The 127124-nt window shown below is 35.4% G+C and overlaps 12 protein-coding genes across 14 annotated transcripts; 5 read left to right on the top strand and 7 right to left on the bottom strand.

Annotated features, from left to right (window-relative positions):
- The first annotated feature begins 9631 nt into the window (after positions 1-9631).
- Positions 9632-13978, top strand: LOC108205363 (dammarenediol II synthase-like). Its single transcript, XM_017375300.2, has 16 exons — positions 9632-9835; positions 10004-10192; positions 10328-10417; positions 10498-10692; positions 10790-10874; positions 11301-11656; positions 11746-11979; positions 12072-12194; positions 12272-12370; positions 12481-12540; positions 12626-12672; positions 12746-12889; positions 12957-13134; positions 13340-13420; positions 13543-13626; positions 13708-13978. The coding sequence occupies exons 1-16, from the start codon at positions 9632-9634 to the stop codon at positions 13819-13821; spliced, it is 2283 nt and encodes a 760-aa protein (XP_017230789.2). The 3' UTR covers positions 13822-13978.
- A 692-nt stretch (positions 13979-14670) lies between these two features.
- LOC108205364 (cytochrome P450 714C2) lies at positions 14671-17165 on the bottom strand. The gene is made up of 6 exons (XM_064086910.1): positions 16965-17165; positions 16870-16889; positions 16513-16732; positions 16083-16330; positions 15554-15702; positions 14671-14972 (listed from the first exon to the last, which is right to left on the bottom strand). Exons 1-6 carry the CDS (start codon positions 17163-17165, stop codon positions 14671-14673), a joined length of 1140 nt encoding a protein of 379 aa, XP_063942980.1.
- A 9249-nt stretch (positions 17166-26414) lies between these two features.
- Positions 26415-28380, bottom strand: LOC108223763 (cytochrome P450 714B2). The gene is made up of 5 exons (XM_017398176.1): positions 28111-28380; positions 27794-27912; positions 27651-27710; positions 27277-27571; positions 26415-26495 (listed from the first exon to the last, which is right to left on the bottom strand). The coding sequence occupies exons 1-5, from the start codon at positions 28378-28380 to the stop codon at positions 26415-26417; spliced, it is 825 nt and encodes a 274-aa protein (XP_017253665.1).
- Positions 28381-51873: 23493 nt separating this feature from the next.
- Positions 51874-57004, top strand: LOC108208723 (dammarenediol II synthase-like). Its single transcript, XM_064085810.1, has 16 exons — positions 51874-52573; positions 52703-52891; positions 53048-53137; positions 53215-53409; positions 53514-53598; positions 54307-54662; positions 54753-54986; positions 55079-55201; positions 55279-55377; positions 55490-55549; positions 55656-55702; positions 55772-55915; positions 55996-56173; positions 56388-56469; positions 56606-56688; positions 56770-57004. Exons 1-16 carry the CDS (start codon positions 52373-52375, stop codon positions 56881-56883), a joined length of 2280 nt encoding a protein of 759 aa, XP_063941880.1. The 5' UTR covers positions 51874-52372; the 3' UTR covers positions 56884-57004.
- A 634-nt stretch (positions 57005-57638) lies between these two features.
- LOC108208853 (cytochrome P450 714C2) lies at positions 57639-60441 on the bottom strand. Its single transcript, XM_017379460.2, has 5 exons — positions 60060-60441; positions 59690-59916; positions 59266-59513; positions 58718-59066; positions 57639-58232 (listed from the first exon to the last, which is right to left on the bottom strand). The coding sequence occupies exons 1-5, from the start codon at positions 60355-60357 to the stop codon at positions 57804-57806; spliced, it is 1551 nt and encodes a 516-aa protein (XP_017234949.1). The 5' UTR covers positions 60358-60441; the 3' UTR covers positions 57639-57803.
- Positions 60442-66450: 6009 nt separating this feature from the next.
- LOC108223747 (cytochrome P450 714C2) lies at positions 66451-67908 on the bottom strand. Its single transcript, XM_017398151.2, has 4 exons — positions 67607-67908; positions 67288-67514; positions 66959-67206; positions 66451-66880 (listed from the first exon to the last, which is right to left on the bottom strand). The coding sequence occupies exons 1-4, from the start codon at positions 67902-67904 to the stop codon at positions 66451-66453; spliced, it is 1203 nt and encodes a 400-aa protein (XP_017253640.2). The 5' UTR covers positions 67905-67908.
- A 6199-nt stretch (positions 67909-74107) lies between these two features.
- On the bottom strand, positions 74108-76145 carry LOC108193304 (uncharacterized). 2 transcript variants are annotated; one of them, XM_017359910.2, is made up of 4 exons: positions 75994-76140; positions 75704-75891; positions 75451-75613; positions 74108-74560 (listed from the first exon to the last, which is right to left on the bottom strand). In XM_017359910.2, the coding sequence occupies exons 1-4, from the start codon at positions 76072-76074 to the stop codon at positions 74318-74320; spliced, it is 675 nt and encodes a 224-aa protein (XP_017215399.1). In that variant the 5' UTR covers positions 76075-76140; the 3' UTR covers positions 74108-74317. The 2 variants fall into 2 exon arrangements, with proteins under 2 accessions (XP_017215399.1, XP_017215420.1); XM_017359931.2 differs by having other exon boundaries at positions 74420-74948; positions 75994-76145.
- Positions 76146-83110: 6965 nt separating this feature from the next.
- Positions 83111-85352, bottom strand: LOC108214478 (glucan endo-1,3-beta-glucosidase 14). Its single transcript, XM_017386492.2, has 3 exons — positions 84943-85352; positions 83728-84857; positions 83111-83596 (listed from the first exon to the last, which is right to left on the bottom strand). Exons 1-3 carry the CDS (start codon positions 85010-85012, stop codon positions 83516-83518), a joined length of 1281 nt encoding a protein of 426 aa, XP_017241981.1. The 5' UTR covers positions 85013-85352; the 3' UTR covers positions 83111-83515.
- Positions 85353-92535: 7183 nt separating this feature from the next.
- Positions 92536-97895, top strand: LOC108206860 (protein farnesyltransferase/geranylgeranyltransferase type-1 subunit alpha). Its single transcript, XM_017377286.2, has 5 exons — positions 92536-92839; positions 94010-94119; positions 96254-96374; positions 96704-96799; positions 97276-97895. The coding sequence occupies exons 1-5, from the start codon at positions 92615-92617 to the stop codon at positions 97705-97707; spliced, it is 984 nt and encodes a 327-aa protein (XP_017232775.1). The 5' UTR covers positions 92536-92614; the 3' UTR covers positions 97708-97895.
- A 2150-nt stretch (positions 97896-100045) lies between these two features.
- Positions 100046-102544, top strand: LOC108196216 (9-cis-epoxycarotenoid dioxygenase NCED2, chloroplastic). Its single transcript, XM_017363408.2, has one exon. It carries the CDS (start codon positions 100617-100619, stop codon positions 102345-102347), a length of 1731 nt encoding a protein of 576 aa, XP_017218897.1. The 5' UTR covers positions 100046-100616; the 3' UTR covers positions 102348-102544.
- A 4069-nt stretch (positions 102545-106613) lies between these two features.
- LOC108205109 (pyruvate dehydrogenase E1 component subunit beta-3, chloroplastic) lies at positions 106614-110341 on the bottom strand. Of its 2 annotated transcripts, none has more exons than XM_017375022.2 (4): positions 109976-110341; positions 109766-109860; positions 109616-109659; positions 106614-107798 (listed from the first exon to the last, which is right to left on the bottom strand). In XM_017375022.2, the coding sequence occupies exons 1-4, from the start codon at positions 110076-110078 to the stop codon at positions 106826-106828; spliced, it is 1215 nt and encodes a 404-aa protein (XP_017230511.1). In that variant the 5' UTR covers positions 110079-110341; the 3' UTR covers positions 106614-106825. The 2 variants fall into 2 exon arrangements, with proteins under 2 accessions (XP_017230511.1, XP_017230433.1); XM_017374944.2 differs by having other exon boundaries at positions 109766-109863; positions 109976-110300.
- Positions 110342-122232: 11891 nt separating this feature from the next.
- On the top strand, positions 122233-123592 carry LOC108195459 (protein TIFY 5A). The gene is made up of 3 exons (XM_017362424.2): positions 122233-122463; positions 122683-122788; positions 123181-123592. Exons 1-3 carry the CDS (start codon positions 122372-122374, stop codon positions 123388-123390), a joined length of 408 nt encoding a protein of 135 aa, XP_017217913.1. The 5' UTR covers positions 122233-122371; the 3' UTR covers positions 123391-123592.
- The last annotated feature ends 3532 nt before the right edge of the window (positions 123593-127124 follow it).

Here is a 127124-nt window from a genome sequence, read left to right as displayed (position 1 = left end):
TTATCCTGATCGACGCATAAAGTATCTTTTGCGTCTGTTAAAGTGTTCAATGACGCAAAAAGTACTGCACAGATGATATTTTAGCGTCAATTATGTTTTTAACTGATGCTAAAACGACGACGCACAAAAACATTTTTATACTAATGATGGTCAAAAGAATATTAATTTCCAACACTTAGATTTATAACCGGTCAACTTTAAAATTTTAAAAGTTATTAAAAATTCAACGGTTGGTAAGATAATATATAATTTTCACCCAATCTAATTCTGTTATTTAAAAATATATACACGTACAATTTACTTTACAAGAATGTATTGAATTAGTTATCTTGTTGAGAAGAAATTTAAAATAATAATAATAAACAACTTATAAGATAATAATATATTATAATATATTTAGCTTAAAAAATCTCAACAAAATTAGCATAGTATGTATGCAAAAGTTAGCTAAATGAGAAATTTGGATATGTTTTTTAGACTATGTAAAATTATAAGAACAAAGAAAAGTCAAACTTGAATTATATATATACCTAGATCATTTTCAACGAAATTGATTATAAGTCTGTGATCGTCGGTGAAATTGGACCTATAATCTTTGTTGAACCTCTAGGACAATATGCTTCGATAATATTGCCTGTGATTTAAAAATAGCGTGTTATTAATATTTTCAAATTGTTATAATTAATAGAATATATCATTTTAATATGGTGATAAATGATGTGCAGATTTCTTAAGACATTTAGGGGCTGGTATTGTATCATGATTTTTAATGACTTTTATTGACTTTTAAAATCTTGGTGTATTCAATTAACACTTTTAAATACTCTTTAAAAGTAAAGAGGTATTGTATCAGGATTTTTAAAAAGTTTTTCAAAGTTTGAGGTATTGAATTACAACTTTTAAAGAGTTATTAAAAGTCAGTTGTTATTCAATATATCAATGACTTCGGTGGAAAAATATAATTGATAGACTTTTAATGACTTTCGATGGAAAATTGCATATATTTTTTCAGAAAATTGTCAGGTCATTCTTGAAAAGATTTGACATGACTTTATCATCCTCAATTAACTAATTGCTCCAACCTAGGGTTCAACCTCTTCCTTGACCACATAGATTTGTGAAAATAATTCCAAATAAATACTCCCTCCGTCTCTAAATACTTTTCCTGTTTGTACTTTTCACGTTTGCCAACACACACTTTTGATCGTTCATATCTTTCATTTCGTAGTAGCATTAAATATAAAAATTTCACCGTATTAAAGTACTCGTGAATACGAATCTAACAAGATCACTCATGACTATATTTAATTTTATAGATTAGATGTAAATTAGTAATTTGTCTCATGTTATGAACAGTACCGACATCACAAACAAGAAAAGAAAAAAGAAACGGAGTGAGTAACATGCTACGAAAACTCCTAATGCCTTGACACAGAAACTTTGTTTGTGAAATGCTGATTGCTTATCGACAGAAGCTTCAACTTCATATAGATACAAGTACGAGATACCACGTATTTTTTGGTGTAATGTGGTTGGGGAATGACATGGCATTGCACGCAAAGTTTACCATTTTTTTATCAGAATTTTTATCAGTTACAGAATGAATGAGGACTGATATCAGCTACTTAGCTAAATTATCACTACATGTAACAATCACTTCTGGCTTAAATATAATCATCACAAACTAGTTCTATTTCAGTTTATTTTTCTAGTCTTCGCAATCTTAGAATTTTTCATAGACAAGTGCACAATAATTTTACACGAATAGCTAATAATATATACTTCTTGCTGTTGCTAATAATTAAATTGATATCTCCACACATTCACTTGAGTTCAAAATTGCCTAGTTTAACTCCACTAAAGCTTCTGTGATCACAAAAACAGGAACTCGACCAAAAATGCAGGAACTAATAATAAAAATACCAGTGACCACTACACGCGTCCAAGTCCAGAACACAAAAATTTATGTTCACAATTAATGGTATCAAAAGTGAATACAAAAATCTGATATAAGGTCACAATTAACATTATGTTTATAAATATGATTCAGTAAACAGTATTATAGTATATATAATACAGCAATAATACCTTATACTCGATTTTGTAGTCACCAGATTTGTGAACATACACTCAACTTGGATATAGCAGAAGATCGAGAGGGTATAACAAAAGGTCTAGACGGTTTCAGATAGGCTATTAATGATTTTAATAAAAGTCTATTAAAGTATTTCAAAGTCATGAATTTGTAAAAAAAAAGTCTGTTAAAGTTTTTAAAAGTCATTGTCTCGAAAGTCATGAATTGTTTTTGAAATCTTAAGAAGTCAACGAGAGTTATTAAAAGTCTATAAAATCCATTAAAGTCATCCTCCCAAAATTTGTCATTAAAAGTCATGATACAATACCAGCCCCTTAGAAATTCGACAAATATAATCATCCACGGGAGTTTGACTATAATAATAGACAAAGAGAGAGAGCATAATAAGAGTGTGATATTCTTTAAGAAATTACATATATTTTTTATTTTTAGTATGCCAACTCACTGTTAAGATTTTTGATCGATTAAAGTTTGGAAGATGTGGTCCACTCAATTTAACCAGAAACTTGGTTAACAATCACATCTTATAATTAGGACAGGTAATTTCCAATATAAAACTGCGTACTTAATTTAACCAATCAGAAATTTAGTTGACAATCACATCTGATTTGAATAGATAATTTCCCATGTGACTGCAATTTAAAGCCTCTTTCGTTGATAGCTGATGACTGAGAAAGGACAATTTAATTAGTGAAACGCCTAATATAGAAAGGGATAGCTGTTTAAGTGTATTTTTCTGAAGGCTCTGATATTTCTTGTTCCAACTCCATCTCTAACTTACAAAGGCATGTGTCCGTATACTTATATACAACAAGTTGGATTAATTAGGCTGTGTGAAATTGTAATGTGTTCTCTCTGTTTTTTTTTCTTTTTCTTGATAAACCCTCGTGCCCCGATCATGATAGCCCACTTACTCCCGACACGTCCAGAAAATCGAACTCATGACCTCGAGGTAGTAAGTATTAAGTGTCACTGTTCAACCATCTGGGACTATTAAGTACTACTGGGTGCTTGAATGAATAGGTAGATGTCACGGTGTTATGGTTGGTTGGTACTATCTTGTCTATGACTCTATGTCGTGTAACTACTTGATAGCTACTCTATTGGACTATTAGCTTATATGCAGAGCCTTGCATATCTCTTTTTCAAGCACAAACCTGATTCAATTCATATTGTAATCTCTGGAGAATGGTGAGTTTTTAACTGTAATCCATGGTAATCTATGCAAAATGGTCAGACATTATATTAGCGTGGAGTAGACCCGGCCATTCGGGCGGGCCGGGGCGGTTCGGGCCGGTTCAGGCGGTTTTCGAACCGCCACCGGTGGAACCGTAACCGGCACGCCAATACTAGCGGTCCGGTTCGGGCTGGGCCGGGCTGGGAAATTAGAAACCGTGACCGTGAAATACGGTTCACACGGTTTCTTCGGTTTAAACGGTTTAACGGTTCGCCGGCTTGGCGGTTCGGCGGCTGCGGTTTAATCACATCAGCAGTTGGTCCAGTTGGCAGGCAATGGCTGACACAGACTACAAGTACAACTCTACGTACGGACTAAAGTCTACAAGTCGTAGACATGTTTTTCTTTTTATTTTTTTAGTTTATTTTTATTTATAGTAACATGTTTAAATTTTAATAATTCTTAAATTTTATAAATTCGATAATAAAGTTTTATATGACTAATTTTTAATAAATTGTAAAGTAATAAAAAACAAATTGTAAAAACTTAACTGCACCCACTACTTTCTTCCACTACACCCACTTTATACTTTAAATATTAGTAGGACCCACTACTTTCCCCACACTACACTTATTTTACACATTAAATATTAATCGGTCCCACCACTTCACCCACTTTTCTTACTTTTCATCATTAAATTACACTTTTTCTTAACTTCCGTGCCACTCCCCATATGTATACAACTCACCGGGACGGAGGGAGTATATTATACAAAATAGATAATAAAAATATTTTCTCTTATTCTTTAGAGTATACTTGCTAATACTACCTCCATCCCAAATTAGATGTCCCCGTTGACTTTGGGCACGTAACTTTAGGTGCATTGACCGTCTACTTCCGAAATTTATTTTTTTATTTTTTCTTTTATAAATGAAAATTTCATATTTTAATTTTTATTTGCAAAAATAAAATTTTAAAAATAAGTCACGTATTTATGCGGTCAATGAACCTTAAATTGTGTGCCCAAAATCAACGGGGCCATCTAATTTGGGATGGAGAGAGTATAAGATAATAAATGCTCCCTCCATCCCATTTTAAGTGTCCACTTTGCCAAAAAAAAAATTCCCAAAATATGTGTCATATTCTTTGACTCATGCAATTTTTTCCTAGTTCCAATATAGTATTAAATACAACCAACTAGCCCCTCCTAAATTCATTAATGCATTAATGTAGGAAATATGAATGTATAGTATAATTTGAAGTGGAGAAAGGTCAAATGCACAATAATTTAAGTAGGAGTGATGCTATACATAATTAATATTTATAAAAACCAAGGTGAATTGGTGTGTGAAGATAATGATAAAAATATTACATTAATTGTTTCTTAAGATGTGTGAAATTTGCAAAGTGGACACTTAAAATGGGATGGAGGGAGTACATGTGAAATATATGAAATAAATATATACTTTATTATCAAATATATACAGAATTCAGTTTGATTTGATTCTCGTATTTTTATAAATTTGTATTAAAGTTGATTTTACGAAATTATAATTATTATATTTTGATGTCAGATTGAAGATGTACCAATTATATTTATCATTGTCATAGTTGATTGAGTCAAGATTCAAGAAAATAAAAGAATTTGTAAATTTAAGGGGCTATATTAATATTATATTTGAATATGCATGCATCTCAGTGCATGTTTGGCTGGATTTCTAAGTTAATTACATGGGTTATGCGGGTTATGCGGGCTGAGGAACCGCGGGCTGTGCGGTTCGCGGTTCAACGCGTGCGCGGTTCGCGGTTCAACGCGGGTTTGCTCGGTTTGGCGTGTCGGTTTGCGAATCGAAGATCTGGGAACCGTAACCGGCTCGTCAGCAACCACGGGTAGTGCCGGTTCGTGCCGGTTCGAACCCGGCACGTTAAAATACGGGTTAAATGGCGGTTCGGTCCGGTTCGTGCCGAGCCAAACCGCCCGAATGGCCACCTCTAGCGTGGAGCCACGGACCTAACCATCCATGATCCATGCATCGGCCAGGTAATTCGAGTCGCGATTATCCTCATCATCTTGCTCAGTCCGTATTTTCTTAAAACGGAAATGATAAATCATGTACGAAACTGTATAGATTAGTTTAGAAAGCGAATTTGAAAAGAAAAATCATTGTGCGAAATAGTGGTACGTACAAATGACTCCCGAGGACATGTCCAATGAGATTAGTTATAATGAACCAATAAGACAGTACCTCAAATTTGGTGAACCTGTAACTCATTTTGTTTGGATGGTACTGAGTAGACTGGTTATATTTTAAATATAATATGTTATTATTAGACCGGCTATATTTTAAATATAGAATGTTATTACTGTTTCAAATTATCATAACAGAATGCATTATTTTAATAGGGTAACTAATGACGTGGCATTTGCTATATATCTACACTAGTTCGAGAAATATAATCATCCACGACGACTAAAATCACAAATAAAGAGAGAGTATGGTTCAAGTGTCATATTTTTATGAGATTATTTTCTTCCTATTTTGAAATATACGTCATTTTACTTTTCGGCACACACTTCAAAGTCTTTTGATCGTATAGTTAAAGTCATTATTTTTAGATTTTTTTTTTGAATAATAATATATGATTAAAGTAACAATTGTAGTATGATTAAAAATGACGATATTAGCTATGCGGTCAAAGAACTTAGAAGTATGTGTCAAAAAATCAAACGACCTATATTTCAAAATGGAGGGAATATAATTTTTATTTTTGGTATGCTAACAATTTTTTTTCATGATCGGAGTACTCTTACATCGTTAAAAATCAGCTTGGGATGGCTTTTCGACATATCGGAGAAGAAGGATAGCTTAGAAAAAGTCCAACGGTGTCCTAGTTCAGTTCTTAAATATAATATAAGAAGTTATGTCATAATAATTTAGAACATATTTAACTAATTTCAATTTCAACAATGTGTCTTATCATTACTATATATTTATTGTTTTATTATTAAATATGTTCTTTCATTGTTAATGGACAATATAATGTATAGATAGGGAAAAAATGTGAATAATTTATTATTAAATATATGACAAGAAAAGAGATACTTTTAAAATAAGGCTCGAATAGATTGTCTAAATGATACTCCCTCCGTCCCCGTGGTTGTTTACTTTCACTGTTTGCACGCATTTTGAGGCTCTAATAAAGTATAGTTCCATAACTTTTTTTTAAAATTTTCCTTTTTTGAATAAAAGTTTAAACATCAAACTTTTATTCAGAGATTTTTTTTTTAAAAATACATTATGAAACTATATTTAAAATGAGTGTTGAAAAGCGTGCCAAAAATTAACATAAAGAGGAGGACAGAGAGAGTATATATAAGACATCGTAATATTATGAATTAATCTTTTTCATGAAATAGTCTAAATTATAATTTAGACCACCTCCTGGACATACGCTTACTTTGATTTCGATTAGAGCAAGTCCAATGGTGAACTAAAAATAGGTGTAGCTATTGTTATAATATAGCACTAAAAAATGATTTTTGGTGCTAAAATAATATCACATCTCTAATAGTTGGTGCTATATCTTGTGCCAAATTTAACCAACTCTCAACTACCCATTTATATTAAACATAAATTCAAACACCTATATTCAATATATTTACTAGTATAAACATTGCATCGTTTTAAATATAGCACCATCCACTAGTATATTTTCTGGTAATTAAAGATGCATCATTTTAAATTTTTGTAATAAAGATTGCATGTTTTTAATTTTGTGTAAAAAATCATTAATGTACTGTAAAGAAAACTGGATGATGAATGAATATATGTGCATTCATGTACTTGAATAGGTTGAGATATAAATTTATTTTTTATTTATTTCCCTCCACTTTTTTATTTTTGATAAGGTGGCAATTATAGCTATTGCTATAGTTTGTGCTAAATATAACACCAATTATAGCAATACGCTATTTTAATATTCAATTTAGTACATCACTAGAGTTGAAATTTTTTTATTTTGAATTATAATATAGATATAACATAAGATATAGCTCATCAATCAACTTGCTCTTAGACACTGCAGAGTGCATGTCAAAATCTTGAGAAATGACTGGAGAACATGGTGTGACGTTCATCTCTACTCCCTCCGTCCCAGTCAATTCTATACAGTTTCTTTTTTGGGACGTCCCATCATTTCTATACATTCCAAAAATAGTAACTTTTAATAATATAACGGTTTGTCTAGTGTGTGCCCATGGGCACATGCTAAGCACAGAAATTTATAGTTTTAGAGGGTTTTGATTGGTGTGGTTGTTGTAAATGCAGGGGGGGCATCATTATTGAAGAGTGTAAGCCAATCAAAACCCTCCAAATCCATAGATTTTGGTGCTTAGCATGTGCCCATGGGCACACCATAGAAAAACCGATAATATAAAACACTATACCTACTACTTTCTTCAACTATCTTCATTCTTTAATAATATAAACACTATTACACCCACTACTTTCCTCCACTATCTCAAATCTAACTTTACTCACTTTTTACACTTTTTCTTGGTCTCCGTGTCCAAACCATTTGTATATAAATGATTGGGACGGAGGGAGTATTCATGAATGACCTGTGCTAGGTAATTACTCCCCCCGTCCCCCTGAGTTGTATACATTGGGGGACGGGGACGCGACACGGACTTTAATGCTCCTGTAAAGTGTAGTTGTGTAATTTATTTTTAAAATTTTCTTTTTCTGAATTAAAGTTTGGATGTTATATTTTTATTCAGAAAAAGAAAATCTCAAAAATAAGTTACGGAACTATATTTTATAAGAGTATTGAAATGCGTGTCGAGCAGTTGAAAAGAAACGTATACAATTAAATGGGACAGAGGGAGTAATTACGTGCACTCATGAATTAAGTACTCTATGTATCTCTTATTTTTTTATAGGGATTTTCTATGGTGTGCCCAAGGGCACACAATAGTCCCTAACTCCAATAAAAATAACTCATTTTGATTGGTGGATGAACAATAAATGATAATGGCCATCCTGCATTCACATCAACTCCACCAATCAAAACAAGCCATTTTTATAAAATTTAGTGTTTAATGTGTGCCCTTGGGCACACATTAGAAAGACCGTTTTTTATATTAAAATATGTGTAAACAGTACACTAATTAAACTATCACGGGGACTGAGGGAGTAAACATTAAGCAACATATTCATATAATGACACACTCTCCGCTAGATATACTAGAGGTTATAAAAAATATATACGTTATTTCTTGTCAAAATATATAAATGCTGATTTTAATTTTTCACACATGATTTAAGAGATAAAAAACAAACATATTTCTATATACTATTTTTAGAATTTTCTTTTTCAAAATAAAATTTTAACATCTATATTTTTTCATAAAAAATTGAAAAATAATGTGTAGAAAGTTAAAATAACACTCATTTTGAAACAAATTAACAAAGTATTTTATATTAATCGTTCTTATTTTCCAAACAAAATATTAATGATATTATATATATATATATTAATATTAGTGACACACACATGCAGGGAAGGTACCAGTCACAAACTTACAAAGTTTTTTTTTCTTATTTTTCATATGTGTTAATTACTAATTATATAAAATATCCAGGTTGAAAATACTTGAAAATACATCACCATTTCATTAGAAAACATATAAATAAGCGATGCATTCAACACATATATAATTTGAGTTCAATATCTTTTAACATATTGGTTGAACATGTTTAAAATTGTGTTGGAGATGTACACAAGCTAATTTTCAATGTAAAAACTAAGTCGGTCAAAAAATAATATATAAAAAAATTCAAAAAAAATTGTAGGCTTATAGCTTAAAAAAAATTATTTGATTATATATATATATATATATATATAATCAACAGTGAAGATAATAAATAATTCACCAACCATCTAGGCCTCTCAACGTATTTTGTCGTAAGTTCCTGTACATTATTTTCCATCCTTATGTATCAACAATGGTTCGAATGGCCAACCTCAAAAATAGAAAATAGATAAAGAAAATATATAATATAATATATGTAACATGAAAAGTATATAAAAAAATATAAGATAATATCATATTATAGAAGATGTAAAATTATGTGGGAAAAAAATAATTTTTTTTAAATATTCATTTGTTTCAAAATTATATACATAATTTATTTTACAAAAGTGTATTAAATTATTTAGTTTGTTAACAATAAACATAAACCAATAATAATTTTTTGAATTTTTTTTTATATATTATTTTTTGGTAAATAATACAATGGAGTTTCCCAAAAAGAATAGTATATATTGCACTCCAGTTACCTACGCAGACGCAGAAGATGTGGAAGCTGCAGATTGCAGAGGGTGGAAAACCATATTTGTATAGCACCAACAACTTTGTTGGAAGACAGATATGGGAGTTCGACCCTAATGCAGGAACACCAGAAGAGCGAGAAGAGGTCGAAAAGGCCCGAGAAATCTTCAAAATTAACTGCAGTACCAAAGGAGTTCACCCCTGTGGTGATCTGCTTATGAGGATGCAGGTAATGTACTCAAAATATATCTAGTTAAACTTTGCTGTCCCAGTAAAGAATATATGTCAGTAAGTATATGAGTATGCATGCATGGTGGAACAGTTGTAATTTGTAATTAAATGATAATTTAACATAAAGAGCTGAATTTGGATGATTTCATTTCTCGATCATGCCTAGCTTATCAAGGAGAATGGAATTGATCTTCTGAGCCAACCACCAGTCAGACTCGGAGAAAACGAAGAAGTGAAGTATGAAGCAGTTACTATTGCGGTGAAGAAAGCTATTCGCCTTAATCGGGCTATTCAAGCACACGACGGACACTGGCCAGCTGAAAATGCAGGTTCTCTGTTTTTTACACCACCCCTCGTAAGTGTCCTTTTTTGTCTAATAATTCATAAAGTTACTATATATTATATCACTGCAAGATATAAACTCTTGAATTATTTCACTAGTTAGTACTATAAAATAAGCAAAAGCAGTTATTAGATCACAAATTTGCAGATTATTGCCTTGTACATCAGTGGAGCTATTAATACCGTTCTAACTCACCAACACAGGAAGGAGATGATTCGCTATATCTATAATCACCAAGTAAGAGTAATTATACGCTAATTGGATACTGAGGAACTATGAATTTTTCTTAAAAGTTAAACAAGTGATGTCCTCAACAGAACAATGATGGTGGATGGGGTTTCTACATTGAGGGTCATAGCACTATGATTGGCACCGCGCTTAACTATGTGGCTGTAAGGTTGCTCGGAGAGGGACCAAATGACGGTAGTGGTGCTGTTGATAGAGCACGAAAGTGGATCCTAGATCATGGCGGTGCATCCTCTATACCCTCTTGGGGAAAAACCTATCTTTCGGTAAAAGCTGATCAGAAATAATTTTTAAATTAAAGATTGTAATACAAAACCGTAAACTAAGATAGTAAGATTAAATCCTCATCACCTTTGTTTTAAGGTTCTTGGTGTATACGAGTGGGAAGGGTGCAACCCCTTGCCCCCAGAGTTCTGGCTGTTTCCCACAGCTTTTCCTTTTCATCCAGGTATATTTATGCCAGTATTAATTCCCCAAATGTTGTACATATTAAATGAGATTCATTTGTGGTTGCAGCCAACATGTGCTGCTCATTAAGGTTACTTTTTATATTTATTCACGCGGTTCCTCAGAACCTGAAGATTTATTCACAGACTACACCGACTCATAAAATTTTTGGACGGCCTTTTGATGGTGCCAGGAATACTGTCGAATCATCATTATTGCCACTGCCATCTTCCCCACTGGCGTCCGGACATTGTTTTCTAGCGCTCCTGTAACATAAAAAGATTGACAATAGTAATGAAAATAACAATGTCAAGATAACTGAAAAAATATAACACTTACACCTAGAAGTTGTTGTTTGCTACTGTATTATGATAAAAATATTGATTGTCAATTTGTCACTCTTGAACTGGATGCTATTGTATTGCAGCCAAAATGTGGTGCTACTGCCGTACAACTTACATGCCTATGTCCTACTTGTATGGGAAGAAATACCATGGACCAATCACTGACCTTGTGTTAGAATTAAGACAAGAAATCCACCCTATTCCTTATGAGGACATAGATTGGAACAAGCAGAGGCATAACTGTTGCAAGCAGGATCTGTACTACCCTCATAGCTTTGTACAAGATCTGCTATGGGATGGACTTCACTACCTTGGTGAACCAATCATCAACCGTTGGCCTTTTAACAAAATACGAAAGAGAGGTCTAAATAGAGCCGTTGAACTAATGCGCTATGGGGCAGAGGAGAGCAGATATATAACCCTTGGCTGCATAGAAAAGGTTATAGCTCAAGTGAACATGAAAGTCTTGAATATAAAATTTAGCACCAGGAAGGGGAACTGTGTGATATATATATTTTTTTGATGCAGAGTTTACAAATGATGTGCTGGTGGGCTGAGAGCCCTAATGGTGATGAGTTCAAACATCACCTTGCTAGAGTTCCTGACTACTTATGGCTAGCTGAGGATGGTATGAAAGTGCAGAGCTTTGGGAGTCAACTGTGGGACTGTGTTCTTGCAACTCAAGCAATTATGGCAACTGGCATGGTTGAAGAATATGGAGATTCTCTTAAAAAGGCTCATTTCTATTTAAAAGAATCACAGGTTTTCTCCATTCATCAAATTTTATGTCCTGCATATATTCTCCACAATAAGTATGTAATTGTTGAATTTGTGCTGTCCAACTAAACTATTAGATTAAAGAAAATCCATCTGGAGATTTTGAAAGTATGTGTCGCAAATTCACTAAAGGATCATGGACTTTCTCAGATCAAGATCAGGGCTGGGTGGTCTCTGACTGCACTGCTGAAGCACTGAAGGTATACCACTTGTAAGATCATAACAATGCTTATTTTAAAATTCTGGCAAAAAAATATATGATCCTTCTATCATGCAGTGCCTACTATCACTTTCCCAAATGCCAGAGGAAATTGCAGGACAGAGGACAGATGTAGAGATATTACATGATGCCATAGATGTCCTTCTGTTTTTACAAGTATGAATGCAATTATCAGTTCCTGTAAACTTTAATGATTTAAGAAAATATACTTGAGTGTATTGCCTTAAAACTAATCAGTGAATCTTTTATCAAACTCCATTTTGCAGAGTCCTGACAGTGGTGGTTTTGCTGTTTGGGAGCCACCAGTCCCACAACCATACTTGCAGGTAGTCTTCTGTCGTAACTTTGGAGTACTAAACATGAGCTCTTACTCTTAAGATTAATACACTAAACATGTCATTCAACTGTCAGATGCTGAATCCTTCAGAGATTTTTGCGGACATTGTGGTAGAAAAAGAGTAAGATCATTATCCTAGTTTCTCATTTTCTTCCATATAAACTATTGATAAATGTGAGCATATGGTGGTTTAGGCATGTTGAATGCACGGCTTCTGTAATCCAAGCTCTGGTAGCATTTAAATATTTGCACAAAGGTTACAAAGAGAAAGAAATAGATGTTTCTGTGGCCAAAGCAGTACAGTATCTTGAAGCAAAGCAATATCCTGATGGTTCATGGTGAGTACTGTTCTTGGATTAACTATATACCTAAACAACAAGCTCAATGCAACACAAACTTTCACAGGTATGGCTACTGGGGCATTTGTTTTTTGTATGGCACGTTCTTCGCATTATCAGCCTTAGCCTCAGTTGGGAAGACATATAATAACAGTGAAGCAGTACGGATAGCAGTTAAGTTTTTCCTTTCAAAGCAGAATGAAGAGGGTGGTTGGGGAGAGAGTCTTGAGTCATGCCCTAGCGAGGTAATTTCTCATATCAGGTTATTACAAAATAACCTTGTATCCATATTTAAATCTTGCCATGTGTTTTGAAAATTCCAGCCATGGTAAGCAATATCAGCAAAAACTCACACCAACATATATAGAATATTAAGATTTATTGCACAGAAAGAAAATCTTGACGAGCTCTTACTAGTTCTCCTTGCTGATCTTGGTGCTCTTTTAACAGAAATTTACACCATTGGTGGATAATCGAACAAATTTGGTACAAACATCTTGGGCTATGCTTGGCCTCATACGTGGTGGACAGGTAAGTATTATTTATAAGGGATGTGTGAAGTGAACTGTATCTGTGTATTAGGTTTTATAGCTAATTATCATATTTCAGGAATTCAGACATAATATCTTTATCTCCTTTTATTAAACAACCAGGCCAAGAGAGATCCTACCCCATTGCATAAAGCAGCAAAGTTGTTGATTAATGCACAAATGGAAAATGGAGATTTTCCTCAACAGGTAAGATCAAGTTCTCTGTCATCTTCCGTTATGTTCTGGTTTCTGGTAGTTTCAGTCCCACCATCGGAAGTGTATACGCAGGAAATCACTGGAGTCTACATGAAGAATTGTATGCTACACTATGCAGAGTATAGAAACATATTTCCACTATGGGCCTTAGCAGAATACCGTAAACATGTCTGGTTGTCAAAATGAATGTATTGAGCTTAAGTTCTGTGTGATAGTTCCACAAAATGAATAATCCCCGTTTAGAAACTGTTGATGTAAACTTTCCTTTTTCTACTTGGAATTATATCAATTTCAGCTCTTTTCACCATTGATCCACAAGTTCAGCATCTCCATTCTCCAACATTTCACTGCCCAACTTTTCTCAGTAGCTGATCCAAAAGCTTCTTGCTGGTGCCTTAACATGAAGAACGGCACAGCTTAAATTCAGTAATGACTATACACTAAATAATTAATATACTTGGCGGTTGACTTGGTACCGAAAGGCACAGCTTAATTTTTCTTAACTAGTCAGAAAATTCCATAAAGTCATCAAGTAAGCTGCTTCCAACTATTTTAAACTAACAAAAACATGTAATTTTGGTTGAGGTCCTTGTTTGTCTTCCTGAAACTCCGGAATCCTGAAAGGCCACAGTAGTAATTTAAACTAAAGGAATCAAGTTCTTAAAATATAGAAAAAGGATATCAGTCTGTAATTCCTTTGTGTCATCAGTACACTATGAAGTTGCTAAGTATAAAGAAAAATGTACTTTGAAGTTGCTTTTGGAATTGTGCTCGAATTTGATAACTAAATTATTTTAAGCTGCTGCTAACTCAGAATCATCAGAACTTTAGAACACCTGATGTTGCCTTGAAGTTTCACAGAACATTAATTGAGCGGAAATTTGCATCACATAAGTATGGGGATATATCACTAAAATAAAGGGGAGCTATACATAATACAGTGGCGGCAGGATTGGACACTTGAACGATCTCTTTCTAGAATATCACACTCTGCGTACAAGGAGTTTAACACCATACTTGGGCTCTAGAAGTACATCAAACCGTGGAACATGTTGATACTTTGGGGAATATGACTTTGAGCTCCATCATGCCAAGGTTCATTCCAGGACATGTCCGTGGGCCAAGGCCAAAGGGTGTATATGCCTGAGGGATTTTACAGGCTCCAGAGATCCCATTAGCGAATCTATCCGGGTTGAACTTGAGAGCATCTGAACCCCAGAGCTGAGGGTCACGGTGCAGAGCTGCTTGCCATATCCAAATGTTGACTCCTTTTGGAACACACACCTTATTCCCAATTTGTACATCTGCTAGTGCCTCCCGGGCTGTAAATCCTACCCCTGAATAAAGCCTCAATATTTTTTGAATTATCATTTTTCAGCTGCAGAAATTGAATCAGTAGGAAACTTTTATATTCAAGGAAGTAGACTCAAAATCTTAGACTTAAACAATTGACATTCAGAATCATTCCTAGTATATTGTAGCCTAGTAGATACTCTCTTCTCTTCGTAACATGATATTCTGTAAAGATATGTGTCTGTAAAGACGTGTGTGTGTGTGTGTGTGTGAATAGATTTATGTAAGTTATAAAAAAAGCATTCAAAACCTCTTATGTTTGTCATATTTGTCAATTGGCATACCACCAGGGTTCATATTGTGCAATATTTATGATATTTGCATGGTTCTGAGGCCTATAATATTTTGCACAAAAATGGTAACCTTAAAATGTACATGTTTACATGTCAGAGGACTATGCATTTGAGCCAATGTATACCTCAATATCTCAAAAAATGTTGTGGAGTATTTTACTTGAGCTTAGGGTTATTGTTGCCAGAGAATCATATAAATAAATGTAGAGATAATGTGGTGAGATACATACTACTTTCATCTTGCCAAGCTTTTCGGCATCTAAAAATCAAACCCCAAATTGCAGTGATGCCGGGAACTTCCATTCCTACAATGCACAGCTCCTTGCAGTTATCAACTATAAATTGGTGAGGTGTAGATGACCCAAGCTCTCCATGCTTAGCGCCGTCCACAAGCGTTTGTATTATGCTTTCACCCTCACTCCTAAATTTCTTTTTTAAATCTTAAATAATCCAGTATATCTCCTTCTCTAATTTCCATTGCTGTCTATGTATCTTGGTGGGATAGAATCTGCAAATTAGAAAGTACGGATGATTGAAAGTCAAACACATTTAGAAAGTGCTTATTCTACATGATTATAAAAATTTCATGCATGATTCAAATACAAAATGTGTATAGATTAGACCCTAGAGGTCCTCACTAGTGTCAGCCGCAGGATTGAATCAAGTGGGAGGCTGACTCAAAATTACTTAAAGAACAAATGAAAGTCTGACTTGTATTTTGCTTGAATGAACGATACATGATTAAGAATTATGGAGAGTTGGGGGGAGCAAGGCCATCCATGGTCCGCCCCTGGTTCTCACCTATTAAAAGGATAGCCATCTAATACTGTAGGTGATCCAGAAACTTCCATGAGATCTCTACACCTGGAAAACAAGAGTTTTTCTGCAGCTTCATATTTTCCAAACATGACATTAGATATTATACTTGATGTAAAAGTCTTCACATAATCGTCAACTCTCATATCTGCAATCCCATCCTCAGTGTCAACCAAATGCTCCCATGATTTGACAAGGGTGTTCCCAGATTCGAGCACTATGCTAAACATGTTCTAAAACAATCAAGACATAAATACAGTGTTAACGATAGAAATTTCAGACCCGTGTCAGGGCTGCTTTCTGTGAGCTAGTAATTAAGTTGTCTTTTAGTAAAAATTACAGCTTGCAAGCTTGATTGAAACCCTTGGAAAGTGTAATTTATTTAAGCACAGGAAATAAAGATATCCACCCTAACTTTGTCCACATATAATGTAGGAGCGATGGTTTTCCTTTGGTGCACCCAGACTTCCTTACTTGTCGTGAGAAGACCCCTGCCCAATAGAGGCCCTCGTTCCTTATGCATGTAAGATGGCTTCCCCAAGTTTAAGGATTTGCAAAGACTCATCTCTCGCACCAATTCACCATCTCCTATATACACAATTGTGTCTTTCCCAGTGCAAAAGAGAAAGTTTTCCCTGCCATCAGCATTATCATTAATCATCTACAAAAGCCAAGGCGAGGAAACTCTACAATCCCAGCCGTAAACTTCTGTTTAGTAAATAAATGTTTATTCTAAAGATAAAAACTTGTAGGTAGAAGGATATAAACATACCACACTGCTTCGTCCATTGACTGATATGTGGAAGCAGTTTAACAACAGTCAAGTGACAGGGACTTGTTCAAGTCGTAAGTTACAGCATCTAATACCAGTTCCTTAGACTTGATTTGTCGTATATCAGGCATGTTTCCCATGATGAGAGTAGGCTTTGGGCCATCAATTCCTTGCTCTATAAGCTTTGCTCTGAGGAATTTAGGTTTCAGGCACAAATCATAAACAACATATATTATCACACAAACCATTGATATAACAAATACAGGAAATGCTAAGAAAAGTTTAGCTTCTTCCATTGTTTTTTTTCTCTCAGTCCTGTCTGTGCTTGATTAATAGTCCAGTAAAAATAATTTACTTCAATATATAAGCAAAATCTTTAACTGAAATTTCATAATAAATAGTTCACATGACAACAGTTTAACATAACATAGTAAACAATCACAACAGCAAAGACATCTGTATATATCTTTATATTATTAAACAGTGCCAACTTTTTCCATTTAACAAACCTGTTATCATAGAGTACACACATTTGTTTATTTGCATATTGCTTTTATAAACATTTTATGTTCTCAGAAATTCAAGAATTGAACTTATTGTTGTCAACTGGATTTTCTGCTATAATTATGAATGGGCAAGATCACAACAGAGTGAACATGACATCTTTATTTAAATAATAAAAATGTAATAACAAGAAGAAGCATTGGTTCTTCCTCTCCACTCCTAGACCATGTGCTCATCTCTTTTACCTCCATCCCTAGAAGGCAATGATTTGCCAGTATTAATTGGAAGCATTAGAATTAGCTGGGTTAGGTTGGATGTCAACATAAGATCATTTCTTCTTCAAGAGATCATTAATTCACTCCACAGATCATGAGAACAGAAAATTGATCAAGTTGTAAATGTGTTTGATAGCCTCCTCACAATCAGTAAACACTGCCATATTTCTTTTCATTCCCTCACGCCATTTTCAGGCCATCAACAAATTCATATGCTCATTAGCCTAGAAGAATCAAGATGGTTGCATATTCCTAATACTTGTCATCACAAAATTTTCGGAACTAGTCCAAAATCAATTATAGGCCTTGGAAGTTTTAGTAATAACACAACAAATGCAATAGCTCGCCCTGCTATACGTATATCTTCGTTATTTGGATTTTCCTACTTTAAATTTGGAGTTTTTAGCATCTTCTCATCCTTGTAATTTTTGTTCCTAATCATTATTAGGACACCCAACTATTCCACCACATAACTTTAACCTTAATTTACCACCAAATGATTATAACCATGTTATTTCACACCGTGCGCACAAGGAGTTTAACTCCATTCTTGGGCTCTATAATAAGAACATCAAACTTGGGGACGTGTTGATAATTAGGCGAGAGAGAGAAAGAGAATTTCTCCAGGAGCAGGGCAAACATAACTTTGAGCTCCATCATGCCCAGGTTCATTCCAGGACATGTTCGTGGGCTGGAATCATTATTTGAAGAAATCAGAGAATTCTGCAACAAAAATTCGATAAGCATTCCAAGAATGGAAGATACATATGTAGCCAGAGGGAGATCAAGGCGCAGGGATGAAGAGATTACAAATAAGGTATATTATCGAACCAGTTTATTCTACACTGATTGATGCTCAAATTGTAGAATTAAATGTTCGAAATTAACGAGATAAACACAGAACTGCTGCTGTGTATGAATGGTCTGAATCCATCTGAATCTTTCTCAGCCTTCGATAAAAGAAAAATTCTTAGATTTGCTGAGTTTTATCCTGCTGAGTTTTCTTCAACAGATCTCGTTTTACTTGAAAATCAGCTTCAAAACTACATTGTTGATGTGAAAAATCATACTGATTTTTTGGAGTTAAAAGGAATCAGCGATCTTGCTAGAATATTAGTGGAAACAAAGAAAAGTGCAGTGTATCAGTTGGTGTATTGTTTGGTGAAGTTAGCACTTATATTGCCCGTTGCTACTGCCACTGTCGAAAGAGTATTTTCAGCCATGAAAATTGTGAAAAGATCCTTGCGCAATAGAATGGGGGATAGCTGGATGAATGATATGTTGCTTACATATATTGAGAAAAAATTATTTGAAAGTGTCTCCACTCAAGACATACTGGAACAATTTCAACAAATGAAAACAAGAAGAGTTTCATTGTAAGGTACATTTCTTACTGATAACGCCAAATCCCGTTCCGGTGCTTCCTCCGCTGTGTACTGGTGTCTTGCGGTGTAGCTGCTGGACGGGTGTCTGCAAAACAACACCGGAGGGGGGTTTGAGCCCCGCGGCGCCTCCGGCGTGAGAATGAGTACAGGCATCGGAAAATAGATAGACGGGAAATGAGCTATCTATGTGTGGTGGGTGAAGGTGTATGGCTGCTGTGTATGGTGGCTTAGAGTGTGTGAGAAATATGAGAGTGTGGAGAAGAAGATCCTTAAGCCTCTCATCCTTGGTCTATTTATAGGCCAAGGATTAGGGTTTAAGGATGTGTACCTTGGATCCTGCTGTCCATCTGTAGGGCTTGGATGCTTAACACCTGTCCAGGTGTCAGCTAAGGAATAGTATTTTGGAGTGTTATGAGGTTTGTCTTCATAGTGTCAGTACTGGCATTGGGTATTGTCCTTGTCATGTCAGACTGCAACTTGTTCAGGTGTCGGCTTGGACTCTTGTGTCCCGGTCCGGGGGAAGGATGGATAGGTTGCGTCTGGGTCCGGGATCATCTCCGGGGTCCGAGATCATCTCCAAGGTCCGGGATCGTCTCCTGGTTTTGAGATCATCTCCTGGGTCCGGGACCATATCCGGGTCATATCGTGCTCGGGTCCGGATTAAGCCAATCCAGAGTCCGGGTTAAGCCAATCCTTTTCATGTTAGAATGTGGCTTGTTCAGGTGTCGGCTTGGACTCTTGTGTCCCGGTCCGGGAGAAGAGTGGATAGGTTGTGTTTGGGTCCGGGACCATCTCCTGGGTCCGGGATCGTCTCCTGGGTCCGGGATCATCTTCGGGTCATATCGTGCTCGGGTCCAGATTAAGCCAATCCAGGGTCCAGATTAAGCCAATCCGCGTTATACCCTATCATTTGCCCCCCACTCCCTTATACAGATTTTCTGTGTGAGGGAGTTGAGTGTATTGTCCAGTCCGAGCTGATTGCGGAGAAGGTGGAGTTTTTCATTTGCCCCCCTGTCCGGGCTAACCTGGACAAGGTGGAATTTTTGCTTTTGCGCCTCTATCCCGGTTAATCCGGTATTAGGCGAAGAATCCTGCTTTTACTCCTCTGCCCGGGTTGACCCGGACTAGGTGTGAAATCTTGCTCACCTATCCAGGTGGATCCAGACATGGTGTGAAATTTTGCTTTTGCCCCCCTGTCCGGACCGATCTGGACGAAGTGGTGGGATTCTGCTTTTTGCCCCCCGTCTGGGTTGATCAGGGTAGGATGTGAGATTTTGCTTTTTATCCCTCGGTCTGGGTTGATCCGGACAAGAGGTGAGTCTGGACGAGATTGCTCGGCATGAGTCCGGACGGGATTGCTCGACATGTGTCCGGACGGGATTGCTTGACATGAGTCCGGGTGATTGCTTTTTTTTGTTTGCCTTAGAAAAATTTTTCCAAGTAAGATAGCTCATGATTGAACCGGGGTACTCAAAATTGAACCGGGGTAGCTTTTGCTTTTTTACCTTAGAAAATTTTTCTAAGTAAGAGATAGGTCATAACTGGACCGGGGTAGTTTTTTGTTTGTTTGCCTTAGAAAATTTTTGCCAAGTAAGATAGCTCATGATTGAACCGGGGTACTCGGGTTCTCAAAATTGAACCGGGGTAGCTTTTGCTTTTTGCCTTGGAAAATTTTTCCAAGTAAGAGATAGATCATGATTGAACCCGGGTAGCTTTTTGTTTGTTTGCCTTGGAAAATAATTTTTCCAAGTAAGAGATATGTCATAACTGGACCAGGGTAGCTTTTTGTTTGTTTGCCTTAGAAAAATTTTTCCAAGTAAGATAGCTCATGATTGAACCGGGGTACTCAAAATTGAACCGGGGTAGCTTTTTGTTTGTTTGCCTTAGAATAAATTTTTCCAAGTAAGATATCTCATGATTGAACCGGGGTACTCGGGTTCTCAAAATTGAACCGGGGTAGCTTTTGCTTTTTGCCTTGGAAAATTTTTCCAAGTAAGAGATAGATCATGATTGAACCCGGGTAGCTTTTTGTTTGTTTGCCTTGGAAAATAATTTTTCCAAGTAAGAGATATGTCATAACTGGACCGGGGTAGCTTTTTGTTTGTTTGCCTTAGAAAAATTTTTCCAAGTAAGATAGCTCATGATTGAACCGGGGTAGCTTTTTGTTTGTTTGCCTTAGAAAATTTTTTCCAAGTAAGATATCTCATGATTGAACCGGGGTACTCGGGTTCTCAAAATTGAACCGGGGTAGCTTTTGCTTTTTGCCTTGGAAAATTTTTCCAAGTAAGAGATAGATCATGATTGAACCCGGGTAGCTTTTTGTTTGTTTGCCTTGAAAAATAATTTTTCCAAGTAAGAGATATGTCATAACTGGACCAGGGTAGCTTTTTGTTTGTTTGCCTTAGAAAAATTTTTCCAAGTAAGATAGCTCATTATTGAACCGGGGTACTCAAAATTGAACCGGGGTAGCTTTTGCTTTTTTACCTTAGAAAATTTTTCTAAGTAAGAGATATGTCATAACTGGACTGGGGTAGCTTTTGCGTTTTTGCCTTCAAAAATTTTTCGAAAAATTTTTCTAAGTAAGAGATAGGTCATAACTGGACCGGGGTAGCTTTTGCTTTTTTGCCTTCAAAAATTTTTCGAAAAATTTTTCTAAGTAAAAGATAGGTCATAACTGGACCGGGGTAGCTTTTTGTTTGTTTGCCTTAGAAAAATTTTTTCCAAGTAAGATATCTCATGATTGAACCGGGGTACTCGGGTTCTCAAAATTGAACCGGGGTTAGCTTTTGCTTTTTGCCTTGGAAAATTTTTCCAAGTAAGAGATAGATCATGATTGAACCCGGGTAGCTTTTTGTTTGTTTGCCTTGGAAAATAATTTTTCCAAGTAAGAGATATGTCATAACTGGACCGGGGTAGCTTTTTGTTTGTTTGCCTTAGAATAATTTTTCCAAGTAAGATAGCTCATGATTGAACCGGGGTAGCTTTTTGTTTGTTTGCCTTAGAAAATTTTTTCCAAGTAAGATAGCTCATGATTGAACCGGGGTACTCGGGTTCTCAAAATTGAACCGGGGTAGCTTTTGCTTTTTGCCTTGGAAAACTTTACTAAGTAAGAGATAGGTCATGATTGAACCGGGGTAGCTTTTTGTTTGTTTGCCTTAGAAAATTTTTTCCAAGTAAGATATCTCATGATTGAACCGGGGTACTCGGGTTCTCAAAATTGAACCGGGGTAGCTTTTGCTTTTTTTTTGCCTTGGAAAATTTTTTCCAAGTAAGAGATAACTGAAAAGTGAACCCGGGTAGCTTTTGGTTGTTTGTCTTAGAAAATTTTTTCCAAGTATGATTGCTTGGTCCGGACTCATTATTGAATCAGGGCTAGTATGATTGCGTAGTCCGGACTCATCTTAGTCAGGACTAGTATGGTTGCTTAGAAAAACTTCTTGCTGATTGCTTCTTGAAGACATCTCATATAAGCCGAGAGTGCCTCATTATCATACTCCCGTACCCGGAGTCCCTTCTAACTTTCTTCTACAGCTCATGGATCATGTCCCATAGATTGGTCTGATACTCGTTATTCTCATGGTCTTAGATCAGCTCTTGGGTTGGCTCATTCCTAGATCGTTTGGAGCGGGACTTGCTCATGAGCCTTTCTTCTTATAACTGGATCCTTCTTTGAATTTTTTGCTCTAGCTTTTCTTCTTCTTCTCTCCGGATGTGTTCTTTTTTTTTGGCCAGGATCTTTCGCCTTGTGGCATCACTTTCTCTCTGCTTCTTTTTCCTTACTTTGTCACCAATCCGGTCAAAGACGGAACCCCGGGATTGGCGGGAATTTTCAAAGTCTTCAGAATCAGGAATCAACCTGGGTCCTTTGAGGTTCTCGGCTCGTTGTTCCTGGTATAACCGGATTGCTTCGGCCAACTCTATGTTGGTTAGATATGTAACATGGTCTGCGGTCACCGGGACATCGATGCACTTAACTGGTTCATTTCAATTGTGACCCGGGCATCGTCTAGGTTGATCCGGGTCTCTTCTGGATTGATCCCGATCAAGAGTGGTTTAGAGATGAGATCCTGATGTGGATTGTCCTGGTCCACCGGGTTGAACTGCTAGGATCGGGTTGATTGGGTTTGGGTTTTTCCACCTCTTGTCATGATTATAGTGAACGATTCAAACAAGAACTACCCAGGGAGTATGCTTGCTTTTTGGTGAAAGTGTATGTGTGCAGTATAGACAATAGTGGAATGATAGAAATAGTGTAGGCAGATAGTCAACTTACTACTTCAAGAAATGCTAGAAATAGTTAAATGACAAAGGTGTAAGGGACTACAGGACAAGGTGTCTTGATGTACTACAGACAAAGTTAGGGTGCTTCTAGACAGGGTTTGCTAACATGCACACAACAAAGAGAATCATGGCTGAGAGGGTTTTGAGAGATTTGAGTGCATTTTGAAGCTTACAGGGTTGAATCGGGACTCCCTTTTCGGGAGTTTGCTGATGAAGATGAGTCCAGTGGCACCGTGACCACAGGACGGAGAATACAACCTCGCCCTCCTTCTAGCGCCAAATGATAACGCCAAATCCCGTTCCGGTGCTTCCTCCGCCGTGGATGACGGTTCTGCGGTGTAGCTGCTGGAAGGGCTCCTACAAAACAACACCGGAGGGGGGTTTTGGCCCCGCGGCGCCTCCGGCGTGAGAGTAAGAGCAGGCTTTGGAAGGATAAAGACTAGAAAGTGTGTTATCTATATGTGGTGGGTGAAGGTGTATGTGTGGTGGTTGCTGGTGGCTGGTGGCTGAGAGTATTTAAGTATATGCTGAGTGTAAGTGTGTGTGAGGATGAGTGTAGAGAGTGAAGTTACCCCTTAAACTCTTGATCTTCGGTCTATTTATAGGCCAAGGATTAGGGTTTAGGGGTGCGTACCTGGATCCTGGTCCTACACGTGTAGGGGTTTGATCCCCTACACGTGTCCAGGTGTCAGCGTAGAAGTAGTATTTTGGAATGTTCCCTGGCTTGTCTCTATCGCCAGTAGTTGACCGTTATGTTTGTCTTTATCGTGTCAGTCTGTGCCTTGTGCAGCAAGTGTCGGCTGGTACATATGCACCCGGGCAAGTAGTAGGTTTTGCTGTACCCGGGTGGGGGATCTTGTCCGGGTTGTGCAACTTGACAAGACTAGGGGGCGTCCTGTGGTGATGGTGGCTGCCCGGGGTGGGGGCTCCTCTAAAGGACCCGGGTGCTCCTTCTGAAGGACCCGGGTGTTTCTTAACCGGGTTATACCCTATCATTTGGGTGATAACGCCAAATCCCGTTCCGGTGCTTCCTCCGCCGTGGATGACGGTTCTGCGGTGTAGCTGCTGGAAGGGCTCCTACAAAACAACACCGGAGGGGGGTTTTGGCCCCGCGGCGCCTCCGGCGTGAGAGTAAGAGCAGGCTTTGGAAGGATAAAGACTAGAAAGTGTGTTATCTATATGTGGTGGGTGAAGGTGTATGGCTGCTGTGTATGGTGGCTTAGAGTGTGTGAGAAATATGAGAGTGTGGAGAAGAAGATCCTTAAGCCTCTCATCCTTGGTCTATTTATAGGCCAAGGATTAGGGTTTAAGGATGTGTACCTTGGATCCTGCTGTCCATCTGTAGGGCTTGGATGCTTAACACCTGTCCAGGTGTCAGCTAAGGAATAGTATTTTGGAGTGTTATGAGGTTTGTCTTCATAGTGTCAGTACTGGCATTGGGTATTGTCCTTGTCATGTCAGACTGCAACTTGTTCAGGTGTCGGCTTGGACTCTTGTGTCCCGGTCCGGGGGAAGGATGGATAGGTTGCGTCTGGGTCCGGGATCATCTCCGGGGTCCGAGATCATCTCCAAGGTCCGGGATCGTCTCCTGGTTTTGAGATCATCTCCTGGGTCCGGGACCATATCCGGGTCATATCGTGCTCGGGTCCGGATTAAGCCAATCCAGAGTCCGGGTTAAGCCAATCCTTTTCATGTTAGAATGTGGCTTGTTCAGGTGTCGGCTTGGACTCTTGTGTCCCGGTCCGGGAGAAGAGTGGATAGGTTGTGTTTGGGTCCGGGACCATCTCCTGGGTCCGGGATCGTCTCCTGGGTCCGGGATCATCTTCGGGTCATATCGTGCTCGGGTCCAGATTAAGCCAATCCAGGGTCCAGATTAAGCCAATCCGCGTTATACCCTATCACTTACATTTCTGGAAACATTTTTATGTTTGAGAACATGTTAAAAAATTTATTATGCCCCCACGAACAAAATATTATGCATCCGCCACTGTATATGCCTGCAGGATTTTACAGGCTCCTGAGGTGCCATTAGCAAATCTGTCTGGGTTGAACTTGAGAGCATCTGGACCCCGAGCTGATGGTCACGGTGCAGAGCTGCTGGCCACACCCAAATGTTGACTCCTTTTGGGACACATTTCGTGAATGATCATTTTCAGCTGCAGCATATGAATTAGTATGGAACATTTATATTAGAAAATGTATTTGAAAGTTATAATTGACATTCAAAACCATTGTTAGAACTTAGTACAATCTAAATCTTAGAAGTTATAACATCTGTACTGTCTACTGCTAAATTATAACAACCGCATAACATGTGGTGTGGCATGATACATTGATACTTCATTTTCTCTTGCAATCACATCCATTAGCAGGGCCGAGTTAAAAATTTCTTATTTATAACATGTTTTAAAAATTCTTTTTATTTGTTTTCAGAAAGAGAGAGTCTTTTATTTTAAACTAAATAAAACATATTTAAAATATTTTTATCAAAACGTATTTCTTGAACCTATTTCTTTATAAATATTTTTGACGAATTTAACTATTAATCCTCTGTCCCAATCAATTCTATACGTTTTCTTTTTCCATGTTCAACACGTTTTTTAATGTTTATATAAAATATAATTTTTTGAACTCTGTCCTTTGAACAGTAAACGTTTGAGGGAGAGGACTCGACCCGTATTTTAAGAATCTTATAAAATATATTATAGTTTCATAAAAATAATTTGAAAAAATTTCTTCTAAAAAAAATTATAATGTTTAAACTTTTATTGAGAAGCAAAATTTTTAAAAGTAAGTTATAAAATAATTTTAGAGTAAATGACAAAATGGTGACGTTTCCCAAATTTTACAAAATGTTGGCCGGAGTTCAAAACTACAAATTGATGGTCGGATCCGTCTTTTAATAAGTTGGTTGCCGTGTTAAATTTTAGCGTGAAGTCTAAAAAAAATAATAAAAACAGGTTAAAAACAAATTAACTATCCGTCCATCTCCTTTTGGCTCCCTATTGTCTCATCACTCTGTTTTTCAATCCTCTCCTTATTTCTCCGGTGAAAATGGCCCGCCCAAACTCCCAAATCAACAACTTTAGTCACGAACTCATCACACCCATTTAAGTCCGACGGCGGCGACCCATTTAAGTAATTTCCGTCCAGAAATAATCTCCTGGGTCTTCGTTTCTTGCTGTATTCCAGTGGATAGAGAAACTCAGATAATGAGTTGGCTTTGATGGCAATTTGGTAGAGGTTTGGGGGTAGTTTTTATTGACCCGATGAGTTTGTTGTAACTCAAGTCCAGACGAGTCAGACTCGTCGCCGAGTTCAACGTGTTTGGCAGTGGTGCTGAGAGAATTATGAGACAAGTCTACTGATTCTAGTTTCTCAAGCGCGAAAAGTGAGGGTGGGACTCAGTCGGAGAACGAGTTGATACCGCACACCTTTGTAATCCTTTCATTTGATTTGATTCAAAACGAGCTGTTGAAGACGATGTAGATATATACGAGTTGGATAGAATTAATGATGGGCATTAGATTAGCAAGCTCACTTGTTGATTTTTTATAATTGATTTCAGTGTAATCTTGTCTATGTTAGATGGGCAGCTTTTTTTCTCCTATATTTGTGCAAAAACCTATTTTTAACTTTTTTATTAATTTTTTTTTTGGACTTAACGGTCAAATTTAACGGACCTTGACGGCAACCATCTTATTAAGAGGCGGAGGTAAAGTTCAACTACCAATCTGTAGTTTTTGAACTCAGCCAATATTTTGTAAAATTTGAGAAACTACCGCCACCATTTTGTCATTTACTCAATTATATTTCATATATCTTAGAATACTTGACAAATAATACAAAAAATTTGTATAGAAATGAGCGCGGAGTACTAAAGAGTGTAGGGAGAGACATACTACTTTCATCTTGCCAAGTTTTTCAGCATCGAAAGTCTGGCCTCCACAAATTTTCAGTACCTCAGCACGAGCACGTTCTTGCCATTCTGGATGCAATGCCAGTAACATCAGACCCCAAATTGCACTGATGCCGGGAACTTCCATTGCTACAATGCAAAGCTCCTTGCAGTTATCAACTATAAATTGTTGAGGTGTAGATGACTCAAGCTCTCCATGCTTGGCACTGTCCACAAGAGTGTGTATTATGCCTTCACCCTCACCCTCACTCTTACATTTCATTTCTAAATTTTGAATAATCCGGTATATCTCCTTTTCTAGTCTCCATTGTTGTCTATGCATCTTGGTTGGAAAATATCTGAATTAGGAGGTAAAATTTCTTGGATCATTGAAATGCAAAATTTTTATAGAGCCTGGAGGTCCTCGGAATAACTCACCTATAGAATGGACGACCATCTACAAGTACTGTCGGTGATCCAGAAACTTCCATGAGATCCCTGCACTTAGAAAACAGGAGTTTAATTTTCTGCGGTATCGTATCTACCAAACATGACATGACTCATGAGAGAATATACTTGACGTGAAAGTCTTTACATAGTCGTCGACTCTCACATCTGCAATCCCGCCCTCACTTTCAACCAAGCTCTCCAATGATTTCACAAGTGTGTTCCCAGATTCAAGCACTACTCTAGGCATGTTCTGAAATAATCAAGATAAATATATTGTTCACCTTATGCATGTAAGATGGCTTCCCTAAGTCTAATGATTTGCAAAGGTTCATCTCTCGCACCGCCTCCTATATATATACAAAAATTGTGTCTTTCCCATTGCAATAGAGAAAGTTTTCCCTTACAAAAGCTGCAAACTTGTATCTAAATTAAAAGGATATAAACGTACCAAATTGCTTGGTCCATTGGCTGATATGTGGAAGGCTGGAAGCACTACAGAGCGACAGTCAAGTGACAATGTCTCGTTCGAATTGTGAATTATAGCATCTGATGCCAGTTCCTTAATGAGTGTAGGCTTGGGGCCAGCAATTCCTTGTTTTAAAAGCTTTGCTCGGAGAAATTTAGGTTTCAGGCACAAATCATGAACAGCATATATTATGATGCTAACCAATGAGAAAACAAATGCGGGAAATGCAATACACAGCAAAGTTTGTTCCATTCTTTTCTGCACTCTTTTTTTCCAGTTACTGTGTGCTAATTAATGAATATTCCTGTGATCGTGAATATATCTTTAAATGTAAAACGTGACTCTTTGTAGCATTCACAGCCACCAGAGTACTTCCTCTGTCTCAATTTATAAGTCCATTTTCGAATAAACACACATATTAAGAAAAAAGTTGGTTAGATAGAATCTTATCTCATGTATCATTAATTAGTGCATTGATAAGTGAGAATATAGTTGAGTTTAAAAAAATCACAATAAATATAGAGAATTAGTGCATTGAGAAATGAGAATAATGTTGAGTTTCAAAAAAATCACAATTAATATATAGATAAATTTCTATTGAAAGAAGAGAGGAACAAGTATTTTGGGACAATTTTTTTTTTGCAAAATGGACCTATAAATTGAGACGGAGGGAGTAATAAAAAACGTTCAAATTCATAGATTTTAATGTCTAGCATGGTCCAATGTATAAATGGTAACGTAAAACGTGACTTTTGTAGTATCGCCATCTTATTAACTGCATGGATATATATAGAGATGGATCAACATAGTATTACACCCTGCTCCCGAGTTTTAAATAGGGAGGAAAGCAAGTGAAGAGGAAATAAAGTTTTCTAACTTTCAGCCCTATTCGTGCTCCCGAGTTTTTTAAAGGGACGAAAGCGAGTGAAAGTGAATGCAAATATAGCATAGTTTCACTCCAAAACTTTCACTCCAAAAGTGGGATGAAAGTGAAAGCACACTTTCTTTCACTTACATTCACTTGCTTTCTCTCCTAAAAAAACTCGGGAGCAATGCCTTAAGAACAACATACCCCACAATTAAGGTACTCTCTCATCTCTTATATCGGACTTTTGACTTTTTACACGTATATTTAAAATTGATATTTTCAAAAAAAAAAAAAATCTAAATAAATATATTCATGCCATATTTTATCCAGAAAGTTATGAAATTATTAATATATATTATATGTAAAAAGTCAAATAACTTATATAATGGACTAGAATAAGTAGGGTTGATTGCGGGGCTTTTTAACGAACCGAGCTGTTCGCGAACAAGCTCGAGCTCGGCTTGTTAAGAGCTCGTTCGGCTCCGCTCGTTAAGTTAACGAGCTCGAGCTCGAACACAAAAAATAGTTCGTTAAGAAAACAAGCTCGAGCCGAGCTTTTAGTATGTTCGGCTCGAACTCGGCTCGTTAAAACTCGAAAAAATGTTATATTTTCTGGATTTTCTTATAATATATATATATATATATATATATATATATATATATGTGTGTGTGTGTGTGTGTGTGTGTGTGTGTGTGTGTTATCGAACTTAGAATTCAACATATAATATATCTATAGATTTTAGTGATGTAACCAAAGTTTCGGGAAATAATAATTTTATTTGGTTTGCGTTTGCGTTTGCTATTTTAACAGTTAAGTAGAAGTTTGATTACTACCGCTAATTAGTGTTTAATCCTAATTTAGTGTTTCAATATTTTAAAAAATATTTTTTACCGATCCAACCGTATGGCTGTTAACATATATATACATTTTAGTGAAATAACAAAAGTTTCAAAAATAAATAAATTATATAGTTAGCTATTTTAAGAGTCAACTAGCGGTTTGTCCTTAATTTTTTTCAGGCTCAGCTCGGTTCGGCTTGTATTTATTCACGAACAAACTCTGTGTTCGGCTCGTTAGTTAACGAGCTCGAGTTTGAACACAATTTTTGTCCAATAAAAAAGCTCGGCTCGGCTCGGCTCCTCAGAAAAAAAATTAAAGCTCAGCTCAACTCGGTCAAAAACTCAGCTTAACTCGGTTTGCGAATAGCCCTAGTTGATCGTCGTCTCCCATGCATTATCATTCATCACAGTTGGAATTCTACTACGTACCTCATTTTCTCCATCTATGCTATAGTAGTACAATATATTTTGTAGTGATTTAATACTCCCTCAGTGTCATTTTATTCTAACTGTTTTTGATTTTTTTACACATATTTTAAAGTGTTAAAAAAATTACATCTAAACTTAATTATTCTTCACGCTCCCTCTATTTTTTAATATATGATATTTGACTTTTTGACAGACACTTTTAAGTGTTTTGATCAGGTAGTTAAAAATATTATTTTTGAAATTTTTTTTCTAAATAAATATATATAATCAAAATTTAAATTCACAAAAAAATCAATTCAAAATAATAATTGGGAAATGCACACACCATTTTATTCCTACTTCAACAAAATTGGGAAATGCATAGGACTTGAAACGAAGAATCCCAAGCAAATCCTTTTTATATTTTTACCCAAGTGCTACTTTTAAGCATCTACCACATGTTAGATTCTGATTGATAACTCCAAACTCCGATCCCGGTCCTTCCTCCGCCGTGACTGGTGGTTCCGTGGTGCAGCTGCTGGATGGGAGCCTACAAAACAACGCCGGCGGGGGGGTTTTGCCCCAAAGCGCCTCCGGCGTGAGAGTAAGCGTAGGTTTCGGAAGGATAAAGGTCAGAGAAAGTGTTATCTATGTGTGGTGGGTGAAGGTGGTGTATGGTGGTTGCATGGTGGCTGGAGGCTTTTGTGTTTATGTGTATGCTGAGTGCTTAAGTGTGTGCAGAGAATGAATATAGTGAGAGTGAAGTTAAGATAACCCCCAGACTCTTGATCCTTGGTCTATTTATAGGCCAAGGATTAGGGTTCGGGGGTGCGTACCTGGATCCTGGTCCTACACGTGTAGGGGTTTGATCCCCTACACGTGTCCAGGTGTCAGCGTAGAAGTAGTATTTTGGAATGTTCTCTGGGTTGTCTCTATCGCCAGTAGTTGACCGTTATATTTGTCTTCATCGTGTCAGTCTGTGGCTCGTGCAGTAGCTGTCGGCTGGTACATGTTTGGACCCCGGTCGAGGGGTGTGGTTAGGAGTTACCCGGGTCTTGTATCCTACCCCGGCGGTGTGTCCTCGTAGGGCTGGTAGATCGTGCTCTGTTGCTGGTGGTTTCCCGGGGACCGGGGTTCTCAACGTATGTCCGGGTTCTTCAATCCGGGTTACACCATATCATTTGCCCCCCACTCCCTTATATAGATTCTCTATGTGAGGGAGTAAGTGGAGTTTTTGCTTTTGCTCCTTCGGCTGAGTGGATCCGGGTAGATGTGGAGGTTTGTGTTTGCCCCCCTGCCCGGATAGATCCAGGTTGAGATGGAGGTGGGAGCTTTGCCGAAGCCGCTCTGACTGGGTGAACCCGGATATAGGTTGTGCTTTGCCCTGGACTCGGGTATCGGCGGTGCTCTATTCCCTTGTCCTGGTTGGCAAGTGGGTCCGGGTACGGTGATGATACCCGGGTCTAGAGTAAGCGAATCGGCAGCTCTCCCCGAGGAATTTCAAAAGGTTTCTGTCTGAACCGTTTCTTTATCTTGAAACTTGAAAAGGCACGTCTTTTGAGGGGTTTGTAATAATTACAGCCGTAATTACTTATTTTGTCGAATGGGAGATTGCCACGTGTCACAAGATGTGACTATAAGTACGGGCTTCCTTCATGCTTTTTATTTTTTACTTTTGCTTCTTCGTTTTTCTCTGTTTTCTTTTCGAAACCGCTCGTTCGTGCTTCGTGCTTCATTTCTCGCCGGAATTTTCGTCGGTTGGTGCTTGCAGTTTTTTGTTTCTCTCCTCCGCTTTCGTACCTAGTAAGTGACCCGCTCTTGCTTCTTCTTTCCATATTGTGTTGCTTTGATGTGTGCTTGATATTGCACTCGTAGTTTTCGAATTCCGTTAGTGCTTCGCTCGTATGCCATGTTTTGTGTTTGTTGTGGTTATGTAATGTTTCGTAGCTTTTGTGTTTTTAATCCGAAATGGTTTCGATGTTTGCGCTTGGTTTGGGGTTGTGTTTTCTCGGGAATCTGGGTTTTAGTTTGAATCTTTGTTTGAAAGTTCTTGGTCGTGTATATGTATCTGTATGTGTATAACTGTAAGGGCTTGGGTTTTGATCTTGGTTTTTGTTTTGAAATGTTTATGAAACTGTTTGTGGCTTTTGGTTTTTGAACTGGGCCCGGGCGGGATAATCATGCCCGGGTAGGGTAAGTTTGGGGCATGGTTGCTTTGGGGTTATTTGAACTGAACCCGGGTTCGATCCTCCTGCCCGGGTTGGGTAGATTTAGGGTGTTTTGTTTTGTACTTGGGAAAGCTTTTTTGTGCTGTAGTATGTATATAGGACCCGGGTGTGCTTTTTAATATGTAGTATTCATCTCCCACATAAATCTGAAAAAGGAGAGGACCCGGGTTGGTTTATAGGATGTGCTTGAGTGCTTCTTTCTGGTTGGTATTCTTCACGTAGATTTAGGATGGGATCCGGACCTTAATAAAACGTGGAACAATCTTTGAACTCTTAAAATTGACCCGGGTTGTTTCTTTGTTTAGGTCCATGGTCCGGATCCCCGAGCGACCAAGACAAGAGGTTGCTTCTCGTTCCCTATCTTCTGGGGAGTCTTCTAGTGATAGTGAGTCCGACGGGCCTCGCGTCCTTGCTTATCGTGCCCGGGTCCGTGCTGCTAAAAGGCCGAGGCAAGAAATTGTTGCATATTCGGCAGTACCCGGGGAATTTTCGGGTGATTCTGAGTCCGACGAAGTCCGCTCACTTGCTCATCGTGCCCGGGTAAGGATGGCCGATCGTGAGGTTGAGGAGTCCGGGGTGGTTTCTGCACGCCAGAAGGTGGTGGTGTCGGTCGGGCGACAAGTTATTATGACCCCGGAGGGTATTTGGGGTGATAGCAAATCGTTCTTCATCACTAAGGGCCCTCTTGTCGAAGAGAAGGGTTTTTATGTTAATATGTCGGGGTTTTATAGATCCAAACACCCGAACGGGAAATTGGCCCCTTATAATAAAGAGAAATTCGATGAGATGTTCCGAGAGTTTCCTGGGATCCGGGCTCCGTTCCCGGTGAGGAGTTATATCAAAGAGATGGCTCCGGATATGGCTGACCGGATGATCCGGGCAGCTTTTCAGCTTCCTCCCGAAGTCGAGTGGAGGTGGCCTGAGCCCGGGGAGATGATATATCATCGGCCCGAAGATGGTTTTGTTCCGGTATGGATGGAGCACCTTCGATCCGGCTGGAACCCCCGGTGGCACATTTTTTTCAAGCATTTGTGCAAGTACGAGTGGAAGATTTCTCCGATGCAGCTGACGCCGAACGCGGTCAAATGGATGACCTGGTTCTTGTGGGCGTGCAATAAGATGAACTATTATCCGACGTTGAAGCTGTTCCATGTTCTGTTTCAATTCAAAAAGTCCGGGGTGAAACCTTTGTACGAGCTTCGTTTCCGTTCAAAGGAGTGTGGCCTGGGGTCCGGGCTCGTGAGTCCGGTAATCCACCAAAGTTCGCTGAAGCTGTGGAATGGTGAAGTGCTTATGCTTAAGGGTTTGGATCTGTCCTTCATGCCTTATATAGAAACTGACGATAAGAAGGTGAGGACCGACTTCGGTGCCCCGGGTGCTGATGGGGAGTTCCGGGCGCAGTTGGTCGAATTCTGTACTTGCATCGGGTTCCAATTAACCCGGGACACATTTATGCAGCATGATAAGCTGCACGAGGGTGGTTGTGAGTTGTCTTCTCTTATCGCTTTCTTACTTTGCTTTTGTAGTGTCTTGTCCGGGTCCTTCTGTTTGTAACTTGCCTGTTCCTCTAGTCATGTTTCCTTAGTATGATATTGTTGCCTTTATATCCCTGTTTGCTTATTTTTGACCCGGGTGCTCTTCTTTTTGTCAGGTCTTCCATACTTTGATCCGGATCTTTGGGCTATTATGTCTGCGAAAGATTCTTTTGCTTCTGCTCTTCGGAATTTGGGAGGCGTGCATGTGGCCCCGAAGCCTCAACCGAAGAAGAAATCAGGGAAGAAAGGGGACTCGAAGAAAGGGGAGTCCGGGTCGAAGAGAGGGGAGTCCGGGTCTTCCCGTCAAGGGACGGAGGGTACTGGGCATTCCAGTGCTAACCTGGGTGCAACTCCGGATCCGGAGTTGATCGCTGATGCTGAAGAGGTGGAGAGCCCGGATCAGGGGCCAAAAAGAAAGAGGAAGAAGACTGATGCTGATTCTTCCGAAAGGGAAGTCATTGATATGACGGTGGAGGATCCGGGTAAGGCAGCTATGGAGGTTGTGGATTTTGGGGTCGAGGTTGGGGGCGGTTCCCGGCCGGCTCCTAAGTTTGGCAAGTACCCGGTTAAGAAAGTGCTCGGGTTGATGTCCGAACTTCCTTCTGACCAAGACTGGGAGATGATGGAGGATGAGGGTCTCGCCACCAATTTCAAAGAAATCGGGAACTTGTGGGGTCAGGTATCTTACAATCCGACTCCTCTCTCTTTCTTTTTTCTTGTCCTTTGCCTTCCTTCTTCATTTTCTTAATTTTCTGGTTTTATTGACCCCGGTATTCTACTTTTTTTTTTAGCTTGGTGGTCGTCTGGCCGGGTTCAATACCCATGCCTTAAACAGTTTGAAGCAGGAGAGGGATCTTTCCGTGAAAAGCCTTGCTCGGGTCACAAAGCTGGAGAAGGATCTTGATGTGGAGAAATCAGCCCGGGAGGCCTTGGAGGCCGGGATGGCCTCTAAGATCAAGGAGGCTGAGATCCGGAAAGAAGCTGAACTGGGTCAGAAGATTAAAGATGCTGGTACCCGGGCTGATAGTGCTGAGAAGAAAGTCACCGGGTTGGAGAAGGAAGTGGCCGATCTGAAGAGGCTCTTGGAAGGGAGAGAGGAACCGGAGAAGGTTATTGCAGAATTCCAGAAGTCCTCTGCTTATGCGGATGCCTTGGCCGCCGCTGGAGCTCTTGAAGTTGTCCGGTGTTGGCATGTTGCCGAGCGGCACATCAAGACTGACCCGGAGGCTTCCTTGCAGAGTTTTATAGAGCTCTATCTTGCTGCTAAGGATGAGATCAAGGCTGGGAAAGGAGAACCGGAGCCTTACGAAGGCCCCTCTCCTAGCTTTCTCCCTCCTGCCAATCCGGGTGCTGATGCTGATCCGGGCTCTTCCTCCGATTCTGAACCGGTTGATGGGACTCCTGCTGACGAGACCCGGGGTGACGAGACTCCTGCTGCCTGATTTCCTTCTCTTTCTAGTTTGTTCATATTTTGATTCAAGAACAATGTTTTTGTAAGACTAAATTCGTTGGATCTGGATTTGGGTGTATGTCTGGGGTTTATGTAGACCCGGATTTATGGATGGTTGTTCTTGCTGATTCTTATCAAATATTTTCTTGTCATATTTGTTTGTGAATGCTTTCGTTTGCTTTGTACATTGTTTTATCCAGGTGGGGATAATACAGGTGTACTCGGGTAATGCTTACCCGGGTTGATTGCTTAGAATAGATTTATACTTAGAAAAATCTTAGAAATTTTTCTAAGTAATATGATCAGGTGGACCCGGGTTGACTGCTTTATACATGTTTGCACTTAGAGAATTTTTCTGAGTAAATAAAATGGATGGACCCGGGCAATTCTTCCCCGGGTTGTTTGCTTCATATGTGTTTGTACTTAAAAAATTTTTCTAAGTAAATAAAAATGGATGGACCCGGGCAATTCTTGCCCGGGTTGACTGCTTTATACATGTTTGCACTTAGAGAATTTTTCTAAGTAAATAAAATGGATGGTCCCGGGCAATTCTTACCCGGGTTGTTTGCTTCATACGTGTTTGCACTTAGAAAATTTTTCTAAGTAAATAAAATGGATGGACCCGGGCAATATGGTCCCGGGCAATTCTTACCCGGGTTGTTTGCTTCATACGTGTTTGCTCTTAGAAAATTTTTCTAAGTAAATAAAATGGATGGACCCGGGCAATTCTTCCCCGGGTTGTTTGCTTTATATGTTTTTGGTTGCCTTAGAAATTTTCTAAGTAAGATAACAGGTGAAAATCATTAGTAGCAAAATACTTCATTGATTCCATTGATATTCAGAAGATTATACAGCTTTGATAGTGATCAAAAGTACATGATTGCTCTTTAGGGATATATTGCTGTCTTCTAGGATCCTTCCTTCTTGTTGATTTTACTGATAGAACTTCCTCAACCTAAGACCATGCCAGGTGTTGGATACTTCTGACCCGTCCATATGCTCCAATTTGTAGGTGCCCGGCCTTAGGACTTCTTTGACTTTGTAGGGGCCTTCCCACTTAGGCATCAACTTGCCAGTGTTGGTTGGATCAGAGGCTTCGGTGTCTCGTAGGACCAGGTCTCCTGTTTGGAAATTCTTAACCCGGGATTTTTTGCTGAAGTGATCCCGGGTCTTCTCTTTGTACTTTTCCATCCTTGCGACTGCTTGATCTCGGACCTCGTCTACCAAGTCTAGGTTGACCCGGAGTCCTTCTTCATTCGCAATTTCATCAAAGTTGATCGCTCTGTGGGAAGGTGACCCGACTTCGATTGGGAGCATTGCCTCAGTTCCATAGGCCAATTTGAAAGGAGTTTCTCCGGTGCTTGTCCGGGGACTGGTTCGGTATGACCACAGAACATGTGGTAATTCTTCTGGCCATTTGCTCTTGCTTTCTTCTAGCCTCTTTTCAATTCCTCTCAGGAGGATCCGGTTGGTGACCTCTACCTGGCCATTTCCTTGAGGATAGGCGACTGAAGACTTCTTGTGCTTGATGCCTCTTTCAGCCAGGTAGCTTTCAAAATCCGACCCTATGAACTGGGGTCCATTATCTGAGACCAGGACTCTTGGTAACCCGAATCTCATCAGGATGTTGTCCATGAACCGGATGACGTCTTGTTGATTGATTGTTCTCATTGCCTTGGCCTCGACCCACTTAGTCATATAATCGATGGAGACGAGCAAGTATCTGAGGTCTCCTTTAGCCCGGGGAAAGGGTCCCATGATGTCTATTCCCCATACAGCAAATGGGATCGGGGATAGAACTGAGGAGGGTAGGACAGGGCTTACCCGGGGCACGTTGCTGAATAGCTGACAGTTCTTGCATTTTTTCACAAACTCCATGGCATCCTGGTGGATAGTTGGCCAATAGTAGCCTTGCCGGATGATTTTATATGCCAGGCCTTTTGCCGACATGTGATCTCCACAGATCCCTTCGTGAACTTCTCTTAGACAATATTCGGCCTCCTCCGGACCTATGCATTTCAGGATTGGGGATGAGTAGGTCCGGCGGAAGAGTGTTCCTCCTTCGACAAAAAATTTGGCCGCCTTAGCCTTCAGCCGTTGTGCTTTCCCCTTGTCTTCGGATAACTCTCCCTTCTCTATGTAGTTGATCAGGGGAGTCATCCATGTAGGGTCGTTGTTGATTTCGAAGATTTCTTCGTGCTCTATTGTTGGCTTGTGCAACTCTTCGAAATAGACTGAGCTGTCCAGATCCGCCGAATTTTGGACCAACCTGGAGAGGTTGTCCGCTTCAGCATTTTCTTCTCTGTTAACTTGCAAAACTTTGCACCCGGGGATCAGGGTAAGGTAGCTTTTTACCAAGGCTTGATACTTGGTCAGGATCGGGTCTTTGGCAAGGTATTCCCCATTGGTCTGTCTGACCACGATCTGGGAATCGCTGTAGATGGTGAGGTTCCGGATTGACAAGGTCCGGACCAACTTCAACCCCGCTAATAGGGCTTCATACTCTGCTTGATTGTTGGTTGCCGCGAAGTTGAAAGATATTGCTGTTTTGATGGTGAACCCATCCGGGCTCTTCAGGATTATCCCGGCTCCTGACCTTTCGGTTGTTGAGGAACCGTCGACATGGAGTATCCAAGACCCCGGGTTAGACTCTACCGGGGCTTCAGGTTCGGTTTCCATGGGAGTTGTTTGATTTTCTGGGAAGTTGCACTCCACTACGAAGTCCGCCAAGACCTGGGCTTTGACTGCTGTCCGGGGTAGGAAAGTTAGGCTGAACTGGCTAAGTTCGATTGCCCAATTCACTAGTCTTCCGGAGATGTCAGGTTTGTGAATGATTTTCCTTAGAGGTTGGTCTGTGACAATCCTGATCTCTCTGCCTTGGAAATAATGTCTGAGTTTTCTGGATGCGGTGATCAGTGCGAAAGCAAATTTCTCCAAGTTGGGGTATCTGGTCTCCGCATCTTTGAGGACCTGGCTGACATAGTAGACGGGCTTCTGCTGCCCGGCTTCTTCCCTGATTAAGGCTGCCCCGACGGCAAAGGGACCGGCTGACAGGTATAGGTAGAGAGGTTCTCCGGGTAAAGCTTTTGTCAGGATTGGGGGCTTGGACAGGTATGCTTTGATCTCATCAAGGGCCTTTTGGCAATCCGGGCTCCATTCTACCAATTTCTGGTTTTTTGCCCCTTTTAACAACTCAAAGAAGGGTAGACATCGTTCAGCGAGTTTGGAGACAAACCTTCGAAGTGCCGCTAAGGAGCCTGCTAGCTTTTGGACTTCCCTCTGAGTCCGAGGTGGTTGCATCTCTTGTACAGCTTTGATCTTCTCCGGGTTGGCTTCGATACCCCGGTTGCTTACCATAAAACCCAAAAATTTTCCAGCTTCTACCCCAAAGGTGCATTTGTCCGGGTTGAGCTTTAGCTTGGTCCTTCTCATGTTCTCAAAACATTCTCTGAGATCTGAAATGTGACCCGGGACTGAAGTGGATTTGGAGATTATATCGTCGACATAGCATTCTAAGTTCCTTCCAAGTTGGTCTTTGAAAATTTCATTCATGGCTTTCTGGTATGTGGACCCTGCATTCCTTAACCCGAACGGCATTAGTTTGTAGGCATACACTGCCCGATGGGTTATGAAGGCTGTTTTGGCTATGTCTGCTGGGTTCATCTTAACCTGGTTGTACCCGGAGAAGGCATCCATGAAACTTAACATCAGGTGTCCTGATGTGGCATCAATAAGCTGATCAATACTTGGAAGAGGATAAGGGTCCTTCGGGCATGCTGCATTCAAATCTGTGTAGTCGACGCACATTCTCCACTTTCCATTCGCTTTCTTGACCATGACCACATTGGCTAGCCAATCCGGGTATTTGATTTCACAAATGATGTCTGCTTTCATTAACTTCCCAACTTCCTCGTCTATTGCCTTCTGCCTTTCCGGGGCGAAATTTCTTCGTTTTTGTTTAACAGGCTTCTTTTTGGGATCGACATCAAGGCTGTGCATTGCCAGTGATTCATCCAACCCGGGCATGTCGTCCGGGGTCCAGGCAAAGACATCAGCGTAGTCCCGGAGTAGTTGGATAAGTTCTTCTTTGAAAACGGTGTCCAGGCCTTTTCCAATCTTGACTTTTCTTGCCGGGTTGTTTTTCTCGATTAGGACCAACTCGGTCTCTACTGCGGCTTCGACCTTGGTCAATTCTTGTGCCGAGATCATTTGTTGGATCCGGGCGTCAGTGTTCTTTTCAACAAAATTTTGAGCTGAGCTCATGGTTGCTTTCTGGTTGTTTTGTCTAGGATCAGGGTTGGTCGCTCCCGGGTTGATGTTACCCGGGTCAAGTTCGATCACTTGTATTTCACCTTTGGTTTTTGGGTAAGGTCGGTGCTTCTTGTTGCTTTTCTGTTTTTGAAAGACGGTTGCCTTTCTCTTGTTGTCCAGGTGTGTTTCCGCCATGACCAAGGCTTGGCTATAACATACCCCGGCTGTTGCCGAGTCTCCTTTGACTTCTCCTACCCCGAACGGGGTTGGGAATTTGAACTTCAGGTGTGGAATGGATGTGATAGCTTCAATCTTGTTCAGGCCTGGGCGGCCAATGATCACATTGTAAGGCGAGGGTGTATCTGTGACATAGAATTTGATAGTATGGGTGACTTGGTTCGGGGGAGTCCCAAATCGGACAGGGAGGTAAAGCGTGCCGAGGACCGGGACGATGCTGTTCCCGAACCCATATAGAGGATCCTCCCTGTAGTCGTTCATCCGGATACTCCCGAGCTCCATTCGGTCCATGGTGTGTTTGAACAAGATGTTGGCCGAGGAGCCGTTGTCCACCAGGATCCTCCTTACTTCATTTTCGGCCATGTCAAGGGTCACTACCAGGGCTTGATTGTGACCCCGGGTGACTCCTTCAAAGTCCTTGTTGCTGAAGGAAATTACTTGTTCGGGGAAGGTTTGGATGGACATCACTTCTTGACAGGAGCCCGGGCTAGGGGGAGGTGAACAGGATCCTCCCAGCACTACGTTGACGATGTTTTTCTGTTTCCCGGATCCCCCTGTTTTGTCGGCTGTATTCCGGGATATATATTGCCCCATGTTTCCTTTACTGATTTGCTCTTCAATGAAGTACTTGAGGGATATGCAATTCTCAGTTTTATGACCATGGGTACCATGGTAGTCACAGTGTCTGTTGGTAGGTCTGCTTTCAGGAGGAGTTTGCATGGGTTTTGGTGGGTAGTAGAAGGGTTTGTCCCGGACCTCTTTGAGTATGTCCTCCCGGGGTCTGTTTAGAGGAGTCCACTCGGGCTCTGGTTTTGGTTCCCTGGCTGCTTTGTTCGGACCGGGGTCACTTCTGGACCCGGATCCTTGTTGGCTGGTCCTCTTGGAACCTGATTGCTGGATGAAGTTTGTCTGTCTGTCTGGTTTGAATTTCTTGTCCTGGTGATATTCTTTCCGGGGTCTATCCTCTACTTGCTTTCCTTTCGAGCTACCCTGTCGGGTCATTCTCATGGCTTGGAGTACATCAGTTTCCTTGATGAATTTGGCAGCCATGGCGTAGGCAGCTGCCAGGCTCTGGGGTTCCTTGTTGATCAGCTCGACCACATATCTCTCGTTTTGTTCCGGGTCTAGGTTCCTTCGGAATATGCTCAAAGCCTCACGCTCGTCCAGGTTGGAGATTTTGTTGATTGCTTCCTGGAAACGTTTCATGTAATCTGAGAGTGCCTCATTGTCATACTGACGAACCGTTTCCAGGTGACACATATGAAGCTCATGTGTCTTGTTTGCTCGAAACCTTCTGAGGAAGGCTTCCCTGAAATCTTTCCAGGACCCGATGCTCCGGGAGGGGATCCGGCTGAACCATCTCTGGGCCCCCCCCTTGAATGTGGATGCGAAGAAGCGGCACTTGGTCAGATCATTGTAGTAGTAGATCAGGGCTATCTGTTCAAAGTAGTGCAGGTGTTCCTCCGGGTCTCCCAGTCCATTGAAAGATTCAAAGTTGTAGTGTTTCATACCCTTCTGTCGGGGTATGGATTCCAAGGAGTGGCTGAAGGGAGTCAGGGTTCCCCCAATTTCAAGCCCGGCATCATTTCCGATTTTCCGGTTGAGTTCATTGATCATGTCTCTCAAGTTGGTTTGCCCTGGTCTCTCATCCTCTTCATCAGAGATGAGTTCGGGTGTTGTCTCCTTCCGGTATCGCTTGGACCGGGATCCTTTTGTCAACTTTTCCTCTTCGAGTTGAATCCGGAGGGCGATTTTTTGCTCAAGTTTTTCTTCTTCCTCTTTCCGGATTTGTTCTTTCCTTTCAGCTAAGATCTTCAGCCGGGTTTCCTCACTTTCCTTTTGTTTCTTTTTCTTTGCTTTGTCTCCGATCCGGTCAAAGACGGAACCCCGGGATTGACGGCTGTTCCCGGAGTCCTCAGACTCACCGATGTCCTCAAGTCTGCGGTTGCTTTCCCGGCGATCATGGTACTGCCGGATGGCCTCGGCCAACTCTACATTGGTGAGCTGGGACAGGTGGAGGGTGGTGATCGGGACGTCGGTGTACTTGTACTGGTTCGCTTCGATCGTGACCCGGGCGTCATTGGGGTTGATTGCTTGGTTCTCGTCCGGGTTCACATGGGTGAAAAGGGGTCCTGAGGCATGATCCTGGTTCGGGTTGTCCTGGTCTGTCTGAGGGTTGTCCGGGTTCTGGGGAAGACCCAGGTGGGAGCGTGTCCTTTTCGCCATGGTTTCAAGAACTCACACAGGGTATATGGTTGCTGTTTAGGTGGTAGTGCCCACAAATAGTATAGATAGTGACAGGGTGACAGAAATAGTGTGTACAGGTAGTCAACTTACTATTTTCAGAAATACTATAAGTAGTTAAGTGACAAAATGTGACCAGGTGTGAGACAAAAAGATTTTATGTGCTACAGACAAGATTAGGGTTTTGCTCAGGCAGGGTTTGCTATCATGCACACATCAAGAAAAATCATGATTGAAGGTTTCAAGGAGCTGGGTGTTTTATGAAAGCTTACTGGTGTGTTTGGACCCCCGTTTCGGGGGTTTGTTGAAGGAGATGAGTCCAGTGGCACCGTGACCACAGGACAGAGGACACCTTCCCCTCCTTCTAGCGCCAAATGATAACTCCAAACTCCGATCCCGGTCCTTCCTCCGCCGTGACTGGTGGTTCCGTGGTGCAGCTGCTGGATGGGAGCCTACAAAACAACGCCGGCGGGGGGGTTTTGCCCCAAAGCGCCTCCGGCGTGAGAGTAAGCGTAGGTTTCGGAAGGATAAAGGTCAGAGAAAGTGTTATCTATGTGTGGTGGGTGAAGGTGGTGTATGGTGGTTGCATGGTGGCTGGAGGCTTTTGTGTTTATGTGTATGCTGAGTGCTTAAGTGTGTGCAGAGAATGAATATAGTGAGAGTGAAGTTAAGATAACCCCCAGACTCTTGATCCTTGGTCTATTTATAGGCCAAGGATTAGGGTTCGGGGGTGCGTACCTGGATCCTGGTCCTACACGTGTAGGGGTTTGATCCCCTACACGTGTCCAGGTGTCAGCGTAGAAGTAGTATTTTGGAATGTTCTCTGGGTTGTCTCTATCGCCAGTAGTTGACCGTTATATTTGTCTTCATCGTGTCAGTCTGTGGCTCGTGCAGTAGCTGTCGGCTGGTACATGTTTGGACCCCGGTCGAGGGGTGTGGTTAGGAGTTACCCGGGTCTTGTATCCTACCCCGGCGGTGTGTCCTCGTAGGGCTGGTAGATCGTGCTCTGTTGCTGGTGGTTTCCCGGGGACCGGGGTTCTCAACGTATGTCCGGGTTCTTCAATCCGGGTTACACCATATCACTGATAGCTAGCTTTATCATATCATGTTGTATTTAACAATACTCTATACTCGAACTCATATCTGTGTTGAGGGTGGATCACTCACACCCCAAATCTAATTATCCGGCAAACATGCATGCATGAGTTATCATGTTAAATAAATAATTCTCCTGAATTCAATCTCAAAATATCAGGCTAAAATTTACAAGAATCATATAGTATATTAATACAACCCTCCAAAACCCTCGATTGAAATTGAAGAAATATCACATATAAAAATGGCAAAAAACATGTAAAAAAAATCTTTATTCCACCATGCGTTATGATAAGTGCATATTTTTGTATATTTTAAATGCCTAATTATTGCTTGTTCTCACTTATTTATTTGTTTATTTGTCTTTTTTTTAGGAAAATTGCAAAAGCTTGAAGAAATAAAAGAATAAAGCAAAAAGAAGAAAAAGATGGAAGAAAAGGATCAAAGGGGAATATTCTCTTGGGAAGCATCTAGATGGGACACCTACACCCCCCTCAACCCTAATTTCCCCCTATAAATACACATCTTCTCATCATGTTTCAAAAACCCTAGGATTTCATATTTTTAGTAGCCTCTTTTTTATGTAGTAGATCTAGTAGTAGCACTCTAAATTTGTAAACACTTTTATTATATCAATACAAGTATTCATTTTTGTTCTTAAATCTTGCTCTTTACTTTTACTTCAAGGCTATGAAATCTTCCTCTAACTACAAAAGGTTCAAATTTGTTTGTAGATTGGAAGGAGCCTAATTATATGTTTTAAGCTTGCATTTTTTAGTATTTAAATTGAGCCCCTTTTAATTCTCAATATTATTAGTGGGTTCAATGGTTTAGTATTCTAGATTTTGATTTTAGCTTGTAGTTTGATGGGGTTTTGTTAGAGACTTGGTAGATAAGCTAGTTTTGAAGTTTTGAAGTTTTGGGTGATTTGGAGTTAATTTGGTATGCTTTGGTGTTTCTCTTTGTTCTTGATTTTGAGGCTTTTTGGTGTAAATTTTAGTTTATGATTTTGACTTGAGGTTAGTGGGTTTTGGTTAGTTATATTTTATATAGGCTAGATTTGAAGTTTGGTATGATTTGGAGTTGTTTTGGTTTGGTTTGAATCTTGTTTTGATCAAGAAATGGGTAGTTTAGGGGCTATTTAGTGTAGAATTTAGTGTTAAATTTGGTTTAGAGGTTAGTGGGGTTTTATTTGTCAAAGTTGGAATAGCTAGATTTTCCGGTAAAACTAATTTTCCGGCAAGATTTAAGCTATTCCGGTCAACTCCATAAATTCCGGCGGGGGTACTAATTAGTGTTCACGGTTGTGAGTATTCGCGTGTTTACTGCTTTAACGCGCGTGTTATCTGGTTATTTCCTTTTCTTTTTATATTATTTTACTTTTCTTTTTCTTTATTTTATTTCTTTTACACGACTGTTATTTCTTTAATTTCGCGGCCGAGTTAATTGTTTTTTTCAGTTTACTACTTAATCTGCTGAGTCGCCTCCGCCCTGCCGTCACATGCTTTCTTTTTGTTTTCATTGTTTTTTTTTATTTTGTTTTTCCCCTTTTTTTTTTATTTTTCAGTTTTGTTCTGCTACCGCTAGAGTTTCCGATTGACTTTCTCGGTAATTAGTTAGTTTTTAATTAATTAGTGTTTTGTTAATTTTAGGTTAAAGACTAATAATTAGATATTATTTTCTCTTTTTAATTATCAATTTAGATTAATCAAACACTCTCCAAAAATTTTGGTCTAATTTGATTAAGTTAAAAATTAAGTTTTCGCGAAAATAAATTTAGTCCTTGGAACGAATCTTATATTACTAAAACGGGATCGTGCACTTGCGATTAAAATCATATTTTGAGCACATCACGTTACTATTATAACATGTAAAAAAAATTAATCCACCAATGCATTAATCTTATATAAAAATTAACCAACCCATGATGTTGGTGACAAAAACCATACAGCAATACCATGCGACTTAACTTTGTTATACAATGTATATTCTTCTACTCTAATTCGTGTACAGCTGCGCGCGGACCCATTGTCATTTCTCTTCACACTAAAACCATGAACAACTCTACCATGGTCCGGCCGAGAACATAAAAACGTGGAATGCAATTCATGTTCTTTTCGGAAAATGAAATTGTTAATTTATACTTCCTCCATCTCATATATATCAGAGTGATCGACACTTTTCACCCCTTATATTTAGATTTTTCTTGTAATGTGTGACTTATTAGAGCATCTCCAACCACCTTAGCAATAACCATTAGCTAAAATATAATAAAATAATAATTAGCTAAATTATACATAATCAAAAAGGTGATTTGCTCCAACCATATTAGCTATAATAGTTATCTATATTCAAAAAACAATATTTTATCTCAAAGTAAACATAGTCTGCCATTCATTTGATTAGCTGGAGATGGGAGGAGATGAGGTGGAGTGACTTACAGATCTGTACATGTTTGACAAATATAGATAAGCAGAGGGTGTTATGTAAAAAAATTATTAGCTACAGACTTGCGTTGGAGCTGCTGCTTTGCTATCTCAATTGCTAAATGAGTCTGCCATGTAGGATATTGCTAACAGATGTGGGCTGATTGGAGATGCTCTTATGTGCCCTGAGGGCAGGTTAGCCATTTTTGGTATTACAAATGCAAGCTGTTAGCAACAGTACACTACAATCTACAAACACACTATCTACCCGAAAGTTATTAGGGGACCTGATATGTCTGTACTAGTATTAATAAATATATATGTACGAGAGTTGCTGGAAGCTTTAATATAGGAAGTTGGACACTAGAGATCATGAACATGCCAAACTCAGAGGAGTCTATTCTCTAACTGACTACGTAATAAATTTGAACTCAATTAATTGTGGTTACCACGTTTTTTCTTTTCACTAATCAAAGATATCGTAGGTGTCATGATAGCTCCTCTCAAGAGATAAGGGCTTATTAGTTTTGAAAAATATTTTTTTTTTATAATTGTTTTGGATATAAATGTTTAAGAGTTTGTTTATAATTGTTATTTGACAAATAAAATATGAACTTATTTAAAAAAAATAAAAGTTTTATGTACTTTTCTTGAAAAATAAACTCTTATTTCTGAAAATAAGTTTAGCCAAACAAAACCATTATATATTCTCAAAATTTATCAAGTATTTTCCTATTTTTTATATAATTAATTATATATATATTTTATACATTTTGACCTGATGACTCTTGAAATTGTTATTTAATTTTTTTTCTGAATAAACTATTATTTATTTATTTTTCGGAAAAAATTAAAAATAATATATTTTAAGGATCTAGTTAAAATAAATTGAAATATATGAAAAAGGTCAATCGAGAAAAATAGAGAGAGTATAGTTTAATTATACGATAATATGTCTACCATGTATCCTAGGTCATGAAATAGCAATAATTTTTATCAGTGTTTTTTTTTTTGATCGAAATTTTTTATCAATGTTGTTTAATAAGATCGACCAATAGAAAAGAAGGTAAGTTTGTATTGGAAAGAAAAACCGTTACTTCATATACCAATATGTATATTCATCGAGTTTAGCTAAATAAACATGCATGCATAGTCTAAATATATGAATCAATATAACCTGTTTTATTAATATTGACTCCGACAACTATTAAATATTAATTATGTCATCTTGAATAATTTCTCCGTACCAAATAATTCTTTACACTTTCGCAATCCAATTGTTCACATGTCAAAACTTTTCAAATAAAAATTAACTATTCCCACCGTACTTAAAAAAATGTTTGGGTAAATTTAAAATAGTGACTTCTTGTTTAAAGCAAAGATGTGAATTAGAAGTGAAAAGTAAATAAGTTAATAAATTTTTAAAAAAAAATAAAAGCTCAGAAATAAGTTAGCATTCTCAACTTCGTAAAACGGGTTAAGAAAAATAGAAGGCGCTTACTTTATACATTAAATATCTACAGATTCTTTTCTTACTTTTACACAGTATTTTATTTATTTTAATATCCTTCGTGCCCGACCCAAATGTAAATATTTGAATGACCGGGATTATATATGCACTTAAATTATAAAAATAATTGAAAAAATCAATTAAGATGAGTGTATTGGATTGGGATTTCAAAGCATTTTTTTTCAAATCTGAGGGTATTCGATTGAGATTGTTTGAAATCCATTAAAATTTTGAGGTATTTAATTGGAATTTTAAATTATGCTACAAACTCTAGTGGTATTCAATTGAGATTTTAAATTATGCTTTAAAATCTGATGGTATTCAATTGGGATTGTTTAAAATCCATTAAAATATGATGGTATTCAAATGCTGATGGATTTTTTTGGATTTGATAAAATGATGGATTTTGTGGTATTCATCCGTGTATTTTAAGTTTTTTAAAATCCCATCAAAATCAATGGGATATTGAAACATTGTGATTAAATGCTATCAACTCTGCGACATTTTATCAAAATCCACACAAAACCAAAATTACATACGATCCATTAAAATACATCACCAAAAATAATTCATTAAAATTCCAATCGAATGCCCGTAAATCTCAAATCATACACTCCATCTTAATATTACACGAGCTGTCATAAAAACTCTACAATAAAGATACCTACTTTTTTTTTTCTTTTTTGAAACCAATAAAGCTACCTACTTAATTTAACCAACCAGAAGTCCAGAATCTGGTTAATAATCACATCTTCAAACATCTTATTTGAAGAGGTGATTTCCACTATAAAGCTGCATGTCTACTAAATTTAACCAAGCAAGAACTTGGTTAACAATCACATCTTATTTGAAGTACTTTTTCATGTGGTTGCAAAACATCTTTGTTCATAGGTCCAAGTTGATAATTGTGGAAGGGCAATCATTTATAGCAGAAACGTCTAAAGTAGAAAGGGATAGCACTGAGCTGTTTAAGTATTGTCGTAGGACCTGGAGGCTCTGATATTTCTTCTTCGAACTCCATATCTCTGACTTACAAGCTAGGGCATGCGTCCTTATACTTATATACAACAAGTTGGATTAATTAGGCGGTGTGAAATTGTTTCTGGTTTTATTTGCAACTACTCCCTCCGTCTCTAAATACTTTTCCTGTTTGTACTTTTCACGTTTGCCAATACACATTTTTAATCGTTAATATCTTTCATTTCGTAGTCGCATTAAATATAAAAACTTCACTGTATTAAAGTACTCGTGAATACGAATTTAACAAGATCACTCATGACTATATTTAGTTTTATAGATTAAATAAAAAAAAAATAAAGAAACGGAGGGAGTATTAAGTATTAGTGGTGCTTGAATGAGTACGTGGATCAATTAGGTGGTGTGATATTTTTTTCTGGTTTTATTTGCATGTATGCGGATTCATGGTGTTCTAGGTGGTAGGAGGGCTAAATTATCTACCCTGCCCTCATGACATTATATCTTGTCTATGTCGTGTAACTACTTGATAGCTACTCTGTTGGGAGTATTAGATCTGCAAAGCCTAGCAGCTAGCATATCGGTTTCACAAGTACAACCCTGATTCAGGATTCAATTCGTATTGTAATCAACGGAGAACGGTACTCCCTCAGTATCTTTTTTCTTTTCCTATTTGTAATGTCGGTACTGTTCATAACATGAGACAAATTACTAATTTACATCTAATCTATAAAACTAAATATAGTCATGAGTGATCTTGTTAGATTCGTATTCACAAGTACTTTAATACGGTGAAGTTTTTATATTTAATGCTACTACGAAATGAAAGATATTAACGATCAAAAGTGTGTGTTGGCAAACGTGAAAAGTACAAACAAGAAAAGTATTTAGGGAACTGTAATCCATCGTAATCTACGCAGATTGGTCAGACATTAGCCTGGAGCCGCGGACCTAACCATCCGTCGGCCAGGTAATTCGACTCGCGATTATCCTCATCATGTTGCCAAATCCGTAATTTCTTAAAACCCAGACGATAGATCATGTACATGTTAGTGTTTGTTTGGGGTGAATGGAATGGAATGAGTAATAAATAAAAAGTAGTGCTACGTGCACAAAATTGTGCACAGAAAATTTGTACATAATGATGTGGCAATTGATGTGAAGGGATTTAACTGGAGTTGTTGATGTAAATACAGAGGTTCATTCCAATTAAAACCCACCACATGTCATTATGTACTAAATTTTGTACACAATTATGTGCACTAAGCATTTTCAATAAATAAAAGAAAATAATAGAGTGTAGGATGGATGACTTTGAAAAAAAAAGAATGAGAGCAAATTTTATATGATAAAATTTGGATAGAAAATAGGTATGATAAAGAATGGATCATTCCTTCGCAAAATTGAGGGTTTTAGTTCTAATGAAGGGTGATAGGAATGAAATGGTAGAAAGAATAAAATTATTATACACTCAAGTAAATTATCCCCGGCCAAACCCAACATATATAAATTAGTGTAGGAAACGAATTCGAAAGGAAAAATCATTGTGCCAAATAGTGGTATGTACAAATATGCATGTTCACTGCATAAAGTGCCCCATGAATTCAATTCAGTATGCTGGGCACTCAATGCATGCCTCCTGACATCGTTGGGAGTTGGGAGATGGCTTTTCGAAAAATCTTAATGAAAATAAGTGATTTAGGTTTTACTAGTTTGTCTTAAAATGAGCGTGGTCTTAATTTTGGTAAGAAATTCGCGTCGAAAAAAGACAAATTTTATAAAATATTTTTCAATTTTTATTTTTAAAGAAAAATGATGATTTGAAAAATAATGTGTAGAAATATTTTTTCAAATTAAGAGAATATTTTATGTTATATACACACACACATATAATATATTATAATTAATTTTATAACCAAAACAATATATAAAACTCCAACCAGTTTTTAGATGATAAATAACTTTCTTCTACCATATAATTTTATTACTTTAATAACATATGTTGTCGTAGGTTTTTGTACGTTTCTTTATTTTTCAATTTGGCTTGTCAACAATGATTTTGAATGGACAATCTCAAGAAAAGAGAAGATAAAGAAAACAATACAATGTATTATATGTAATATAAAAAATAATATAAGATAATATCCTCATATAAGCAATGTGAAATTATATAAAAAATAATAATTCTATATCATAAATAATTATACGTTTGAGAAATACATACACAATTTATTTTACAAAAGTGTATTGGATTATTTAGCTTGTTGACAAGAAGCACAAATTAATAATAAAAAAAATACTTAATTATAAGATAATATCATAATATAATATATGTAATATATAAAATATTGATAAAATGAGTATAATCTTGATCTGAAACTTATATAAATGAAATGCACGGCCGGTTATAATACTTGTTATTTTATTGTATATATTTTAATCCAAACTAATATTATTGTGAGAATAAAATTATAATAGAATAATATAGTTAAAGAAATTTTTTATTTAACAGCTAGTAAATTCTTAATAGTTAAGTCCATCAAATGGCTAATTATAAATTAGGTCGAACATATATATTTTACTGAAAATGTTAAAATATGTTTTTTTTTTCTAGTTATAATTTAAGGAGATCTACAAAATCAGATATAAATCAACCAGTTAATCTTTTAATATTTCGTTATTGGTATTTAATAATATAATTAATTTTAATGATCGGTGTTAAAAATTGTAGTATGATGGGTCAGTATCAGAGTATTTAAAAATAATGTTAATGTATTTTGGTTGAAAAATATCACATGTTATTTATAATAATTATAAATAATAATATTGTATTTTTATATATATGTAGCCCGTGTTAATTTTTGAAGATCCGTTTTTTTAGTTAGAAAATCAAAAAAGATAATGTGTTTTAGTTAAAAAGGTAATTATTATGTTGATAGATGTTTTATTAAATGATGTAGTTTTTTTAGTTAGAAAATATAAAAAAGATAATATATTTTAGTTAAAAAAATAATAGGTTATATAGATAGGGCCGTATTTTGGCCCAATGACCAAATTTTCAATGTTTCGGTCTTTTTTATATGAATGTTGCAAGCATTATTTTTGGAAAATCAGTTTTTTAGTTAGGATTCTGAAAAAGATAATGTGTTTTGATTAAAAAGATAATTACTATGTTGCTAGATATTATTTTAAATGATGTAGTTTTTTTAGTTAGAAAATATAAAAATGACAATATATTTTAGTTAAAAAGAATAATAGGTTATATAGATAGGCCCGTATTTTGACCCAAGTGACGACTAAACAAATTTTCAATATTTCGGCTTTAATAGTATAATATATATCTAGATATATATTATCTTTTTTTTATAAATGTTGCATGCATTATTTTTGGAAAATCAGTTTTTTAGTTATGATTCTGAAAAAATAATGTGTTTTAGTTAAAAAAGGTAATTGCTATTGTCTAATATTATTTTTAGAAAATTGAGATTTTTAGTTAGAAAATATAAAAAAGATGATTTAATTAAAAAGATAATTAAATATATAAGTAAGCTCATAGTTTTGCCCAGGTAGCGACCAAATTTTTAATGTTTCGCCTTTAATAGTATAGTATAGATAAGATATTCGTACGTACTATTTTTAAAACTATATAAAAAATGCCTGCAAGGGTTGGTTCAACTAGTTAACAGAGGGACTTGTATTCTCTTGGGCACATGTTCGTTGCGGTTTATTTGGTTCACATATGCGCATCCGAAGGATAGCTGGCCGCGGGTTCCTACGTAAAAAAAGAAACTATATAAAAAATAATAATTTAATATCATAAGATACACGTTCAAAACATATGTACAAAATTCAGACTCTACCATGGCTCCAATCTCTCGCTGTGTGTAAATACAATTGAATTTACCAAAAAGAACCCAGGTTACGACGCTACAAACAAGAAGGATGTGGAAGCTCAAGATTGCAGAGGGTGCGAAACCACATTTGTGTGCGGCTGCGGTTAAAAAAATTATATAAAAAATAATAATTTAATATCATAAGATACACGTTCAAAAAATATGTACAAAATTCAAACTCTACCATGGCTCCAATCTCTTGCTGTGTGTAAATACAATGGAATTTACCAAAAAGAACCCTATATAAGACACTCCAGGTTACGACGCCACAAACAAGAAGGAAGATGTGGAAGCTCAAGATTGCAGAGGGTGCGAAACCACATTTGTACAGCACCAACAACTTTGTTGGAAGACAGATATGGGAATTCCAACCTGACGCAGGAACACCAGAAGAGCATGAAGAGGTCGAAAAGGCCCGAGAAATCTTCAAAATTAACTGCACCAAAGGAGTTCACGCCTGTGGTGATCTGCTTATGAGGATGCAGGTAATGTACTATAACAATATCTAGTTAAACAATGGTGTCCCAGTAAAGAATATATGTCAGTATATCATAAGTTTATATGTGAGTATATTACACGAGCTGAAGATGATTTCATTCCTTGATCATACCTAGCTTATCAAGGAGAATGGCATTGATCTTCTGAGCCAACCACCAGTAAGACTCGGAGAAAACGAAGAAGTGAAGTATGAAGCAGTCACCATTGCGGTAAAGAAAGCTATTCACCTTAATCGGGCTATCCAAGCACAAGACGGACACTGGCCAGCTGAACATGCAGGTCCTATGTTTTTTACACCACCCCTAGTAAGTGTCTTTAATAAGTGATGGAGCATGCCATACTGAACACTTTATGAAGCTACTATATATTATATCACTGCAAGATATGAAACTGTTAAATTATTTTACTATTTAGTACGCTAGAACATAGGCAAAAGCAGTTATTAGATGACACATTTGCAGATTATTGCCTTGTACATCAGTGGAGCTATTAATGCAGTTCTAACTCACCAACACAGGAAGGAGATGATTCGTTATATCTATAATCACCAAGTAAGAGTTAAAAGATATCACCATATTGGATACCGAGGAATTCTATTATGATTTTCATATATATATGTCCTTGACAGAACAACGATGGTGGATGGGGTTTCTATATTGAGGGTCATAGCACTATGATTGGCACCGCGCTTAGCTATGTGGCTATAAGGTTGCTGGGAGAGGGACCAAATGACGGTAGTGATGCTGTTGATAGAGCTCGAAAGTGGATCCTAGATCATGGGGGTGCATCCTCTATACCCTCTTGGGGGAAAACCTATCTTTCGGTAAAACAGATCAAATATCATCTAATTAAAACAAAGATTGTATTATGAGCAATATTTCTGTTATCCAAAATTGTAAACTAAGATAGTACATTTTGTTTTTGAAGGTTCTTGGTGTATACGAGTGGGAAGGTTGCAATCCCTTGCCCCCAGAGTTCTGGCTGTTTCCCACCGTTTTTCCTTTTCATCCAGGTAACTTTATGAACAATATTAAGAAAAATGCTTAGATGCACAAAATCTTTGACAAAATGACATGTGTTAGGTTTGATTGGAATGGTCTCGTATTCATACAAATAGCACTAAGTAAAACATGACATTTTAATCATTTCGTCAAAAAAAAAACATAACACTTTAATTAATTATCATGTCATCTTGTGAAAAATTCTGTATATAAGTTTGTACATATAACACTACTGTTGTAATAATTCGTGAAACATGGTACCCTTGTAATAATTCCTGAAACGTGGTGCCCTTTTAAATGAGATTATTCTGCAGTTGGAATGCAGCCAACATGTGGTGCTTATGCTATGTCCTATGTGAAAGAATGTGAAAGAATTATAGAATTTGAGCTGTTTATGACAAATTTTTAATACTTCAACAAACATATGCCAAAATTTAATCACAAAATCATCGATCTTAAATTCTTTTATTTAAATGATGATAGGAACTAAGATAAATTTTAATATTTATTATTTCATTAACACAGTTCCTTAGAATATCAAGTATCATCACAATTGCCACCGCCGTCTGCATATTATTTTCTAGCTCTCCTGTATCGTGAAAAGATTGATAATAATAAAAATTAACAACCAGAAGTTGTTGTTTGCTACTGTATTATGATAAAAAAAAAAAATTGATTGTCAGTTTGTCACTCTTGAACTGGATGCTATTGTATTGCAGCCAAAATGTGGTGCTACTGCCGTACAACTTACATGCCTATGTCCTACTTGTATGGGAGAAAATACCATGGACCAATCACGGACCTTGTGTTAGAATTAAGACAAGAAATCCACCCTATTCCTTATGAGGACATAGATTGGAACAAGCAGAGGCATAACTGTTGCAAGCAGGATCTGTACTACCCTCATAGCTTTGTACAAGATCTGCTATGGGATGGACTTCACTACCTTGGTGAACCAATCATCAACCGTTGGCCTTTTAACAAAATACGAAAGAGAGGTCTAGATAGAGCTGTTGAACTAATGCGCTATGGGGCAGAGGAGAGCAGATATATAACCAGTGGCTGCGTAGAAAAGGTTAGCTCATAGTGAACATGAGAGTCTTGAAAATTAAATTTAGTGCTGGGAAGTAGGAACTGTGTGATATGTTTATTTGTTTTGATGCAGAGTTTACAAATGATGTGCTGGTGGGCTGAGAATCCTAATGGCGATGAGTTTAAATATCACCTTGCTAGAGTTCCTGACTACTTATGGCTGGCTGAGGATGGTATGAAAATGCAGAGCTATGGGAGTCAACTGTGGGACTGCGTTCTTGCAACTCAAGCAATTCTGGCAACTGGCATGGTTGGAGAATATGGTGATTCTCTTAAAAAGGCGCATTTCTTTATAAAAGAATCACAGGTTCTCCCCATACATCAAATTTTATGTCCTGCATGCATTCTTCTCAATAAGTATGTAATTGTTGAATTTTTATCGTGTAACTTAACTCTTAGATTAAAGAAAATCCATCTGGAGATTTTGAAAGTATGTGTCGCAAATCCACTAAAGGATTATGGACTTTCACAGATCAAGATCAGGGCTGGGCGGTCTCTGACTGCACTGCTGAAGCATTGAAGGTATACCACTTGTCAGCTTATAATGAAGCTTATATCAAAATTCTGGCAAAAAAACGTATGATCCTTTTATCCTGCAGTGTCTACTATTACTTTCCCAACTGCCAGAGGAAATTGCAGGACAGAAGGCAGATGTAGAAAGATTACATGATGCCATAGATGTCCTTCTGTACTTACAAGTATGATTGGAATCGTCAATTCCTGTAAACTAAGATGATTTAAGAATATAAAATCGAGTTTATTGCCTTTTAAACTGATCATTAAATGATTTATCTTACTCCTTTTTTGCAGAGTCCTGACAGTGGCGGTTTTGCTGTCTGGGAGCCACCAGTCCCACAACCATACTTGCAGGTAATCTTCTGTAGTAACTTTGGAGTGAACTCCATTTACGGCTTAAGTAAATACTTGACCTCTTACTTTTAAGAGAAATACACTAAACATGTCATTTAACTGCCAGATGCTGAATCCTTCAGAGATTTTTGCCGACATTGTGGTAGAAAAAGAGTATGATCATTATCCTAGTTCCCTCATTTTCTTCCCTATAAACTACTGACAAATGTGAGAATGGTTTAGGCATGTTGAATGCACGGCTTCTATAATCCAAGCTCTGGTAGCATTTAAATATTTGCACAAAGGCTACAAAGAGAAAGAAATAGATGTTTCTGTTTCAAAAGCAGTACAGTATCTTGAAGCAAAGCAATATCCTGATGGTTCATGGTGAGTACTGTTTTCGGATTAACTATATACTTAAATGTATGAAGTGCACAACAAGCTCAATGCAACACAAACTTTCATAGGTATGGCTTCTGGGGCATTTGTTTTTTGTATGGCACATACTTCGCATTATCAGCCTTAGCCTCAGTTGGGAAGACATATAATAACAGTGAAGCAGTACGGATAGCAGTTGAGTTTTTCCTTTCGACCCAGAATGAAGAGGGTGGTTGGGGAGAGAGTCTTGAATCATGCCCCAGTGAGGTAATTTTTCATATTAGGTTATTACAAAAAAAATAAAATAAATTAAAAACTTGTTTCCAGATTTAAATATCGCCATGTGTTTTGAAAATCCCAGGCTTTGTAAACAATATCATCACTCACATCAACATACAAGGAATATAGATTTATTGCACAGAAAGAAAACCATAGGAGCTCTTTCTAATCCTCCTTGCGCATCTTGATGCTCTTTTAACAGAAATTTACTCCACTGATGGATAATCGAACAAATTTAGTACAAACATCTTGGGCTATGCTTGGCCTCATACGCGGTGGACAGGAAAGTATTATTTCTAAGGGTGGTGTGAAGTGAAATCTATTTATGAATTAGGTTTTATAGCAAATTATCATATTTCAGGAATACAGACTTAACTGATGATCAGTTATATCTTTATCTCCTTTTATTAAACAACCAGGCCAAGAGAGATCCAACCCCATTGCATAAAGCAGCAAAGTTGTTGATTAATGCACAAATGGAAAATGGAGATTTTCCTCAGCAGGTAAGATCAAGTTCTCTGTCCTCTTTCCTTCTGTTCTGGTTTCTGGTAGTTTCACTCCCACCATCGGAAGTGTATTTGCAGGAAATCACTGGAGTCTACATGAAGAATTGTATGCTACACTATGCAGAGTATAGAAACATATTTCCATTATGGGCATTGGCAGAATACCGTAAACATGTCTGGTTGTCGAAATGAATGTGTTGAGCTTAAGTTCTGTGTGATAGTTCCACAAAATGAATAATCCCCGTTTAAAAACTATTGATGTAAACTTTTCTTTTTCTACTTGGAATAATATCAATTTCAGCTCTTTTCACCATTGATCCACAAGTTCAGCATCTCCATTCTCCAACATTTCACTGCCTAATTTTCTCAGTAGCTGATCAAAAAGCTTCTTGCTGGTGCCTTAGCATGAATGCATGATGATACACTAAATAATTAAAATACTTGGCGGTTGACTTGGTACCGAAAGGCACAGCTTTTCTAACTAATCACAAAATTTCAATAAAGTCATCAAGTAAGCTGGTTCCAACTATTTTGAACCAACAAAAACATGTAATTTTGGTTGAGGTCCTTGTTTGTCTTGCTGAAACACCGGAATCCAGAAAGACCACAGTGGTAATTTAAACTAAAGTAATCATGTAACATATGTTTATTATAGAAATTAATAAATGATGCATCTTTAAACGTATGGCTTGCCGTACTTCAAAGGACAGACAGGCTTGCAAAATGTTTATTTCACCCAATAAGTCGAATGATTTCTGAAGATAAGAAGCCACAAAGAGCCCTCTTGCATGAATAGTTGACTATGCCAAGTAAATATGACACAGAACCAAGTTCTTAAACTATGAAAAAAGAAATCAGTCTGTAATTCCTTTGTGTCATCAGTATACTCTGAAGTTGCAAAGTATAAAGATAAACATATTCAGTCATTGTTTTTCAGTGGCTGTGGACATTATTACACCATGAAAGTTTTAATACAATCTTTTGTTTCTGGATATTACAAATAACTTTTATTTGGAATGATGATGAATCCGACACTTGACTCTAAAAAGGGTTAGTATATACAATACACTGGCGGCAGGAATTGGACCCTTGGACGATCTCTTTCTAGAATATCACACTCTGCATACAAGGAGTTTAACACCATACTTGGGCTCTAGAAGTACATCAAACCTGGGAACATGTTGATACTTTGGGGAAAGGGAGAAGGAGAATTTTGCCAAGAGCAGCGCAAACATAACTTTGAGCTCCATCATGCCCAGGTTCATTCCAGGACATGTCCGTGGGCCAAGGCCAAAGGGTGTATATGCCTGAGGGATTTTACAGGCTCCAGAGATACCATTAGTGAATCTATCCGGGTTGAACTTGAGAGCATCTGAACCCCAGAGCTGAGGGTCACGGTGCAGAGCTGCTTGCCATATCCAAATGTTGACTCCTTTTGGAACACACACAGTATTCCCAATTTGTACATCTGCTAGTGCCTCCCGGGCTGTAAATCCTACCCCTGAATAAAGCCTCAATATTTCTTGAATTATCATTTTCAGCTGCAGAAAATGAATCAGTATGAAACTTCTATACCGGAGGAAGTACACTCAAAATCATAAAATTGACATTCAGAACCATTCCTAGTATATTTTGGCCTAGTAGATACCTCTCTTCTCTCTGTAACAAGATACTCTATAAAGATATCAATATGTATCTGTAAAGACATGTGTGTGTGTGTGCGCGTGTGAATAAATTTATGTCAGTTATGCTCAAAAAAAAAAAAAAACCTCTTATGTTTGTTATATATGTCAGTTGTCATATCACCAGGGTTCAAATTGTGCAATATTTGTCATATTTGCATGGTTCTGAGGCCTCTGATAGTTTTGCACAAAAATGGCAACCTTAATATGTACATGTTTACATGTCAGAGGACTATGCATTTGAGCGGATGTGTACCTTGTTGAGTATTTTTCTTAAGATTAGGGTTATTGTTGCCAGAGAATCATTATAAATAAATATAGATATAATGAGGTGAGATACATACTACTTTCATTTTGCCAAGCTTTTCAGCATCTAAAATCTGGCCTCCACAAACTTCCAACACCTCAGCACGAGCACGTGCTTGCCATTCTGGATGCAATGCCAGTAACATCAAACCCCATATTGCAGTGATGCCGGGGACTTCCATTCCTACAATGCAAAGCTCCTTGCAGTTATCAACTATAAATTGCTGAGGTGTAGATGACCCAAGCTCTCCATGCTTAGCACCGTCCACAAGCGTTTGTATTATGCTTTCACTCTCACTCCTACATTTCATTTTTGTATCTTGAATAATCCAGTATATCTCCTTCTCTAATTTCCATTGCTGTCTATGTATCTTGGTGGGATAAAATCTGCAAATCAGAAAGTACGGATGTATTGAGAGTCAAAAACAATTCAGAATTATGAATTCAAGTGGGAGGCTCACTCAAAATTTCATAAAGAACAAGTGAAAGTCTGATTTGTATTTTGCTTGAACGAACAATAGAATTATGGAGAGTTGGGAGAGCAAGGCCATCCATGGTCTATACCTGGTCCGCCCCTGGTCCTCACCTATTAAAAGGATAGCCATCTAATACTGTCGGTGATCCAGAAACTTCCATGAGGTCTCTACACTTGGAAAACAAGAGTTTCTCTGCAGCTTCATATTTTCCAAACATTACATTAGAGATTATACTTGATGTAAAAGTCTTGACATAATCGTCAACTCTTATATCTGCAATCCCGCCCTCAGTGTCAACCAATTGCTCCCATGATCTGATAAGGGTGTTCCCAGATTCGAGCACTATGCTAAACATGTTCTAAAACAAACAAGATATAAATACAGTGTTAACCATACAAATTTCAGACCCGTGTCAGGGCTGCTTTCTGTGAGCTAGTAATTAAGTTGTCTTTCGCTAAAAATTACAGCTTGCAAGCTAGATTGAAACCCTTGGAAAGTGTAATTTATTTAAGCACAGGAAATAAAGATATCCACCTTAACTTTGTCCACATATAATGTAGGAGCGATGGTTTTCCTTTGGTGCAGCCAGACTTCCTTACTTGACGTGAGAAGGCCCTTGCCCAATAGAGGCCCCCGTTCCTTATGCATGTAAGATGGCTTCCCCAAGTTTAAGGATTTGCAAAGACTCATCTCTCGCACCAATTCACCATCTCCTATATACAAAAATTGTGTCTTTCCCAGTGCAAAAGAGAAAGTTTTTCCTGCCATTGACATAACATAAATCATCTACCAAAGCAGAGGAAAGGAAACTCAAGAATCCCAGCTGCAAACTTTTATCAAGTAAAAACTGTTTATTTTAAATATGAAAACCTATAGGTAGAATACTAGAATGATATAAACATACCAAACTGCTTCGTCCATTGACTGATATGTGGGAGCAGTACAGAACAACAGTCAAGTGACAGGGACTTGGTTAAGTCGTAAGGTACAGCATCTGATGCCAGTTCCTTACACTTGATTTGCCGTATATCAGGCATGTTTCCCATTATGAGAGTAGGCTTTGGGCCATCAATTCCTTGCTTTACAAGCTTTGCTCTGAGGAATTTAGGTTTCAGGCACAAATCATAAACAACATATATTATCACGCAAAACATTGATATAACAGATACAGGAAATGCTAAGAAGAGTACAGCATCTTCCATTGTTTTCGTTCTCTCTCAGTCTTGTCTGTGCTTGATGAATACTCCAGTACAAATATGTACTTCAATTTATAAGCAAAGTCTTTAACTGATATATCATAATAAATAACTCACATTACAACAGTTTAACATAACAGAGTAAACAATCACAACTACAAACACATCTGTATATATCTTGTGATCTTGAATATATCTTAAAATGTAAAACGTGGATCTTTTCAGTATCCCTATCTTATTAATTGGCATCAACAAAATAAGAACAGTATACCCCACAATCAATGGAGCATTGATGTCTTCCATATAGTATCCCAGTTAAAATGATTAAATCCTTAATAACAACAGTAAACACATCGACGCTAGAGTAGTAGGACCTCAGTGCATTCTTGAATTTAACGGACCTGTTTTCATAGAGTACACACATATGATTATTTGCATATTGCTTTTATAAACATTTTATGATCTCAGAAATTCAAGAGTTAAACTAATTGTTGTTAATTGAATTTTCTACTATAATCTAAACACAAAATATAATATTTTACAATAGTATGAATGGGCAAGATCACAACAGAGTGAACATGACATCTTCACTTAAATAATTAAGATGTAATAATAAGAAGAAGCATCGGTTCTCCCTGTCCACTCCTAGACCATGTGGCCATCTCTTCTACCTCCATCCCTAGAAGGCAATAATTTGCTGGTATTAATTTGAAGCATTAGAATTAGCTGGGTTTTTTTAGCAAAAAAAAAGCTGGGTTAGGTTGGATGTCAACATAAGATCATTTCTTTGTCAAGATATCATTAATTCACTCCACAGATCATGAGAATAGAAAGTTGATGAAGTTGTGAATGTGTTGGATAGCCTCCTCACAAGCAGTAAACACTGCCATATTTCTTTTCATTCTCTCACGCCATTTTCAGGCCATCAACAAATCCATAATTATTATTTGTATTATCTATAGCCTATAGGTGTGAAGTAAAATGTATCTGTGTATTAAGTACTCTAGGTTTTATAGCTAATTATCATATTTCAGGAATACAGACATAATATCTTTATCTCCTTTTATTAAAAAACCAGGCCAAGAGAGGTCCAACCCCATTTCATAAAGCAGCAAAGTTATTGATTATTGCACAAATGGAAAATGGAGATTTTCCTCAACAGGTAAGATCTAGTTCTCTGTCATCTTCCGTTATGTTCTCGTTTATGGTAGTTTCAGTCCCACCATCGGAAGTGTATTCGCAGGAAATCACTGGTTTATGGTAGTTTCAGTCCCACCATCGGAAGTGTATTCGCAGGAAATCACTGGAGTGTACATGAAGAATTGTATGCTACACTATGCAGAGTATAGAAACATATTTCCACTATGGGCCTTAGCAGAATACCGTAAACATGTCTGGTTGTCAAAATGAGTGTATTGAGCTTAAGTTCTGTGTGATAGTTCCAAAAAGTGAATTATCCCCCGCTTAGAAACTATTGATGTAAAATTTAAAGTTTTACATGTGTACGTGTTTGTCAACTAATAACAGGAACAATGCTAATTAGCTGCTTCCTGCCGGATAATGCTAAAAGTTTCTAAAGAAATCCTTGCACTTCTAGTTTTTTCTTTATCAAAGGTTTTGCTTGTTTTAATATTCTCTCCAAAAACAATAGTAATTTAGCTCTTCAATTTAATATGGTAATATTTTTAAACTAAATTTAACAATTTAAAATGTGAAGGTTTTCTTTGTGTACAAATTAGTTGATAACTCAAGTCAACGACCACATTCTAGATTATCACACCCTGCGCACAAGGAGTTTAAGTCCATACTTGGGCTCCAGAAGAACATCAAACTTGGGGACATGCTGATAATTAGGCGAGAGAGAGAAAGAGAATTTCGCCAGGAGCAGCGCAAACATAACTTTGAGCTCCATCATGCCCAGGTTCATTCCAGGACATGTTCGTGGACCAAGGCCAAATGGTGTATATGCCTGGGGGATTTTACAGGCTCCCGAGATGCCATTAGCAAATCTGTCCGGGTTGAACTTGAGAGCATCTGAACCCCAGAGCTGAGGATCACGGTGCAGAGCTGCTGGCCACACCCAAATATTGACTCCTTTTGGAACACACACCTTCCCAATTTGTACATCTGCCAGTGCCTCCCGGGCTGTAAATCGTACTCCTGAATAAAGCCTCAGCACTTCTTGAATTATCATTTTCAGCTGCAGCATATGAATTAGTAGAAAGCATTAATATTAGAAATTTATAATATATTGTGTGGATGCTTAAATTTATGCAAGTCTACAATATGCACAAGATTGGTAACTTCAACATGAGTTATGAGTTAAGTTTACATGTCAGAGGCCTTTGTGCAGTTGTATATATCAAGGTCCCAAAGTTTGTTGTTTATAGTTGCAACTTGCGGGAGTTTGTGGGGTGGCATGATAGTTGATACCTCATTTTCTATTACCTCTTGCAATCACATCCACCAGGTCATATATATATATATAGGCAAGTGCTCAAATGAGAACCCCAACTATTATGAGATCTGAGATCTAATCTCAACCACACATTTTTATCCCTAAATTAAATCACAACCACATATTTTAAATGTTTATTTTATACTTCATTTCTTTCATCCACCTCTCTACCATCCATCCACCAACATACCACTCACTACAGCTACGCACCGGCCACTACTTCACCTTCAACAGCCACCACGCCGGAACACTGCCAGTCTCCCCCTACTTCTCCCCCCTGATTACAGTCCGCCTCCAACCATCAACCTTCTCTGCCAACGTTGTTCTATTCTACGTCGTCGTCGTTACCACTACCTGAGTTTCTACCATCCCCTCTCCTCACTTCTTCATCACTCTTCATCGATGTTGCGACCTTCGACCTGCTAGCCTCGGCTTCTCCAATTTACAACCCAACCACCATAACCCTCCTTCCATCCCTTCAAAATCCAACAAATACGACAACCTCAGTTGTGTCTCTATTCCGCGGCAACTCCGCCGCACCGATCACCGGTGGAAGATTTGTAACCTGCTGTAATATGTGCTCAGATCTACAAAAGTCGTCGGTGGTGATTTTTTATTGCACAGCAGGTGATTTTATGTTGTCTTTTGTTGATTTGTATTGATTTTGGGTCACTTTGAAATCCGCCTGGTGATTATGTGGCGGCGGTAGTGTGCGTATGGCAGTGGTGGTGGGCCTGGTGGCGGAGGAGGCAAGTGTGATGATTAATGGTGGTTTTGCCGGATTTTTTTGATTGTGGTGATTTTTACTAAGATCTGGTGATTTCTGCTTGGATATGGTGATTTTCTGGCAGTGGTTGTCGGTGGTGGGCAGTGTGGTGACCGGAGAAGGTGGTGGTGCGGTGGTTTGCTTTCTGGTGATTTTATAAAATTCGATGATTTTCTGCTGACAGTGGTGATTTTTGACTTCCGACGGCCGGAGACGGTGGCCGGAGATGGCGGTTGCCGGTGATCGGAGGTGACGATCGGAATAGGAAGAAGATGAAGGCAGGTGATGAGGATGTGGGTAAAATTACTGAGTGGTGATGGATGTAGATGGAACTTTTGAATGAGTGGCTAGGATTAGATCTCACATCTCACCTTAGTATTGGTTCTCACTAGACTCACTAGAGTATGACTCTATATATATATATATATATATATATATATATATATATATATATATATATATATATATATATAGGGTATGGTTCAATGAGGAACTCTTCTATTTTAGTAACCTGGTAACTTTCGATCTTAGCCACACAATTCCCTTCTGCATCTACCCCACCATTCTGTAACTGCTAGCTAACTACATGTGTCCAGTAACTTTGAGTAACTGCAAGTCATATAACTGTAATCCTTACATGTTGATTAATTATTCTGTTTTTATTTCATATTAATATTTTTAATACTATGACAAATAAAATACGGAACACATAACAAACAATGAAATATGACAAATAAAATACAGAACATGCGAGAAATTTTAAATAAAAAATTACACAAATAAAAAAAATCATATTATATATAACAAACAAAATACAGAACCTGTGAGAAAACTACAAAATATAAATAAATACAGGACATTGTATTTTTTGTTCTTCAATTTTTAATGTTATGTATTTTATGTACTGTATTATTTATAAATATACAGTCAGGTTTCAAGACAAGTTTTATGTCCTGTAATTTGGTCAGGTATGTCCTGTATCTTTTAACAGTTAGTTTTTAGAAGAGTTACTAGGTTACCATATTTGTTAGTTCCTCAAGGAGAAGGCCCCTATATATATATATATATATATATATATATATATATATATATAGGGAAGTGCTCAAATACAAACTAAGTTAGTGTACAAACTACAAACTCAATATAAGCTCTTGGATGAATCTAATCCAATGGCCCCGCAGGGGCAACCACACACCAGTTAATATACACCCTGTCACACATGATCCGCAGATTTCCCTCCGTTTTTAATTTGAATTTTCCCGTTAATCGGTGAACTTTTTTTGAAATCCGACTTCACTGTATTTTTGTTCATCTCGCAACGATCAATTTCCATACCATATGTGCTATATTTCGATTTGATTTAGAGACTTTTTAATTTTAGTTTGTAGTTTGTACGCTAAGATGGTTTGTACCAGAGTAGTACCCTATATATATATATATATATATATATATATATATATATATATATATATATATATATACTCCCTCCGTCCCATTTTATGTGACCCTTATTCCTTTTTGGACATACCAAAAAGGATGAACATATGCTTTTTAAACACTACTTTTCACTATTACACTCACTATCTCTCTATTTTATACTCTCTTTCTACTAAATAAACACCATTACACCCACTACTTTCCTCCACTATCTCAAATCTATTACTCCCTTCGTCCCATAATTCTTGACTTGTTTGACTTTTTATTGTCAAATTGACCGAACTTTACTACAGATTACATGAAATTCTCTTGTAATTTTAAAAATATAAAATATGCATAATAAAGTACGTAAAGTATATTTTTTTAATGATATAATTTTTATGATTGTTATTAATCATATTATATATGTAATTTGTGGTCAAAGTTTGGTTAACTTGACCATCAAAAGTCAAACAAGCCAAAAATTATGGGACAGAGGGAGTATTAAATATTGATAAATCCCACCACTTTACCCATTTTTCAACTAAACTTACTACCTTTTTCTTAATCTCCGTGAAAGTCAAACCAGCTCAATTAATATGGGACGGAGGGAGTATGTATATATATATATATATATATATATATATATATATATATATATATATATGGGCTTACTCCACTGGAAACTAAATTAGCCTAGAAACTAGAAACTAGTCCCTAGCCAGTTTTTCATCACTGTTCTTAACTACAAAAATCACTCATTCGTATATCAGAAATCACTAATTTATATATGCAAAATCTGACAAATATAGATATATAAATACACATATATACAACGTATATCAACCTCTTTCACTACTGCGGCCTTCACTTACATGAGTTGCCTATCACCGTTTGTCATCATAACTTTCCACTACTAATGACTATCTACTATCACCACACACCTCATCCCGTCATTTTCTACCATCATAGACCTTCTACAATTATAATTGATCATCAATAATCGACCACCAATGTCAATCCTAAGTAAATTTTCTTCAATTATCAAAAATAAAAAACTGATGAATATACTGTATAAATTAATGATTAATAGCAGAGAAACTAGTGATTTATGTAGTTATAAATAGTGATTCAAGGAGTGGTTTCTAGTTTCCAGAATAACATTGGTTTCTGTTCGATCACTGGCCTATATATGTGTGTATTAATCTTGACACAATTTATTAAATATTTAAAAATTTATTTTAATTAATTTTTATTCTAAAGTGATTATAATGTTAATCAAATTTAAATAATAAAATATACAGTATACAATAAAAAAAATCGTTATAAACCAAACTACATGCCAGTGTTATAAAAAACTGGCATTTCGGTGAAGTTACGGCAAAGATTAATCGAAAATTAGTTGAGTTGATTAAAAATTAATCTGATGATTAACTGAATAATCGGATATCTAATGAGTTCAGTGAGTCACTGACAAGAATCCCAGACTTTTAGAACCTGTAAGACACAAAGATGTGAGATAATGAAGTGAGAGACATACTACTTTCATCTTGCCCAGCTTTTCAGCATCCAACGTCTGGCCTCCACAAATTTCCAGTACCTCAGCACGAGCACGTTCTTGCCATTCGGGATGCAATGCCAGTAACATTAGACCCCAAATCGCCGTGATGCCGGGAACCTCCATTCCTACAATGCAAAGCTCCTTGCAGTTATCAACTACAAATTGTTGAGGTGTAGATGACCCAAGCTCTCCATGCTTAGCACTGTCCACAAGAGTGTGTATTATGCCTTCACCCTCACCCTCACATTTCATTTCTAAATCTCGAATAATCCGGTATATCTCCTTTTCTAGTCTCCATTGCCGTCTATGCATCTTGGTCGGAAAATATCTGAAATTGAAAAGTAAAATTTCAGGAAATAATTGAAATGCAAAATTTTTATTGAGCTTAGAGGTCCTCAGTCCTCACCTATAGAATGGACGACCATCTACAACTGTCGGTGATCCAGAAACTTCCATGAGATCCCTGCACTTAGAAAACAAGAGCTTTTCTGCAGCATCGTATCTGCCAAACATGACATGAGAGAATATACTTGACGTGAAGGTCTTCACATAGTCGTCAACTCTTACATCTGCAATCCCGCCCTCAGTTTCAACCAAGCTCTCCCATGATTTAACAAGTGTGTTCCCAGATTCAAGCACTACTCTAAACATGTTCTGAAACAATATTCAAGATAAATATACTGTTAACGATACAATATTGGTGCATGTTCCGAAACAATCAAGATAAAAGTGTACCTTAACTTTGTCAACATAGATAGTAGGAGCAATAGTTTTTCTCTGGTGCACCCAAACTTCCTTACTCGTCGTGAGGATACCCTTGCCCAACAGAGGCCCCCTCTCCTTATACATGTAAGATGGCTTCCCCAAGTCTAATGATTTGCAAAGATTCATCTCTCGCACCAGTTCACCGTCTCCTATATACAAAAATTGTGTCTTTCCCAGTGCAAAAGAGAATGTTTTTCCTGCCACCGACATTTTCATTAATCATCTACAGAAGCCAAGTTGTATTCTAAAAATAAGAACCTCATAGTTAGAATTAAGGATATAAACGTACCAAATTGCTTGGTCCATTGGCTGATATGTGGAAGCAGTACAGAGGGACAATCAAGTGACAATGTCTCGTTCGAATCATAAGTTATAGCATCTGATGCCAGTTCCTTAGACTGGATTTTTTGTATATCAGGCATGTTTCCAAGAATGAGTGTAGGCTTCGGGCCATCGATTCCTTTCTTTAAAAGCTTTGCTCGGAGAAATTTAGGTTTCAGGCACAAATCATGAACAACATATATTATGATGCCAACCAATGAAAAAACAAATGCGGAAAAGGCAAAAGAAAGCAAAGTTTGTTCCATTGTTTTCTGCACTATTTTTTCCAGTTAAAGTCTGCTAATAAGTACTCCTGTGATTGTGAATATATCTTAAAATGTTAAACGCGACTCTTTGTAGTATCACCATCTTATTAAGAACAAAATACCCCACAATAAGGTAGCGTTGCCGTCTCAAATGTAGTATCACAGTGGGAACAGTACTTAAAACACCAGTACAGAATGCATCCACGTCTAGTGTAGCAAAACAGAATTCTATTACCTCATTTTCTCCATCTATGCTATAGTACTATAAAGTATAAACTGCAAATATTTTGTAGTAGTAATATAGTACTCCCTCCGTCCGAATGGGATGTATATGATTACTGTTTGTACGTATTTAAAGGTTCAAATAAAATATAGTTATACAATGTTTTTCTAAAAAAAATTTTTTAATAAAAATTTGATATCTAAATTTTTGTTAAATTTTTTTAAAAAAAGTCTTAAAAGACATATAAAAAAATAATATATACAATTCATCGAAACGAAAGGAGTATACTCGTCTTTTAATAGTTTTAAAGCTAGCCACTTGTATTCAATAGTTGGAATCACGGGCCTCCGAAGCCCAAGTCTCCGGCCAACATGTGTTGCTATCATGCTAAATGAATATGTGTGGCTCAAGTTTTACAGGAATAATATTGTATTTTAATACAACCTCCGAAACTCTCTATCTGAATAAATATCAATAAAAACGACAGAGAATATGTAAAAAATCTTCCGTCCATCCATGCATTTTTCTTATCTGAAAATTTAACCAACTATAATGTTTGTTATATTAGTTGGATCCTTAGTGACTTGCAACATCATCTATATATTATCACAACAATAATATAGTATTAAATAAATATAACTAATCATTATAATGATAACAAATTTGAAAAATATTTTTATCATTTTAACGAACATCTTAGTTCATCGAAAAGTAGTACTCCCTCCATCCCAAATTAGATGATCCCGTTGACTTTGGGCACACAATTTAAGGTTCATTGACCGCATAGATACGTGACTTATTTTTAAAATTTTATTTTTGCAAATAAAAATTAAAATATGAAATTTTCATTTATAATAGAAAAAATAAAAAAATAAATTTCGGAAGTAGACGGTCAATGCACCTAAAGTTACGTGCCCAAAGTCAACGGAGACATCTAATTTGGGACGGAGGTAGTACCTATTTATGCATAAAGAAGCAAAAATATAGGAGTGGTTGTTTTACCGTTTACCTCCGTGTGATTAAGAAATGTGCTAAGGATTTAGGGTCTGTTCTGTTTGGGAGTGCTGTTAAAAATTGCTGTGCTGTCAGAAAAAGTGCTGGTAAAATAAGTGCTGTTGTAGAAATCAGATAACTGTTTGGTAATTTTTTAATATTACTTATTTTGAGTTATAATATTAAAAAAAATAATGTTTTTGGTGAGGTTTTATAATGAAATCTATAACAGCATTCTGCAAAAGCTGAAAAGCAGCTTTTTCCAAAAGCATGGGAGGACCTGCTTTTTCTAACAGCAGCTTTTCGGCTAAAAGCTGCTGTTCAGAAAAGCTGCTTTTCGATTTACCAAACAGTTTTTCACCTGCTTTTCAGCAAAAAACTGCTGTTGCTGTCTGCAACAGCAACCCCAAACAGTACCAATCAAAGATATGCAGCATGCAACACATGTCAGCGCACAAAACAAAATTTTAGCTTTGCCCACAAAAACCATTTTTATTTCTTTTCACACTAGAACTATGAATTACAACTGTACTATATAGGGTCAGAACACAAAAACGTGGAATTTTGTATTTATGCATCGTGTATTCATGTTATTTACAGGAAGAGAGCCGGTGGATTTATGTGGTAGAAATTGCTCAATGAAAAGAGTTTCAAGGATAATGTAGAGCAGTGTACTTATCAATTGTCTATTTATATTCTTTTCACAAAAAAAATTGCGAATTTATGTGATAAAATTGCTAAATGGACGGTTTTTAGGATAGTTACGCCTCGTTTGTTAACCCATGGACGAAACCTAAAGAACTGGACGAGGCATATTCCTATCATTCAGATTGTTTGTTATGAGTCTGTTACATCTGAACGACACTTAAATTGTCTGAATGAGCCACTTCAAAAAATGTAGCCTCTCTCGTCAGGAACTCTCTCGCCACGCCTTCGCATGTGTTGTACAGAATAAACCGTGTTATGCATAATTTTGAATACTGTAATTTCAATATTCTTTAAATTTTTGATTTATTATATTTCTTACTCTACTTTATATTTTAATTTTTATTAAATAACATAAGGTAGTTCTTTTTTTTTTTGAGAAAACATAAGGTAGTTCTTAATTTGAACTATAAATTATGTATTAAAATTTTTATAAATTCTTTTCAACTGCAAAAATATTTTTTTTGTCTTATAAAAAAGTATATTATATTTTATCATTAAAAATTAATTTTTTTTAGCAAACATCATCATTCATTCAAGTATCATATTTATAATTTATCCATTTTTTCAATTATTCAGAAAATATTGTTCAGATGTAACAAACAACATCATCCCTTCATCATTCAGATTTATTATTGGTGCAGAATTTCACTCATCCAGCAAATACAGTTAAGATTTAACCAATGACCTTAGGCAGGGTGGAGTGTTGTTCACTGGAGTTGTCGATCCAAAGTATAATCTCTCAATCATAAATTATTAAATATAAGTAGATTGTAAACGTGATAGCTAGTATGATCTTTTTTTATTGTGTTAAAAGGAAATTGCGATACGATGAGAAGCAATATAACATTTTTAATATAGTAAAGTTGAATGAATTTTTTAATAAAATCAATACAATTCATTATATTTTAAATTTTTACTTTTTTTTTTTTTTGAAAATGAACGTACTTGCATTAAAACTTCTCATCAGCAATAATACATTCGATAATCTCAGAAGCAATATTTATCCACTCCTGAGGACCTGACATAGAATGTGCCGCCTTTGCTAAAGCATGAGCCACACTATTCGCAGATCTATATGCAAACACAACTAGCGCATCTGTGAAGTGCTTAAGTAACTCGACACAATCATTAACAATTGTATCAAAAAAAGACTTTCCTCGGCTCCCTGTTAAGGCATCAACTAGCAGCTTGGAATCAGTTTCAAAAATAACCTGAGCACTCCTCCAATCTTTAATCCATGCTAAAGCTTCTTTTAGGCTTAATGCTTCTGCCATCTTTGGCTCCACACAAGGCTGCATTTCAGAACATCTAGCACGGACAAATTCCCCAGCTTCATCTCTAATCACACACCCCATACTGGTAGTATTCTGTTGAGAGACCCACGCTGCGTCTATGTTCACTTTTAGCCACCCTGCAGGTGGTTTACACCACCTTCGATCACCCAGCATTTTCTGTATACCCGTAACTTTCACCTCCTCCTGAGCCTTCTTCCAGTCATTAAACAAATTCAATGCTGCTGCTTTTACTCCGAACACCGATGTATTCACACGATCCCAGACCCATCGATTCCGTCTGTTCCACAAGCTCCAACAAAACAATCCTACTAACACCCTCTGGTTTTTATGACTCACACTGAAGATTTTCTGCATCGTTTCAAATATATCTGGGTTTAAATTACGTGAGATCACCTCCCATAATCCCACAGACTTCCATACATCCTGAGCAAAGTTACACGTAAATAATATATGTATTGAGTCCTCTACGCATGATCGACACCACGGGCAATTTATGCTCAGATCCACATTTTTAGTTGCAAGAGCAGCTGCTGTAGGTAAGCACAATCTACAAGTCCTCCATAAAAAATTAATAATCTTACCTGGAAGGTTTAACGACCATAATTTCTTCCAAAAAGCCGCATTCGGAAAATCCATCTCCCCTTGCAATTGTCTGTAGCAACTACGCACAGAAAACTCACCTTTTACCTCCAACAACCAAAACCAAGAGTCCTCACGTTGCCGAACTGGAATAGGAATCTGTTGAATCAAGTTCCTGTCCCTGACATTGCATATATCTCTAATCAAATCATAATCCCACCTTGTTCCATCCTCCTCCATCAAGTTATACACCAAAGTTTCTGACAACTCTTCAGGCATTGGAGTTGTGAGAAAACCATTTAGCTTACATGGCAGCCAAGGTGTTTTCCATACTTCTGTAGATCGGCCATCTCCAATGCGCTTTCGACAGCCCTGCTTAATCACATCTTGAGCCTCCATAATGCTTCGCCAGATATAACTAGGATTGTTCCCCAGTTTCGCATTAAGAAAATCAGAATTTGGAAAATATCTCGCCCGTAACAGATTTGTTACAAGAGGATTGATATTATTCACAATTCTCCATCCCTGCTTTGCTAGCATTGCCAGATTAAATTTTCTCAAACTTTTAAACCCAAGACCCCCACCTTCCTTACTCAGACAAAGCTTGTCCCATGATATCCATCGAATACCATTGCCTGATGTTTTGTTACACCACCAGAAAGCATTCATTTTTCTTTCGATTCCATTACAGACTTCACTTGGGATTAAGAAGAGACTCATCCAGAAGTTTGGAATCGCCTGCACAGCAGTTTTAAGAACTGTTAGCTTCCCCGCCTTCGACAAGGATTTATCTCCATAACCCTGCAATCTATGCTGAACACGATCCTGTAGAAATCCAAAGGCTGAAATTTTACTATGCCCTATCCTCATAGGCATGCCTAAATACTTTCCAGGTTCTTGAACTTCCTCCACACCCAAGTAATTACACACTTCCTCCCTATTTTCAGCAGAAGTATTCGGGGAAAATATAATTGCAGACTTGCTATAATTTATTGATTGGCCTGATATAGATTCATATCTTATTAGAATGTTTTTCATTACACTTGCCTCAGACCCAGTAGCCCTGAAGAACAGATAGCAGTCGTCTGCAAACAAAAGATGAGAAATAGTAGGTGCACCTCTAGCTATCTTGCATCCATGTAACAAACCAGCTTCCTCATTCCTTCTTATGATCGCACTTAACCCCTCAGCACATAGGATGAAAACATAGGGGGAGATAGGATCTCCCTGACGCACTCCTCTATGAGGTTTCACACTGCCGAACACATTCCCCTCATGAAGGAAGCTATACTCAACAGAACTGATATACCCCATAAGTCTGTTAATCCACATCTCACAAAAACCAAACCTACGCATCATGCTTTCAATGAAGTGCCATTCCAGCCTATCGTAGGCCTTAGAAATATCTATCTTCAATCCCGCGATTCCATTTTTACCTTGCGTTTTCCTCTTCATATAATGATTGATTTCAAAGGCAATAAGTGCATTGTCAGTTAACAGCCTACCCTCCATGAACGCACTTTGCTTGTTAGATATCAACGACCCCAAACAAGGTTTAAGTCTATTCGTCAATACCTTAGACAATATACGTAGTAGCACATTACAGAGAGAAATGGGCCTTAACTCAGTCATCTTCTCAGGTGTTTTCACCTTAGGAATTAAGCGTACTAACGTGTTGTTCATACCTTCAGGCAACTCACCCATAGTCATGAATTTCTGGCAGAAACGAACCACATCTTCCCCCACCACACCCCAATATGTTTGAAAGAATGCCGGGTTTAGCCCATCCGGCCCGGGTGACTTATCAGGGTGCATTGAAAAAGCAGCTACTTTAACCTCCTCAGCAGACACCTCCTCCATCAAGGCCATATTTTGTTCTGCAGAGACTTGTCCGACACTCTCATACCTTGACAACTCCCCTGTCATATTTGTAGCCTTAAACAGTTGTGCAAAATAATCAGTCACCACGCCCTGAATTGCTTCTGTTGTTTCCACCCAGTTACCTTCTGCATCTTTGATTCGCTTTATCTGGTTATTCCTTTTCCTAGATGACGCATATTTATGAAAAAAATTGAGATATTGATAATTTATTATATTAAAACAACTTAATCCATGAAAAATTCTTTAACATATAACACTTCACATAAATTTTAAAAAAAGCTGAATATATTTGACTAAATTTTATAATTATATTTATTTGCATTACATATAATCAAAAGTATTTATAAGAAAATTTATATTCAAAATATAAAAAGAATAAATTTAGTGTTAAACATACTATTATATTTGATTCAGAAATTCAACAATATACAACATATTAGCAAAATTACACGAGTATATATAACTCAAAATATTCCGTAATTAAAGTAATGCAAGTATTCAGTAAAAAAGATGGAAAACAGGGGTGTATTAACTCTAAAATGTTCAAATCATTTTCTCCAGCTATGGCAGAAAAAATCAGTTTGTGTAATGCAGAAAGAGGTACATAACTTCTTTACCAATCAACAACACAAGCCTGTGATTTTCAGTTTTCTGTATGGCAAAGTCGACATATAGGCAATGAGTAATTACCAATTGTTTGGGTTGAGAAGAAAAGCACTCTTAATACTTTTAGTTTACAGTTTAAGACATCTCTTTTCTGAGGCATGAGTGGATTTCCTTCCAGCTTGACTTTGCATCATCAGTATACTCTGAAGTTGCCTTTGTAGTTGTGCTCGTATCTGATGATTGGATGCCAACCTACACTCCATATTCTGTTTCTCAGCTAGGAGTTCAGATTTTCTAATCTCAGCTGCAGCTAACTCAGAATCATCAGAACTCCCAATGTTGCCTTGAAGTTTTACAAAGCTTGATTTTAGCTGAAAGTGGCATCATATAAGAATGAGTATATCACTTGCATGAAAAAGCTAGCTCATTTACAGTTTAAATAAAAGGATAATTGCACCAAAAATATTAATCAAGTTCATCGTCTCTCATCACTTCTGTGGCCCCTTAATTTACTGACGTTGAAGCTTAATTAGTTACTTTATCCTCTTATTCAGGTCCCAAGATACACTTGGAGTCTGTCCATACTCCATCTCTATCCATCAGGTTCTTCAACTACAATACTTCCAATTCAGCCAATGGAGTACAGATATTCTCCACATCTACTTTAAAATCCTGAAAGCCGCTGATTATCACTAAATGACCATACACAACATACATCTTACTGTCATCCCCGCGGCTTCTTCCATTACAATAATCATCCTAGAACAAACAAGACTTTGCTTATTAACATATTCAATCAAATAACTTTACTGACAGTCGAAAATCACACTGTAAGAGACTGAAAGCAGCAAACTTAACTCTAATAAGGCTTCTTCTACCCCTGACATGTTCAAAAACCCAAAACTGAAGGGCAAATTCTATCCACATTCTAATGGAAAATGACAAATATACGAACAAACAGTTCTGTTTTGCCTACAATATTAAGAACCTAAGCTAAGTCTACAATTTGCATAACAAAAACATCAACGCAGGCAAAACTGTATGGCGTATTCCATAGTGCCACATCTACATAACTTCCTTTTTGCTAGATTTTAGCTATGGTCAGAGCAATCTTAATAATATTAAACACAACACATCTATTAATCAACAACATACACCACATTCATATCAACTAAAACCATAACAGAAAAAGCAATCACAATTAACCACGCACAAAATATTAACAAAAATAAAACAGAGCAAAATTCTCATTCTAATATACCTGCTCCACCTGGTTCTTCAGTTCCTGCACCTGCTTTCGACTTTCAACCGCGAATTTTTCCAATTCCACTTTAAATCCCTCCATTTCTTTCGTTTCCGAGACAAAATACTTGTCCTTTTCTCTTTCCAACTCTTCAAGCTCCTGCACCTCACTCTTCAAAGCCCTAATTTCGGCAAAATTTTAAAAAACCAAATCAATTCAACCTGTGCATCATTTCATAACAACAAACAAACTATACAAAAGCAAAACTAACCTAAATTGCTGCGAAACATCTACATATTGAGAATCGAGGCAATCAATTCGAGATTTAAGAGACGAAATAACGAAATGTTTCGAAGCAATTTGCTGTTGGAGATTCAAACACCTATGATCCGCTAATTTAATTGCAGAGATCTTGGAAGCTAACACTTGAGACTTAGTAAACTGCACTTCCTTCTCAGCCTGGTCATAATGATGTATGTGTATATACAGTTACATCACTTAACAGTAGAAATTTATACATACAAAGAGGCAGAAAATAAAATTCATGAGAGGGAGAGAGACCTGGAGGAGAGAGAGACGTTGATTTCTACAGAGCTCCATTTGTTCAAGTCTTTCCTTGAATCCTGTTGGAAGAAGCGCCATTGCTGAGATCACACTATTTTTGAATTTTTGACCGACTCTTTTTTACTACTCCCTCCTTATTTATTGATCGGAACTACTCTAGCTTTTTAACCGTGCAAGCACGGGTTGCTTTAAACATTTTATCAATGTGTTCATATTTTTTAGTTCATTTTTTTGACAGATATTGTTCATCTTTTTTAAACCGAGGTTATTACAAATGTAATTTAAATTTAATATTTGTCTGTATTTTAAGTCGTATCATGTGTATCTTTGGCCGTCCTTGCTCCCCGCTTCTTTTTCTTAGAATATTGGCTTCTACTCTTCTTAATCTGTTTATGTAAAAAGTCAGAAACCCTAATAAGAAGCTGAAAATTATGTGGGTGTTTGGGTGGAGTTTTTAAACCCCGCTTCTCGAGTTATAAGTTAGAAGCATTTATTTGTACAGTTTGTGTAAAAAGTCGAGAAACACTTATAAAAAGGTAAGAATTCTAACTTTTGTTTCGTGACTTTTACTTTTTTCTCAAACACTTTAATCACTTATAAGTCTTAACTAATTTCTCACGTCTACTCCACCATTTTTACTTTAAGCAAAAAGCATTTATTTTAAACTCACTCAAACGCCCCTAAAACTTTTTTTTTCAGGAATTCTACTTTTATTTCAAACAATTTAATCAATTATAAATCTTTACTTCTCACTAATAGTCCACTTTTTTATTTTAAGAAAGAAGTCATTTTTTAATGTTTACCCAAACGGCCCATATGTTGATGTATATATGTAAACATACCATTACTACTATGATATTTAATCAAATATAAATACAAAAAATATACTACTCTGTTTAAAATTTTATTATATAATTAAATTAACACTCACCCAAAATTATTGAAAATTTGATTAAAAAATGATATTCTTGCCGAATCAGAGTCTTTGTCATATTTATATATTATATTTATAATAATTATTCTAACATATAATAATTTGATTAAATCATAATAATTAAATATTCGGCCGAATTAACCGATTAATAGATAATCGAACGGATTTTGATCCGATTTGACAAAATTCAGTTAAATCGATGTCTAATTGATTAGAAATTTGATTAATGGGTCGAAATCACGCGGAATATAAAATTTTACAAAATTTGTGGGGGAAATTAAAATTTTAAAAATATTATATATATATTTTTTACAGAGTTAAATTACCGGATTCCTCATTTTAGTGGAGTCTTGGAGTCCTCGTTATTCAAAATTGGATAAAATATATTTTTACCGGGCATAGATCTGACAAGAACTTCTTGTGAAATTAACAACAGCTTTATTGTTATTTCGTTTTCTCCAATTTTATTATCGCCAAATTTCTTAACTAACATTAATTATTAGAAAGCTTTATGTAAAATAATATATTCCACATTAAAATGGAATCATTTTTTTATCTGAGGGAGACATTACCATTCCACTATAAAAAGCAAAATACAAGTAATTAATTCATCATCTTCCCACTGATACCACACGTCTAATGAATACTCCTATTTCACATAAATGATGCATCAACATACACTTATTACTTTTGACTTCGGACTCTGTGTGGAAACTTTTAACCATTTAAAAGAAATCAATATACTTATATAAAGGAGAAGCGAGGGGCGTATAGGTGGCGCTTCTCACATCGCTCCGTTCTATTTTTCTAATTTTCTGGAATTTTTGGATGAAAAATATTAAATATACTTATATAAAGGAGAAGCGAGGGGCGTATAGGTGGCGCTTCTCACATCGCTCCGTTCTATTTTTCTAATTTTCTGGAATTTTTGGATGAAAAATATTAAAAATTAGAATTACCTTTTTTAGTTTCGGTTTCAGAATCTGATTTTATTTCAGATTATTTATGAAATATAGTAGCTTGAAAATTTTAATCTGATTTTGTTTCTATATAAAGGAGAAGCGATATAACTACCTTTTTAAATTTCGGATATATTAGAAGCAAGTTTCGGATATATTGGAAGATTTTCTGGAATTTTTGGATGAAAAATATCAAAAATTAGAATTACCTTTTTTCGTTTCGATTTCAGAATCTGATTTTATTTCAGATTATTTATGAAATATAGTAGCTTGAAAATTTTAATCTGATTTTGTTTCTATATAAAGGGGAAGCGATATAACTACCTTTTTTAATTTCGGATATATTAGAAGCAAGTTTTGGATATATTGGAAGCAAGTTTCAAAATTTGATTTTGTTTCAAATTATTTATGGAATATAACAGTTTGAAAGTTTTAATCTGATTTTGTTTCTGATTATTTAATTATGGGAAAGAGTATCACACAAGTCACTCCGCACCTATAAATACCCCTATAGGTTGTAGAGTTTTGGATCTCTGGTGATAGTTCTCTTGCTGTATTAAAAAATAAAGGTTGTTGCGAGCAAAGGTATAGACCGCTATGTGAGAGTCGACAAATCTAAACACGGGAGAAGAATATAGCCTTGACTTGATATTGATGGATGATATCAATAAATTAACTATTAGTAATGTATGTTTGTTGGTTATTCTTTTATAATATTTGTTTTGTTAATCGGACATGTTTGTTGTTAATTTTCATATGATTTACTTTGTATACAAGAAAATATTATTCATGCATTATCTGTTTACTCCGTTTAAACAACTTTTAAGTTAAAGTTGTTTATACAATATTAAAAAATAAAGGTTGTTACACGCAAGAGTAGTTATAGACCGCTATTTCATGGATTTAAGTTAGATGTTTTTGTGCACAATCAATCCAAAAACTTGGAGGAAGGTGACAATATAAGAACATGATTACTTTTCAAAAAAAAAAATAGCACAAATAAAATTAAGATTCGTCGTGTTTTAAATTGTTAATTACGTGTAGAATTTTTTTTTTCATTTTTTCACCATGAATTATAATCCAATTTCGCAATTTTATATATTAGTATTGGTATTACATCAAGATTTTCATAATATAAAATTTATTTTATTCTACAAATATTAAATCATGAATATACTCTTTATAAATAGCCACAAAATTATTATACTCTACGAATATTAATATTAAATCATTGATATAATTTTAATAGGCAGCCGCAACGCGCGGTTTATCAACTAGTTAACTTCATAAGAGCATCTTCCTCAACTTATCTAATAAAGATGTTTTGAACAAAAGTAAGAACCACTTAACCATTCACCTAGAAAACGCGAATCTATTCACGAATGTAATATAACGTGTTATATAGATTTTCTAATATTATATCTCTCTCAAATATTATTTAATTTCTTTCCCTCAATGTGACAAGCAAAAATCAATATTAGTTCCGCTTTATGTGCATACATGATGTCTATTATTATGAATGTAGGTGAATCAGTCAAATATAATTATGAAAAATATTTGAAAAGAATAATTCCGAATCACCAATAAAATTTACTATATAAGCAAATGTAAGATTTTGAATCTGTCAAAAAGAAATGTAAGATTTTGAACAACGATTCTGTCTGCAAATTTTTGGAAAACATAAATTAGTAAGGACCAAACATCTGTGAACTGAAATTAAGCAAGTATCATTCTCTACCTTGAATATGGCGTGGAAACATATTTAATAAACAATAATATATTAACGGCTAAATGCTAATTAAATAAATTTAGCATACAGAAATGATGATGGCCTCTTAATATAATAAACTTGTATTAATTATATTATCTTCTCCATTAATCTAGGGGAAAAGAAAATAAAGTTAACACCTAGGCAACTAGTCGTTATCTCACGCTCGTAGTTTATTGCAATTTTCCCCATGCGGCTAAGATTAGGGGTATGGATTGAAGAATATCGTAAATCTAATCATTGCAACTTTGCTAAGACCAATGTCACGTTTTGTAATTAACTCCTACATTTACATTTATTAATTAATTTTCTTTTAAGAGTATTTTGAATAATTATTAGTGGATGGTTTGATCATACTACATCAAGTCTTGTTGAGGAATGATGTTTGTAATTTGGTTTTGGTCTGTACTTCCATCAGCAGTTCCATCATTACATATATCCTTCATTTACTAGACGCAGAGAGTTCAAAATTTTATTATACTGCTTTATTTTACGAAATTCGGAGAGCTTGAAAGAGAAATATGTTAAATTAAAAAAAAATTATTTCATATAATTAAAGGGTACGTTTTGCTCACATAGTACATAAAGTAAGATAAGAAAATTTGTGTTAAAATAGGTTTTTCTGTGAAAGAGAAGGTATATACTAGATTCGTAAAGAAAAAGAAGAAAAAGGAGACGGTAGATCTGGATTTCGTGTTAACAGTGAATCACTTAACTTTCATACTTCCATGCACATGACATGCTAACTTGGTAGAGAACTCTCTTGAAATCTAGACTAATACAACTACGATCGGAAGCCATCTACAATAAAAACATACATCGAATTAATTTTAGCTCATTTCAACACAAATACACTAATTAAAATATGCTACAACTATGTGCAAATATATCACAACTATAGAAACACGGAAATGTCATAAATATATGGGGATTAAAAATACTACTATTACAATAATTAACAAAGACAAGCAAATATAGATCATTAATAACATAAAAGAATGACTTACTTGATGATTTATGAAGATTTCATATGAAATGCTTGAGTTTGGAGAGCAAAAAAAGAGAAAAAATGGGGGTAAGCAAAGAAAGAAACGGCTACTGGGAAGAAAAGGGGAAAGGCGTCTTATTTTTTTTGGGCGGCTAAATTCGACCGTCTCTGGTCGAAATTAACTTTCGACCAGAAACGGTCGAAATTATTATTTTCGACTAAGTGTGGTCGAAATTAATCAGGCGACTGGAAACGGTCGAAATTAAACTGTCGACCGGAAACGGTCGAAATTATATTTTCGACCAGAAACGGTCGAAATTATATTTTCGACCAGAAACGATCGAATGTTTATTTTCAACCAGAAACCCCTTAAAATATTCAAAAACCAAAGTGCGGGAAAATTCCCGCCACATGGATATTTTCGACCGGCAATTATTTTCGACCAAGCCCATGGGCGGGAAAAAGTCGGAGGGTTATTTTCGACCTATTAATTTCGACTGGCATTAATTTCGACTGGTCCCGGTCGAAATTATTAAGTTCGACCGTTGACGGTCGAAATTAAATTCCGATCGAAAATAACCGGTCGAAATTAGCCGCTTTTCTTGTAGTCTCTGCCGCCACACTTTACTGTTTTAGGTTGTCTCCTGTACCAATTCTCCAACCTTTAAATACTTGAAATTTCCTCAAACGATCTAAACTTGATTCCAATTTCCAAATGGGAGTAATTTGGCTGCAATGTTAAGTCTGTTAACTCATTAACAAATATGTCCCAATTGTTTCAAATTTACTTATAGTTTTTAAACAAGACTAATGTTAACTATCTGAAATTCGGTTACATATTCTTTTACAAATGATAAACATAAGACTCATATTAATTGAATGGTTTATTTACATATAGGAGGCGCCCAGTGACTGAAACCAACATACATCGTCAAGTAAGATTTAAGAAGAAGATGGTAAACAATTTTTAAAATATCTAAAATTTTTCATTAAACAATGAACAATCAGACAATTTTAGTTAAACAATGAACAAAAACAATATTTTCTATCATTTGAAACAAATATATTATTATACTACTTTAAATAGCAAATAATTAAATTTCATATATAAAATCATCGTCACAGATCCTACTCTGAACACTCGTTATCGAATCTTGTCGATCTTTCTCTCATCTGTTGGGTAGAATGTGCAGCTTTCTTGCTGTCTGTGCTTCATTTTGAATGGTTCAACATGTATTTTTATCTGTTGGTAGGCATATGAAGCATGTTAGCTGCTGTAAGAAAAGGTAGGTAGCAATTGAAACATGCACCCAACTGAACAAAGATACACGCACTATATGTAACACTAATTTGTGGTGGATTCACAGACCTTGTATGCCTGGGATGAATATAGCATGCCCTACAATATCTATTCTATTGTTCGGGAATCTAAATCTCCTTTGAGAAAAGAATGGGCTACTCAGAGCATCTCCAATGGGGGGTGCCAATGCCATGTGGCATGACATGGACCGGCACTCTAGTTGGCACCCTCATTGGAGATGTTGGAGTGCTATTAGGGTGCCAAGTGAGTTGGTTTTGGGGTGACAAAAGTTGGCAACCCATAAAGTAGGGTGTCAACTTTTTTTGTGGTCCCAATAATACATAAAATATTATTTCTTTATTAATAAAGTTGGCATCTTGGAGTGCCAACCATTGGAGTGTATTTTGAAAAAGGGATGTTAAAAATGATTTGGAAAAATGTGAATATAAAATATAATATTTTGAGTGATGTGTCGAAATTGGCACCCCTCAACCATCGGAGATGCTCTCATTATACTACCTCCATGCTGACGTTTTCTTTTTGTCCTGGGAATATTAAAGTTATTTGGCCGCACACTGTCTGGTGAACCAAACAAAGCGTAACCTTTTTTCCTTTCTCTGCATCACTTATCTTCAAATTTTATCCATTTTTTTAGGCATGATTTTCATCTCCATGCACAGGTTCATGAATCATGATAATAACGGAATCAGACTGGACTAATTTTAATTGGTGTTATTTATATAAATACAGAATGTTCATTACAATCAAAACGTGACACATGTAATTTTGTGAAATGTTTTATATTCAAATTTGTGGATGAAGCATTTTCCTATTAAAATTTAGTTACTCCCGTCTCTCTCAATGACGTCACTTCATATATTGTATGTGTATAATATACATTGTTTTGATAGGATACGTATCATCATATATAAGAAGGATAAAGGAAACATGAGATGGAGAGAACATGGGAAAGAAAGCTAGCTGCAGAAATGTTTTTCTTATTTGTTTATTTATCATACGGAAAGCGCGGTTAATTATGGATTCCACGTCCAAAAGTTGCACCTTTCTTTTACAACCAGCTGGGGAGACCGGGCCTTGGGAATCAACTTGCTCTTCTTACTTTCCCTTCTTTAAAATCTTATAAAACATTAACCACAAACGAATTAACAACAATGAAAATATTTATATAATTTCTGAATCTAATCAAAGAATCATCTCTGGAATTCTTTAACTACATTATTTTTCTGCACAATGAGGACTTATTGATTCACTAATTTTACATATAAATAACTTGCATATACTTCGCTAGTAGATCCATCTAGCTAACGATGTCTAGTCGAGTTTCGATTCTTGAGCTCACCGAGTTTGATCCGTGAAGAGTGCCGGAGAAGAGAGTATGATCTGGAAGTTGAGGAAAATGGAGCTCTATACCACTTGCTTAGGGCATATGCAAATGTATTTCAATGAATATCAATGTTGTTATATTCGGATTTTTGGATGGCCGAAAGATTCAAAAAGGAGCACCCCGCTTTTCCGCTGCCAAGCTACGTACTAGATAATGTAAATTTAATCATATTCTCAATAATACTTGAAAGGCCGACAAGTATACAAACATCCAGTAAACCAAGCTTTGATAGCCCATCTTTGGCACCTGTTATTACACACCAAAGACAACACGAAAACAAAGAATAAATTGATGATCAGGTAATTTAAATTAAATTAACCACGAAGAAAATAATCTAATTTGGTTTGTATCTGAGCAATTGCCGTATATATATATACCTTGTGATGACGACTTGCCGAGGATGTGAGCGAAATGGAAGCGGTTGAAGTTGGTGCTGAAGTCGACGTTGAGGTTGAGGTTGAGGTTGAGGTTGATGTGGAGCTAGAGGTTGACGAGGTTGAGGTCGTACTGACGGAGCCAGACAAGCCAACATTGTAGGCCATGCTCAAATCAGGTTGATACAAACCATAGTTTCTTTCCGAAGTTGGTCCAGGCTTCATGTCTTCATTGAACAATGCGAATAAATACACTTCAAGTCTCATCTTTGGCCTCAAAGGAGTTCCTTCATTTCCATATTGTCTTCTCAACAGATTCCTCCCATAAGTGGCCGCATTTTGCGCATTTGCACCGACTTCATTCTGGTCACCTTTCGAAGGCCACCCTGTTTCTGAAACCCGAACCTCGATTGCATTGAAGCCTAATCTCAGCATTGCAAACAGAACCGAGTCCACCTGAGCATACAACATGTTATCGTAACGTAGTTTTGTGTACGGATCGATCATTCCAGCATTCGGGTTGAATAAGACATAGTCTAGGGAAATTCCGTTAGGGGCATCTTTGTATGCGAAGTAGGGGTATGCATTGATCCAAAATGGGGATTTGGTTGTCGACAAGAAGTGCAGGAACTGTGTCATTATTGCGGTGAGCTCGGGTTGGAAACAGCCTGCTGAAGGAGGGTAGGAGCTTGCGAGAACGGCCAGAGAAGAAGGGGTTGAAACTTGAATATATTGATCAAGTCCTAGCTGAACGAGAGCTCCATGAACATTTATAATGGCTGGCACAAGTTTAGTCACGAGGGACGTGTCGTCTCCGGTGAAAACCTCGTTTCCAACTGCTATTCCGGTGATTTTAGTGGCTGGAACATAAGGTTTTATGTGAGTGTTTACCCACTGAAGGGCTTGTTGGGGATCCATTAAAACATCTAACATGTCATTTGCAATCGTGACACTTAGTTCTACGCCAGAGTGCGCGAATGCTGTTAGAATCTGAGGATTTGTGTCGTAAATTCTCGCTTTTGTGATTCTGATTGATTGTAGAAGTTCGAGAACTTTCTCTGGTTGAGGCAGATTGTTGCCAATTTGGCCATAGTTGATACCAAAAGATTGAACTTGAGTTATGAAATTGAATCCTGCCAAAAACAACATTCGAGATTCTCATTAGACGACTTAAATTAGTAACATATAATCACACATGCAAATGGAAGAAAACAATACCTGAAAAAGAGAAAGCTATGATTACGAGAATAATGTGCAAGAGGGCAATTCTTTTGAAAAGAATCACCATGTTGTGCGAGAGAGAGAGAGAGCAGGAGGGAGGGGGAGAGAGAGAGAGAGTTGTGGATCGAGAGAGCAGGGGAGGGGGGAAGAAATTGTAGTGTTTGGATGAAGTATATATAGTGTATAGCTGTAATATAAAGCAGATAGGGCGAGCGGTAAATACTTTCCTTTGCTTGTTTGAATAATTGTTATTTGGGTTTAGAGGTTAATACATTGCGTTGCCTTTAGGACTTAAATGACTTTGTCTTCTCCTCTCTCTCTTCTTGTGTTTTCTTGTTCACATTTCTCATCTCATGTGTTCTTTTCTGTCTGTACAGATGTCTTGCCAAGAAGGCCAGCTCCTTAACCATATGACATATATGCCCTTCAAGAAACACTCTCTGGTCTCTTCGAGCAAAAGAAAAGGATGCTAGAGCATATATATAATCAGTGAGCTGGAATAAGGATTTGCGCAAAATGTACACATGTTAATTAGATATATATATTTTTTATTCCTAAAGTAAAACACGTCTTTAATTAGTTATATAAAAGTTGATTCTGAATGTCAAATATCTATATTATGTTGTTAATTGAGATAATTTACTAGTTTTTATATAAATTTTCTAATTATTCAATATTAGATTTAAGCAGTGTTGTAAAGAGCAGAAATTGGACTTAATCGGTGAAGTTACGAAACAAGAAGTAATCGGAGATTAATTGAATTAGTCGAGAACAATCGGATGATTAATTGAATAATCAGAGATTTAATCAGACGAGCTACTGGAAATGAATTAATTAGTGATTAACTGTAATTAATCACCGAATTTTAGAACACATAATTTGAATGATGAAATCGTTACAAATACATTATAATATCATATCTTCAATGGGTTAATTATCTAGGTGGTCACTGAAATGGGCTTAATGTATCAAGTTGGTCACTGAACTCAAAACGGTATCAAGATGGTCACTGAAGTGGCCATAAATATCAAACAAGTACCTTGAAATATCAGTTCAAACAATAAAAATATTATTTATGAAGTTTTACACATTATTTTTAAATGATACCAAAATCAAGTAAAAAGTTATGACTTCTAATGTTTATGATAATATATTTAGATATTATCAATTTTATTTATTATTTATTTTTAATTAAAACAAAGAAAATAATTATATAATAAAATATAAATAATAAATAAACATGATAAAATATAAATATATTATTTTATATATAATATTTTTACTACTTGAACTCATATTTGAAGGTACTTGTTTGATATTTATGGTGACTTTAGCGACCATCATGATACCGTTTTGAGTTCAGTGACCAACTTGATACATTAAACTCACTTCAATGACCAACTTGATAATTAACCCTATCTTTTCAATATAATGACAAACTCATCAAAAATATATTATTAGTATCATTGAAATAAAAAGATCACTAATAATAATATTCTACACAAATAACTCATTAAATTCCAATAACAAATTAATACTTATTCCTGGCCGACTCTTATATATTCATTTTGTTCTTCTGCTTATTCATATCATTGACACATAGTATTCTCGCCTAACTCTGACTGGGCCAAAAATTAAAATTTATATGCAATGGACACCTCATTTACATTCCATGGACCCATTGAAGTAGGTACGTGTGTAAGCTGTAAATTCAATAAACATAACATACCCTACTTCTGATTTTGCAAGATACTACAGTATAGGATAGAAAATCATCTGACAGTATAATTTAGACCCGTACTTTCGAAGATCTTATGCGCTCATTACGACTCTTGGGGCTCAAAATTTTATCTTTACGAGTATCGAACTACCGACTTCTCAAAAAAGATGAAACTACTATTATAAATTTTAATTTTGAGAGTCACTAAATATTACTCCCTCTGTCCCTTTCATTTCTTAACATTTCTTTTTCACTGCTCGACACGCATTTTAATGCGTCTATAAAACATAGTTCTATAATCTTTTTTTAAATTTTTTTTTTTCTGAATAAAAATTTAAACATCGAACTTTTATTCGGAAAAATAAAAATTTTAACAAAAGTTATGGAACTATACTTTATAAGAACATTAAAGTCCGTGTCACGCCCCCGTCCTCCCGGGAGTAAAATCTTAATTTTAAAGGATAATATTGTTGTATACATGGCAAAAAGAAGAAGAAGAATGCTGTAAAAATTTATTCGGCTGAACTAAACCACAAGTTTTCAAAGAGTCCAGACTGGATGGAAAACCTATATACGTATACATATATTTAGTTGAAGCAAAGTTTTTTAAAGACAAAAGTATTTGAAATAAAGTTGCTATAAAACTTTTAGACAAGACGAAACATTATGTAATGAAGATGGAGGTTCTGTAGGCCTGAAAATTCAAAGTCGACTTGCAGAGAAGCAACTAAGCAAGTAAAGAAAAGCTATGTAGTTGGTGATTGGATAACGAATGGATCATACGTGGGAATGATGAGACGCAAGTATCCTTATCTCCTCTCTATTTACAATTTTCCATGTGCTTTAATTTCGTATTTTGTCGACAGGTTATATATGTGATTTTCTATCCTATTTAAAATTTACTGTCTGAACACTTTGATGTTGGTAGTAGGACGTGAATAATTCATCAAGTCTTATATTTTACCTTTTAAATTGCGTCGACGGTTGATTTACCTTTTACTGATTACAAAATTCACAAAAAACATATATAAAATAGATTGTGATTAAGAAATAATTTCTTATCATAAAAGGAACAAGTACTAATATTGTTTAGCTATTTAAAATATTTATTTTGTGACGCAGAAGCATATACGTATATACCATGTATATCCTGAACTTATGGTACACATAACATGCAGTAATCAAATTTAGAATCTCCGTTTATCACCAAAACTGGATACGTATGTCATGTTATAGTTTTGATGCCACTAACGATTTTGGTTTGGTAAGTGGAATTTTACTTTTCCTTTTTATCGTTTGCTAAAAGCTTAGTGGATAATGTCGTTTAGTCAACAAAACGCAGTTTTAAAATTATTTACCACTAATCAGATATTTCATATGGAACATAGAGGACGTTTGTCCAATTTTTAAAATTGTGACTTCTGAAAGGTGATGTGATGAGTTAAAAGAGTTTAATACGTGTTTGGATAATTTTAATTTATTAATAATTATGATTTATTAAAATAGTAACTACAGAAATAAAAGCGATTTATGAGTAATTTTTATTTAAAGAAATCTCTGAAATTCAAACTAACTTTTGTTTTTAAATCAATTCTGATCTATTTCTCACTTAATTTAGTTTTATATTTATTACAATCAAAAACAGTTTTTAAGTCATTATTGAATTTTATTATTATTGTCTTGATAACTCATTGATCACCGTAATATAAATGAATCCTAACAAGATGATAAGTTATTATTCCTAATCCAGCAGCGTAATATCGAGTACCTAATTAGTCACTCTTTGTTTTTCGCCTCTCCGAAATACTAATACCGAAGCAGAAAAAACCTAAATTTTGACAGTGTCACCGGCTTTCATCACCTACAACATGCAAATTTAGTACATAGAATTTGATTCGGAATATAGATAGATTTGAAGTCAAATGATCACTATCCACAACATGCAAGACTATGCATGTGATCTGACTAGTAAAGGGATAAAAAGAAAGGTCTGGTAGCTTGGTTGCATCAGCAAAAGTGGCTTCTTTGCTAAAAGCACTTTCGTCTCTCTACTTTTCAACATACTACCATTTTTATTATCAGCTAGAATAGGCAAGTGGATCGACATCTAAATTCACAGCAACCATACTGATCAAATTTAACAGCCAGTGCCAGCCACCATGCATATGTACTTGGTAGGGCTCCAATTATTATTTTCACTGATTTATATAATCATTAATTTAAAATTTTCGAAATATATCATGCATATTAATACAGATGCAGACTTGCAGTGCTGAACTATCTATATCTTATCAATACTATATATATGTAGGGGTCGACATATTTCCTTTCATTCAAAAGACTTGGAAAGGAAAGATTAGATTACAAATGAAATGCATGCTTTTGTTAGTCATTGTTCTGGTGTAAAGAGGGAAGTACTGTGGGCGAAGCTTAAAAGAAGATTTTAAGAGGATGAGAGGTGCATGCACTGAACTCACATTCCACATATATTTGTGTTTGCTCAAAGGGATGCTTCTTTTAAGATTTCTTCATCTTGGATTTGTTGTTATGGTACCAAGATTTGGTGTCTATCAAATCAAATAGCTAGTGCAGCGGACCCGCATTCTATTGATCCGGGTATATAAATATTTTATGTATTTACTTTTTTCCGGCTTAAAATAAAAAAACTACTAATATAATGAGGCTATAAACCATAAATTTATTTAATATTTGCTGCTTGAATTAGCCCATCTTGATTTCACAATTTTAAGTACTAAAACAATAACTAATTAATTGCCATGATCGTGCTTAAAATTAACCATGTGGTTTAATTTTAAAAAATTAGGTGAATTGCTAGAAATCCGTACTCATTTGATTAATCAGATAATTAAAATTAAACAAATGAGATATAATGATGTTTAGAAATGGAATGCAATTACTTTAGTCTTAAGAAAGAAGGTAGAGCGATGAGTAGATCGAAAAAGAAAAAGAACGAGACCCTTGACGTTTAATATGAGATAGACTGATTATATGACTTTGTTTTTATGGGACACAGAATTGTGGCAGCTGATGATAAGATAAGCCATCCAATAAAATGAAAAGCAAGAATGGTTATTAGTCAATTTGTGACATGGTGGGGGTGGACTAAGATTTTGGATGGAAATTCTCATGCATGCATTGCATGCTATCCTTAATTAGCTGTAACATGCAACTCTGTAAGCTATCATATAATTTATGATTTTGAGAATTATAATTGATACAAATTTTTTATATAAGGACATGAAGCGGAATTTTAAAACAGGGATAAAAAATTATATGGTCACAAAACATACCAGTTATTTAACTGAAGAAGACGTTTCAATGATATCATAAATAAAAATACATTCCGCAATCTCCACTTCAATATATACCAAATAAGTAACAAAAATATCCTCCATCCGATTTCGACAACATGTATTCACAATTATCATAATAAAAAAATACAATTAAATGTCACCATAGGCAGTGGCGGAACTAGAAATTCATGTAAGGGGGGGCGTCATATAAATAACATAATATTATAATGGTCATTAAATTTCTGATCGGAGCTTCCGGAGAATGGTGTTTTGTTTGCTAGGCGAGATGGGGAGTATCCTTACTCTGTTTCTTAATTCTATTTCTTGACTTTATGTTTTAGTGCGTGTATTTCTTTCTTCTGTTTTAAGTGAACTTGCTGGGTGGGTCTGGGCTATTTTAACCTATGGACTTAGGAAATTTATGTGTACAAAAGTTTTGATTTTATAATTTAAGCAGGGGCAGCCAGATCAATCAACAAAATGAAGCCTGTAAAATATTTTTACATACGAGTTAAGCAGGGGCAATGGACCCCCCAGTCTCACTGCTCCTTCCGCCACTGACCATAGGTACAAGAAATGTCAATACAAGCTATAATAATATATTTATCTATGAATATATTCACTTTTATATTTTATCAATCACTGTCATAATCGTCAAAAATAGATAATTGATATATGGATGAAGAGGAACGTCTAAGTCCATCTACAATGTTGTAGTTCATATTTGAGATGAATTCTTTTCATCATCTAATAAAATTTCTCAACTAAGCTTATAAATATTCTCTATGTTGAACTTGTAACCGTTTCAAGAATTTAATGAAGCACTTTGGAGTGAAAAATTCTGTCATTCACTAAATGTGTGGATGCCAATTGTTGATTTAGTTTATGGGATAAAATTCAATAATCATGTTTTATTGTCACAATTTACTCTTGCTCTCTTTTTTTCGAGAAGAGAGTTAACACTAGTATAATCTGGACTTTCACTAGAATGTCAGTTAAGTGACGTAGCAAAAGTACTACTCTATATACCTATAGCGTCGGTTAAGAAAGCGACGCATTTGGTTGATATTAGCGTCGGTTGTCAATAACGCCGACATTATTGTTCTATCAATTGCGTCGTTTCTTGAAAGTGCCGACGCTATTGTTTTTATCAATTGCGTCGGTTCTGGTAAATGCTGACGCTATTATTTATATCAGTTGTGTCGGTTTTGGAACATGCCGACGCTGTTGGTCTGACTAATTGCGTCGGTTCTTAAAAATTGGTCTGAGCATTTGTGTCAGTTCTGAGAAATACCGACACAATTAGTCTGACCATTTGCGTCGGTTATATCAAATGTCCATGTTATTACTTTTTAAAAGATTTACTCGAAATTAAAACAATATTTCTCTTATAGGATAGGTTGGCTATAATGGTTGGACTCGTAGGATATTATGTAAAATTTGCCAAAGTTGTAAGACATTTTTATTTTATGTTTTGCCTATATCGGTTGGCTATAATTTAAAAATAGTATGCTATTAATATTTGAGATTGTTATAAATGAAATCTATTACTTTAATATGGTAATAAGTGATGTGTAATGTTCCTACCGGCTGTAGTGAAACGACAAATATAATCATTGATAGGAGTTTAGCTATAATTATAGACGAGTGAATAAGTATGGTTGGGTTGTCATTTTTTGAAAGCGTTGACTATAATTTTTATATTTATTATGTCAACTAAACTTTTAGCTAAACACTTCTCATAATTGTAGATGCTAGATTTCATACTATCTAAAAAATATTTCGACCCTACTTTCTCAATTTGGAATTAACGAGGATGATGTGTTTGACTCGAGAATAAATAAAATTGAATTGCACAGTTTAACCTGGGTCAAGATAAATTTCCGCATTCCTAGATAGATTTTTGGTCAGATTCTTTTATTTGATTCATTTCCCCCAATTTAATTACGCTATCAATAATTCAATATCACACATATCAACGAATTAAAGTAATAATTTTATCCATGGAATCGAATCAACGCTTTAATTAAAAGATCCGGGCCGAAGCCTTGTGCATGCTTTCCAATACCAGTCCAACTTTTATCCTTACAAGCCCAATCTAATGCTTTCCAATACCAGCCCAACTTTTATCCGCACAAACCGAAAACTAAATGAAATTTAAGGGTACAAACTGTTACATTTCAAAATATGAGATTTAATTTGTTTTTAGCCAAAGTCTGAGTTTTCAAAATGCAATATACTCTAAAAAATAACACTCTATTATTATAAACATATTTATAACTAGAAAAATATAACATCTTCGATAATTTATGAACAATATTTAACACTAATAATAATCTTACAATCTTATCATAATATTTAATACATATTTGGATAAAAAAAATCTAACTTTGATGACAAATATATAAATACAGCATTGCAGTGTGCACATCACTGTAGTTACCCTTCGTATATTCAAAATTTTAAAATGATTTTAATACTTAACAATTTAAATTTTATTTTAATATATTAAAATATAAATATATATTCATAAAGTGACTTTAAATATTCCAAAATACAAATAAGCTTATGCATCTGAGCGACTTTCTAAAGCGATAAACAAACAGAAAAAGAATTAAAAAAATTACAGTTATTGATGGAGTCTGAGCAGAGGGTACCGCTGAGTGAACAAGAAGAATGGTCGGACGTAATTCCGGTGACTCAGAACGACGGCCCCAATCCGGTGGTTCCGATTGCATACTCCGAGGAGTTTTCCGAGACTATGGATTATTTCAGAGCTGTTTATTTGGCTGATGAGCGATCTCCCCGCTCTCTTAAACTCACTGCTCTTGCTATTCGACTTAATGCCGGAAACTACACTGTAATAACACTATTCTTCTCTTTTTTATTTTCCCTGTATATGTATATGATTGTTTTACCAATTTGTTGAAATGGGTAGGTTTGTTAGTTGTGATTGGCTTCTGGGTTGGTTAGATTTTTGTGAATTTTTGTAGTTTTGGCTTTGATTAGTGATTTTATTGGGTTTTTAAGGGTGCCCTTGTGGGATGTTGGTGCTGGTATTTCGTTAGTGTGATGGGGTTTAGTACTTTATGATTAGTCTCCTAATTTGGTTTTAGTTGTACTGATAATTTGGACTGACCTTTTGGTTTCAGAGCATGAAATAGAGAATGTTTATCTTCCCCGGAAGAGTCCAAAGGGTCGTGCATAGTAATTTGGCACCGGTAGATTAGTGGACGTGGTCTTTTAGGAGAAATTGATATGTAATCTTAGAGTATGATGGTTTTTGAGCGAGAACTGAGTTTACTGATTTTAGTAATATGTGATTAGTCTCTTGATAATTTTTATTGGATCAAATTTTTGATTGAACCATTTGTTTGACATTTCGGTTTCTGAGCATGAGATAGAGAAAGTTTATCTGCCTCAAACGAGTCCAAAGAATTAGCTTTGTAACTTTTCACACCTAAGATTAGTGGATGTGGTCTTTTTAAAAGTCTTAATTTGTGTATGCTGAAGGCTAGCGGTGGAGGTTGCTGCTTGTTTGCCTTATATCTCAGCATTAAATATGACGGTTATGTTTATGGATATAAGAATAACCTCGGAAGTGAATATTATTTAAGGTTATATATACATTATATTTGCTCTAATTGGAACCTATGGTGGTTATATAAGCTAGGTAATTAAATTATGTGCATTGAATTTTGAGGTTGTATTGTATCAAGAATTGAGGTATATGGACCTGTTTATCTGATAGAAGGAGTATGTAGAGGCTAAGGTTGCATTCAAAGAATGCTAGTCTCATGTTTGAAAGGGAATTGCAGCACTTATTGGTGAAACTCATTTTTACAAATAAGATAATAATTATATTAATAAATCTGATTACTGCTCTTAATTTGAAATTGTGGCTCTTGTTTTTTTTTTTTTTAAGTTGGAGCAGTGGTTTTTTGTTTTGTTCCAAGTCTTGTTTTGAGTGTCAAAATAAGTTCATCTCTATTGGCTTAAGTTTTGATAAAGGAAGAAACCTCTTATGTAGGTATGGCAATTTAGGCGTCTGATCCTTGAGGCGCTTAATGTCAACTTGAATGAGGAGTTGGATTTTGTTGATAGCATTTCCAGCAATAATCCCAAGAATTATCAGATATGGTGAGCAATGGCTAAGCTCTAATTGTTTCCATAGATTCTTCTCTTGGAGTTGTTTCATGGTTGGTTCATGAGTAAGAATGCTAGATGTTCTTATCTACCGCTATGTACTTTTATTTTTCTTTGAACCTAAAATAGTGACAGGAAAAGGAGTCTCAGGTTAAGTTGGCTACTAATTCTCTTAATTCCAGAAAACTCTTCCGTTTCTCTATCCGATTCTTTCTAATCTCATTTTTATATCTAGTCATTCTTTCCTCTATATAGCTCGAAATTTCATCTCCTTATACCTGGACTTAAAATTCAAGGAAATGGCAAACCTCGAAGATTTAAGAGTATTACTTTTACGGTTTTACCCTAATGTTTCTACTTTTAGTTATGTGGGCTACCAAATCCCACAGTTTGAACTCCACAATTCAAATTACCAAAGACACTCATTGTTTTACTTGGTCCAACACCCGATACATTAAGAGTTTTAATAAGATTCCTTGGCTGTGATCGCATGTCTCTCCTGTTGTATTAAACACATCTTTGTAGGAGACACAATCAAGATATTATGTTCCAACTCAAGTGAAGTTAGCTCTCAAAGGTTTGTTTTTCTTTTTTTTCACAACATACATCCTTACTTTACAACCACTTTTGGGAAGGATGTCTCGGCGTATTTTCTCCTTAATACTATCTAAATTTACTTCTTCATCATCACACAACTATTATCTTTATTCCTCCCCAATAGTCGACATACATTTTGCTCACTTTAGCATGCTTTTGTGATGCAAATCCATTTCTTAAAGCATATGTCCGAAGAAATTTTTCCGCCTCATCCAAACTTTCAAGTTTTTGATATAAATATGGACTCATTACATTATATATATTTTTAAATATATCATCACAATCAAGATCTTCAATTTTATCATCTACTTCCTCTGCATATTCAATTGTAACTAATATTTCATCATCAAGATTAATATATGTAAATCTACAGCATCTTTAATATCTACATAAACAACTTCCGGTATTTTCAGTCTTTTCGTGGAAAACAAATCTTCAAATAATCTATCCACCATTAATATAAAAACAAATTGATGCTATACAAATAATGTAACGAAATCTTACCACAACTATGAACACAATACAAGATTTTGATTTGTAAATCACGCTTCCTCTTCTTTTCTTCTTCCTTCTTTTCTCACTTTGGATCAACTATAAATAAGTTAATGTCTCTGTCCAAACCCTTATTTATTCATCGACATTAGCGTAGATCGGTCATTTGGCTGTCAGATCTTTCCGCAGTTAATTAGCGCGGATAGCCCTACTTTCCGAGGAAAATAATAGCAGATAACATTTCTATCCGCGGGAAAAAAGCGGGGAAGGTCTAATAATGTTGTTTAAATCTGGGCCGTCCACGACTCCATCCAACAGCAGCAAAGCAGCTTGTTGGATAAAAGGTCCCTGACAATGTCATGGACCAGGACCCAAACTTATGTGCAGCTCTTTTCCTGTAATAACTGTTTGTAAAACAGATTTAGCTTTAAAATTCAGGCATGTCTCTGTCGTGAAAAGTTTTTCTGTCATTTACCATTATATGTATAAGTTACTCACTAAAAGGAACTTAGAGACAGTAAGATGTCACAAGTGTAGGTGACACTTGACTTGCATGTGAGTTCATTAAAATGTTTTGCGTGACTGCAAGAAAAAAGGTTTTCTTAATATTAGAGTATGAGGGAGCACAATAGAAAGTCGATACTCTGGGTAATATGGTGAAAGTATACTAACTTTAAATATTCTTTTCCCAGTACTGTGTTCCCCTTTCTGTCTTTAAACAGTGAATGTAGTCTCTTCTTCTTGGGTCTTGTCTCCTATTGAGCATTTGGAGTAATTTAGGAATCGTTTCACCTGATCATAAAACTTGATTAAAATGATAAACATTTTGCACCCTTTGTATCTAAAAATAGTAATAACAGTAATATATCACTAGTCAGTGCCCATTGGTATTTTGTCTTCTCAAATGGTCATGGGGACAATGGCAGAAATGCAGAATTCATTTTTTGATCTCATATCTCTCGTTTACAATAGCACATGCCTTAAAATTTTTTGATCAAATTTAACTGAACATTGACATCATCTATTTTCTTGATATCAGGCATCATAGGAGGTGGCTTGCTGAGAAGCTAGGAAAAGGAAGTTTGAATAGAGAACTCGAGTTCACAAGGACTATATTCCAGCAAGATGCAAAGAATTATCATGCTTGGTCTCATCGACAGGTGAATTATGGCTTCGGGTTTTACCCTATTTTTTTTCAATTAGAATGCGAGAGGAGAATAATCCCATCATTAATTGAACTGTTGATATATTCCTACAATGGTTACAATGTATTTACTTAAAATGTTTTAAAATTTGGCCATGTACTATGACATACTTGATGTAGCCTTTCGGAGTTTTGTCATGAAAATATGACCGAGAACATGTCTTATTTGCAGGTGATTATATCAATACGATTACTTTAAGCCATGTGATATGCTCTGCTTGATGTAGCCTCTTTAGGCTTTTTTGTTTAGTGAAAATGCGACTTAAATTAAGTTTTTATCTGCAGTGGGTTCTGCAGAATCTTGGAGGCTGGGAAAATGAACTTGCTTACTGCCAGGAACTGCTTGAGGAAGATGTTTTTAATAATTCTGCTTGGAATCAGGTATCTTCATAAATTTTATACCTGCAGCTACCAAACTCGCTGTTTGTTCGTACTGGTAGTAACGCATGCATTATCATTTCTCCGTGTGATCATTCGGGTTTTTTTTTATTTGATATATAATTTTTTCCTTTATATGGCTAAAATTGAGCATTCTATCGCAAGAATAGCTCGAGACTTGTATTTTTGACCACTTTTTGACATCTAGCTTAAAGCTTATAATGTTCATATTACCACAAATGACTAATAGTTTTGTGTACAAACTGATATGGCATAGTCCTGTGTTAGTGTGCTAGCTGTTACTAACCAAATTTAAAGATCTTTGTGAAATGTTTGTCTTTCAAACCAATCATATTATACGTAGTGTTTGCTTAAATCTACTCGACGGATTACTTAGAATTTTGTGAAATTAAGATGTTATTTAAGCACATGCATTTTTTACTCACGTAATCAAAATCCTCAAATCATGTTTTGTACAGCGATATTTTGTAGTCACAAAATCCCCTCTCCTTGGGGGTCTGGAATCCATGAGAGAGTCAGAAGTCAGCTACACTGTGGAAGCCATTATAGCCAATCCTGAGAATGAAAGCCCATGGAGATACCTGAGAGGCCTGTACAAAGGTTCCATGCAATCATTAGTGAATGACCCTCAAGTCTCCTCAGTATGTCTAAAGGTTTTGACAGCGAACAACTACGTTGTTTTTGCTTTGAGCATGCTTTTGGATCTTCTGAGCCTTGGTTATGAACCGAGCCAAGAGTTGAAGCATGCGATAGATGCTCTAACTCTAGAGACACAGCCACCGGATTCAGATATTGCAAAAACTGTTTGTTCTGTTCTGGAAAAAGTCGATTTTATGAGGGTGAATTACTGGAAGTGGCGGAAGAGTTCACTTCCTGCTCAAACAGTTTAAATTACAGTATCGAGCAAATGATATACAGTATGGAATTTTCTATGTTTTGGTCTGGCTGACTAGAGGAGAGAGTCACATCTTAGATCTTTGACGTTTATAATGGTTAATCTTCGATCTATGCTGCTGTTCCAGCTGGTTTCTATGTTGTATGATGCCTGTTAAAATAATAACTTCTATATATTGCTCTATGCATGGTGCAATTACCAGGGGAGGAAGGGTTTTAGAACAAGACAGTTGCTGTTTTATTCTTCATCAGATAATGTTTTTGGCTTACAAAGGATTCTGCTAGTCAATTTTATGATGGTTAGAACTTAGAAGCTTATACTATATTTTATTAGGGTCGTGCTTAAGAGTCAACCAATGCTTAAAATAAAATCATAGAACCACTAAGGTTCTATCGTAGAACTTTATATTTTACATAGATTTTCAGGATCTAAATCAAAATACATGTTTTTTTCATGTTTTTTTTATCGTTGTGTGTTTTTAAAAATAATTTTAAAATATAATACGTATATATTGACATTTTTTGCATGTGAAGTTCTGCCGCTGAACCCTAACTAATACTATAATTAAGCATGGGTTCTACAGTTCTTTCTTAAACATGACCTTATTTTATTTTATGTTTAGTATACAGTTATAAACTTCTAAAATTGTGCCCTTTTACCTTGGTATTATCAAAGTTCTGTAATTTATAAAATTTCAGATTATTAAGTTTCATACATCTCGTTTTCTAACAACCTTGAACATAAAAATTATTTTTGTGCCATACAATTTTTTAGGGAAACAAAAACAGGGTCTGCACCTAAATGCAATTCTTTTCGCAAAAATCTGACTTCGAATACATTTGGCGGTTTGTTTTTTGTTGCATTTGGTCATAAAACTGTAAATTTCCAAAGTAGTTCGAAGAATATTTTTTTGGTAAATTTTATGAAGACAATTACAAAAAATTTAAGTATAAAATATATTTTTAAAAGAACCCTTTTCATATGCCTATAATAAAGTAAAATGATACTCCCTCTGTCCCATTTTAACTGATGTTTGATTTTTTAACACGTATATTGAGGTGTAAAAAGACAATGTATACGCTTAATAAAAAAATTCAATTTTTATATCAAATAAAAGTTTAGTTTCTAAACTTTTATTTGATATAAATTTTATAAAGAATAATTATATTTAAATGTGATTTTTTTAACACCTTAAAATACGTGTAAAAAAGTCAAAAACAGTTAAAATGGGACGGAGGGAGTACTTGTATTGCCAATTGATGTCTTTGGAGAGTTCGTTGTTTACCATGTCTTTGTTCTTATATAATGGAAATTAGCTGCACCAGGCGAGATTAATTTACATTAATTTGTCATTATCTCTTTCTATTAAGTTCTCCGGTCAAGAATATTGTCAATTTCCATGACTAAATTCTTAACACTTTGAGTCTTTGACGTGTGATCCAGGAAATATAATGGGGCCTGCCGCTGTGAGCATCCTGGAGTTCACTCAACCTTACTCTGACTCAGGTCTACAAGTGCTGGTATATGCATAGTCAAAAACATCTGCTGCATGAGCATGGGTGTTCAAGAAGCCATTAACAACATGGACCTAGGTTTCCACTGCAATTCAACTGATATAGCGGCTTCGTCGTGTGGTTCATTGAACGCCAGACATATATATATCCCGAAGAAAGTTGTTTCAAACAATGTGTGTGTTAGAATACAATATGATCCTCGCAAACCCTTCTCCTAACACCTTGAAGTTTTAGAAATACTGGATGGCCTTCAGAACCCTCTTCACATTTTTACAAGGCAAGTCGTCTTACTTTTATTTAATACCAGTTGTTAATTTTAGGGTATGAACCGTTATTTGGAACAAATGTTGTGCTCGTACAAATGTTCAGAATCTACTGATGATCTTGAATGTAGTATGGGATTCAACAGTTTCTTCGGTCTGTTGACAATACCTGGAGGAGCATCGAATACGGCTTTCTTGCTCTTTTTCTTTCCTTGTGCTCTCCCAAAATGGCTTTACTCTAGCAAATGAGTGTGCATAAAACAACGGTCGAAATTTGAAACTAATTATCAAGTTGTTAAATTTTTATGTTTTATTGCATAACTAAAAGGCCAGATTTAGTTATCTTTCGAGTCTTGTCACTTTTCCAAATGGACGCAAGCCTCCCACTCCCAAGGTCACAACCTGATAACGAAATACGAAAGCTCCTTGCTTGATCACTATTGTTAATTATTGGATAATTCAATCATCGATCACTTGAATGGTCTAACTTTAATGCAACCTTCTTTAATTTGTAGCAGATTAGGAAATTTTGTAACGAGTGAAGTATCTTAGATATTTATCACAGCACATGTGGATTTCAAAATGTGATTTAGGAGCTCACATACGTAAAAACAAGCCTTTTCGTGATATTTGTCTCTGTTCTATCTACCTGCAGGCTCGTGATCACTTTTGTCTGCCTTCCTATACACGACGACGCATGTATTTTCACTTACATGTTTAACTTTCCCAACCCTTTCTCTGCATATGAGGTTTTCGCCGGTGTTTCAGAGCTCGATCTAGGCGTCGTTCACCCAGTTTTTTGAAAAATTTAGAACTATAAATTCGGGGATTAAGACAAAAGTTATATTTTTCATTTAACAGTATTAAAATTTGTCCGGTTAATCCCCGTCTAACCAACTGATTCTAAAAGGCGGATTCAGATCACGGTCAGAATCCGCCTCAGGTTTTTAACAACGCTTCCACTAGTGTTGGGGGGGAGTAAAAAAATGTCGATAGTCTATATGCTCTTCTCTTGAGATTTTGTCTCTCAGTAGACCTTCGACCTTTCCCATCCCTATATATATACCTCTTCTCATTCTCCCCTCTTTCTCTCTCAGTTACATATTTCAGCTGGAAAATATTGTAACATGACTTCTTGTACAGCAGCTACTATTGCTGCTGCATATTCTTCCAAAATTGATCCCATCACATTGCCATCAAAAACAAATATTTCTTTTCGAAAAAAGGCCTCTAGAAGTGCTCAGATCCCCTCCTACCTTCAAGATTCTTGTAATAATCATCAACAGCTCATCAAAACATCCCATTCTCCGCGATGGAACTTACTGCAAAGAGCCGCAGCTATAGCTTCAGATTTTATGGAGGGTATTATAGTTCTTAAAGAAACCAAGCACCAACTTTCCAGAACTTGTGATCCGCGTGTCCAAATAGCTGGAAACTTTGCCCCTGTACCAGAACAACCAGTTAAACATAACTTGTCCTTCTCTGGCACAATCCCTGATTGCATTCACGGTGTCTACGTCCGTAATGGAGCTAACCCTCTGTTTGAGCCTGTAGCAGGTCACCATCTTTTTGATGGTGATGGAATGCTTCACGCGGTGACTTTTAATGGTAATTCCATTAGCTACGCGTGCAAACTCACACAAACACAGAGACTTGTTCAAGAAAAAGAATTAGGCCGTGCAGTGTTTCCTAAAGCAATAGGCGAGCTGCATGGTCACACTGGGATAGCCCGGTTAGTGCTCTTCTACATGAGAGGGCTGTTCGGCCTTATTGATCATAGCCATGGGATAGGCGTGGCTAATGCTGGCCTTGTGTATTTTAATGGCCGGCTTTTAGCCATGTCAGAGGATGACCTTCCTTATCAAGTTCGAGTCCAGCCTTCTGGTGATTTACAGACTGTTAGACGGTTTGATTTTGATGAACAGCTCCAGTCAACAATGATCGCTCATCCTAAGCGTGATCCAGTGACTGGAGAGCTGTTCGCCTTAAGTTATGATGTTGTCAAGAAGCCTTATCTGAAGTATTTTAAATTTTCTACAGACGGAGAGAAATCTCCTGACGTAGAAATCCCACTGGATTCGCCCACTATGATGCATGATTTTGCAATTACTAAAAATTTCGTGGTGATTCCTGACCAGCAAATGGTGTTTAAGTTTCGAGAAATGATCAAGGGGGGATCTCCAGTAATATATGACAAGAACAAGAAGTGTAGGTTTGGAATTCTATCCAAAGAAGCTAAAGATTCTTCTGAAATAAATTGGATCGAATTGCCACAGATTTTCTGCTACCATATATGGAATGCATGGGAGGAACCCGAATCTGATGAAATCGTAGTAATCGGATCATGCATGACTCCACCTGATTCAATTTTCAACGAATGCCAAGAAAATTTAAAGAGCATTTTATCAGAAATCAGGCTCAACCTAAAGACAGGAAAATCCACTTGTAGGCCAATAATTTCATCGCACGAACAAGTGAACTTAGAGGCAGGAATGGTGAACCGGAACTTATTGGGACGGAAAACGAGGTACGCGTATCTGGCTATAGCTGAACCATGGCCTAAAGTGTCAGGAATAGCAAAAGTGGACTTGGTAACAGGAGATATACAGAAGTTTAACTACGGTGACATGAGGTATGGTGGGGAGCCATTTTTTTTACCAAGGGAGTTGAATTCGGAGAAAGAAGATGATGGATATATTATGGCATATGTTCATGATGAGAAGACATGGAAATCTGAACTTCAGATCATCAACGCGATGAATATGAATTTAGAAGCATCAGTTAAGCTTCCTTCAAGGGTACCTTATGGTTTTCATGGGACATACATAAGCTCTGAGGAATTAGCTCAACAAGTATAGAGAGTAATCTGTGTGCAGTGTAAAACTACAGTAAAATTTTGTTAGGTAATTACTACTGTGAACTGTCATTGTATGTTTATTTTGAGTTCCTTTTTCTTTTCACAAATTATATGAGAGGAGTTCAAGGGATCAAAGCTTGTAGCTTTGCAAATATAGCTAGTAGCACTGCAGCTCAGCTGGTTCCTTTAAATGGGAAAATTTAAAGACAAGCATATGCAATTTTAATTTTACATTTCTCCCACTCCTTGTGTGTATAAGACTCGATTTGACTGTAGTTGATTGTTCTCCCTCTACAGAAACCACAGACATATGTCCTTACAAAGACAAATACTCGACCTCATCTCCTTTCAATTACGGAAGTCACACACAATCACTCGACTTCTTATTATCGTGAGAAGAGTTTTTGTTTTTACCTTTCAATTACGAAAACACTATATATGTCCTACAAAGACAAATACTCGACCTCTTTTCCTTTCAATTACATAGGTTATACAAATACGTCTCTGAAAACAATTACTCGACCTCTTGTTATCGGAAGGAGTGATATCAACTCTAGGCTAAATTATGATAAGTAATATAGTAATTAGATTTAGTGGCTCTATCAATATCTTAGTCACATGAGAAAAGGCCAAATAATTGAGATGGACATGCAATTCTCGCGACGAAACCTACAGTTCATAATGTCTTTATATGCAACCGGCGAATGAATAAGGTCCATAAGTTTGTACAAGATTGTTTGGCTGTGCGGCGACAGTAGGCACAAGTGAAAACGAAAGGGAGAGCAGTACGTGCAGGGGACTACCATGCAGGCACCTAAAAGTTCCATGTGGTCTTATTGTAGTTTTGTTTCATGTCCCAATCTAACTTACTCTCAAACCAACACTTTCAACATGGATCCACACATGCTTTAAGCTATCCGTTTGTTTTCTTCCTTCCGTAGTTTGTTGTCTTGGATCAGCTGGTTCCTTGTAGTATCTCCGCGTTTTGATTTCTTGCAGTGTTTTCGTCCCTTCGTCTTATGCCCTTCATGTACATACTGGCCCAATCTATCACTTTTCGTGGGGATAAGGTCCAAATGTCATCGGCGGAGAATATGAGCTCAAATATCACTCTTTGTAATTCAAAACGCTAAATCGTGCGGCGTTCATTCATCTTTCACTTCCTAATATCAGATCGTTTAGCGTTTTGAAACTCTAAACACTATTTCATTTTAAAACGTCAGATCTTATTTCATTTTGTTGTGATTTTCAAACTAAATACAGAACGACATATCATTTTCTTTCAAAAATCAAAACGCTGATTATGATTATCTGGCGTTAATGAATGATATTTCGGTTCTTTTTTCCCAAATATGATATTTTCGATATTATTTCTGAAAATTATGGTAAACGAATCTTTTCTCGATATTAAAAGGCGCAACGCGAATTGGACCGAAGTGCTCTTACTCTAATTTTATCGCCCTCGTCGCCTTGTCGTTTACAAGATGTCGAGAATTAACTGTTCGAGGGTTATCAGTTATCACTGTATTTGAAGAGAAAGGGAATAGGAGACAGAGGCATGCATGATATATTTTGTTTGACGTCAAGTCCACGTTAAGTGTAAACTATATTACAAAAGTGTAACTAAAACGAGTCCAAAAGCTCAGCCGTCAATGGCTTGAAAAGTGAACGGGTGTGAATTGGACAAGGCCGTGAATACATAGAAATGAGGTGAATAGATGTCGGGTCGCTTTTCTTACTCGCCGTATTCGACACAACAAAGCCACTTTGTCCTTCAACTTGTTTTATATCTCAGTCCTCCCGAGCAAATTAGGTGTTGATTTCTAAGTCAAGTGTTCGCTGGATTTAAACAACAGTGTTTTCCATACTTTTAGGCCGCGCGATTAATCAGATTAAAAAAAAATGTCGTATATATTCAGCTTATAAGTGTTGGTAATCCCAATAACCATTTTTGTGATTTGTGACAGATATTGTTCACATTTATTTTTTCCGATTACTGATCAATTCCAAATTTTTTTCTCTAGTTCGATTTCGATAGATATTATTGACTGTTCTTGTTTCTTTCTTTTTTTCGATCATCAATTTGTTCCAATTTTTTTGTCGGACTTCAAATTTTCTCTCCAATATCCGACTTTTTCGAGACGTCGACACTGAAACCGACCACTGTGCATCAATCGGTTTAATTCGGTCAAAGTCTTACCGGCTAAACAAAACAACGTTGTTGTCATCAAAGTCGACTGTCTTTTATCCGTCGATTTTATCTCGACATGTTTTTTATTTCAGTCGATTTAGACGGTTGGTTTTGAGCGGCTCTAGTGCCCATCTAGCTATGAAATCAGAATACAGTGAGATGATCTCTTTCAATAATCAATACACATAAAAATAATCTTTCAGCAGTGGCATACTTATTTACGGCAATTAGTACAACTTGTAGATCATATATTTAGAATATGATCGGACAAGAATGTATTGCAGAATACAAAAATGAAGTGAAGATGCATCATGTATGTTCAATGTAAGCCGCAAACCTAGTTGCATAAACAAAAGACCCATATTTACGTCGGAAGATCCGCTAGAAGATATACACTAATCGAAACCACATGTAGCAGCAACTATCAGTTCACATAAAAAGATCTAAATGCACAAGCTGATCCACACATTGCCAGAGACTGGTCATTTCTATAAAAGAAAAGGTTAGCTATAGATGTAAGATCGATCTGCATAAAATTTTCATTGCTTATCGTCACGCCTTACTTTCGATTCCGTAGGTTAGGTTTGAATAGCAGACACAGAAACAATACATGGCCCAACTGGTTAGCCATGTAGAAAGAAGCATGTTTCAGCACTACTTTACAACTTGGTTCAGACAAGCTCTTCACACTTGATTCTGCTGCTTTTTCAATCTTTGACATTAACATGTTCTTTTCAACCAAGATGCAATCAAGGCAGGCAAGTGTCAGACACAAAATAGATGATAGGAGGTATTTGGCATCACATTATGCAAGTTGTTTCTTGTTGGGATTAATTTTGAGTCGTAAGACTTAAAAATACGTGCTAAAAAGTCAAAAGACTAACATAGCCGAGAGTGCAGTAAAGCCATGTTCATGAATGTATCACCCACATTCAGACTTCATACCAAGGAATACAGTTATACAGGTAGATATGTTTTGGCATGAATCAGACAAAATACCAGAACAATAAAGATTGCCAAATCATGTCAGATAATAGATTAATGCAGCTGAATCGGATCTAATAACTAAAGCGCCTCAATTTTGTGTATATATATGTCAAAGGAAAATACTACAAGAGACTAGGGCTCTAATTCGTACACCACCAGCCTGTAGGCTGTAAGCACCAGGGCTAAGTAGAAAAACTGAGATAAGGCTGAGTATAACTATTATAATTATATAAAGTTACATAGAGTATTTAACATCCAACAAGATTGTTATGTCAAATCATGTCACGTGACACTTTGACACTCTTCTTGACATCCCGTTCATCCTGTTCGAACTGTGTTAACCCCTCAACAGTGTTATTCCCATGCCTTATCAGTGTCCATGCTTAAATTGAAAGATTTTTACATATTAAAGCATCTTTTGCCTCAACATTACCCATGCTCTCCTCGCAAATTGAAGGATTACCGCATGCCGGAACAGCTCTGATGTTAAAATGAAACCCTTAACAAAAAGTATAGGTGACATGCCATGAATAGAAAATATAGATAATATGTAAAAAAAAAAAAAAAAAGGGCACTCCAATGGGTCATTCTCCTTAGCAAAATATATAGCCAATATGAAATGGTTGACTATATTTGATTACCCTTAGAGAGGCCTAAAGCAAGATTCCATATCATCTATTATCATATTAAAAACAATATATTCTATTTATAACAACTTGAAATAATAATAACATACTATTATTAAAAATATAGCCAATCAACATAACCACTCTCATCCGAGCACAAAATCTTGCAGATCAAGCTCAATAGCTTGTCTCACGTTCGGAAACTGAATTTATTTAACCCTGCATTTTCCAACAAAATAGTTCTAATTCTATTCAAACCATATAATCACCCTGCATTTTCCAACAAAATAGTTCTATTTCTATTCAAACCATATAATCACGCACAATTGCATATGGATCATAGGGTAATACATCAAGCTCCGAGGTAAATGTTCTTATCAATACTACTCAAGCAACGACAATTGAAGGGTAAGAGGGAAAAGCAAGTGTGTGCGGGTGTGTGTAGATCGTCTGTGATTTGCACTGCTAGAAAACATAATTAGGCATAAATAAATCCTTTGAACAGCACAAAGGGTAACAAAACAAAGGAAAACTTCTCGACACAATAAAACAACTACAAACCTGAAAATATGTGAAATTAAAACAAGTCCAAATGTAACAGTAAACTACGACCCTGGGCACTTTTAAATATTATAAAGAACGGGAACGGGGACTGACATGACTTGTTTGTGCTGCTTATTGACATAGCTGCTCTACGGCGGTCACAATCTGTGCAGGCTGCACTATAGTGTATTCCTCTAAAGTTCCAGCATAAGGAGTTGGAACATCTTGCGATGACAAACATACAATTGGTGCGTCCAGATAGTCCTGAAAATTCTCATTTATAGCAGCAGTCAAACTGGCACCAATACCACCAGTCCGCATGCACTCCTCCACAATCAGCACACGATGAGTTTTCTTCACAGAGTTACCAATAGTGTGGAGATCAAATGGTTTTAGTGACCTGATGTCAATAACTTCAGGATCGTACCCCTTGTTCACTAGAGTCTTGGCAGCTTGCATCACGTGATACCTCATTCTGGAATATGTTAGAATTGTTACATGCTCCCCAGGTCTAACCATTTCAGCTTCCTCAAGATTACAAATATACTCCTCATCAGGAATCTTTTCCTTGAGGTTATAGAGCAGAACATGTTCAAACAGTATGACAGGGTTCTCGCTTCTGATAGCAGCTTTCATCAACCCCTTGGCATTATATGGTGTTGAGCATGCTACCATTTGAATTCCTGGAATAGACTGGAAATATGACTCGAGACGTTGTGAATGCTCAGCCCCAAGCTGCCGGCCGACCCCACCAGGCCCTCGGATGACCACTGGAATGGTGAATTGTCCACCAGATGTGTAGTGAAGCATGCCACAGTTGTTAGATATTTGATTGAAGGCAAGTAGGAGAAAACCCATATTCATTCCCTCGATAACTGGCCTGAGCCCAGTCATGGCTGCTCCAATCCCCATACCAGTAAAAGAGTTCTCAGCAATCGGGGTATCAAGTACCCTGAGATCACCAAACTTTGGAGCAAGACCTTTGGTCACCTTGTATGAACCTCCATAGTGACCGACATCTTCTCCCATCACACAAACACGAGGATCTCTGTCCATCTCTTCCTCGAGACCTTCACGAAGGGCTTCAAATAGCAAAAGCTCATGCCTGAGAATGAATATAATGTACCGTTAGATACTCAACAGATCTTAACTAGAGAGCATACAAGAACTAGCAGAAGTTAAAATTTAATAAACCTCTAATGGAAAATTTTTAGAGGACCATTAACATTTTTTATGTACAATAAAATATAAACATATTCCATTTAGCATTTAGTTAGTTGTGAATGTTATGTGACATGAATGATGTTATATAGAATATCCTGGCAATGCTTGATAGAGTGACTAATGCAGAAAGTTCCTCAAAAAAGAACAAGATTTTAATTTAACTCTTAATGGATAGATAATGTTAGGAGACTCATAATTCTAATCAGGGGGGTAACATTTTCATAAGCATAACTAGCATAACATTGACAATCAATGACACTTATGATGGATACTTTGAATGCAAACTGTACAAGCATAGAGGATCGATTGTGTAAACATTAACTTCCAAGTGATAATTTTAATTATCTACCAGAACAATATCTCTTTAAAAAAAAAGATAACAGAGAATTTCCATTATGCAAAGGGAATATATACAGTATACACTAAGAGCTAATAGCCTATCTGCTCCATGTATCAAACAGTTCCAAGAGTTGGCTAGTGGAAGGAGCTTAAACATTAAGAAAAACAATAATTTTTATGTATAGCCAGAATGCCAGATGATTACTTCACATATTCTGCCAGACCTAGATACCTATCTCCTCTTGGTAACAAGAGGCTGATGTTTAAAGCCTCAATGGAGGTATCTGTCAGAGGAATAAAAACTTTGCAATTGGCCTTTACCCAAGATATATATAAAATATTCACATGATGGGGTTATGCACTCTTTAATATAACAATACTTCAAGAGAAAGAAAAAAAAAAGTGATAAGCATTTTATTGTATTGTCTTGGAAACTATGTTAAGTGTCAACCAGACTTGGGTACAAGTGTCAGACATGGGCACTGATCCAATTGTCGGGTCCTTTGTTTTAAAAATTTAGTTCCTAGGATGTGGATAAATAATTGGATATGGGTGCGGGGGCATGCCATATAAGCTTAAAATAACTGAACATTATAAGAACCTCTCAGTGACTCTTGTTTTCTGGCATCAAGGTGGACAACCTCCTATAACACTATTGTAACGTTATAAATAGTTTTATGCAGAAAAAGATTTAATGCATCAAGGTAGAGCACCTCCTACAACAATATTGTAACCTTACAAGTTACAACAAAGTAGTGCAAAAAACAGAGAAAACTGTCAAACGGTGCTTCTAGACTACTATAGTTCCTTACGCATATAACAACGTAACATTACTAATTTCCATCATTCATCAAGTACATCCTAAAAAACAAACAGTACATATCTAAGAATAGCATTCTAAATTTCTAACTGTGTGACTGTGTCTACCCAAAAATATAGTTTAGTTATCAAACAATAGTGTAATCCACCATATAAACGAAAAAGCAAATAATGCCGCATAATATCACTCTTGTCCTAAACAAGCACTGAATAATATTAGACTAGTCCTATTCAAGCATTTAAAAAAAGCAGCCACTGTTGTTTCTAAATCGCATGTTTGCTGTATCAAAGTCATCACAGTTATCAGTTATCACGATTTGTGGAAGCACAAAAAAACTTGTTCTTTATATGGTGAACAGAAATGTATACTAAAAAACTACAACTTTAGCTACTAAGCCTTCAGCTGTGGCAGAAGTCTTCAATTAACATTTCCACCGAAAAGAATTTTACACAAAACAGCTACTTAAACTTAATAATGCCAAAGTGCACCACATTTCTACAACAATCACAATCAGTATTAAAACAGATAACAAAGCTTACCCAGATTTCGAAGTTGTCGATGCTGCTGGTGCATCAGCCTTTGCCTGCGAATAACAAACCCATTAAAATTATTAAAAAAAACTCTAAAACAAAACAAAACAACATAATTAACATGCAAATCAACACATAAGAAGAGAATAGAGTATTAACTGCAACAGCATTGGTCACTAATTTTTCAGCTCTTCCACTAATCCCATTACTCATCTTCCCATCAGATCTCACCACCAAAAAGCTCCCTTTTTTCTCTGCTATTACAACAAGAAAACCCAAATCAATCATCAAGAAAAACCCATATCAAATTGAATACAAAAATAATCAAGAAACAAAAATGAGACACATATTTTGAGAAAGAACTGATACCCAAGTGAAATCTTGGCGCAGAAAAGATTAATTTCTTGGAATCAAATGAAGTGGATGATGAAATAGCAGTGGCTGCTCCGATTCCTTGGAAAATCGAAGCCATTTGGTTGATTCCAATGAAGAGCTGAGTGCCAAGATTGTGAAGCTTGATATCACAGGAAAATGGGTAATGTGTGAAAGTGTTTAAATATATATATAATGGGTGAATAGATGTGAGTAGAGAGAGTAGAGGGGCGGAGAAACTGAGGGGGATGTGGAGTTAGACGATGATTTCTAGAGAGAGAGTAGAGAGGGTTGATGGTGAGTTGGATTGTACTTGGTTTCCATCGACACCTCACAACTCACAACTCAATTTCTTTTGCTTTTTCTTGTTTTCATTTTTTTTTCCTTTTCCCTTCTCGTAGTCTTTTTTTTTTATTAAGTTTATCAAAAAAAAAAAGGTTTCTAGTTAAGCCGCAATGCATTGAAGGAAAAATAGAGGGGCTGTTTGGATTGAATCCAAATAATGAAATAAGTACTTATTACTTGTATGTTAGATGTTAATTATTAGTTTAAAGTAATTTTCAATTATGTAGGCGTTTGGGTAAGCTTAAAATAAGTGTTTTTTGCTTAAAATAAATAAGTGGAGCATAAGTTAGAAGTAAATTAAGACTTATAAGTGGTTAAAGTGTTTGGCAAATAAGTAGAAATCCTGAAACAAAAGCTAGCATTCCTAGCTTTTTATAAGTGCTTCTTGACTTCTTACACAAACGGTACGAATAAGTGCTTATAACTTATAATCCAGAAGCTGGGCTTTTAAGCCCTCCCCAAACACCCCCTATGTATTAGGCTAATTTTTATAATATTTATAATTTATTAGGTACAAAAATCATTAATATAATAATGAATTATTTTTTAAATGAATATTATATATTTTGTAAAATCAAGTTTCAAAAACAAAAATAAGTTACTAAAATAATTAGAATTTTCAACTCCCACGTTCTGACTTATAAATTTTTTAGACAAACCCCTTGACGCCTCTGAATCGCCGGCTCATTCTTCAACAGGCACGCGGTCAGTACCCCAGGCTCCTCTCACTGCTTGAGAGCTTACGGTGTCATGTTCTATTTCACTTCTCGATGGGGGTTCTTTTCACCCTTTCCATACTACTTCAGTCACCCAAGAGTATTTAGGTACTATTTGGAAGTTAGAGGTTTGGGGCAAAATTAGAGATTTGAGGTGGTTTAAAGGTTTGACCACTAATCCGCTAAAATTGGTGTTTGGTATTTAGCGGATTGAAATAGAGGTTTGGATTCAAAAAGCTAATTTTGAAAAAGCTACTTTGAGGAGTTTTTTAAGTTAGCGGTTTGGGTATGTGTCACAAAAAGCACATCAAACAGTTATTTACCAAACAGTTTTACAACAAACCGGTAATTCAATCCGCTGGTCAAAACATCTATTTCAATCAGCTAGTCAAAACATCTGATTCAATCCGCTAACAGCTAACCGCTGATTCCCAAACATAGCCTTAGTCTTGTAAGGCGATCCTTGCTGATTCACACAGGACTCCATGTGCCCCATGGTAATTGGGTCAGAGCGTAAGGTAGAGATGCTTTCGGCTACTGGACTCTCGTCATCCAGAGTGCAGTACTCCACCGCTTCGCCTAACAGTACGACGCTTGTATTACTCTCCCACAATCTCGTTTTTACAGTTTTAAACTACTCCCATTTCGCTCGCCGCTATCAGGGAAATAAGTTGCCTCTCATTTATAAGCCTATAAATTCAGAAGAAAAACTTGGTCAAACAAGCCCACATCTGAATATTAGACCATTTGAAGTAAGATAATATCGTGTCGGGTTGGATGGTAACATATCCAAATCTAAAGTTAAATTATTTTATGAAATTCAAATTTAATCATGTTTCAAATATTAAAATCAAATCAAATCTAAGAATTTTGGAATGGGTTTGCATTTTCATTTTTTATAATTTAGTCAATATCGTGATGTTTATTATATTTATCGAAACTTCAAAAACTATGAAAAATTTCACATCATCTACTACCACATGAAAATAATATATATTATTTATAAAAAAATTAGAAAAAAAAATATATTATTTTAAATTTAACAAATAATAATATACTATATTTAAAATATCATTAACCATTATAACTATTCTCGTGGAACTAGTCTCTTTCGAAATATGATATATTACAAGTTAAACAAATCTTACATCTATAATATTTTATATCATTTTAGCTGATAATATTCTTAGAATATTATAACAAATTGGTAAAATGTATTGCCTAAATTGATTAATCATAAGAACGGATTAAAATATGAATAATGAAAAAGGTGTATGCTCTAGGAATATGAGACCCCAAGTTAAAATTGAGTACGTGACATTTAAGTGAGATGAATGTGATAATTTTGGCTAATAGGTAAAAGTCCTTTGAGAGACTATTTATTTAGACATTTAACTTGAAATTTGAGTAGAACAAAGAAAAAAATTGCTCCAAGAGATTCTCAGTGGCTCTCCAAATCATATATGTTTAATTTTTGTAATCTCGTTAGAGAGAACAAAATTTTTGTCTAATTTTTTACAAATTCATGATAATCAAATATTATGTTAGATTATTATCTATATAATTCTTAAAGCATGAGTCATTTTTTAAGGCTGCTTTGGTAATTTCATTTTCTCTTGGATCAACCCATTAAGCTTCGGATCGACCCGGCAGCTTTCTCATTCAACTTAACACTATGAAAGAATATTCTGGGTTTTTATTCGACCCATCCGATTTCCACTGGGCATGCAGCAAGTTCCTGCCATATCAAGAGCGTGGCATTTATTGCTGTTCCATTGATCAAGCCACTCATTGAGCTTTTTGGATCTCATATCATCTTCCAACCATATGAGAGTTTGAAAAAGGCATTGAATTCGGTTCCTCCAATCATGGCACTCATTACTACGTCTAATTGATTTCAAATTCAAACATGATAATTAATCATAACAAATCCGTGCTTATTTATCTAAATCAATCTCTTCCTCCTCCATTATGCTCTCTGCTATTTTTTATTTAAAATTCGAAATTCTTATTATCTACTTGCATCTGTAATCATTTGATCATTTTTTTCTCTCTCGATTTGTAGAGTGTATGGTAGTAACATTTATTTTATATTGCAGTGATAACAGTGGTCGTGTTTATTTAGCATGAAGACGGATTCAACGTCGTCAACAGGTTTTGCAATCCTTTCTATGATAATGTTGCAGTATCGAAATCCTCGATTATAATCGTAAAATTTTGTTTCTGCAGGTGTGAAAAGAAATGGACGTGGATCGTGGTAAAAGTGTTGAGACAATTTCCAAGAATCAAAAGAAAGCACATGCATCAGGTAATTGATTTCCACACTAGAGTAAAGTTTTCATACGCATTCATTTTCAAGATACAGTACTCTTGGTCTTGGTTCCTCAAAAGTCTTGGACGCGATCGTATTGTCGTTAACGTCTTCATGTAGAATCATTAGTGTGATATACAACAATTTGTAATAAGTTTGTGTCTGTTATTAATTAATAGGTATTCTCATGTGGGGAGCTCATATGATTCACCTAATATTGGATTAAGGTAGTTATTGGGTGAAAGTTTGAAAAGCTGGAGAGGCCTTTTTTGAAAGTATACGACCTCCACATATGGGATTGTGGCTTAGCATTGGTGTATGTTCTATTTTTTTGTATTTTTGTTCCAGTTTTTAAGTTTTTTATATTGTATAGATGACATGATATTTTGTAATTAATTTTTTTGACATTATTTTTGCATAATTTTCTTTCGTATTGATAGTGATTATGATGCATATATGTCCACTAATGCATCTATTGATCCTTTTTTTATGATTGAGTTATCCTTGCAGCTGCTGAAAAGAGATGATTCGTCCAGGCCACTATCGGATGCTCACCGTGTGAAGATTTATATTCACTTTTTCCCAACATCTGATCAAGGCTTTTTGTTTACTTCTTATTGCGTGTCATTGTATTTTGACAAGAGACACCGAGAATGAATATGACACAATTTCCGTCCAGATACATGAATCTAGCCTACTATAACTCATATGTGTATAAGGAAATGTAGTCAAAATATATTTGATTTTCGATGATTTTGACATTAATTCTTTTTTGTATAATATGTAGTGGTTTCCATATTCACTATATTCAATTTTCAAATCTAGACCTTTTGTTATAATTTCAAATTGATGGAGTACTTTTTCACTTCACAATTTTAGCTCTCGATAAGAAAGTTTTTATATATTAGATTTTTAAATATTCGGATACATAGATCTAGATCGTTATAACTCATATGCAAATAGGGAAGTCAAACTTTATTTGATTTTCATTGATGTTGACATTAATTACTAAAATACCATTTACATTTAATGTTTATGGTTTCCACGTTCATTATATTTAAATTTTCAAATCAAGACTTTTTGTTATAATTTCAAATTAATAGAGTTTTTTTTCACTCCATAATTTTAGATCTTGATAAGAAAGTTTTTATATATTTGACCTTTTAAATTTTTGGATACATGAGTCTATCATGCTATAACCCATATGTAAATAAGGAAAAATAGTCGAATTTTATTTTATTTAACTGATTTTGGCCGTTATTTTTACAATCCTTTTTTGTATATACATTTAATTTTCAAATCAAGACTTTTGATATTTTTATATATTAATTATTATTTTTGAATATTTTCTGATACATGGATATAGACTGCTATAATTCATAGCAAAAAAGGAAACGTAGTCAAACATAATTTGATTTCCACTTTTTTTAGCATTTAATATTACAAAACTTTTTCGTATAATTTGTGCAGTTTTCATATTTACTATATTCAATTTTCAGATGGACTTTTTGTTTTAATTTCCGATTAATGGAGTATTTTTTTTTCACTTCACAATTTTAAATCTTGATAAAAAAGTTTCTATATATTAGACTTTTAAAATTTTCAGATACATGAATCTAGCCTGCTATAACTTATATGTCAATAAGGAAAAATAGTCAAATTTTATTTGATTTTCAATAATTTTGGCATTTATTATTACAATCCATTTTTGTATAAAATGTGGTGGTTTACATATACACTATATTTAATTTTCAAATCAAAACTTTTTGTTATAAATTCAAATTAATGGAGTCTTTTCTCATTCTATAATTTCAGCTCTTGATATATAAGAAAGTATTCATACACTCGGTTTTACAAATTTTCGATACATGAATCTGGACTGTAATAGCTTATATGCGAATAGGAAGTCAAACTTCATTTGATTTCCACAGATTTTAACATTTATTACTACAACAATACTTTTTCGTTTAATTTATACAGTTTTCATGTTCATTACATTCAATTTCCAGATCAAGAATTTCTGTTATAATTTCATTATTAAAAGAGCATTTATTTTTTATACATGTATCATACCTGTGTGTGTAGCACGGGCCAAAATGCTTAAATAATTTTCATGTGGTAATAAATGAGCATATTTTTATTTAAATAAATTAACAATAAAAATTTTTACATGCGGTTTATTATAATTTTTTGTTATTCTATTCAAGATACGAGGTGTTGCCATTAGGCGACAACGAGAAATTTTAATTATATAGTCATTACTATTTTCATGTCTTTTATAAATATTTTTGAAAAAAATTTATTTTTTAATTATTTTAACTATACAATTAATGATTTAATAATAGATCCATAAACTTATAAATTTTTATTCCAAACATAAATTATTATTATTATATTAAAATTTTGTTATATTAATGATACTAATGAAAAATCTGTTCCGTTATAAAATCGATACAGAATCTATTCCATTATTGATATTTATGACGTATATATTCTTATTGTCAATTTCTAATATAGACAATAATTGTAGCATATAATTTTGGTAATGTAACTCAATTATGACTACATATGTATTTCTTTTTTCTTTTTAAATCACACATGTATTTCTTTATTGATTATTCCTTTAAGGTTAATTATTTTTTAACATGTTTATCAATTTTTACTAAGGACGGGAGGAAACTCTATCATCAGCATATTCACTTTAATTAATGATACTAATGGAAAATCTATTACGTTGTCTTTCATAACTTATATCTCATATCATACTGTTTGTTAATAAAAAAAATGTATAGCTTAACTGGAAAAGAAAACAAAAAAATCCTATCTGTGTACGTAGCACGGGCTAAAATGCTATGAGCATTTTTTATTTGAATTAAAATTTGATAGATGAGCATCGTTTTATTCAAATAACTTGACAATAAAATTCTTTGCATACAGTTTATTATTATTTTTTGCTATTTTATTTAAGGTATGAGGCATCGCCGTTAGGCGACGCCGAGAAACTTTAATTATATAATCATTACTATTTTCATATTTTTTTATAAATATTTTAGATAAAAATTACTTAATATTTTTTTATTATTTTAACTATACAAATAATGATTTAATAATATATCCATAAACTTATAGATTTTTATTCCAAACATTAAATACTATTATTATACCAAATATTTGATTATATTAATGATATTAATGAAAAATATATCCCGTTATAAATATTTATCAATTTTTATTAAGGACGGGAGGAAACTCTATCAGCAGCATATTCACCATAATTTTATAATTAAGTAATGGAAGGAAACTTTATAACGTGCATAACTGGGTTAAGTTTATTGTTATTTATGTTTCAAAATACAAAAATTTATATAGTACGCGTCGTTATAATTTCTATTGTGTGACTTTATTTTTTTCATTCGACATTCGTATATATTACCTTTAACATCTACAGCGTATTGATCGCCAATAACATAACTCGGGTATTTTGACTATTACCTACGCTGCCTTTCTGAACTTATATCTCATATCATACCGTTTGTCAATAAAAAAATGTATAGTTTAACTACATAAAAAAATCAAAAAATCATACACGTGTGCATAGCACGGGCCAAAATGCTATGAGCATATTTTTATTGAAATAAAAATTTGATAAAGGAGCATATTTTTATTTAAATAACTTGACAATAAAAAATTTTACATACGGTGTACTATAATTTTTTGTTATTTTATTTAAGATTCGAGGAGTCGCCGTTAGGCGACGCCGAGAAATTTTAATTCTATAGTCGCTATTATTTTGGTGTCTTTTATAAATATTTTAGAAAATAATATCTGATATTTTTGATTATTTAACAATACAGATAATGATTTGATAATAGATCCATAAAGTTATAAATTTTTATTCCAAACATGAAATATTATTATTATATTAAATATTTGATTATATTAATGATACTAATTAAAAATCTATTCCATTATAAAATCAATACAGAATCTATTCCATTATAAATATTTATCACGTATTTCTTTTTATTATCAATTTTCAATATAAGCAATAATCGTAGCATATAATTGTAGTAATCTAACTGAATGATGACTACATATGTATTTCTTTATTGATGTATTATCTTAAGGTTATTTATTTCTTAACCTATTTATCAATTTTTATTAAGGAAGGGAGTAAATTCTATCATTTGCATATTCACCTTAATTTTATAATTAAGGTATGGATGGAAGCTTTATGATACGCATAATCAGGTTGAGTTTATAATCATTTATGTTTCTAAACACAAAGATTTATATCGTCCGCGTCATTATAATTTTTGTTGCGTGATTTTATTTTTTTTCAATCGACATTCGTATATATTATGCTTAACATCTACAAGGCACTGATCGTCAATAACATAACTCGAGTATTTTGACTCTTACATACGTTGTCTTTCATAACTTATATCTTATATCATACTGTTTATTAATAAAAAATGTATAGTTTAACTAGATTAAAAAACAAAAAATTATATCCGTGTGCGTAGCACGGGCCAAAATGCTACGAGTATATTTTTATTTAAATAAAAATTTCATAAATGAGCATATTTTCATTTAAATAACTTCACAATAAAATTTTTACATATAGTTTATTATATTTTTTGTTATTTTATTTAACATTCGAGGCGTCGCCTTTAGACGACGCCAAGAAATTTTAATTATACAATCATTACTATTTTCATATCTTTTATAAATATATTGGAACATATTACCTAATATTTTTGATTATTTAACTATACAAATAATGATTCGATAATAGATCCATAAAATTATAAATTTTTATTCCAAACATGAATTATTATTATTATATTAAATATTTATTTATATTAATGACACTAATTAAAAATCTATTCCGGTATAAAATCAATACAGAATTTATTCCATTATAGATGTTTATCGCGTATATCTCTTCTTATTATCAATTTTCATTACAGGCAATAATCGTAGCATATAATTTTAGTAATGTAACTGAATTATGACTACATATGTATTCCTTTATTGATGTATTACCTTAAGGTTAATTATTTCTTAACTTATTTATCAATTTTTATTAAGGAAGGGAGAATACTCTATCATTTGCATATTCACCTTAATTTTATAATGAAGTATGGATGGAAGAATTATAATACGCATAATCAGGTTAAGTGTTTATAATTATTTATGTTCTAAATACAAAGATTTATATAGTCTGCGTCCTCATAATTTCTGTTGCATGAGTTTATTTTTTTTAATCGATATTTGTATATATTATCTTTAACATCTACAACGTACTGATCGTCAATAACATAACCCGATTATTTTGACTCTTACATACGTTGCCTTTCATAACTTATATCTCATATTATACTGTTTGTTAATAAAAAATGTATAGTTCAACTAGATAAAAAAACAAAAAATCATACTCGTGCGCGTAGCAAGGGCCAAAATGCTACGAGTATATTTTTATTTAAATAAATTTTTCATCAATGAGCAAATTTTCATTTAAATAACTTAACAATAAAATTTTTACATATAATTTATTATATTTTTTGTTATTTTATTCAAGATTCGAGGCATCGCCAAGAAATTTTAATTTTATAGTCATTACTATTTTTATGTCTCTTATAAATATTTTGGAAACAATTATCGAATATTTTTTTTATTATTTTAACTATATAAATAATGATTTGATCATAGATCCATGAAGATATAAATTTTTATTCTAAACACGAAATATTATTATATTAAATATTTGGTTATATTAATGATGCTAATGAAAAATCTATTCCGTTATAAAATCAATGCAGAATCTATTCCATTGTAGATATTTATGATGTATATCCTCTTATTATCAATTTTCAATAGACAATAATTATAGCATAGGTATAGTTTTAGTAATGTAACTGAATTATGACTACATATGTATTCCTTTATTGATGTATTACTTTAAGGCTAATTATTTCTCAACATATTCACCTTAATTCTATAATTAAGGAATGGATGGAAGTTTTATAATACGTATAATCAGGTTAAGTTTATAATTATTTATGTTTCTAAATTCAAAGATTTATATAGTCTGTGTCGTCATAATTTCCGTTGTGTGATTTATTTTTTTTAAATTGACATTCGTATATATTATTTTTAACTTTTGCAACATATTGATCGTCAATAACATAACTCGAGTATTTTGAATGTTACATACGTTAGTTTTCATAACTTATATCTCATATCATACTGTTTGTTAATAAAAAATTTATAGTTTAACTAGATAAAAAAAAATCATACCCGTGTGCGTAGCACGGGCGAAAATGCTACATGTATATTTTTATTTAAATAAATTTTTCATAAATGAGAAAATTTTCATTTAAATAACTAAACAATAAAATTTTTACATATAGTTTTTTATTATAGTTTTTGTTGTTTTATTTAAGATTCGGCGACGCCGAGAAATTTTCATTATATAGTCATTACTATTTTTCATATCTTTTATAAATGTTTTAGAAACAATTATCGAATATTTTTTTATTATTTTAACTATACAAATAATGATTTGATCATAGATTCATGAACATATAAATTTTTATTCCAAACATGAAATATTATTATTATATTAAATATTTGGTTATTGTAATGATATTAATGAAAAATCTATTCCGTTATAAAATCAATACAGAATCTATTCCATTATAGATTTTTATCACGTATATTCTCTTAGTATCAATTTTCAATATAGGCAATAATTATAGCATTATATAATTTTAGTAATGTAACTAAATTATGAATACATGTATTCCCTAATTGATGTATTACTTTAAGGTTAATTATTTCTTAACATATTTATCAATTTTTATTAAGGACGGGAGAAAACTCTATCATCAGCATATTCACCTTAATTTTATAATTGAGGAATGGATGGAAGCTCTGTAATCTGCATAATCAGGTTAAGTTAATAATTATATATATTTCTAAATACAAAGATTTATATAGTTCGCGTCGTTATAATTTCTTTTGCGTGATTTTATTTTTTCAATCGACATTTGTATATATTATTTTTAACATCTACAACGTACTGTTCGCTAATAACAAAACTCGAGTATTTTGACTCTTACGTACGTTGCTTTCATAACTTATATCTCATATCATACTGTTTGTTAATAAAAATGTATAGGTTAACTCGATAAAAAAAACAAAAAACATACACGTGTGCGTAGCACGAGACAAAATGCTAATAAACATTTAAAATTCTATAATTTAAAACTCATAATAAATAATTTGACTGCGCTGATTACCCGCCAGATTTGGGGTTAATCACGACATAAAGTATAGGTCAAGTTTTTTTTTTTTAAAGCAAAGTATAGATTAAGTCGATAAAAATCAAAGAATCAATACCCGTGTGCGTAGCACGGGCCAAAAAAGCTAGTTTTCAGTAATACGTTGCGAATGTATTGATATTATATTATCACTTTTAGTAATAAACGAAAGTGTTATATATTTTTTCAGCTTAAAATATGTTTAGAATGTCAAAATGATGAGGGTAGACGAGCAAGAAGAGATAAAAGACACGTTAGAGGTGTAGTGTGAAGATCGATACCTGGGATTGCCATCTCTCATAGGCAGGTCCAAAGAGTAGGTGTTTAACTTCCTAAAAATCATTTCTGGAAAGACTGGAGTGCAAAGTGTCATGCTTCTAGCTTTCCAAGTCGCTAGTTTAAAAATTTTGCAAAACTCCAAACAAATTGAGCGGATTCCAATTTCACGAAGTTCAAATTCCAACCGAGTAAAGTCCAGTACAATTTTATGTAATGCTATTTGCACTCTGTCCATATATTTTCTAGAATCACTCATAAGTAACTTTCTTGATTGATTATAGGTTTGTTTCTCTATCATACAAACATTACACTATTGAGCTAGCATACTTGGAAAAATTGATCATGCATCGAAGAAACAGCTGTTCATTAGTAATCACATTATATTCATTCGAAAATATGTTATAAATAATTTAAACATTTTTCCCGTGCGTTACTTCTTTTGTTTTTTCCCGATCCAAGAGAAAGAACATCTGCATCCAATAATTCAAAAGGTATTAATTCGATTTCTTCGAAAATTTAAAAGTAATCTATATATAAAGAAAACTGCATGTATATCTCTAATGAACAGATCCTATATATAAAGTGTTGATGAAATATCCTATATAAAAATATTCGGACATACTCTATCCTCGTATTCTTATCTTCGGTCTCTTAAAAAGATACTCCCTCCGTCCCTAATTAGTTGTCATATTTTGATTTTTGATGGTCAAATTGACCAAAATTTGACTGCAATTTATATATATTATATGATTGAAAATATTTAAAAAAATTATATTATTACAAACTACATTCAATCTAGTTTAATATGTAATTTTCAGTTTTTTTAAATTATAAACAGATTAATCTTAATCCTTAGTCAAAAGTTGGTCAATTTGATCACTGAAAAGTCAAACGTGACAACTAAAAAGGGACGGAGGGAGTAATATTCTACAACAAATCAAGAGGCCCAAGCGCCATAACACGAGTAGGTAAAAAGTGAAAGATCTCATATAGATTACGTGATAAATTAAATTAAGGGGAGTTTACACATGTGGTGTTGATCATGATTTAAGAGAAAAATCGGAAACTAGAAGAAGCTGGCGACTGTAATAGTGGAGTTAACCTACCTTTTTTATTTGAACTACATTTATTCCACGTGCTTTAACTTTATTCCTTGTGTTCTGATCCACCGCCGTATTCTTTATATTTTTGTGTACACTTCGTGTCCAAGTTTTGAGTTTAAAGCACGTGACAAAAACATAGACAGCACTCCATATATGCGCATAACGCTTGTATTGTTATAGCCACCGTTATTTGCATACTTGTTGTATATTCCTCCCCTCGGCTTCTTCACGAGATATTTTTGTTCCTCTTTCGTTACTGCTAAGTAGTTTGCTATCAAGCTGCTATACACATTTGCATCATCTTCAAGATCATGGAAAGGAACTGCAACTTGGAACTTCGCCTTGAAACGCCTTCGTTCGATGATCATACAATCGCAGAAAAAACTTGCCCCAGCCAACTTATGTAAGCCCCTCTCCCCCACCCCCCTCTCTTTCTCCCTCTCTCTCCCGCTCTCTCTCCCCCCCCCCCCCCCCTTCTCCCTCTCTCTCCCGCCCTCTCTCTCTCCCCCTCCCTCCCTCTCTCTCCCTCTATCCCTCCCTCTCTCTGTCTCTCCCTCTCTCTCCCCTCCCTCTCTCTTTCACGCTTATTTGTTTGTTGAAATGGGATATATCTTGATTGCAGGAAGGAGGAGATGAGAAGTCCAAATTCAGAAGAGAAGCAGGATAATCGAAAGCTAACCATTTTCTACAATGGAAGAGTCAGTTCTTGTGATGTTACCGATATTCAGGTTCGTTCAACATAAGATTTTAGCCCTGAGATTCTCTTTTAATTACTCAATGTACACTAGTTTACTTCATGTACTTTTGCAGTTGTACATATGAAAAGCTGGTGTCGGCTAATACTTTGTTATGGCTGTTCATTTCACTTTGACTTGTTTCACACATTCTTCAACCTTCTCACAACCGCAGGCACCTTAGTGGATCAATTCCTACCAATTATACCCTTGAAATTGATCTAGACCAGTTTAAGCATGCATGTATTATTATCTCATAGTGATTAGAGACAAATTGTATTAAGTAACCGTACTACATGCAATGTATAATATAGTAGTAACACAAACTAATGTAACACGAATAGGTTTACTAGTTGCCGAGTTCTAACTAATTTGAAATATTTCAGGCTAGATCCATTATATTACTTGCAACACAAGAAATTGGTGGAGAGAAGCTGACGACTCCAGCTTCCTCAGGGACATCTTCCGAGTCGTCCTCAAAGCCCCAACAGTATTATAAGCAAAATAAAGGTCTTTCGATGAAGAAATCTTTGCAGCAATTTCTGCAAAAGAGGAGGACTAGGATCCAAGCAACATCTCCTTATTCTACTCAATAGGATTTGCTTAAATTTTTTTGATTCCTTGATTAACAATTTTGCACTAGGAAAATATAGTATATGCATACAAAGTTACAAACAGATGCATGTGTTCCAAGAGCAATAGACAGACTTGTAATTTGCATTTGGATTGCATGAGTATTGCTTTGGTCAGCTGGCTAGTAGAATTTTATGGGTACAATAGCATGGTGTTGTTATGTTATTCCTACACTGCCGGAGTGCCGGCTCCTTGCAATGCCGCTGCACGAGAAAAATGAGAAGTATAATTTTCTTGTTAAAAATAATGTTCTCTGCGATACAATTGACTTTTGTCATTGATACTAAAAATTTGTGATAAACTTGTATATTTGATGTTTTACATCTAATTCCTTACTGTTAAGTAGAATTTGGAATAGATTTGATCTCAAATTGTAAAATATATTGTATAATCTTCATGAAAATATACATGAAATAAATTCTTAAAACATGTAAATCGGAGTTAAAATCAGTGAGATATAAATGAATAAAATTCAATCATGATGTTTAAATATATCCCACTCATTTCATTTTATATATTTTTTCATAAAAATGCAAATATAAAATTTATTTTATAATTTTAACCAATTATATTACGTCTTACATAATATGAGGGTATTATATATGAAAAGTTAAATATATAAGATTATCTCACGTAAGAAATATAATGGTACCATTGATAAAAGCTGATCGATATCACATATTTCAAAAAAATGAAAAAGAAAACTTACATATATAATTATTTTAAAAAAGGTATTTGTGTTTTAATAAGTGTTTTTTTTCGTGTTTTTGAGATTAAATTCGTGCAGATTTCTATACGTTATACGTTAGTAAACTTGAAATCAAAAATTTTCACTACTCATGTTTTTGAAATCACCCATAGATTAAAATATCAGAATTTCACTTTAATCCATGAAGTTTTAATTTTTAATATTCTTAATTGTTTTTGTATTTTACTTTTTTGATTTCCACGTCAGCATGGACTAACAACGTGCCCGCAAGGGTTGGTTCAGCTGATTAAAAGAGTGGATCTGTATCCCCTTAGTAGTCACAGGTTCGACTCCCGAATAGAGGAGAATTTGTGATTATGCCTCCTGGGCCAGACCCAAAGGGTAGCTGCTGCGGATTCTTACTTAAAAAAAAATAAAAACAAAACAATCGCTAGCATGGACTTGAATCAAATTTTTTTGAAAGTTTAGATATCACAAACTTGGAATTTTTAGCTCATGAAAATTATAAATTACTCATAATTCAGTGACGAATAAACTAATAAAAATCACCATGGAATTTAAACCAGTATAATGTTGATGGTATTTGGGATCCTTGCCTTCGTGCAAGACAAATATCTGTAGAAAGCATCTTGCAATCCTTTTTTTCTTATTTTTCAATTTACACAACTATTTTTCTAATAATTTTAACTCAAATATTTATCTGTACGTGCAGAAATGTCAATATATTATATTAAAAACCAATCAACCACTAACTTTTAGAGGGGTGTATTGGATTGGGATTCTAAAACATTTTTTTGCATTCATGAAATCCGAGGGTATTCGATTGGGATAGTTTGAAATCCATTAAAATCTTGAGATATTCAATTGTGATTTTAAATTATGCTACAAAATATGGTGGTATTCAATTGGGATTTTAAATTATGCTTTAAAATCCGATGGTATTCAATTGAGATTGTTTAAAATCCATTAAAATATGATGGTATTCAAATGCTGATGGATTTTTTTTCATTTCATAAAATGATGGATTTTGTGGCATTCTTCAGTGTATTTTAAGTTTTTTGAAATCCCATCAAAATCAATCGGATTTTGAAGCATTGTACCTAAATCCTATCAACTCTGCGACATTTTATCAAGAATCCGCACAAAATCAAAATCTCACACAATAAATTAAAATCCATAGATTAAAAACAATCCATTAAAATCGCGTAAGTCTTTAACATGTTGGTGGACAGCCGAAAGTCAAATTTTAGTACTGCACTCAGCTCCGAACATAAATCGACTGCACGCGAGGATATCATGTCGGCACACCGAAAAAATATGCAAGTCAAGCCTCTGTAGAGAAAAACAGCTAAATTCGAATACATCTATCTCTCTCACCTATCAATATAATTATTAAAACAAATATTAATAGCTGATAAATGTCATCTTCAGAAAAAATATCATTCTTCTGTGAAAGTAAGGGTGACCCCTCGTTATTTAGTTAATCCGCGTAAATTGTGATAAACAATTCGATTTTAATCTCGTCCGAACTGAAATCAAAATGAAGTTCACAGTTGCGGTTTTACTAATGATTTCACTTTGATACTAGACGAACTGTGACTTAACTGTTTCGAATCATTTAAACGGGATGTTGGTGGGGGCTAACTTAAGAGCTCAGCTTCTGGTTTTATAAGTTAGAAACAATTATTCGTATCGTTTGTGTAAAAAAATTAAGAAGTAGTACTCCCTCCGTCCCGGTAGATTGTATACATTTGGTTTGGACACAGAGACCAAGAAAAAGTGTAAAAAGTGAGTAAAATGAGATGAAAAATGAGTAAAGTGGTGGGACCCATTTATATTTAATGATAGATTTGAGATAGTGGAGGAAATTAGTGGGTGTAATAGTGTTTATATTATTATAGAATGGAGATAGTGGAAGAAAGAGGTGGGTGTAATAGTGTTTTATATTATTAAAAGTCATTATATTTGGAATGTATAGAAATGATGGGACGTCCAAAAAGGAAGCTGTATAGAATTGATTGGGACGGAGGGAGTACTTATAAAAAAATGTGAATACCAGAACTGTTTGGATGAGTTTAAAATAAATACTTATTGTTTAAAGTAAAAAAGTGAAGTAAAAGTTAGAATTTAGTTAAGACTTATAAATACTTAACTTTTTATAAGTGCTTCTCGACTTTTTACACAAACGGTACGAATAAGTGCTTCTAACTTATAAGCGGAGTTTAAAACCTTCATTCAAACACCCACACTATCTTTTGTTTCATGACTTCTATTTTTTCCCCAAACGTTTTATTGACTTATAAATTTTAATTTGTTTCTAATTTTTACTTCACTTTTTTATCTTAAATAAAAAAGAATTATTTTAAGTTTATTCAGACGACGCAAAATCTGTGTTTGTATTAATAGCGTGGTTTACCTATATCGTATTTAAATGACATCTACTTCACGTGCCTTAAATTTTTTACCTGTGATACGCCGCCGAATTTTTCACGTTTTTGTGTACACTTTTGTGTCCATATTTGGTTTAAACCAGACAGCAGTTTCGGTGGGTGCAATCGTCAAGAAAATGAAAAGATTGAAATATGTTTTTAAAATAATTTTTGAAAATCAAAAATTAGAAATTAATTTTTGATATCAGAACTTATATTTTCATGTTTGGATGTTACATATTTTTTGGTGAAATACATAAGTAAATTAAATTAAAATGACTAATTTTAAATAACTTTTGTGATTGACCGTTCAATCGATAATGATAATGATAACTTGGTGATTTTATATTACATCATATACAAGGATTGTGGGCAATTAATGAGGTGTATCGTACCAACGGTGTTAGTGTGGGTCTCATATTCATATATGTATGCATGGAATTATTATATGTCTCATATATGTATGCATGTAAATTTAAGATTATTACATTGATATCGTAATATTTGAAATATAATTTAAAAAAACTGAATTAAAATTAATTTTGAGTACATGTTTGGT

The sequence above is a fragment of the Daucus carota genome, chromosome 1 (assembly GCF_001625215.2).
Source record: "Daucus carota subsp. sativus chromosome 1, DH1 v3.0, whole genome shotgun sequence".
In the NCBI taxonomy this organism is placed as follows: Eukaryota; Viridiplantae; Streptophyta; class Magnoliopsida; order Apiales; family Apiaceae; genus Daucus; species Daucus carota.
Note: the sequence above shows the minus strand (reverse complement) of the source record. Positions and strands in the feature narration are given on the sequence as shown.

Coding starts and splice junctions, on each gene's coding strand:
- LOC108223763 (XM_017398176.1), bottom strand. CDS start 28,380: ATGGAACAAACTTTGCTGTGTATTGCATTTCCCGCATTTGTTTTCTCA. Junction 27,711..27,793: donor GACTATGTAAAGACTTTCAC/GTCAAGTATATT, acceptor TTCTAAGTGCAG/GGATCTCATGGAAGTTTCTG. Junction 26,496..27,276: donor AAGAACGTGCTCGTGCTGAG/GTACTGAAAATT, acceptor ACTGGAATACAG/CAAGAAACGAAGACCCAGGA.
- LOC108205363 (XM_017375300.2), top strand. CDS start 9,632: ATGTGGAAGCTGCAGATTGCAGAGGGTGGAAAACCATATTTGTATAGC. Junction 10,193..10,327: donor TGTTTTTTACACCACCCCTC/GTAAGTGTCCTT, acceptor ACAAATTTGCAG/ATTATTGCCTTGTACATCAG. Junction 11,657..11,745: donor CCCTTGGCTGCATAGAAAAG/GTTATAGCTCAA, acceptor TTTTTGATGCAG/AGTTTACAAATGATGTGCTG.
- LOC108208853 (XM_017379460.2), bottom strand. CDS start 60,357: ATGGAAGATGCTGTACTCTTCTTAGCATTTCCTGTATCTGTTATATCA. Junction 59,514..59,689: donor TATATGTGGACAAAGTTAAG/GTGGATATCTTT, acceptor TGTTTGTTTTAG/AACATGTTTAGCATAGTGCT. Junction 59,067..59,265: donor GATGGCTATCCTTTTAATAG/GTGAGGACCAGG, acceptor TCTGATTTGCAG/ATTTTATCCCACCAAGATAC.
- LOC108205109 (XM_017374944.2), bottom strand. CDS start 110,078: ATGGCTTCGATTTTCCAAGGAATCGGAGCAGCCACTGCTATTTCATCA. Junction 109,660..109,765: donor TAGTGACCAATGCTGTTGCA/GTTAATACTCTA, acceptor TGTTATTCGCAG/GCAAAGGCTGATGCACCAGC. Junction 107,799..109,615: donor TCGACAACTTCGAAATCTGG/GTAAGCTTTGTT, acceptor ATTCATTCTCAG/GCATGAGCTTTTGCTATTTG.
- LOC108214478 (XM_017386492.2), bottom strand. CDS start 85,012: ATGGTGATTCTTTTCAAAAGAATTGCCCTCTTGCACATTATTCTCGTA. Junction 84,858..84,942: donor CATAGCTTTCTCTTTTTCAG/GTATTGTTTTCT, acceptor TGTTTTTGGCAG/GATTCAATTTCATAACTCAA. Junction 83,597..83,727: donor CGGCAAGTCGTCATCACAAG/GTATATATATAT, acceptor GTGTAATAACAG/GTGCCAAAGATGGGCTATCA.
- LOC108193304 (XM_017359910.2), bottom strand. CDS start 76,074: ATGGCGCTTCTTCCAACAGGATTCAAGGAAAGACTTGAACAAATGGAG. Junction 75,614..75,703: donor GATGTTTCGCAGCAATTTAG/GTTAGTTTTGCT, acceptor TGCCGAAATTAG/GGCTTTGAAGAGTGAGGTGC. Junction 74,561..75,450: donor TGAAGAACCAGGTGGAGCAG/GTATATTAGAAT, acceptor TGCCACTTTCAG/CTAAAATCAAGCTTTGTAAA.
- LOC108195459 (XM_017362424.2), top strand. CDS start 122,372: ATGGAAAGGAACTGCAACTTGGAACTTCGCCTTGAAACGCCTTCGTTC. Junction 122,464..122,682: donor ACTTGCCCCAGCCAACTTAT/GTAAGCCCCTCT, acceptor TCTTGATTGCAG/GAAGGAGGAGATGAGAAGTC. Junction 122,789..123,180: donor GTGATGTTACCGATATTCAG/GTTCGTTCAACA, acceptor GAAATATTTCAG/GCTAGATCCATTATATTACT.
- LOC108223747 (XM_017398151.2), bottom strand. CDS start 67,904: ATGGAACAAACTTTGCTTTCTTTTGCCTTTTCCGCATTTGTTTTTTCA. Junction 67,515..67,606: donor CCAATGGACCAAGCAATTTG/GTACGTTTATAT, acceptor TGTCGGTGGCAG/GAAAAACATTCTCTTTTGCA. Junction 67,207..67,287: donor TCTATGTTGACAAAGTTAAG/GTACACTTTTAT, acceptor ATATTGTTTCAG/AACATGTTTAGAGTAGTGCT.
- LOC108208723 (XM_064085810.1), top strand. CDS start 52,373: ATGTGGAAGCTCAAGATTGCAGAGGGTGCGAAACCACATTTGTACAGC. Junction 54,663..54,752: donor CCAGTGGCTGCGTAGAAAAG/GTTAGCTCATAG, acceptor GTTTTGATGCAG/AGTTTACAAATGATGTGCTG. Junction 54,987..55,078: donor TCTTTATAAAAGAATCACAG/GTTCTCCCCATA, acceptor CTTAACTCTTAG/ATTAAAGAAAATCCATCTGG.
- LOC108196216 (XM_017363408.2), top strand. CDS start 100,617: ATGACTTCTTGTACAGCAGCTACTATTGCTGCTGCATATTCTTCCAAA.
- LOC108205364 (XM_064086910.1), bottom strand. CDS start 17,165: ATGGAAGAAGCTAAACTTTTCTTAGCATTTCCTGTATTTGTTATATCA. Junction 15,703..16,082: donor GATGGCTATCCTTTTAATAG/GTGAGAACCAGG, acceptor AAAGAAATTTAG/GAGTGAGGGTGAAAGCATAA. Junction 14,973..15,553: donor CGGCATCACTGCAATTTGGG/GTTTGATTTTTA, acceptor GGCTTTATTCAG/GGGTAGGATTTACAGCCCGG.
- LOC108206860 (XM_017377286.2), top strand. CDS start 92,615: ATGGAGTCTGAGCAGAGGGTACCGCTGAGTGAACAAGAAGAATGGTCG. Junction 92,840..94,009: donor TTAATGCCGGAAACTACACT/GTAATAACACTA, acceptor CCTCTTATGTAG/GTATGGCAATTTAGGCGTCT. Junction 96,800..97,275: donor ATAATTCTGCTTGGAATCAG/GTATCTTCATAA, acceptor TGTTTTGTACAG/CGATATTTTGTAGTCACAAA.